Genomic DNA, 122,279 nt, shown 5'->3' with positions numbered 1-122,279 from the left:
CCAAAAAAAAAAAAAAAAAAAACAAAGCTGACAGCGTGGACAGAAAAAGAAAACAAAAAAAAAAGAAGATAAGCTCAGCATATTGACGCGCCAGCTAGGTGCGCAGCATGTGTGCGGAACACGCACCTGCCGTTTGTACTGCAGTGAAATTTCTTTTGCTTTTATTAATTGTGGGGCCCATAAAAAAACAATTGTTGTAGGAGTTCAACATCACTAAAAAACTACATCCTACACTAGTGTGTCGGTGTATATATATATATATATACACCGACACACTAAAACCGTAAAATAATCGAAAGATCGAAAAATGGGAATTTTTTTTATAGCAATAACTGAAACCGATCGATAACCGATTTTTTTGGTCGGTTCGGTTATCGATTATCGGGCGGTTAACCGATATTTTGCTCACCCCTAGTTACTCTTTGAACATTCCCTTGTAAAGATATACTTTATTGGATGCTCGGTAGAACGCAATATCTTCGAATCGTACTACCATTTGTGTAAACAATGATATATTTTACACATACCTTCTAACCTATATTATGTTCTTATGGGTGTGCATATTTTGTCAATCTTATGGGTGTGCATATTTTGTCAATGGAATATCGTTTTTTAGTTCTGCACGAGTTTCTAAAGCATTGAGTCCTATCAATTCTCTTTTGAATGAAGTGACTTCACTTTTCTCTCACATAGATGATTCTTTTCCAAGTATTCGGCATACTTCACTTATGTCAACCATTACTTCGAATCATTAGAGCATATAAGCATAATAGCCTCATGCAGGAGTCGTTGTTCTAACGAGGAGTAGTTTGGAGTTCGAGACTCCTACAATGACACACTTCATTCCATAATTTAGTTATCCCATTAAATTTATGTGCCAACTAGGTTGGGTATCATAAACCTTAAACAACTTCTTAAATAACTCTCTATTTAACCATTTGGTTAACGAATTATGTTATCTTTTGACTTTACGTAGTCAATTGAGATAACACACATTGTGAGAAGCTACTTAATAGTTTTATCACTTTTATGTCTACAACATCTATGTCTAGACTTACCATTATAAATGTTATTATGCACTATCCCAATTGTAGTCTGACTATCACAATGCACACAAATTAGAGGTACAAATTTTTCTCAACTTGGAATATCATTGAGAAAATGGTGTAGCCATTCAACCTCTTCGCAACATTTGTCTAAGGCTATTAGCTCAGATATCATTATGGATCTAGTTATCACGGTTTGTGTTGAGAATTTTTAAGACACGGCTGCATCGGCTAACATTATATTTTTTTTTTTGAAAGGAATTAATTTTTTTTTAAAAAAACACCTATTATGTATGGAAGTACGGAGTAATAAGTAATACGTAGAGCATTTGATGATTGATTGAAGTAGGGAGTCATCGTATATATATATTTATGATTTATCTGATCTAAAGGGAAATATTTAAATGTCAACCCGGAAATGGAGGTGAAGTGATCTGTGATCATCATCCATTTATTTGAATGGTTTCTACTCTCCGTCATCGTCAACCGCAGCGACTCATCCACAGCAGCCACTTCAGGTCAGCGCTACACCTACATCGTCCTAAATCTCCTACGAAATCAGATAGATCATCGCACTTTTCTCCTTTAGTTCCTCCTCGGTACGTATATGTACACTCAGGTATCCTATGAATAGATCTGATTATCCTTGTCATCTGCCCCCCAAAAAGAAAATTTTGAGCTGGATATCTGATTCCCCTATGAATGGATAAATTGGTTATGATATTTTTTTAGCCGATCTGGTTTGGAGAATACGTACCCCTTAAGGAATAGCTTTACTTTTGGTTGGATTACGTTTTTTATTTTTGTAAAAATTAAAACAAATTAGATTTTTTTTAAAAATGGACTTTACATTTTAACTTGCAAAGCGCTTTGAACCTTTATATTCTTTGATCTGAGCTCGGAGTTCAGTACCTTATTCCTTGGCTCTCTGTCTTTTCCAGCAAGGTAATCTTGATTCGGAAAAACACTGGACGATGATAAAGTTGTCAACTTGCTGAGCTGTGATTGTTTCATGGGCAATACATGCCGTGGATTTTTAGGAGGCAAAAACTTTCAGGGCTACGCCAAGCCCCAAGATCATTCCATCTCCAAGCGTAACCCTTCTTCAGGCCATTCTGACTCTTCTGCTAATTATACCTCCCCTACCAGCTTGACCTCTTCCCAGAACAAAGATCTTACTGGAGATACCCAACCCAATCCCAAACAAGATCAGCACCTCTCTATCATCAGTGCCAAAAGGGACAGCATCATGAATCGTTCCACCAACAACCAGGCTTACTACGTTCTAGGTCACAAGACTGCTAACATTCGCGATCTTTACACATTGGGACGTAAATTAGGCCAAGGTCAGTTTGGCACCACTTTTCTCTGCACCGAGATTTCCACTGGTATTGAGTATGCTTGTAAGTCTATTTCAAAGAGGAAGTTGATCTCCAAAGAAGATGTAGAGGATGTTAGGAGGGAAATTCAGATAATGCACCATTTGGCTGGTCACAAAAACATTGTTAGTATCAAGGGGGCTTATGAGGACCCTTTATATGTTCATATTGTTATGGAATTATGTAGTGGTGGTGAATTGTTTGATCGCATTATTCACCGTGGTCACTACAGTGAGAGAAAGGCTGCTGAATTGACTAAGATAATTGTGGGAGTTGTTGAGGCATGCCACTCACTTGGGGTTATGCATAGAGATCTCAAACCAGAAAATTTCTTATTGGTTAACAAGGATGATGATTTCTCACTTAAAGCAATTGATTTTGGACTCTCGGTTTTTTTCAATCCAGGTTATTTATTTCTGATTCTTTTTTCCATCTTATTTCCTGTATTTATGTTTTCACACTATATGCTTATATCCTGTGATTGATGTATTACTGGCATCTGATAACTTCAAACATCATAAATCCTAATCATGGTTTGTTGCCACCGTGCCAGTGGTATTTGTTTGATTATTGTCTCATGAATGGCTTATTATCTTTGAAAACTTCTTCTGTTTGACTGAAATCCCAATCTTAGATTGAATCGTCATAATGACTACAAGAAATCATAGATCCTAATTGTGGAATGGTGTCAGTGGTGTTCCTTAGATGATTTTCACATGACTGATCTGTTATCACTGCAAGCTTTCTCTTCTGTTGGTTTCAATCGAAGAAACAACACCTAAGTTTTAATTTGGTTTTAATGCCGTATTCTTAATGTTTCAGGCCAAATTTTCACTGATGTTGTTGGAAGCCCATATTATGTTGCTCCTGAGGTGCTTACGAAGAATTACGGTCCAGAAGCAGATGTGTGGACAGCAGGGGTCATACTTTATATACTGTTAAGCGGTGTGCCGCCCTTTTGGGCTGGTATGTGTAATAATATTATGTAGTATAGGAATATTATTCTTTATTTTCCGTGTACTGTAACTTACTGCATATCTTTTTCAGAAACACAGCAAGGGATATTCGATGCAGTTTTGAAAGGTGACATTGATTTTGAATCAGATCCTTGGCCCATAATTTCAAACAGTGCAAAGGATCTAATCCGGAAGATGTTGTGCATGCAGCCTTCTGAGCGCTTAACTGCCCATGAAGTATTATGTATGTTTCTCTCTAATTGACTACTACTCTATTTGTTAATTTAACATGAATACATTTTTTAAAGAGCTGCATTAAGCCACTCCTGTATATTCGTATATGCGTGAGCATTCTTTTCGAGATCTTTGAAAAAGAGAATCATATGTGATATACCTTAGTTGCATTAGGGCCATTGCATACTTTTTGATAGTCTATACTGAAGTTCTGTTTGCTAGTGCTCAATGGTCCATCTATTGGGTCTGATTGAGTTGCATGGTGGACTGTGGTTGGTCAGTGATTGGTTGATAGCAGTTGTTGGTGAATCCTTTTCCCCACAATGACATAATGGTAGATGGAACACATTATCAAGATTTCCTATTTGGACTTACCTAGCGGTTTTATTCAACCTTGCCACTTTAATACAGAAGTTGCAAGGGAGGTTTTTAAGGTTTGAAGTGAAACTGTGAAGGAACTTACATTAATTGTCGATTATGAAACTATAGGGAGTTAATTTCGCTTGCCTCAAAATGGACCAGATTTCAATATTATTATTAGTATTGTTGTTATCATCATCATCATCATTTTTATTTTTATTTTAAAATTAAATTTGTATACTTCCATAGGCCACCCTTGGATTTGTGAGAATGGTGTTGCTCCTGATAGAGCATTGGATCCAGCTGTACTTTCTCGCCTTAAACAGTTTTCAGCTATGAACAAGTTGAAGAAGATGGCCTTACGGGTACGTATCAAAAGTTAGTACATGCAATTAGTTTTTTTCTTCCCCCGACTTCGAAGATTCTTCAATAAAATCAAATATTTGAAATGATAACCTTGTTTGAGGGCAAGATATTATCAAACAATGCAAACACTGAAGTTTAGTTATGCACTTACGCGCTTGTTCTAGGTAATAGCAGAAAGCCTATCAGAAGAGGAGATTGCTGGTTTAAGGGAGATGTTTAAGGCCATGGATACTGATAATAGTGGTGCAATTACATTTGATGAACTCAAAGCTGGTTTAAGAAAATATGGGTCTACTTTAAAGGATACAGAAATACGAGAACTAATGGATGCGGTAAGACAATTTTATGGTAACAGTATTTTTTAGAAATCTTTCTCATACATCTCTGGCAAGTTATAACCTGATCGATCGTCTGAGGACCTATACAGCCTGAAATGGCAGTTTAGGTGGATATGCAGTGTGGCCAAACTCATGTCAACACAACAAAAAAATAAATTAAATAAATAAAACAGGAAAAAAAAAATTGGCATGCATGTCAGACACTCCATTCTTGGTGTTCTTGATACAATAGGATATGCGAATGTTTAAACCCTACATTTTGGTAAAATTAAACTCAACTGTAAGCTTGAGTCTTCAAAGTTCACTCCTTCAGAATGTTGATTAAGTGCATTATGGCTAGGAACCTATGAACAACAGGGAAATAACAAAAAATAAATACATTATATAAATAAAGCTGACCTCCGGTTTTTCAAGTCTTAAGTGGTGGCATCTAGGTTCCTTTGTTGGAGGACAATCTATGCCCTGGCTTATTGGGGTGATGTTGAACTGTCATTTGCAGCTCATGAATGAAGGAGACGAAACTCTTATTAGATTAAGAGTGAGGTCATCCAGGGACCTTTATTGCTTTTGAATGCTAAGTCTTGTAAGAAAAATGATACTCAATGGTTTGGAATGGGGATCTGAAAGAAATTATATATATATATATATATATATATATATAGACAACAGATCAAGTGAAAAAGAAACCTTAGGTGAGAAATAAGATGTAATCTCATCCCTTGATTCAGTTCAGATCAATGTTCAGAATGAAACAATTTTAAAAAAAAAACGCAGTGGTATTATGGTAATTTTGTGTAAGTTAATTTTTTTTGGGAGCACTTTTTCCCTTCTTCCATAGCACATTGTTGTGCCTTGCAGTGCATATTGTTGTGCCTTCCAATTTTTGGATCATATGTGTTATATATATATATATATATATATTTAAAGAGCATTTGATCATGAATGAATCACTAGTTACTAATTTTAGTTGAATATTGTGATATTTTATGATTTGTGTTGAAAATCATGCATTAAATTTAGTATTTTCAATAGTTGTTTAATATTTTTCTACTTACCGTGCACATTTTTGCCTTTCTAGAGTTCTAGTGCACATTGTCCCTTCTTCCAGAGCACATTGTTATGCCTTCAACCTTTAAGATCTTAGGTGTTATATATATATATATATATATATATATATATATTTAAAGAGCATTTGATATCGAATGACTCACTAATTACTAATTTTAGTTGAATATTATGATCTTTTATGATTCGTGGTGAAGATCATGTATTAAATTTAGTATTTTCAATAGTTGTTGCATATTTTTGTGCTTTACCGTGCACATTTTTACCTTCCAGTGCACATTGTTATGCCTTCCAGAGCACATTGTTGTGCCTTCCAGTGCACATTGTTGTGGATCGCATGTGGCAAATTTTTTTTTTTAAAGATGAGTTGATGAATGGCTCAGATGCAACCGCACGTTTCACCTGCGGCTTCCTTTTCACTTGAAACCGTCCCTATATATATATATATATATATATATATATATATATATATATATATATATATATATATATATATACTCATGAGTCCATCCTTTCCCATGAGTCCGTGTAGACAGATCTGGGCCATTGAATGCTTGAGATCAATGGTTTAGATTTCACCAACTGTGCAACTGTGCACTCAGATGTGAACATAGGTAACGGATCAAATTAAAAACTGCGCCCAGATGTGAACATACGAACTTGTGCACTTACAACGATCATATTGTGCACTTTTAAAAGGTTTTTGTTGCACTTTTGATTATTGCCCAGACAGACCACTTTGATCCTTTCTGTGCTGAAGATTCCTTTAAGATCATTTGAGTCATAAAATTGGCTGAAGTATTTCTAAAATTTGACAGGCTGATGTGGATAACAGTGGAACCATAGATTATGGAGAATTCGTAGCAGCGACAATTCACCTTAACAAATTAGAACGTGAAGAACATCTTGTTGCAGCATTTCAATATTTTGACAAGGATGGAAGTGGTTATATTACAGTTGATGAGCTCCAGCAAGCTTGTGTAGAACATAACATGACAGATGTTTTCTTTGAAGATATAATCAGAGAAGTGGATCAAGATAATGTAAGTTAAGTTGGAGTATTAACAATTTTTAAAGCTGTGTATTCTTTGCACCTGATTTATTATTATATAATATGCATAACTGAAGTGACTATCACTGCTCTCTGATTCCCCTATTGGTGCAGGGGCATTAGTCACTTTCATTTAAATAATTTAATTACTTGAGAAAATATATTCTAAAAATGGTTCTTCACTGTTTTATGATCATGCTATGTATTCTAATTCTAAATGTGACAATTCTCTCTGCATGAATTATATCTACAAATGTTGTCTTGATTTCTGGACTAACAACTTACTCCCTTGTATCCGATTCTTCTATACTTTCTTACATTGGCTTTTTGGTGGGTCTTGTTTCCCAGGATGGGCGGATTGATTATGGGGAGTTTGTTGCTATGATGACAAAAGGAAATGCAGGTATTGGAAGACGAACTATGCGAAACAGTGTGAATATCAGTATGAGAGATGCACCAGGAGCTCATTAGCTTTTGAAAAGACACGTCATCTATAGGTACTTTTGCAAAAATAAAAAAATCTTGAATTAATAATTGATCAAACTTTCTTTGCCACGTATATGAAGAAGAAAATTAATTGTGCCCTTTGGCTGAAAGATTAGATCACTTTAAGCACAAGAGCAAGATTCAATTATGGTTTTTATTGGTGGGTGTTTTGTAGGGTGTACAGGATTGATGGCAGATGATGATGCAGCAGAGCTTTTGTTATGCGCGCATGCTTTCCCTTGAGTTGCCATATGCCTGCAGAAATTGTTGTAAACTTTGTAGACTCCATCCAGTGTATGAAAGAAATTGTTTCAGCTACTTTTAAGGTATTAAATTGTCACCTTCTGCAGCATTGAAGATATTGACCTTTAAATTATTTTGCACGCACTCTTAGTTTACTTGCTGTAATATGCTTTGCCCCACCCCCTTGTTCTTTTCTTTGTTCATCATACTAAGTAAGTATTTCAGTCATACATGCATTCATATATACATACCAATCAACCAGTGATTTTGATGTTGCATTCCATTCTAAACTATATGGTATGCAAGAAAGGAAAACTCAAAGAAATGAAAAGCGAGCAAGTTTGTATGTGCATCCAAGCTAGGGCCACAGCATGAGATGTATTGAATTACTGCAACTTGTTTGCCATGTTACTGTGGTACTGATTCTGGAGTTGCATGTTGATACGCTATTGCAACTTGCTGAAAATTTAATTATTAACCAAAACAAGTGAATATAAGTAAGAATGGGAGCGAGCACTTTAATTAATTGTAGGTACTGTACTAGCAGTAGTAAGTAAATAAAATAACAAAGGGATTGCTTAGTAGAGTACTTGCCTTCAAGTCCCCTGTTTTAGACAAGATGCAGTTGGAGGTGATGGCGCTTCCTTTATCCAACAGCCATCCGGCTTCACAGCAAGTTTCCCCGCTAATCTCGGTGTCCTTTAAGCAGCACCAAAGTTGCTTTGGGAGCAATACCAGATTGGCTGCTTTGTCTCGAACTGTAACCATTGTTGAGCCCTCATTGACTTCTTGGATGTCAACATTCTGCGAGGAAGAGGAATGAATGAAGAAATACACTAGGTATAAGAGATTGATATATATACTGTAGTAACTAGTCATATAAATCGTATTTAGAGTAATAGAGAACATGATTTGATTTGATGTGGTTGAAGAGAGGGACCTTAGGAGGAGAGTTAAGGAAGGTGGCAGTGGCTATGGGGCCTTCCCAAACACCAGTGATCTGGGAAGCGTCCAAAGGTGGAGTAGATGCAAATGCGGAGTCTCTAATGGCGCAGCCACCCAGCTGGTCCCCGTCACGGAATGGGCCGTACCACTGCTCGCGGAATACCTTAACAGTCTTCAATTCCAGCAGCGGGGTTGGGTTAGAATCATCATTACCACGTAATAAGCGGAGGACTTGAATGATTCGAACCCTAGACTCTTTATCTCGAGGGTCAATCAAGCAATGCTCCAATTCCAACTCCAATGTAGAAGCAGCCCAGGCAGCAACATAGCATCCGGTGGTAGGATGATATGCAAAAGCAGTACAAGAAGAAGTTGTGATGCTCCTCTCGTCGACGCTGTACCTTGTGGCTGCGTCGGCTTCGCAGCCGACGGTAGGAAGCAGGCGAATCAACTTGTAGTCGAAAGAGAAATTAGAGGGATGAGCGAGAGTGGGGCACTGAGTCTGCCAATCAAAAACCTTCACTTCCCACTCCCTGTAGGCTTCAGGGACAACAGATTCCGGCAACTCCATTGGCTTCCCTTGCTCCGTGAAATCTGCTCCGAATCCATCCCACTCACCACTCACCTTATTTGCAAACGCTGCCCAACCTACTCACAAAATAAAGTGCAGTGCTCAGATCAGTGCTGTAATAATAGAGTATGAAATCATATCATGTCATTATTATACATACATACATACATACATACATACATACATACCGTTTGTGAGGGATGTGGGTGGCGCAGCCAAAAGGCCGCCGCCACTGCTTTGACTACATTGAATGGCAGACAATTTGGAGGTGGTGCTCAGCAATTGAAAACTGCCATTACTGGTCTTCTTTTTGGAATATTGTGGAGGAGTATGACTGGTATTATGCGGCGGAATTAAGGAATTGGGTAGCCTTGGAGAAGAAGGGGGAATAATAATATTAATATTACCAGTATTCATATTTACCAGATAATAATAATAGCAAGCTGCATCAGCAGCTCATCTGCTTCAATTCTGGTGTGATTGGAAGAGAAAAAGCAGGATGTTATTGGCGGCTGGCAGCGAAAGCCATTGAAGGAAGATTAGCGGTGTTGGTGCTCTTTCCTCAGCTCCATTCTCCTCTCATCCATCAATGTATGAATATGCCTACTTGATAACTAATATTATGTGGCTGCCAATTTTCCATCTCATCTCCCCCCGCCCTAATCTGTTTTTAAAGTCTATAGAAGGTAGGAAAATTAATCAGATTAATTATTGGGTTTTAAGTCTAATTAAAGTAATTTTATTGGGCTGCAAATTCATTTTCAATTAAATGGTCCATCCATTGCATACTTTGTCAATCGTTATACCGTGGACCCTGGTTCTATACGACGTTGTCTTGAACTTTAATTTTAATGGTGATTGTTTGTTGTTCAGTTTGAGTTACAGAGGTTTTTTCTTCTTTTTTTTTTTTAAAAAAAAAAAATACTGTAAAACATGTTTATGTATCTCGTCATTCTCATGTTATGCGCTTTTGTACCTCATGTTACGCAATTATGTACGTTAAGCGTAAAGATTCTGTACCTAAATTTGATTAGTAGTTGTATAATACAAAATATATTGTGTCTTATTTTATGAATTTATGTCTTGTATTATGAAATTATGTGCCTATAAGACATAAATCAGATATGATAATAAGTAAAATAGAAAATATGTATATGTATCTAGTGTTATTCGTTTCTGTACCTCATGTTACACAATCCTGTACTTGAAATGGATTAATTGTTGTATGACACTAAACATATTGTGTGCCTTATTTTATAAATTTATGTCTTGTATTATGAAATTATGTGGCTATAGGACATAAATTATTTACGTAAATTAGATATGAGAGTAAGTAAAATATAAAACATATATATGTATCTTGTGTTATACATTTTTGTATCTCATGTTACGTAATTATGTACCTTAAGCCTATGAATTTTGTACTTATAATAAATTAAAATTTGTGTTGAAACATGAGAAAGGAGAAGCTATGAAATATGTTAAAGCTTAAATATCAAACAATGTCTTTTTGATTTGGGATCCACAATGCTATGTGGGCCCTAGTCCACAAAGCTTAAATATCAAACAATGTCTTTTCATAACCGATAGTCTTAGCTTGTGTCGAGATCGTATCTTTTTGAGTATTTATACCATCAATTATGCACACGAATCTTACAAGCACACTTTTTAAGTTTGAATAGTCTGTCGAAGTTACAAGGAAAGAGAGTATAAGTTAAAATTAGACATTTGAAAGTATGAAACCTAACCTAGTATTATTTGTTAGTTGGTTTTGCATTGAATTGGTAGTTATTATAATGGTGTATAGTAATAGTGAAAGTGGATGGACCACCGGCGGTGGTGCTTTAATTTGGATGTGTATGGTATGGGGATGGGAATGATAGATGGGGGCAAGCTAATAAGAATCTGTATTGTGATTTATGATGGACAAGAAAGTAAAGTAAAGGTGCGCCCACTGCAATTCATCTTCACGTACATGACAAAGAGTATATGTGTAGTGTAATCCATCCGATATGATGGCCATCTGTTGGGAATTGAATTGAAGCTATAGCTATTAATACAGTGCATATTGGATCTAAGCTAGAACATCCAGCTAGCTGCTGGCCCCAGGAAAATGGTTGTGTAACACCGCTGGCTGCCACTACAATAATAATAATTTGTATTGATGATGGAGATGGAGACTTTTGTGAAGTAAACTTAAGTTGGTCGTCGTGTTTGTTGACATTATTTGCACATATATATCATAGTGAAAAGAAAAAGTGTTTTACTATTGTGTGTTGAATATTGATCTCGTTTATGCTGAAGTCCGTGACTTGCGCAAATCTAAAGCATCATCAAATTCAATGAGTGGGGCTGGGCTGGCAGGATTAAAGTGGGTTAGTACGTAAATCTATACTAAAAGCTACATAGATACTTATTAATAAGTAAAGCACTGGATGATACTGTGTAGTGTAGGTAACTTTACTGGTTTATATATATGCATTCAACTCGAGTGGCGTGAGCACGTGGACGTTGAGTTCATCACCAATATTTAAATTTTATTTTGAATATTTCAAATTTTAAATTTTAAATTGAATGATATGAATAGTATCTAATTTCCAGCATTTCATTTTTTATTGAAAGTTGTGAATGTTTCCATACTTTTTTTTTTTTTTTTTTTTTACAGAATTATAATTCATTTCTCTCAAACTTATTCCTTTAAACTAAACACCTGCGAGAGGGAGAGAGTACTAAACCCTAGAATAGATTGAGCTACTATTGTTGTTGTGTTTTATAACAAAAGAGTTAACCTCCATTAGTAAATAACAGAAACATGAAAGGGATGGGATGGGATGGGGCAGTGATAATAAGACGTGACAGTATGTTCCCCACGAAAAGTGGCAGCTGGTGCCAGCCAATTTCCCTCTCAAACCAACCCTCTGCGCTCTGCACTGCTTCTTCTTCTTCTTCTTCTTCTTCATTATATATCCCCCACCCCTTTCTCCATTTTTACTCACCCACTCCTTCATATCTTTTCCCAACAACTACCTTTTTATTTTAATAATAATATAAAAACTAGAATAGATTAAAGCTCGATCTTTTGGCTTTTGCTGCTGTTACAATACACATACACCATTATGAAGGGGATAAGCAGTCTCCTCTCCTCCTTCTTCTTCTTCTTCTTCTTCTTCTTTTTCTTGATTGCTACTGTCAATGCTTCGCCGGCGGCCCAAACTCTCCAACTGCATCCGCAGGCGGATTATCAGTACCTGAACCCAAAGCTCCCTCCTAGAGCCCTTTCCAACTCCAAGAAATACGAGGGCTCATCCGACCTCGTGAATCTCCGCTACCATATGGGTCCCGTCCTTTCTTCCCCTATCAATATCTATCTCATCTGGTATGGCAAGTGGTCCCCATCCCAGCAGCTCATCATCAAAGACTTCCTACTCTCCATCTCCACTACCAACCACCGCGCCGCCCCCTCCCCCTCTGTCTCTGAGTGGTGGCGCACCGTGTCTCTCTACACCGACCAAACAGGGGCCAACATATCCCGCTCCGTTCTCATTGCGGATGAGTATTCCGACCGCCGCTACTCCCAGGGCACTCACCTCACACGCCTCTCCATCCAGGACGTGATCGCAGAGGCCGTACGCTCTAAGCCCTTCTCCATCGACCACAAGAAAGGGATCTACCTGGTGCTTACCTCCATAGATGTGACAGTGCAGGACTTCTGTCGGGCCGTGTGCGGCTTCCATTACTTCACCTTCGCCTCCAAGGTGGGTTACACTCTGCCCTACGCTTGGATCGGGAACTCGGGGAAGCAGTGCCCGGAAGTGTGCGCGTACCCGTTTGCAATCCCGGGGTACATGGCAGGAGGCGGACCGGGAGCATTGTCTCCGCCCAACGGGGACGTGGGTGTAGACGGGATGATTAGCGTGATAGCGCACGAGCTAGCGGAGCTGTCATCCAACCCGCTGGTGAACGCATGGTACGCAGGAGAAGACCCGACGGCGCCCACAGAAATCGGTGATCTGTGCGAGGGGCTGTACGGCACAGGGGGCGGCGGAGGATACATTGGGCAGGTGATGAAGGACAGGGAGGGGCGGACTTACAATATGAAGGGGAGGAGGAGCAGGAAGTTCTTAGTGCAATGGATTTGGAGCCCTATCCTCAAGGCCTGTGCTGGTCCAAATGCATTGGACTGATGTAAAATCAATCTCTCCATTTCTCCTCTCCTCTCCGCCCTCTCAATCCACAAATCAAATCAAAGCTCCAAATCGCCGCCGCCGGCTCGGCAGCAGCGAGGGTGACGAGACGTACGGTATGAATTGAAGTGACCCCCCAGGCCCCAACCCGATTCGAGGAGCAAGAGTTTTTTTTTTTTTCTTTTAATTCCTTTATTTTCTTAGAAATATTTCTTTTTATTCTTTATAAAAATTCATTAGTGGTATTGTTATTATTATTATTTGATTTGATTTGATTTCATTTTGGGCAAGATGGAACCGTATGTATAAAGAGGCATATAATTTTAGTTTAGTTAAAAATATTGACTTGTATATTACTTCCGGGCCATAGTTGAATGGCAGAGCAGGGTAAAATAGGGCATAATTATTAGTTCCAGCCAATCTCTCTCACTGGACTGGATCCCAACCAAAAAGGAAATGAATATTTGGAGAGGCAAAAGGGTAAAATGGGACATGGGAATTATTGTGGAGCACAGTGAGTGCGATGGCCAAAGGGGTGCGTGAGGCACAGGCTAGTGATCAACAGCTAAGCCTAAAGGGTCCCCTCTGCCTCTCTTTCATGTCACCACTTCTGTAAAAATACTATAAATATATATATTCTATTTCTTTTCACAGTTTAGGTCAAACAATATGACAAAATAAAATCAATCTTACTCAACTCACAACTCACCGATAACCATTTTTCTCAGGTGAGGTCCCCTACTTTTTCCTAACTTTAAATTTCTTTAACCATTTTTCATCTCATATTTGAATTATACAAATAATACTACATTTACTCCTACTCCTTACTACATTTCTTACTCTTTGCTCATGCACTATAATTGATTTAGAAAAGAAACTATTAATTTTATTCTTTTCTCTTTCTTTTTCCATCTAAAAAAATTAACAAAGACTTTACCTTTCAAGAATAAACTTGTCATTTTCCATAAATTTTTTTTAATTTTAATTTAATTGACTTCATCTTGTATGGTGAACCCTGGTCCATGGTATAACAACTCTGTCATTGGCAGCATCTCCAAATGTCCTAGTCAAATGCGCCAAGTTGGGTCAATTTTGAATTAATTTATTCAAAATACACAAAAACAAAAGAAAAAAAGGATAAAATTTGTAAAAGGAGACAACATATAACATCTAAATTAATATTTTTGTCATTTTAAATTGTTAAAACTCAAACAATGTACACTCTGTAGTATGTACTTTGTTCATCTCTTTTTCCATTTCTAAAAGAACTTTACAGGAGATCTATTAGAGCAACCCCATTAGGGTTTATTTGAGTTTTTTTTTATGCACACATAAAAGAAAGAGGTGATGAGTTAGAGGAGGGGAAGGAGGAAAGAGAAAAAATTGGTAGACCAAAAGGCAATTTTGACGAGCGCAAACCCACGTGTTGTGGGATTGCTGGTGCATCAATGGGCTAGCATGAAATCAGAGTTTGACTGATAAGTGTATAATTGTTCATATTTATACCTCATACTTTGCTTTATTTTGCTTATGAAGTGTCTCAATGGTGTTCAAAATGATTCTTATTTTGCTCATTTGATCAATTAGGCATAATTCATCATTTTTGGGTGAAATAATGAGAGCCAAATATAAAACTAAGGAGATAGATGCAACACTTCCAAGGGAGCCTAAGAGTGGTGTTTTTTAATGGTCTTGGTCATTTAGGCATTGCAATTCTCGCTACACGTCGACGTTTTAGTTTTTGGACCATATATCAGCCTAGGAATGTTCAAGCGAAGTTATTCTTGCGCCATTGGAAAGAAAACTCAAAAGGGCTACAACTTTCATTAAGATCATAAATCTGGAATCCAAAGTTGTGAAGGTCAAAAGATACGACCAAGTGCATGGTCATGCCAGTCAAGGTGATAAGGATCAGTTTTGGGCTAATTTTGGCATGGATGAGCCACCCACTCCATGTTCGTATTTAAGCTCGTTTTTAGCATTTTTAACTCAGTTTCGACCCATGGTTGAGCCCTAACCATTTTCTACTCATTCTTTTCATATTTTAGGGTTAGATTAAACTAAGAGTTAGGTTCTTTAACACTTTTGAAGCTTGTAATCTTATATTTGAAACTTGGATTCCAACATTTCAAGATTGTTGTTCCATTTTCAATACATAAGTTCTCCTACCTTTTATCTCTTTCTTTTGCAAGATTTATGTTTATTACTTGTGCTTTTGCTTTATTTATGCTTATAATGTGTGAGTAGTTAGCTTTTGGGTTTGAGCAAAGGTTGTTTTATCTATCTTGATGCTTGGTTTGTGCTTATTGCATAATGAATAGAATCCTAACCTAGGGTTCATGTGTTTGTGAAGGTTTTGTGTTTGAATCTTGCTAATTTTTTATGTACACATTCATTGGCATGTATTTGGAGGATTCATTTCCTCAACGAGAGTTAGTGATAAATTCGAGCCACCCATTGCATAAACTCAAATAGAGTGAGGCAATTCCTTCTGACAAAATAATTGGACAAGCAGTACTTGACCCGAACCACAAGAAGACATAAAGGTTAATACACAAGATGTGCGGTAGTTTGATGGTTAAGAACTTGTATAGTTATACTTAAGGTCTTGACTTCAAATCTTGTTAGCTGACCTTTGCTAACATTTTGCTTAAATGGCTCATCAGGTTGCATGTCTTTTTAAGTAGTGTTATTACAATCAAGCCATTTGAACTCAAAAAATGTGTAATTAGGATCCCTCAAGTAGTAAAATCTGACCCCCAAGTCCCATGTCCTTTTAGGTACTGTTACAATGTATAATTAGATCCTTAAAGTAGTCAAATCTGTTTAATTATATCTAATAGTAGGTTAATCCTTCTTCGCTTGCATGGGCAGATCAACTAGTCTCAACTGATCTCTACAAAAGTATTAAATAACAAGCATGTTTTTCTCAAAACACATTTTTTTAGTTTAATGATTTGATTATATTTTTGTGTTTAATTCAATAGTGAATTTAAACGTTTTTCCTATTTTAAAATTATGTAGAAAATATATAGCCCGAAATTAAGATATTGTGAAACGGTAGAGGCTACAGGTGATGCGCCCTGTAATGAATGAATTGGAAAGTTGTGGAATGTGCAGGAAATTAGCAAGAACTAACAGGGGAGGTCCATACACGTACGTACAAGACACATGAGAGATGCGGTGTTTGAGCATTTGCCTGCCACGTATACTAGTAGTAGTGGGCATGAGGTGAGGCTGGTGGCCTGGGCACACCGACTTCAATTCACGCTTTATAAACTTAGCTAGCTAGCTAGGAATCCCCAGATCAGATCAGAATTGAAGTAGGTAGATAGCAAGCAAATAAGTGATTGGATTAGTGAGGCAAAAATGGCAGACATGAGAGGAAGCTCAGCTATTTGCGACGAGAGATGTGGGTGTCCGTCGCCGTGCCCCGGCGGCATCTCTTGCAGGTAAGGACACCCCAGGTGTCTGTATCCTAGGCTCCTAGCTACATATATATATATATATATATATATATATATATATATATATATATGTTACAAAGATGAGAGTATAATGTAGATGATGATATGATGATGCATGGCATGGCAGGTGCGTAAGTAGAGCAAGTAGCGGTGGTGAAGATGAGCACAAGCGGTGCTCATGCGGGGAGCACTGTGGATGCAATCCATGCAACTGTCCTACGAGTGAGGGCATCACCGGTTCCGGCAAGGCCCACTGTAAATGTGGTGATGCTTGCAATTGTGTTAAATGTGCCTCTTAATTAGCTCTTAGCTCTTAAATCACCAACCCATCATATCCCACCTACTACATATATAATATAGCTTATAGCTTATAGCTAGCTAGGAATAATTAAGCAGCAGAGCAGCTCGCTTTGCTGGCTGGTAGCTAGGTAAGCATGCATAAGATGGAATACATCAATCTAGCATGCGGCTAGCGCACCTAGATATATATAAGTATGTAGTGATCCAAGATATACAACTTGTCAGTTGTGGTTACCTTATGTATGCCCGGCCCGCATGAGAAAGGTTTCTGTAAGAAATACATATGTTGCAAGCTAGCTAGCTAGCTAGCTAAGCCGTTCTTTCCTGCTTCCTTCTAACAGAAAACTTCAATTCAATTACTGGAGAACCCTTGAATGTGTAGAGGATATGAGTTACTACTCCGTACGTAAGGTACATATATAAAATGTGTAGATTAATTTTCAATTCACAGTACAGTATAACCATTGCGAGATTGCACAGTATGCATCTATATATGTAGATGCTGCTTCTTTCCACAACTAACTAATTTAATTGTATATAGATGCTGCTTCTCTCCACAACTAACTAATAATTAGAAGGCAGGTGGAGTTTTAAAAAATCCCGTCAATCAAACAAAATATTATAAGCATACTGCATACAGTTCAATGTCTACCTTACTGTGAACCAAACAGTGCCCAAGGAACCAAAGGAATATATGCCAGACTAGTGACAGATCCAAGATACATTCCACTCTACACCAGGGCCAATCACCTGCTTCTTTCTGAGACAGCCCAGGAACCCAGCCACTTTGAAAGAAGATTATTCATTGCTGGCCCCAGCAACACCCTGGCCTGGAACAGATCGAGAAAATGGAATTGGCTCAGCAGAAAGTAATGAATGTATCAAGGGCCGGTTGCTTGTTGACTTGGAGCCACTAATGGCAACTTGTAGTACGTACAAGGCAGGAGACTACAACAAAGATACATCATCATTCAATACCATGTGTAATTATATTGGAACAAAATTTTCAATCTTTTTCCAATGTATTCAACTCAAAATAACAATAAAGACTTAAAGAACCAACCTCACCAATCCCCATTATATTAAAGCTAGCTCGAACAAATAAGAAAGGTAACCCTGAGTTTTGCTGCAATTGGTGTGAGGGCTGTAGCTATAGACCACCAAACTACACCAAATCCTAAGACGAGCTTCCCTCCAACAGTGTCAAGCCCATATTCCCCTGCAATCTGGGTACCCACAACGTCAGTCCTGACAACTTACTTTTTAAATACAATTATGGATTTGATTAGTCCTTCAATTAAAAATCTTATTCCCTAACTAAAAAAAATATCATTCAATCTTAATTGCTAATATATGATTTTTCAGTTTGAATTAGTGTTTTTAAATTTTTGTTTTGAATTCTTTTGTCCATCGACTAATTGCCAAACGTCCCGTTAATACTTAAAAATCAAAATATTACTTTTAAAAATAAATATTATTGATCAATATAATTATCACATGATATAGAGATTTAATATTGAAATGAGCTCTCACAATAAATGTTTAAATAATATTTTAAACACATACAACTTGAAGAGTTCACCCATCTAAGCATATTACAAAGAAACTAACAACAATTTCAACCATCCAAACAATTCAGACTATGAAGTGCAGTTGATTAACCAATGCAGGAATATGTACTTCAAAACTATCCTTGGCGGTCACCAAATTTGACTTGATTTCATAGTCGTAGTAATATGTTCTTAAAGTTCCTTACATTAGCCTCCATAAATATTTAAAATTGGATGCATGGTTTGACAATGACTTTTATAGGACCGAGGGAGAGATAATGTATAAAGAAAATGGAAGGGTGAGAGAAGAAAAGGATAACATGAAATAAAATGATAGATGTCATGGAACATAATTTTAGTTTTATTTCACACACGAAATTGTTATATACATACACCACATTCAATTCCAACAACTTATTTTTCACCATGTTTACCTAACAATCGCACAAATCCAGTTTTGGCATGGCATCCACTAGAGACAGCAGTAAGCCGAGACTCAGAGATGAATCAGAGTGAAGATACATTACTTTCAAAGTTAAGTAGATCGGATCCCACCCATGAAGGACCTTGGATCAGGGCAATTGCCATTGAACTGTGCTTGTGAAAAATCAAAGCCAGGATTCTGCGAAAGGGAGCATCTTATCACCAGAAGCAAAGAGACACCAAGTATAACTGCAAGGGACTCAGTATAGACTTCATTGCAGCAGAATTGAAGATACATTACTTTCAAGTTACTAAATTTTATCTCTATGTAGTTCATTAAGTAACTCTTTAGAGTACAAGGCTAAAACTATATAAAACAATTGAGCGCTAGCGAAACAAAATCCATTTTTCATCAAATATTCATGTATATTATATATATATATATATATACTTTTAGTTAATCCATCCCATATTTATCTGTTTAAAAGGAGCATAGAAATAATTCTATTCTATTTCTAAGGTGTTCCATATTTATGCTGGTTTCATTTATTGTTTAAGATATACTACTATTGACTCTGAGGCAGCATAATCATTTGCAAAGTCTGGAAACCTCATATAATCAAACATGCAATCACAGACACAAGCATGAAGCAACACTAAGAATAGCAACTTGCAACTGGAGTAGAGCAAACATGTACCTCTTCTTGGAACCTTTGAAGCATGAGGCGCTTCTGTTCAAGGTCTGTGGTGTACGGATCCAACTGACCTTGACCCATGATAGGAGAAGACCATGTCTGGCCTTTATCCCTCTTCTGAAGGGTTACGTGCATTATATCATCCTCTGCAACATATAATTTTTTGTTATCATACATCAAAAGTACTCATTCAAATCATAAGTTGGTTAAACCTAGTTTGTCATTCTCAGTCATGATTGCCCCAAAATTTGCACTTCTATACAAATAATAACCATTTCATCAATATGACTTGTTTGTAAAAGGAGTACGCCTCAATAAGTTGGAACAATATCAGCTTGGCCTACTTTAAACACAAACTTCAAACTTCTCTTTTAACACTTTCGATACCTCCAGAGAAGCCCCATTTATTTACCAAACAAAAAGTTTTGCTTTTTATCAACAGGATCATTAATTTCACAAAGAAAACACATCATACAGGTCAAATCTTCCATGGATTACACAAAATTCCACATAATTCCTTTTGCAACAACTTTCAAGTTTCGACGATGCATATGGACAAAAAAAGATGTTCTTTTGCTCTCAAATCATAGAATCATTACCTAAAGTCCAGAATGAGCAATCTGTCTTCACATGATTGGTAAGGTCATGCTGTAAACCCCATAAAAAGGCGTATAAAATATAGTCAGATGATATGAATGCTCACGAAAATTATAGCTCTATCCACTTGAAAAAAGGAAGTAGAGGCAGAGTAGCATAAAACTAACATTGAGGTAAGGAGGGTTGCCTTTAATCCCAACTACCAAATGTTTGGACTCGATTTTACAATAGAATAGCTTTTTGGGAACATTTTCCGGGAGATTGATATAAATATTCAACTCTTCAAGTGTTTGGTCCCATTCAAAGACCTTCTGACCTGATAATCCATCATGAAACTGTAACAAACTTTTACAAAATAATGGATATAATAATGTTAATGCATATATGATAGAGAGAGTACCATTGTGGATGAAGCTGTGGTGCTTCTCAGGGGCCAATTTGTCAGCCATTTCTTGAAGGTCTGGAGCTTTAATCTTACAATTTTCCTATTCCCCAGGTTAGTTTGATTCCAATGTCTTCAAAGTCTTCAAAACAGAACCAAATCACATTCTAGACTTTATTAAGGCCATGTTTGGTAAATAATCAACCTATCTGTCAATTTTGGCTTATTTGACCACTATTAGTTGCTTGGTTAATAAGCTTTTTGTAACTCCAAAATACTAAAATTCAAAAGGCTACTCAAAGTAGCCTTTTCAATTAGCTTTTTGAGTGAAAAAATTATACCAAACAGCTATCAGCTAACAGCTAATCTATCAAACAACTTTCTACAATCAGCCAATATTATCAATTAATCATACATTTTAACAGCTAACAGCCATTTATCAAACAGGGCCTAAATCAATTATATACTCCACAATGAAATGGAAACAACAAATGGTATCCCATCCCTCACCTCAAGTGGGGCGAGAGTACAAAAAGTATAACCAGCATTAGTCTACAACTTGAAGTCTTGAAGCAATTGTGAAAGGCACAGAATGATGCAAACATAATTCTTCATAGTTTCTGTTAGCACTGAAAATTCAAATAACGTTATTGGGTTGTGACTGATAATTGGTTATTCAATTAATTGCTTTAATTAATTAAATTGGGCTGATATTTATTTAATTGGGTTGATTAAATGACCTAATAAATAATTGGTTGGCCTAGTTAATTAATCTAAAGTAATTGTTGTTGAACTGTTGGCCCAAATTCAAGGAATATATTTAATTGAGTTGGACCAGACTATCAATTGGGCTGCTCAAATTAACGGGCTTGGACTTGGTTTGGCCCATCAAAGTACATGTGGATCACATAATTTGTGGAAAGATGTGGGTATTATAAAATCAATTCAAAATTATAAAATCATGAACCTGGACATGATGATGTCCAGGTACATTCCTTGAATTTAATTCAAAATATTAAATTAAATTCAAAGGATGGGGTTTGTTAGATTTCTCTACTCCCCCACCACTATAAATAGTGGTTTCACTTTGAAGATTAAAGGCATTGAAGGCATTGAGGATCAGAAGACTTTGAAGCTCTGAAGATCTGCATCTCACCGGGGGCACGCCTGCAATTTATTTGCACGAAGGACTCGCTTGCAATTTATTTGCACCGAGCACCTGCAATTATTTGCATCGAGGGACACGCCTGCAATTTATTTGCACCGGGAGGACTCGCCTGCAATTTATTTGCACGAAAGACTCGCTTGCAATTTACTTGCACCGAGCACCTGCAATTATTTGCACCGAAGGACTCGGCAAGCCTCCAGTTCAGCATACTCTGAACTCGGTCTACTTCCAGTTCGGCATACCCCGAACTCAACATAACTCGGCATAATTCGGCACGCCTCTAGTTCAGCATACTCTGAACTCGGTCTACTTCCAGTTCGGCATACCCCGAACTCGACATAACTCGGCACGCCTCTAGTTCAGCATACTCTGAACTCAGTCTACTTCCAGTTCGGCATACCTCGAACTCGGCATAACTCGGCACGCCTCCAGTTCAACATACTCTGAACTCGGTTTACTTCCAGTTCGGCATAGCCCGAACTCGGCATAATTCGGCACGCATCCAGTTCAGCATACTCTGAACTCGGTCTACTTCCAGTTCAGCATACTCTGAACTTGGCATAACTCGGCATACTCCGAACTCGGCATAGCTCGGCATACCTCCAGTTCAGCATACTCTGAACTCGGCCTACTTCTAGTTCGGCATACTCCGAACTCGGCATAGCTCGGCATACCTCCAGTTCAGCATACTCTGAACTCGGCCTACTTCTAGTTCGGCATACCCCGAACTCGGCATAGCTCGGCAGAACCCGGCATAGCTCGGCAGAACTCGGCATAGCCCGGCATAACTCGACACGCCTCCAGTTCGGCATACTCCGAACTCGGCACAACAAGGCATACTTCCAGTTTAGCATACTCTGAACTCGGCACACTTCCAATTCGACATATTCTGAATTCGACACACTTCAAGTCGGCATACTTCTAGTAGAGAATCAGAGGACTTCTATACAGAGATTGTACCCTTTTTCGTTTGATACACACTACTTATTGTAACCGATATACTTTGAATTTTGAATATATACAATTCAAATATTTCGCGTTTACAGTTTCTATGTGAACATAAAAAGGAGTAGCTATATTTAACTTGCAAATGGGAAAAATCCTGCTTGACAGACAGACAAAATAACCATTGAGTATGTCAACTAAGAAAAACTATGGTCAAATCAGGGAAAGAACTAGAATTAATGTGTCATGACCATTTTCTTGATCAAGAAAATTACAATACGAAGAAGGATTAAAGTAATTTACAAAGTGATTCTCTCATCGATGCACTTACAATCAAGGAATAACGCTCAAATAGGCCACTGAATTGCACACCAAAGTCCAGCACTGAGAGGAGACAAGAGGCGCTGAGGCGGCTGAGTGGTGTTGCCGGCGCTCCTGCTGTAGGCCGGACGCCGGAACTCCGGTAGGCAGGGACGGAAGAAGCAGCGAGGACGCGAGGTAGAGAGCCAGAGAAGCGACGAGCTCTGCGAATCTGCGGTATATTTGCGCGATCTAAAATATAAAATAAGAAAAATTATATATTTATAGTACAGCCCAAAACGACGCGGTTTTGGTGCTGTATATTGCATGAACAATTAAGTGATTAAGTTTGTAATTTAAGAAGTAGTAACCCTAGCCTCCCTTTTCTCTCTAAAACCAAACGTCTTTCTCTGCTGCTCAACTTCGGCTTCCACCGCCGGCCTCCGGCCGGAGCTCTAATGGAGCTTTGAACCGGCGGTTTTGGTCACCTTCTACGTTTGCTTTCGCTCCGACCATCGTAGCAGTTCAGTCCGCCTCCAACCACCGCCACAGATCTTCTTCTTCCGTTTTCTTTCCCTTTGAATAAAATAATAGTAGGTAAGTATTGGGTTTGTGTTGGTAGTCTTGAACTCCCAACCCTACTTTGACTTTACCCACTTTTTATTTTATCTATTATTGTGTTTTCCTCTCGTTACTTTCACGAGCATTTTTCCTCTCGTTACTTTCACGGGCTTTTCATTTTCATTAGCATAAATCGTTTAGTTTGGTTTCGGCAAGTGTTGATCTTATCCTGGGCGAGCAAAAAAGAATGATGACGAAGACCCAGATCTTTGATGAAGCTTTAAGCTCCTTGAAGGAACATAGCTTCCTAGTTATGAAACAGTCTGCGATTCAAGTTTTCTATAGCATAGTTAGAAAAGTTGTTTCTATGTCTGACTGTAAGGAATGGTTTACCATTTCATTGATCGTTGATGTAAACGTTTTATGTTATGAATTAATGGAATAGTTACGTTTTCTTTATAAAAAAAAAAGTGATTAAGTTTGTAGAACCAAATTTCTAAAAAGTGAAATTATTCAATGACCAAAAGTATTGTCTTCTCTATATTCATATAACATTGTGATAGATGGTCTCTGCAAGAATGGAATGCTTGCTGATGCTGGATTGTTGATGGGTTTATTGAAATTTACTGGAATCTCCCCAGACACAGTCACTTACACTACTCTCTGCATAAAAGGTAAAGTCATTGAGGCAAACAATATTCTGAATGACATGATGAACAGTGGTTGTACTCCTAATACTTACACCTGTAATACCCTGTTGCATAGTCTGTGGAAAGAAGGTAAGGCATCAGAAACAGAAAAGTTGCCGCAAAAGATGGGTTCTGGATATGGGGTTGATCCTGCATCATTTATGCCAGTTTTTTTTTTTATGGTTTACGTATAATGGAAATGGAAATGGAAATAAGCGTGAATCTGATGAACTTGATTGCTGACCATATGTTGGAGATGGTTTCCACATGTAATGTGGGAAGCAAGGCGTACCAAAATTATATGGATCGAAGTTAAATCGTGAGAGACAAAATAAGTATGGAACAGCTGACTGGCAGAAAATTGTGCACAGGTATGGTTTCTTTTATTTCTCCCCGGCCTCTTTCTGTTCTGTTTGCTTTGAATGGTTATTGCATTCTATTATTTCAAAACTTTATAGTGCAAAAGTTAAGTAGAAATGGCTCCATATGTGATGTGGTGCACCTTCTATTAAGCACTTGTGTGTACCACTGGCTCCTTCATTTCATGTAATCTTCATATATATTGTGCCCAATCTAGATGATCTGTACAGAGATGATGGCAGTGCAATCGCCATGAGAAGCTTGAAGCGGGTACTAAACGGGTGGAGTTTTCAAGCCCAAAAGGATGAGATTTTGGATAATTGGTGTTGGTTGAAGCTTAAAGTTAGTACTTTTGAGTCAATTGCCATTTGATTGGCGTATAGGCATCATCAAATCTTGAAACTATTGAAAAATGTATTTTAATTTAGTGGGTGTTGCTAATTCAAATACTTTTGATTCTTTTTCTCTAACTATTTATGATATATAGATTTCCTTTTCGGTGGGATACTTGTCCATAATGGTAGCAGCCTAGCAGGCATGTAAAAGCATTTTCTTCACCAAAAAACACAAGAATTGTACTATAGTGTGTAGCAAGTTGGATGAGAATTGAGAATGAAACAATTTGGTCTTTTGGAGAAGATGGAGGAGCAATAATGAATAAAGTTCCAGGTAAGTAAGGCAAGTGAAATCATATATATGTAAATTGAGCAAATGCTTGTATAGTATTTATAAATACATTGCATGCCCAACAACTTAAATAATAATATGAAGCTAGGCAGGCTAAGATTAGAGTACACATACACATTAATGACTAAACTATATATATATATATATATATATATACTCCTACTAGCAATATAATATAATAGTACAGTGACCGGGGAGGTTAAAGTAAATCAAAGTCCCAAGCTTAAATCCAAAGTGGGGCCCAGGGGGACAGCAGAGCTAGAAGGAGAATGATCCTGGTGGTGGGTAGCAGGTGTAGGTGTTGGTGTTGGCACCAAGTTCAAGTTGAAGTCCAAATAATTATTGGTAGAAGAAGAAGAGCAGAGGATGGGAGGTTGATGAATATTGTGATTATTGCCTCCTCCTCTAAACTTGTTATCCCTGCAGTGGAACCTCTTGTGTCCACCCAAGGCTCTACCACTGGAGAAAACTCTGGAACAGATGCTACAAGTGTGACGATGATGATGATTGTGTATGTTAATCATCTCATCATTATCTTCTTCTCTTATTGTTCCTCTTCCTCCTCCTCCATTAGTACTGTTCCTACTGCAGCAGCTAATGCCAAAACCTAATCCAACCGCTGCCTGTTGCGGATCACCCGAAGGCACAGCATTATTGGCCAGCAGTAACAAGCATGCGGCAACCTCGTGATCTTCCTCCGTCATTCCTCCTCCTACTCCTCCTCCCATCTTTTCTGAATAATAATAATAGTAGTAACCACCGGAGGGGGGCGATGATAGCCCTAGCCCACATTCATCATCATTATCATGATGAGGCCATGTACTGGAACTACTGGACGCGTCGTAGCAGTGTTGCCGGGGCGGGTCATGCTGTGATGGAGAAGGAGAAGATCGCCTGAAATTTGGGGGAGGATTAATGCCGCGCCACTGCCGCTCCGGGTGGCAGCGCATGTGACCAAACAGGGCCTTCCATGACCAGAACTTCTTACCGCACTCGCTACACGGCCTGGCGATCTTCGGTGCGTCCGGGTCCGGCGTCAGCGGCGGCTTCTTTGGATATTTCGGCTGCTTGCTGCTGCTGCTTGTACTGGCGCCCCCCATTCCTATGTGGTTTACTTTACTACTCTTTCTTCTTACTTTCTGCTTGAGGACGCCATCACCGCCCACTCCTACCACGTGCCGCCCCTGGAAAGTAGCCGTAGCCGTAGCCGCCGTAGCATCGCTAGCGCTTGATCCCGCCGGTGGTGGCAGAATGAAGTTACGAGTGTCATCACTGTTGCCGTTCATGGTATAGTATGCAGTAGATACCAATTGCATGCAATTCGTAGGACGAGAGAGAGAGAGAATTGAAGGGAGGAATTGAATTAACAAAAAAGTTCTATGAAATGGTGTAGCGCCCAACTATATAGTCTAATCCAGGAGCAGTTATTCCATTTTTAAATTTAAATAATAATAAAAAGTGGGATGGGTAGTTTCTTTCAGTTGCACATCGCTATCTATATATTATTAACTCCAAGGACAAAAGAGAAAATGGAAGAAATTGGACGGAGAAGATGGAGCAAATGGAGATTGGAGAAGCCAGCTAGCGCAGGCAGCCACATCCGATCCGATCCGATCCGCGCATATTTATATCGTGTCTTAATTAGCATGTGGATGTGGTGGCATATTAGTAATTAGTTAGTAGTTACACACTCCACCCCACCCCACCCCACTTAGTTACCCTCTATCTCCACTACTTCCGCTTTATTAACAAACCCAGCTATATTGTGGGAAACTGATCAGATCATCCACCCTATACTAATCAGTAATTTCCTCCCCACCCTGCACCCTCCTCTTTCCTCTTTTTTCTTCATTTCTTACAGTTTTACCTTACATTGTGCATCCATTTACTCTCATCTTTCTTACTAATTACTTGTGCTTCTTCCTTTCTCTCTTTTTCTCCCTCTTCACGCCCGTATAAGTAAAAAACATATATATATATATATATATATATATATATATGTAATAATAATAAAAGATTAACAACAAATTAAAATGGCCAACGCCTGCAAATTAATTCACTTCACTACACCATGTTACAACGGTATAGTATAGTATATGTTACAATTTGGAGTGAGTGTTTCTGGAAAGAAATCAATCAATCAGCTTTAATTTGCAGCAACCAACATAAAGCTACAGCGCAATTCTTCACAACATTTTTATTTACTTTTCACTGTTTGACTTCAAAGCAATGAATAATACTACACTATACAAACTTTGCTTCAAAATCTTGATTCAATACACTTGCTATATATATATATTATATTTCCTACATCTTCTCTGCCTGCCTCTTCATCTCCACCTTCACCCTAGCATGCTCTGGAATTCCAATCCTTCCCCAGTACATCCAACACTTTGACCCATCGCATTTCTTTTGCTGACCCATCCATATTCAACAACAAAATCAGTGTAATGCCACTACAACATATCATTTTGCCTACCTTCTACCACAAAACACATTTGCCAAATAAAATCAACAAAACCTCAACCCACTTCTTCTTTCTATGAGCAGGAAAGAGAGGCTTGCTTAATAAAAAAATTTCATGTTACCCTTTGTGTAACAATTTGACACCACTCGACAAGTACATCACTACTTATATCTCATCATTTATTTTAATTTACATTAAATTAAATACACCACTCATATCCTTAAGTTCATTTCGATCTTATTTGATTGATGATCAAGATAAAGATGCCCTTAATTCTGGTTTCTATTCTACTAGGGACCTAATTAAATGCAAGTAACCAATCAGAAATAGATAATAGGTGAATGATAAAAAAACATGAGGATTACCTTCCTCCAAGGCAAGCTGTATTGACCTCTTCTCCAGTTCAACAGCATGTTTACTAAGCTCAACTGAAGAGAGTGATCTAAGCACTGCTCAACAAATATTGAATTAGAAAAAATTACTGAAAAGATATGCCTAGAATTAGAAGATATTATCATTAAGAAGCCTCTGGATAGATATGATGTTAGAGGACATACTCTGGATGTAATCCTCTTGCTTTGATTGCTCCAAACTATTCAACAAATTCTGCAATCGGCAATATCGCTCTTCCCACTCTTTAAGTTTTGCTCTCTTTGGAGTATCCAACAGATGATTGATACAAGTGGTATGGAGATTACTTAAATTAGATAAAGGATAATTGTTCTTGCACTTCTCGGTAGAAGAACCCGCTGAAGGTTTCATAGGCAAGTAGCATACCAAGGAAGCCTTTGGAATTTCTAAAACTTTGGTTAAACAATTGCTAGATTCCTTCATCTGAACTTCTTGTTGGACTTTTTCATCCTGTTCGCCAAATCTTTTCCGCTCGCGTTGATCCTCAGAAGTTGTACTTTTATCTAATTCAGCATCGGGGGGTCTTCTTCTGACATAGACAAGATGCCCATTTTCAGAATTGCTTGTATTAGATGATCAAGATAAAGATGTCCTTAAATATGGTTTCTACTTTTTACTAGGGATCTAAATGGAAGTAACCAAGCAGAAATAAATAATAAGTGAATCATAATTGATAAAGACAACAACTAATGTGTGGATTACCTTCCTCCAAGGCGATCAGAAACACAATGTTGATCCTCGGAAGTTGTACTTTTACCTAATTCAGCATCGGGTCTTCTCCTGACATATACAAGATGCCCATTTCCAGAATTGCTTGTAGGGCATTGGCTTTGAAGAGAGTTTACAGGGCAATCTGGGTTGGATCTTTTAGAACCACAAATTTTAGAAGCTTCACCGGCAGGGCCATTATTCTTTTGAGATGCTGTACTTATAATAGATTTAGGGGCTAAATTTTCACACTGTGGAATGCTTTTAGCAGCTACCAGATCTGATGGTTGTTTGTCAGAATTGGGCACACTACTTTCAGTATTTGCTCCATAATCTCCAACTTTAGAATCAGCTGTTTGTTGACCCATCTGGAAAAATGGAACATTCAACTAAATCCAACCTTGATATGCATTACCCCGTAGTATAGCTCAACAAACAGTATCCACGAAAAGAAATACAAGTTGTGACATGCAAAGGAAGAATCTTAACAGTTGCATGAGACATGCATTATTTAGGCCATCTGCATTTTTCAACACGAAGTGCATATTAGGCAAACTCTACAGTAATTGCTACTCAGAAAATGAGATAAAAATGTCAGAATACAACAATAAAATAAACTCTAACTGTAGATGAAACTCCTAATTACCCCTCAGAACCTATGAATTGGTATGAGAATTTGTTTGATGTCAATAATTCATAATCTGAGGCTACTTTAGGCTTGAAGCCATCTGTGTTTTCTGGAAAGAAGATGTCTGCACAATAAATATTTAACTGACGAAAAACTGTTACGTGTAAAGACTAATAATTTTCTTGCATCAAACTTAAACTTCTGGAGGATGTCAATTTTGTAAAAGATTAGTGCTTTTTATGAGTTAGGTAAGTTGCTATCTTTTTTTAAAATTGTGTGTGTCACTGTGTCTTAACTAACCCCTCCAAAGACGGTGCTGGGTGATTTTTATTCATCACAACCAAGAAATATAAAGGAGAAAGGGCCATGGAGCCAAAGAGTACTAACCCCAAAGCCTTTGACAACTAGACTATGAGAAGATAGGGGACAAATCCCAACTCTATCAAATAAAAGAAAGTGTATGCAATCTCTAAGGTTCTACCTATAGCATAAATTATGATATTCAAAATCTACAGATGCATGAAACTTGAAGAACTTAAGCTCCCAATTTATTGTCATATTTCATCAAAAAGAAGCTAACCCTGACAGACCAATTTAATGTTAGGTATATATATCATTTTCATTTGTAAGTGATCAAAGAGGAGAAAGTCTTCATATATGTATATCTACAATTCAAAGTCACAATAACCCAAATAGTTGTTGCAGATAATTATCAGCTCAATAACTAAATAAATAAATACAAGTAACCAGAAGATAGCTAGGCCTAGAGATGCAAAAACTCCTCATCCTACAGAATCCAAACCCAATTGGGCACAATACCCAAAAGAAAACACGAAACAGAAGAGCAGATTTGAATGAATCAAGCCAATCAAACATCCAAACATCTGACTTAGGATAATTACAAAATCTCCGTTTAATTCTGTAAAATCAAGCAACGGTCGGGATAGCAAATAAAATCAGTGCAATTAAAAAAAACAGCAAATTAGCAATGAGAGGACTTGCTCACGGTAGCATAATTACATTTGTGAATAGTTTTCGTGTATACAGCTATCCACGATATGCATATATGTATATGAATTATAGGATTGCGTGATCGATTATTGGCTTAGGGCTGAGTAGAGAAATGGAAAAGGGAAAAGTGTAGTCACCTGAGAATATCGCAGCACAGAAAGCAAAGCAGTAGGAGAGACTGCGAGCAGAAAAAATGGAACCTTGTTTTGTTTATTCTTTCTCCTTTGCGTGTGTCTTACCGGAGGAGAGAAAGGAAGCAGCAGCAGCAGCAACTGAAATCAGAGCCCATAGTTTCCCCAGTTCGGTTAATTCCAACTTCCATTTTGGCCTTCATATCCCAATACTTGTTAGAAATTGCAATTACCTCCCATCTACTCTACCCAAATTACAACATACTTCCTCACTTTCCCAATTATTTATCACAACACTTTAACAACAAATTAGTAATACAATCTAGTTTCCAAAAAAAAAAAGCAATACAATTTAGAAATGATGACAATTGATTATTGGTTGTTAGAAATGGTTATAATTTTGGACAATCCAACCAAATTGATCAAATTGATCAGAAAGTCTAGTTCCTCCCTATGATCTTTTACATAGCATCATAACTTGTTATGGACTTTCTCGTAAATTTAAAAAAAAAAAGTAATTTTGATTAAAATTAAGATTAATTTATTTGCATTATTTGGGTAAGGTTTAGTAATTATTTTAGTTGAGTTTTATGCTTTATCTAATTAGAACTTAATTGCTTAGTACTTTGTATTCAAATTAAAACCAAAACAATACATTATAGAAATGCCTTTTTTTTATTATTAAAAATAAAATTTGATTTAAACTGACCCAAACAAATTGGTTCAATTCAATTTTTTTATTTGAGCAAAAATCATAGATTTGTTTACTATTGCATATATGCCGATATATGCATCTGTTGGGAAGTATATATCAAACTCAAAGGAAATCAATCGTTACAATACACCATTAAGACTACTACTTTTACGATAAAGGGTATCAGACATCTAGTCTAGTACAGACAGCATACATAAAAAGAATAGCTTTCAGCACTATAGAGCAGAATGAATATTCACAGCTCAAGGCAGGCATGATAACACCACAGCATCCTCCTTCCAAAATTATTCAGACTCTGGCTTGCAGGAAATATCACTTGTGCCCAAGATCACATAGGAGATGCTGATTTCATATTCTGCAATTGGCAGCTATAAAATAGAGGAAAACAAATAAGATTTAGTTGGTAATTGAGGTGCTACAAGGCATTAAAAGCACAATAACCACTTCTTGCGCCAAATCATCCAATCAACTATCTAAAACTATTGGTTTAGGAAAGAAAACCTTGTTAGTCTGACAGCCCAGTTCATTCATTAGAGCATCCGTAATAGTGGGTTTTTTTTTTGTGGTTTTTGAGGAGTTTTGTAAGTGTGATTAGGAAAGAGAATATGAGAGGAGAAAGAGATAAAAAATAGAAAAAGGAAAAACAAAAAAGCTGCGAAACTGACAGCCAACAGAGGAAATAAACTCGCCACAGGGCACGCGCCCGGTGGGCGTTAGCTGTGCGCCCAACGCGCACAGCGGTGACGGTTTGCTCAGTAATTTGTAATTTCACTGTTCCAAAAATTAGTTTTTGCAGATGAACCTTTCCCACTCTCTCTCCCCTTTCTCTTTCTTCCACCTCATCTTTTACTATTCTAAAAACCTCCAAATAACCTTTATAATGGATGCTGTATACCAACCTCTCATTGGAGAGCCAACACATTTTTCCTCCCCTAGATGTAGTCTACCCATAACAATACATTTTCAACAACAAATGTAATGTACTAAAAGAGCATAGCAATTGCCAATTAGAGAGAATGAGTGAGATAGATACTCACTACAATAACAAAATTGATTGAAATCAAGACTGATCCTGCCTTGTTTACTTGTATCGAATGAGTTAAACAGGTTCCTAAAAACCCAAAAAAAAAAAAAAACAAAAAAAAAAAACTTTAGTTTACCAGAACAAGTCAGATAACTATAAATGTGGAATCTTAGCTACATAACATACTAATGCCATCCGTGCAACAAGAGCACGGCCTATATTGGTCACTCACCGAGCAGACTGTACAAAGATACAAAGAGATATGAAATCATCAAGCTTGAATTTCCCATTCTTTGCTTTGTCAAAACTCTGAACCCATTAAGACCACATTAGTCAAGATCATCCTCAAAATAATTAACAAAACAATTTTTAGTACTATATCTTCAATATTTCCTTTGTGACTTCATTATTAGCCAAGAAAAAGAAAATCACAACTTTGTTGGTGACTGTAGAGCCCTGCATAAGCAACTAGTGCTCAAGGTTTCTGGCTCATGGAGGATTTAGGAAGGGAGATGTATGCCACCATGAAATTACTTTCTGAGGTTTTTCCCAGTCTTGAGGATCTAATGATTAACCACTGAGCATTTAGCCACTAGACCCAGCATGAAAACATTCAAGGGGATATATTTAAAAATCCTCACAAATATTCACCATTTGCAGCATCCTCATCCTTTTGGAGATAGAAGACCGAGAGCCATAAATTCTCAAAAGTTCAAAGGGGGCGTTTGGTTCTTGGAACATTTGATTATCCTAGGTTATAAAATTTTCTTCTAAAACATTACCTTGTGCATATTACTAGCATTGTGCCAATTTGTGTTTACTTAAGATTGAGAAATGTAATATTAATCTATTTAGTTGAGAGTAATCTTTTATGCAAAAAGCATTTTACTTTAATGGCCTTAATATATATATATATACACACACACACACACACACAAATTAATAAATAAAACGCACACAGAAATGTATGTATGTATTTATGTCCATGGAAAATCATACCACATAACCAACATAATCTTACAATACCTAAGGTGGAGAGGGTAATCACATTACCTTAACGTAGATTCAATATCTGATGCGGCAGTAAAGTTACATTACAGTGGGTTAAATTATAACTAGAAACAAGCAAAGTTATATAACATAACCATGCTCACATTACCTTAGTCATCTTATATGACTTGAACCAAACGCTCCCTAAATGGATACCCATCAAAAAATAGGGGAACACCACAAGTAATTTCATATTCTGGATGCATAATATTTAAGATTGCAAACACCATTTGTCGGAAATGACTCAGAAAAAGGGTATGGTGCCTACTTTATCTCAAGCAATCTTGATTATTAAAAATTTAACACAAAATACCTCACAAACTGTGTAGAATGCTGGGGAGTCAAGGGAGAACCCAATTCTAGTCAATGCCTGGATACAAAATATGTGTATGCAAATTAGAAACTCATGCAAATCATAAGTTGTGTAGGAATCAGATTTAAAGTTATAAATACATGGAATTTTGAATTATCAAAGTGAGTAAAGAACCTTCAATTAAATGAGGAGAACAAAATGGGCTTTTGATCAATTATAAGAGGTGTGAAGTTCTCTTCAAAAGGACAAAAGTTTGAAAGATGGTATAAACGTTACCTCATATACATCATCTGGCATAAGAAATCCACGACCCCTGATACAAAGAACAAAAGTATATATCTTGCAATTTCCAATAAATTTAAACTGTGTGCAAGGATTTCAGTTAACGAGTTACTCACCTTTCCAACTCTGAGAATACATTTTGAATCTGCAAAAAGAAAGCAGTAAAAATTCATAGCAACAAACAGAAACAATAGAGCAGTTAAAACAGTATTTGATGATAAGGCCACAACATAAGGGGGTCGAAGTGCCCTGCAAGCTCACAAGACAAGCACTGTATCCAGTGTTACAGCAAGAGATAGGCATCTAAAAATAAATTTTCAAAAAGATGGGAAAAGAACTGACCTTCTGAAGAAACTTGTTGAGCTCAGCAAACTCTGAAGAGAAAAATTTGAGGAAAAAGTGAAAAACTTAGCAATAAAAAATGGATAAAAGGACAGAGGGAGGAGTCGCATCAAAAGTAAGCTCATGTATTTGATCCAACACTTTGGTATAACTATTTCCTGGCATTAATTTGATATAAAATGCAAGCTTTCCAATCATCAAACATATTAAGGAAAGTTGGGATAAAAATTCATATAAAACAATTATTAGTGAATCTCAAATATGTAAAATCTTGTGCAATTTCATATCTTTTTTCTATTTCCTTTGGTTCCTTCCTAGTTCCTACATATCCTTTTCCTTTTCTTTTGCATCCTTCACCATGAAAATTATGTATACTAAGAATGATGATTGCTTAACTAGTAAGCTATTTGTTTTCAAAGATATACAGAGATAGATACACTTTGATTACTGTTGACTGTTTTAGAGGAAATTTCAATTATATTATGTAAAGAACTCCAAAATGCTTAGCAGAAGCAGATGAGTCCAACAGAGGCAATAAACAAAAGAGAACTATCCCTACCATCAAAACTCATGGTTCCGTTCCTGTCAAAGTCGTACATTCTGATCATCTGCTCCACAACGGAGATAGGGAATTCTAAATTTCCAATGGCGAACACACTCTGATCACATAATTCATCAGTGAAAAAACAAGCACACAACACAATGATTTACATTTCTGTAGTAGTACAGGAAAAGACAAATAAGCTGGAAAGCAAACGACCTTAAGTTGGATTGCAGTGATGCTTCCGGTTTTGTCCGAGTCAACCCGGTCAAACCACTCTTTCAGAATCGCCATCTTCTCCATTATCGTTTCGTGGTTACAGTTCTTGCCTTCTTGGTGGGGGAGTTGGAGAGTTTCATAGCATACCCTTTAAACGACGTCGTATCAAAACCGACAAGTCAAAACAAAAAATAAAAATAAATAAATAAAATGAAGTGGTACAACTACAAAGGCACAAGGTACCATTTCAACTGCTTGACCTTGGCCGTAGCTTAACTGCTTAGATTTCATTTGGGTGCGGAATCGGATTCCGACTCTCCGCGAAGGGAAACCTCTCCTCTGATCGCTCTTCTCGCCTCCGACACCTCACTAGCAGCAGCAGCAGCACTACTACTACTACTACTACAATGGCACTCAATCTTCGTCAAAAACAAACTGGTAATCCACTTTTACCTTTTACTTCCGGATCTCTTTCTATGTGGATGTGTAAATTGAGTTTTGAATCTGACTGATCCTTGCATTTTTACTGGATCTTGGATGGTAGAGTGCATAACGCGGATGTTGAATCTAAATCAGCCGGTGAATGCCGGAGGGACGGCGAACGAGGAGGTGTATAAGATCCTCATCTACGACCGCTTCTGCCAGGACATATTGTCGCCGCTCATCCACGTAAAGGACCTCCGCAAGCACGGCGTCACCCTCTACTTCCTCATCGACAAGGATCGCAAACCCGTCCACGACGTTCCTGCCGTCTACTTTGTCCAGCCAACCCACTCCAACGTCCAGCGCATCGTTGCCGACGCCTCCAAGTCTCTCTACGACTCCTTTCATCTCAATTTCTCTTCTTCCATTCCTAGACCCTTGCTGGAGGATCTGGCCTCAGGTACCCATTCCATTAATACCTTCTGTCAATTAGTAGCATAGGTTTTGAATTGGTGATTTGATTTCGTTTCAAGATCTGCTGTAGTAATCTTAGCTGGGAATTCATCACAGCCATGCTTCATTCTGTTAATACACCTTAGAAATTGGCTGCAGATCACCATATTCTTTTGCTTTGGCCTTTGTTTTATTTTGAAAGAAGATTGGATTCAAATGCTTGAGCTTAGTTTAGGTGCTTAAGAAATCCCCAGTGATTATATGATTTTATTCCTTACTTTGGTGAATGTATATGATTTTATTTTCCCCAGGTACTATCAGTTCAGACTCAATTCAGAGGATCTCAAAAGTGCATGATCAGTACTTGGAGTTTGTGACCCTTGAAGATAATTTATTTTCACTTGCCAACAAGAATTGCTATGTTCAGTTGAATGATCCATCAGCTGGAGATAAAGAGATTGAGGAGATCATTGAAAAGGTTGTGAGTGGTTTATTTTGTGTTTTGGCTACACTTTCTGTGGTACCAATCATCAGGTGCCCCCGTGGTGGACCAGCTGAGATGGTGGCATCATTGTTGGATCAGCGACTGCGGGACCATTTATTGGCAAAAAACAACTTATTCTCTGAAGGTGGGAATTTCGCTAGCTCATTTCAGAGGCCTGTTCTGTGTTTATTTGATAGGAATTTTGAGTTGCCGGTTGCTATTCAGCATGACTTTAGGTATAGACCCCTTGTTCATGATGTTCTTGGGTTGAGATTGAACAGGTTAAGTGTGCAAGGGGAGAAGAGTGGGATGAAATCTTTTGAGTTGGACAGATCTGATCCATTCTGGATGGCAAATGGGTCATTGGAATTTCCAGAGGTGGCTTTAGAGATTGAGAACCAGTTGAATAAATATAAGAAGGATGTTGAGGAGGTAAATAGGCGAACGGGAGGTAATGATGGGGCTGAGTTTGATGGAACAGATTTGATTGGCAATACAAAGCATTTGATGAATGCTGTTAATTCCCTCCCTGAGCTGACTGAAAGAAAACAGGTGATTGACAAGCACACTAATATTGCAACCGCATTGTTGGGAGAAATCAAGGAGAGGTCTCTAGATACATATGCCAAAAAAGAGGATGATTTGATGGTCAGAGGTGGCATTGACCGCAGTGAGATCCTTGGAGTGCTAAAAGGAAAAGGGACAAAGGTGGATAAGCTCCGGTTTGCTATCATCTATCTTATTTCAAGTGAAAACATCCCTCAATCTGAAGTTGAAATGGTTGAAGCTGCTCTTAGAGAGTCTGAGGTAGATACAAGTGCATTTCAGTATGTAAAGAAAATAAAATCATTAAATGTTTCTTTAGCTTCGGCAAGTGCAGCCAGTAGGGGAAACATTGTTGATTGGGCAGAAAAGCTATATGGGCAGTCAATCAGTGCTGTAACTGCTGGTGTGAAAAACCTGTTAGCCAGTGATCACCAATTAGCTTTGTCTAGAATTGTTGAAGCACTAATGGAGGGGAAGCCAAACCCTGAAGTTGATCCTTACCTTATTTTTGATCCCCGTGCTCCCAAGTCAAGCGCTGGATCAAGTAGCAGCCATCTGAAAGGGCCATTTAGAGAAGCTATTGTGTTTATGATTGGAGGTGGAAATTATGTAGAATATGGTAGCTTGCAAGATCTTGCACATCGGCAGCAGCCACCCAAGCATATCATATATGGAACCACAGAAATTCTTACAGGAGGTGAGTTTGTTGAGCAGCTTGCATTGCTGGGTAAGAAGATGGGATTAGGAAGCAATGGGGTAGCTGCCCCAGCCCATTAGCATGTATGGGTTGCATTTATAATCTCAGAAGCAAACCAATTGTTGTTCAGTGTGTCTTAGGATGCGCTTTAAGCAGGGTGATGTTATGGACAAAATGATATATTTGAACCCAGAATGAGGTTTTTGGCCATGATGCTCATTTTCTTTATATATATTGTAGAAAAGATCTTGTTATGCTATTTCTTCTCGTCCTCCTTTGTTCTGTATTCTTTATCTTTGATGCTTTTTTTTTCTATTCTTTTCTTTGTAAACGGAAGGAGCATCCTTGGAAGTTGCATTGGTATTACTTAACAGTTCATGTAGGTTCATAGTGATGGACTTTTCTGTTGCATTGTTATTGTTGAACAGTTTTAGTTGATGTAGGCTCACAATGGACTTTACTGTGGTGCAATATGCGCACCGTGCATACTTTTTGTATTACGTGTTTTCACTTTTGCCATTATAGAATTTTAATGTCAATTTGATTGCCGTGTAGTTAGTTGTTGTACTACAGTAGTTAATAGTTAATGGTACAGTAAACTGATATAGGGTTGTACAGAAAATGGTTGACTTGACCAACTTTGTCTTATTGACTCAGTCAAGTTAAAACGGAATGGTTGTTTCACTTGTTTGGCTTAGCTTATTGAAACCAATCAACTGAAATTTGAAACTGCTTGGAGTAGCATCTTTTATCATCTTATTGAATTGAAATTTTTAAGAGACTAATATAAGTTTTATCTCTAACAAGATTAATATGACCTTATTTAATTATCTCTAACTTTCCTCACAAAAGACTTACTTTTCTTACATAATTTTTTTCAAAGTTAATTTAAACGAACAAGATTATTTAATGGAATCTTAAACTTACATGATTGAAAATCAACGACGTTGTTAGACCTTTCAACTAGCCCATCAACGATATTGTTAGATCAACTAACTAGCCAGTTCTGCCATAGTAAACAAAAATCAACGGTATTATTTAATGTTCTTGGTTATTCTATTTTTTTTTGTTTTATATTTTTAATGTTGTTGTCTCGCCATAGTAAACAAAAGTCAACGGTATTGTTTAATGGACTTGGTTATTCTATTTTTTTTAATTTATATTTTTAATGTTGTTGTTGTTGTTACAATAATACATATCCTTATGATAAGTCATTTTACATATTACCAGCTAACATTAATCAATTAACATAAGGACCTAGCAGTGAGTTTTGAAATAATGAGGCGATTCAACTTGTGATTAACTCCCCAAAATTCTATGTTTGGTGTCCAAGGAGGTAAATTTGCCTATTCTAAAAATGTAGCCTCCTAGTTTGATCCCTGATATTTAGAAGTTGACCAGCCTTTTATCGGCTTTTAACCATTTGATTTTGATCCAAATTTGATATTCCGATTAAATTTTCATTTAGTAAACGTTAAATTTAAAAGTAAGAATGCAAAAATTAACTTGTTACTGAGATGAGCAAAATGAGTTCATAAACTTCATACACTAAACTCATCATTTGTGGGTATGTGAAGTACAATTTGATACATAAGTTAATTCGAATCATGCTAATGATACGATTATATCATTTGTTTAACATTCTTAAACGTGCAAATCTGGATAGAGAATTATGCTAGTTAAATTTTTACATGATTACTTTTAAATTTAATACCTATTAAACAAATATTTAATCAAATGATCAAATCTGTAACAAAATCAATAATTAAGGGATCAATTATGTTTAAATTAAAAGTTGAGAATAAAAATTGATAAATATTAAAACTATTCATAGAATTGATTCTTTTAAAAAGTTACATATTTGAGATTCTCACCCGCATAAGATGAATTAATTCTCGAATATGTTTAAGAGTTTTTTTTTTTTTTTGGTTTTTCGAATATGTTTAAGAGTTGCCTAAGCTTTTACGTATCTGAAAAATATGGCATTTTGACTAACAGAATTTCCTTCTCTCTCTCTCTTTTAAGGAGTAATAATTTTAGATTCTAAAATTCTATTTATTGTGCCGCGCCATATTGCATTGTTGTTCAATGTGGTTGAACGTAGCGTTCCCTCACCCTATATTCAGTTCAGTTGAATGTTGATGGCTTCTCCATGCTAGATGAGCACTGGCATCACTTAGCCAATCGCAATTGAAACCCTAAGTTTGTTTCATATTAGCATTTGCAATCGGTTGGATACAATGGCGGGATCACTGCCTACCCTCAAACGCCTACTGCTACGCAACGCATCCAATCCGCTTTACCCTTTCCTCCTAGGCCGCCGATCTCTCCATGCCGGAGAAGGAGCCAATCACGCCGTCACCCTTATACCTGGCGATGGCATCGGTCCTCTTGTTACCGGTGCCGTTGAACAGGTCTTTGAGGCTATGCACGCTCCCATCCATTTCGAGCGCTTCCAAGTCCACGGAGACATGAACAGCGTGCCTCCTGAGGTGATTGCCTCCATCCGCAACAATAAGGTCTGCCTCAAGGGTGGCTTGAAGACTCCCGTCGGTGGAGGTGTCAACTCCCTCAACGTTCAGCTCAGGAAGGAGCTTGATCTCTACGCCTCGCGCGTCCATTGCTTCAATTTGCACGGGCTGCCTACTCGCCACAACAATGTCGATATCGTCGTCATTCGGGAAAACACCGAGGGTGAATATGCCGGCCTTGAACACGAGGTCGTTCCGGGCGTTGTGGAAAGCTTAAAGGTACTCTGATGCGTTAGTTTTTCACTCTTTACCTTTTCTATAAATTGCGGCTCTGTGACTAGATCTTCTGTCAGCTTTGATACTGTTATGCGTTTTAGGAATTATTTGAATGTGATAATTTATGATCATTATATTTGTACCTCACTCTCCTACTCTTTGAACCGTCTGCCGTAAGATCTACATGAACTAGTGTTAGTTATTGAATTTTTAAAACCATTGGCATAGCAATTTAGTGAATATGGGTAATGGCTATCAACAATTCAACCTTTTTTTGATCTACAGTGTTCTGATTTAATAGCATATATAGGACATGAGTAATAGAGTGTCACGCCCATATTTTGAGATGATTACTAGGTATTCGTAATATGACTCTGAATTTGGACCTATCTTTCTCAAGATAGGTATCATCAACAGCTGTCTGTTAGGAGACTGCTTTATATCTTATGCAACAATCTTGTTTGAAATTTCTATTTCATACCCTGTATTGGTGGCTCTCAAGGTTCAAAATGATGACATTCAAATGATTAGCTACATCAGTCATTCGTGTTAATCCAGGTGCCAAATGAAATGATTTTGATCTGCTTGTTATGTTCCAACATAATTTGCCCTGTTGTTCAAATGAACCTTTATTAGCCACCTTGTACTTCTACAAGATTTCTCTATTTTGTTGAGTTGTTGTTTGTTGTAATTGAGGGATTAAATAGCCACCACCCACCACCCACTAATTAAGTTGAAGCAAAATATGTATAAACCAGAGAAAGAAAGAACAATAATTATATTAATGACATAGTTATTACGGCGTCGCCTAGGCGACAAGGCGGTCCGGGGGCGTCGCGACTTAACAGGGCGCCGTGATAACTATGATTAATGATATTGTAATGAGGGATATACATACTTTATATAGGGATATATGGGTCTAACTAATGGGCTAGGTTACAACTTGGGTGTCTTCAAAAACACATGTCAGTATGCATGACCCTTGGGCTTGAAGATGAAAGACCCAAGGGATACGGTCGAAATAGCCTCAAAACAACACGAAAATACAAACACTCTAGGACAAATGTCAAACCAGACTTTCTTTTGTCAACAGTGGTAGAGGTGATGGAGCCCGCTACAAAGGGATACATCTATCCCACAGTGATAAAGCATATAGCAATGAAGATAGCTGGTTGATTGTTGATAGCAACACTCCTTACTTGAAATTTGGGAAATAATCACAGCATTTTTAGAATCAAACGGCTTTTAGAAATAAAGTATGGTAGTTTCAAAATTTAACACCTTTAGGAATAAATATGGCACACCGGAAATAACATGGAAACAAACATGACAATGCCAAAATTGAGCACCCTTGGAAAAGAAATCCAGCAATGGAACCAAGAAGTTTTGGAAAATTAACACAACACTAAAAAGTAAAAACCAATTTGTTGTTCAAGAAGGGTGGCTTGCAATAATAGAAAACTTTCATATTTCACCAGTAGTACCAGAAAATGGCAAAAAAGTGATAGGGAAAATTTCACTTAAAACCGTTGTCAAAGGTGATATCATATGCCAGCACATGAGGGGGCTTATTGGTGCATGATAGTGGAGGATGACAACCAAAATTTCCAAACTGGGTTGATGAAGGAAAAGGAATCCAACAGTGATGATGGTAACATCAGAAGGTCATTGGAATGGGAGATAAGCACCAAAAACAAATCTAGGGATCTGACAACTCAGGTGATGCATGGCGGTAGATCCCGTGGTGGGCTTTCCAGTAGTTGGTCATGAAAAGATCCTGAGTGAGGTAGTGGTGTTGGTATTTTGAGGCAACCACCAGAGATGCTTATAACAAGAAAAAATGGCCATGAGAGTGCTGTTCACAGTGGAAAAGCTAATTTTCTGACCTCTAATTTTTGGAGAAACTATGGTTTGTGGGGTTCTGACTTCTGATACTTTGTTGAAATTGAGGTATTGGAAGGCCTAAGAGGTGGTGAATAGCCACCACCCCATTGTTAGGCAGAGCAAAGTATGTAAAAACTGAAGAAAAAAAGAACAATGATTATATTAATTATATTGTAATGCTTACCTTCTAAGATGGATCTACATTATATAAGAATATAACGGGTCTAACTAATGGGCTAGGTGCCTAGGTTACAACTATCGCTAAGCTAGGGTTTCTACTTTCTATATTTCAGCATTGTCATTTAAGCATTAACTTCATATAGCCGCTAGGGGTGTTAAAAATTTAAAATGAATGAATTTCTTTGAGAATATCATTAGCTAGTTTCTATTGTTTCAATTTTCCAGGTGATAACAAAATTTTGCTCAGAACGGATTGCAAAGTATGCTTTTGAATATGCACATCTCAACAACCGTAAGAAAGTGACTGCTGTGCACAAAGCGAATATTATGAAGCTTGCTGATGGTCTATTTTTGGAATCTTGTCGTGAGATTGCTAACAAGTACCCTGATATTGAGTATGATGAGATCATTGTGGACAACTGTTGTATGCAACTTGTTTCGAAGCCTGAGCAATTTGATGTTATGGTATATAGCTTTGACCATTCACCTTCTCTTTTTTTTTATGGTTGCATGACTGGAGTTGTTAAGAATTATTATTGCCAATAATTTGTGACCAAGAAATGACATGATGGATTGCAAAAATTCAATTTATGGCTATCTTTGCTATTTAATGGTGCCTAGTTTGTGTTAGGGTTGGGAACCAGGTAGGTAGGTCTTTTTGTGCCAAATTACCTTTTTTAAAATGGAAATGCCATTTTAAGATAAAGAAAACACTTTGTTGTAGCAGGATGTGAGAAGCATTATAGTTATTAAAAAAAAAAAAGTGAATTGTTCTTTCTATTATACTCCGTATCTATTTATTCTGTAGTATGTTGCAATTTGTGGGGTTATATCTTATATGTAGTCTAACCTCTTTCTTTTAGAACTATTTTTTGGGGCTATTTTAAGTTTGAAGCAAAACAGAAAGCAATGTGATTTGAGCACTGTTTTGCTTCAATTCACATTGATGGCCTCAGCATTTGCTATGTTATGTTGTACACCTTGAGTAGGTATGTTGAGGAGTGATGAAATTAAAAAAATGGCAGGTGACCCCAAATCTGTATGGGAATCTGGTGGCAAATACAGCAGCTGGTATTGCAGGAGGAACTGGTGTGATGCCAGGAGGTACTTGTGTGTTCACATTTTCATTTTTAGTATAATATTTTTATGTCACAGTGATATTGTGGCTGGCTTATTTGCAATGTGTTAACTAACAATGGTGGGTGGGTGCAGGAAGTGTGGGAGCAGAGTGTGCGATTTTCGAGCAAGGTGCTTCAGCTGGAAATGTGGGAAATGAGAAAATAGTAGCGCTAGAGAAGGCAAATCCAGTGGCCTTGCTTCTTTCTTCGGCCATAATGTTAAGGCACATGCAACTTCCTTCATTTGCAGATAGATTAGACGCATCGGTGAAGTACGTAATAGCTGAAGGTGAACACAGGACCAAAGATATTGGAGGAAGCAGCACCACTCAGCAAGTGGTGGATGCTGTCATTGCAAATTTGGACAGACGAGTAGAATGAATGAATAAATATAGATTTTCCCTCTCCTCTCCTCTCCATCTTATATTTTTGATGATTTATTGATTGATTGGGGAGTATTAGTATTATTTTTCTTTTCTTCCTCAATGCTGCCTGCCTGCGGCATATCATAATGAATAATGGATGGGTTGTTCGTTTCAGATATATAATACTCTGTAATAAAATTGGCGTGAAGCCGTTTTTCTCATTTTTTTCATTGCTGGCTGGTGAATGGTGATTTCAACTTTTAACTTGTAAATTGTGAAATAAGCAGACAGCAAGCAAGCTAAATACGATAGATGATGCAAAAAGGTGGTCACTTGAATAAAACTGCTTTGTCCAAATAAATAATACAAAATGGTCGGTCACAAGAATAAAATTGTAACAGCAGAACAAAAAGTGTGCTTAACAACATCATTTCTTCAACTTCTACCTCTCTTCCAAGCGGCGGAGTATACACTCTGCAAAACTCTGTTGCCTGCAAAATCAAAAATAACACGAAACACTCGTCATACCAAATCTGTATATTCCTTCCTCATCACCAAATACTCTCAACATTTGAAATTCAATTAGCAACAGCTTCCATATACTTGAATACATGACAAATGAGGATAAAAATCTATGCTAAGAAAAATAAATAAATAAATCATTAAACAATTAAAGTATACTTACTTCCTCTCTCGGTGCTTGGGGCTAGGGCGAGAATATTTTAAATATCCATCCCAAGGAACCTTCTTAAGACCTGCTCGAACAGAAATGATGTCCCTCACCCTAAAAATCAATCCATAAGGAATTCAAGGTAGTTAGTTGGTGAATGACATCAAAATTCAACCACTAATGGAGAAAACTATGGTAGTTGGTGAATGGCAGACGACATTCACCTCTCTGCAAACTCTATTGCTGTTTCACCAGGTTTTAAATTTTGAGGCTCCAAGTACCAAACATCACAAACAACAGCCCATGACGTCATGAGCTGCAGCAGGTGCATTGTGAAAGATTGCCTGTTAGCAAGATAAAGCAAGCATAAGCTTCCTAAACACCAAATGCAGTCAGAATTTTGCATGTGAAGGTGGTAAAAGCAGAAAATGAGATTGAGGAATAAATTGGACCAGCACCAGTAAGATCTTACTTTCTACTATTCCAGAAAGCATCAACAAAAATTTTGTTGTACTTGATTGCAACTGGGCAAACTGTGCACCCAAGCTCAAATGCACCCTATTTATTATCAGAATATTAGTAAAAGGCATACGGAAACACCATAATAAATTCTGAAACAAAAAAAAAAAAAGCTTTTTCCGATAGGACAAGGGATGGAATGAAGGATCTTTTAACACCAGAGCCAAATGAAATATGTTTAAGAGATTATGCATGGCAGTTGGAAAGGGCGTTACCTTCTTGAACATGACGGTGTAGTGGTTATTGACACAAGTTCCCTCTGGGAATATAAGAAGAGGATTATTATCAGCCCCTTCAACATGCTCCCTAAGCCTGAAAAGGAAATAGTATTGTGAGCAAAAGAAACCAAGAATATCAATGCATTTAAAAAATAAAAGTATTCAAGGCCAGATCATATCACATACTTCCTTGCTACAATTTCACGATCCTTGGCCTCTGAGCGATTGAACCAAATACATCCTACACTTTCTAAAATGGTGCTCTGCAGTAATCCTGCAGGCAAAAAGGAAGAAGGATGTCTTACAATTTCAAAACAAAATTATTTGTTACTCCATTTTTCTCTAAGCTCCATTTTTCTCATTCCTCCAAGAAATCCTCAGGGCCAGTTCGCATAGAAATGCATTTCGTTTTACATAGAAAAACTTCTATTTGTTACCTTGTACTTCATTTTCTTCGAATAAATGCACATGTAAAACATAACAAGACTGAAATATCCTTCTTCACAAATTCTTCCCCAAAACTTAATGTTCTTCAACTAGACCACATGTCCACACTCCCCAATATTGAAGCAAAATCAAGCAACTGTCATCCTAATTTGTCATATATATCATTAAGTAGGGGACTTGGGAAGAGGTTCTTGACAGTAGTCAATTTGAAGGGTCATGAAAAGGGTGGGGTTTTCAGTTTCCTGGAAGCAGGGGGTGGGGTACAAGCACTGGGATGAGGGAGAGCAGGTAGGAGGGATAAGGGTAACAGAGAAGGGAGGAGGAAGGCTCCAAAGCAATCTTCCTGAAGGTTGGAAGGGGTGCCAGCAACTGGAGGCCAAAGAGGGAGTGAGAGCCAGCCACTGGAAGGGCAGAAGGGCAGGGGAAGGTGGAAGTTGGAAGTTGGAGGGGGAAGAGTTATTTCAGAGAAGTCACTCCTACCTGTAATACATTTTGCCATGAATAGACTAAAAATATTATATGCCTTAAAATTCACACCCACTTTAAGCTGCTAAATGAATAGTGTCAATCTCATTCTTTCAAGAGAAAGGTTTACCAAGTTAGTTGCACCAGTTTACAGGCCAAAGAAGTTTCAGATCTAAGAGAAACAACATGAAGAAAGTGAAGTCCTACCAACCCATCCAGGATGTTTCTGCATGATAACAGCAAAGGCAGTCATCTGTTCTAAAATGATGAAATCAATCATTGACGTGTGATTTGCCACAAAAACCTGTTTCACATAATTAAAGGAGCCTCAGGTGGTGTGCTTTGCATTTGTCTAGTAGAAAGAAAGATGAGAAAAATAATGGGACTCTAGCTTAACCTGTTTAGGCCGGATGCTAGGCCGGGGACCATGGTATTTGACAACACCAGTCCATGATGCAACAAAGAAGCTGCATATCAACTCTACCAGCACTCGCTAAAAATTAAATAACCAATACAAGACAGTAAGAAATTAGATTCGTAAGACATATGCCTAACTCTCAATATAAAAGGCAATAGAGGTTAAAGACGAGAAATATAACATAATTCAATCATGACAGAAGCATTTCCATCAAAGTGCTATGCTATTTATTGAGAAAAGAAAACCTTCTTCAAAATTTAATGCAATTTATAAGTTCAGATTAACTTTTGAATTTGGGTCCAACCAAATACGGAGTAACTTATAGGTCTTAATAAAGAGCAATAATGTTGCAAATTAACTTAAACCCAAATCAGAAACTTAAGACAGTGAATGAGCAGACTCAAGAAAGTGATAAAAAAGAAAGGTGCAGCAATCATACACTCATACCTCCAATTTTTTCCTGAGTCTATCATGGCCCTTGAGCAGAAAATGCACAGGAATGTAGCATGACAAGAATATTATCCATCCTACTGTCAAAACAATAGCCCTGTATTACAATTAGGAGAGGTCAGACTGCAAGACAACTTCTCTCAAGGAAGAAAGAAAATATTTTGGTATATTAGCATTCAAAATTCTGACTTGGGGTAAAATAAATTAATCTTATATCTACAGATTGACTGTTCAATACCAATTACAAAATTTGCTCCAGAACTTGCTAATTAGGAAATGATAAGCAAAGTAACATAAAAAAGAACTTTTTTGGCATTAACCAGCCACAGAGTGATTATTTACCTTTATTATTAGGGTATGAAGGGAAAAAAAAAGAAGTCATAGTCTTGGAAATGGAGGGAAGAAGAAATGCTAACCTTAATGGGAAAAGAAGTCCATATCTGACTACAACACCCAAACACCACAAAGGAAACAAATAAATGTTCCAGTTCCAAGTTTCAGGAGGATTAGACTTGAAGCATCTTGTAAAGGAATCCTGTGGAGGGGAAAAAACACTTCAAAAATGAAGACTTTACAGGCAAAACAATAAAAATGCTGGTATTAATAAGGTGTTAAGTAAAATTAACATGAAAATAAAATGAGAATAATTAGGAGAAAATATAAAAGAGAGCTAAATAATGGGATCAGAAATGAGAAAACGTAAGAGGGAAGAAGAAAATACTGACATCTACAATGGCACCGGCAGCCTCAGTAAGAGTAGGCGAAATATCCAGCAAATCACGGCTGAAGGAAAATGAAAGAAAAGCCATTAGGAAACAATCCAAATAAATAAATAAATAAATAGTGAGGGAGGGAGATAGAGGAAGGACAGATACAGGCGAAGCTTGCCGAGAGGCTCAGGGATGGATCCGGTGGGAAGATAGTCTTCCAGGTTGGGTCGATCCAGCTCCAATTCCGACCTCGACGTCGCCAGAACCCCACTCATCTTCTTCCCACACTATCCTCCTCCTCCTCCTCCTCTTTGCCTACAATTTTGCACCACTATTCTTCCAATCTCCGCCAACAACGATTCCTATTCTTATTCCTTGCCCAATTCCTATTCCTATTCCTATTTCTTCTTCTTCTTCTTCTCCCAAAAGTTTAATCCCCAACCCAAGGCCCCCACACACGGACCCGCCCTATTCCTATTCGTAGTAGTAGAGGCTTAGTGCACGTCACAGGACACAGATGCACCAACACAGCTTCAATCACTTCCTAGTGGTTCAGCTCCCTTCGTATATATATGTGTGTGTATAATTTAATTTATATTATGTATATATACACACATATACGGAGCATTATACTCCGTCCGTATATGACTTCATACTGGACTGGGCCACGCTGCATTTTAAACCCAACTCTACACTCCATCAGCTGCTCTTAGGCTGAATTGGGCTTTCCTTACAAATGGCCCACGTTTCGAATCAAGTTTCTCCAACCCAACATAATATACAACCCTAAATAAATACAATCATTATTGCATGGACCATGGTTCACACAGCTGTGTGGACCAAAAATAAAACGTACATTATTTTTGTACTAAAGGTACATTATTTTTGTACTGTAGGTACATTATTTTAGGGTACATTATTTTTGTACTGTAGGTACATTATTTTAGGGTACATTATTTTTGTACTGAAGGTACATTATTTGATATATACTATCAAATAATGTACCTACAGTACAAAAATAATGTACCTTCAGTACAAAAATAATGTACTTTTTATTTTTGGTCCACACAGCTGTGTGGACCATGGTCCATGCAATAATTTTCCAAATAAATATATGTACATACAATTTATATAAGAATTAAATATATTTAATATATATATATATATATATATATATATATTATTCATGATTTGAGTCAATCAGTTATGTACGACAAATTTTATTGTGGATCATGGTTCATGTAGCAGCATGGACAATGGTATAAGTTTTATTTTAGTTTTTTTTTTTTTTTTGCATATATTAGTTTCATTATAGTAACATTGAAATATCATTTTAATTATACTTTATGTATCTGCTATCTAGTTTTGTTTTATACACATAATAAGTTTATTATAGCAAACTAAAATATCATTTTAATTTCAAAACACGATCATTTGACAATATACATATCTGTATGAATTTTCCTATTCATTTTCATTTTATATATACATACAATAAGTTCATTATAACAAAACTAAAGTATCATGTTAATTAGATTGCACGTTCATTTGACAATACACATATCTGTATGAGCTATGCTATTTAGTTTCATTTTATACATAAAATATGTTCATTATAGCATCACTAAAAATGTCAATTTAAGTCTACTATAAGTTCATTAACAATATGCATATTTGTGGTGTATCATCATAGTTCACAGAGTTTGGTAAACTGTGGTCCAATGTACAACGATTGTCTTAGAACAACGTAGGATGGTTTACTTCCTTGTTTTTTTTTTTTTGCCAACTAAAATTACAAGGTGAGGTTTACATAGTGTATGTACACCCTCAGATAGTAGTGATTGTGAATTTTTATTGTCATGTATATATATAGGGGTTGCGTTCAAATGAGAACCATATATTAGGTGAGAACATAAGAACTACATGAATGCACATAATTTACTACACGAATGCACCGCGATTACTTCAAGATCTTCGTCGTCATCCAAACATGCTCAGAAATAATTACAGTACATTCGTGTAGGGGTGTAAATGAGCAGAGTGGCTCATAAGCTGCTCGGTCAAATTCAAGTTCGAGCCAAGCTCGAGCGGCTCATTTAATAATCAAGCCGAGCTCGAGCTCTAATGTCTTAGGCTCGTGGCTTGTCAAGCCACTCACAATATATAATATACATATAATATAGTTCATTTTTAATTGAAACATGAATTTAAAATCAAGCAGGTTAAATTCGAGCTCAAGCCGAGCCTTCCTTAACTAGCTCGAGCTCGGCTCGGCTCGTTTACACCCCTACATTCATGTAATAGATTATGTGCACTGATGCAGTAGTTCGCAAGTTCTCACCTAAGGTTGGTCCTCATGAAAATGCAAGCATATATGTATTGATGGTTTTATTGGGATCGGATCCACCATAAACCAGGTATAGGGTACAGAATTGGGCAAATTATTGTGTGGACCATGAATATAAGGTATATATTAAAAGTACATTATTTTTGTACTGAAGGTACATTATTTTATAGTATATATAAAATTATGTACTTTTAGTATTTAAATAATGTACTCTAAAATAATGTAATTTATGTACAAAAATAATGTACTTTTAGTATATTAAAAATGTACTTTTTATTTATGGTTCACACAGTTGTGTAGACCATGGTCCATGCAATAACGATTGACAAAAATGGGGGTATGAAGAAAGCAGCTTTATTGCTCGGGGTGATAGGCCTAAAATAGCATGTACAAAGCCCGAGATATTGGTCCAAAACGGCGGAGCAAAGAATACATAAATAATAAATACTATAGCCCTAAAGAATTGAATAGGACCCAAAATGGCAGCCCGATAATAAATAACATAAGCAAAGGACTAACAAATAAAAGAAAACTAAATATGTTACCAACATACATGAGTCAAACCCTGGCGTAACATGACTCAAACCCTGGCGTGCCAGCAGGAGAGAAAAGACTCAGACCAATGGACCAAGAAGCGTTTGGTGAGTTAAGGGATGCCTTTTAAAATGAGGGAAGGGTGCCTATTTATATTGTTGTAGGACTCACGAATCGTTGACAAATGGACGGCATTTGACAGCCTTCATTTTGGCCACACACGTGTCCCCACTACTTTGCTTCCAGTGCACTCCCATGTATAAGTGGAGCTTCCTATTATTTAATTAGTACACAAGATCTTGATAGCTTGGGTGGTTCGTCCTTGTGTTTTTATGTGGGAGGTTGTGAGTTTGAACACATCGCCCATAAAGATAGACACCTTATTTGGGCAATTGAGTCAAGACTTTCACAATAAAATAGACCCGTTGAGTCCCATGTCTCTGTCAAGGAAAACATAAATGCATAAATATAATGTAATGTAATGCAAATGTGTTTGCCAATAGTTGTGCTATTAACTATTAGAATATGTTTATCAATAAATTTTAAGATTTTTTTTCTTTTGGTTTAAGGTAATTACTAGAATGAGTTACACCTTATTTTGCGTGAAAATTAATAGTTTTCGTTGTGGACAATAAAAATGAATAATTTTGATATATATATATATATATATATATATATATATATATATGGTCTCTTGTTGATTGATTGATAAAATATGTGATCAATAAAATAAATAAATAAATAAATAAGGTAGTTACCGGAATGAAATTGGGTTGGTGTTGAGGGCGGGGAAGTGGGAACAATGGATAATGATTGGTGAAATGAAATGCTAATAATTAATGAAACTAAGTGAACGAAGTGTCTACCTACCTTTTTAGTTTAATAATATGATTTTTTTTTAATACTATTGACTCTATTACAATGCAGTATCTGTTCACATTCTTTCTCAACCTACTGAAGCACAACGAGCCTAACGCCCCCACTGGGGATCGAACCTGTGACCTCTCACTTGGAAGGGCCACAGCTATGCCACTTGAACTTCGGCTTCCACCGCCGCCCTCCGGCCGGAGCTCTAATGGAGCTTTGAGCCAGCGGTTTTGGTCACCTTCTACGTTTGCTCTCGCTCTTATTCCGCTCCGATCACCGTCGCAACTCTGTTCGCCTCCGACCACCACCACAGATCTTCTTCTTCCGTTTTCTTTCCCTTTGAATAAAATAATAATAGGTAGGTATTGGGGTTTGTGTTGGTAGTCTTGAACTCCCAACCCTACTTTGACTTTACCCACTTTTTATTTTCTCTATTATTGTGTTTTCCTCTCGTTACTTCCACGAGCAATTTTCCTCTCGTTACTTTCATGAGCTTTTCATTTTCATTAGCATAAATCGTTTAGTTTGGTTTCGGCAAGTGGTGATCTTATCCTGGGCGAGCAAAAAAGAATGATGACGAAGACCCAGATCTTTGATGAAGCTTTAAACTCTCTGAAGGAGCATAGCTTCCTAGTTATGAAACAGTCTGTGATTCAAGTTTTCTATAGCATAGTTAGAAAAGTTGTTTCTATGTCTGACTGTAAGGAATGGTTTACCATTTCATTGATCGTTGATGTAAACGTTTTATGTTATGAATTAATGGAATAACTACATTTACCTTAAAAAAAAAAAATGATGAAAAGCAAATGTTGTAATGCCTCCCGCACAAGCAATATATCATATATGTACCTATTGCCTATCTATCCCACACTCCACACTTATCCAATGCTTATTATTATGTACCACCAACCATATTACTACATTAAGTACGGAAAATTTTATCACTATTTTCAACGAAAGCAAATATAAAATCTCAACTCACTCAGTCTTGAAAAATAATGACATGTAAACTTTTAATTTGTTATAATGCCTTATTTGTAAACAATATATATAACATATAACAAATTTAAAATCAACAATTACACATGATACAATCAAAAGTGAGAAAAAAAAAAAAATTGGGTTGGTGTGAGAGCATGATCACGCACTCTCAGTCTCTCATCACTTAAAAGATGTAAGGAGTTCAAAATTTTCTCTTATATGAAAAAATCAATATGACTAACACTTTGATTATAAAGAATACTGATCATCATGATGTATTTGAATTGTTGCGTGCACAGTTCACTAATATTATGTTTTTTTTTTTTTTGAAAGGACACTAATATTATGTTGATTTGCCGTTTGCAAACTAAATTCCAACAACTAACTTAGATGATGACATGCATTGAGTTTCCACATTATCTATCACAAGTGATTTACAAAGGTGTTTTGACAAATTTTAAAATATTTGGTCTGGGAATCATAATAAAATAGTAATTTAGATGAGGATTAGTTACGTTGCTGTCAGTTGAGGTTTGCATATAGGATGGCTTACCGCCCTCATACCTAATGCCGCAGATATGTCATTACTATAATCAATATCAAATTGACAGCTTATCCAACACCAACAACCTCACAACACCCCCTGCATGCCCTGCTTTACTTATATATATTATATATATGAAAAATACTCACAAGTTTTACTCATTAATTTTACTTTCGCTCGAAATTTTGATGTTATCGTTTAATTTTTTTTGGATTCCACGAGATGAAAATAACTTATTATCCCTTGCTACATCAGTGAGCAAAAGTGAGAAAATAATAAATATTAAAAGTACATGTAATAAAACTCATATTATATAGTATTTGTGGATTAACATTCCTAGCTAACACAATATAATAACACTACCTATTAATACTATATATATACTTAAACGCATGCTTGTTTCAATGTGGATGAAATCATGATTACATGATTAAGATAAACAAAATGAAAAATGATATATATATATATATATATATATATATATATATATATATTATAACGGTTAGTTGAGGAGTGAACTATCAAGGTAATGCCTGGAATTTCTAAACTCAAATTAATTTAGGAGGCCAAATTAATTTAGTACACCCTCCTCCTAATTTATGTTGGATCGGTTAACAAGTCCGATCTTGACTAAAGTTATTTTGAATTTAATTTTTTATAATATTAAGTTTAGTATATTAGTATAGATGTCAAAAATCTTGTGGTCAAGCGGCATAGATGGGATTCTTCTAAGTGAGAGGTCACAAGTTTGATTTTCAAAAGTAAACAAAAAGGAAATAGTTTGTTTTACCAATTGAAGAGTAGAATGAGACAAAGAGATTACATAATAATAAAATGGAAAATATGCAGTTAGGTCCTTAGTTGTTGTGGTTGTAGTTCATAAGCTTTTATTTACATTTCTAACTCTCCAACCCAATCCTATTTCCCTACACAACCCTATTAAAATCATGTTATTTATTTTACAAATGAAATATTGATACTAAATAAGATTATAATTAAATAATAAATATTAAAAATACTAAAATTCACATGTACTAAGTAAAATTTTAATAGAGTTCAATAATTTTGTTGCTGCAATGGTTAAAATTGAAATTTTTTTAAAGAGTTAAGGCCGGATATATGTGTGTGTGTGCATTGTAATGATAAAAAAAAAAAATTAGAGACTGAAACAATTAGCAATGAACAATTGATGAGAGACTAAAATTACATTTTTTCCTAATAAAATTAAATATACTTTATTATCAAACTATTCTTTAAACTCTATAAGGAATCCAACGTAGTGTCATACAGTAATTATTAATTAAATCATCATCCTTGATCATGTAATTAATACCTTTTTTTTTTTTTTTTTTTTTTTTTTTTTTTGTTTTTTTTTTGTTTTTTTTTTTGTTTTTTACCTTTGCAGCTTTGATGTATGATATTTCACGTTGTATGTGCTGCCAACTCTGAATGTAGGGTATTCAATATTCAAATTTAATATTTTTATATATGTCTAATGCATGTTACATTTATAAAAATATTTTCTTCTTTTCTGTAAGACTGTCACCGTAACGTTCAACACAATTTTATTTACATTTCGTGAATCTATAGAATAATAATAACAATTATTATTATTATTATTGTTGTTGTTGTTGTTGTTGTTATACTCTATTAATTTATCACATTAATCATCAATCTATCTATATATTAAAATTTTATGTTTTTTTTCCTGAAGTTTAATTAAATTTATTAGAAATTAAGAGTGAATTTTATTTGTAAGAAATCCATTGATTACAATGAGATCTGAGAAACTAGGTTTATAAGCAAATAGAATTTAAGCTATTGTAATGTTGAATCAAATATATACTCTATTTGTAGTGTTAGGCATATACACTACAGGCGAATATAATTGTCTAGATTAGCTAACAACAAATGGAGAAAGCGTTGGCTTAAGTTTAGGGGTCCGTTGATCTATATTTAGGAAATTCACATGCAATTATTTGTTGTCTTTCAATGGCAAATTGTGTTGATGTACCACTGTCTCGTTATGTGTAACTTTTGTTATATATTTTGTATGTACTCAAAGTGTTTATATATATATATATATATATATATATATATATATATATTCTTTTTTTTGTTTGTTTTATATACCCTATTAACCTGTCAATTTAATTTTTTTGTTTGCTTAATTTGTTAGCATATTATTATAAATTTTAAATTTAATATTTTAGGGTTTAGGTTTTAAAAGAAATTGTATTCACTATTACTCCGTATTAAATTAAATAATAAACAAATTTTACTTTTGGTTCTCTATTATTATACACAAATGTCCTTAACTATTAAAATCTTCTAATTAGATACATAACTATGTAATTTGTATCGCATTTGATCCTATCATTCATTTTTCCCACAAAACTATTGCTAGAAGTGCTCATTCCAAACGAATCAAATGTAGTGCTCCTTCCCGAAGAAGCAAATGTAATGCACTTTCCGGGATGAACACTTTTGACAATAGTTACGTTGGCCGAAAAATTGGATTACAACTTTCAATATGTGCTTGTATCAACTCATTCCTGTAGAACTTAAACTTAATTCAAACAATGTGATATTTCTCTATATTTTCACAAACTAATTTACTACTCGTATTTTTTTTTCAAACTAAAATATTTTTTTATAAACATATACATATATAAATACAAAAATTTGGTGAGGCCGGCCCGACTTACCCTTAACCCCCAAGCTAAGGTCTATCCCATCCAAATGGCTAATTGTGCATAACTCATTACTTGGCAGTTAGTGATCAATATTATTATTCATTAGTTAAGTTTTTAAATTATAAGAAGTTGACAATTATATCATTACTCAATGTGAATAAATTAATGATAATTGACTTTATATAATTGGTTTATTTTTCTAAAGAATAATTTATGTCATAAATACATCTCGATTCTAATTCGGTTAAATATTAATTTTAATCCATAAATAGAAGGTATGGCCTTATGGGAATGAAATCTATTTAAATAAATTCATAATACTCTTTGGCGGACTTTCCAATGTAAATATTCTCTTTTAACTCATTTGTCCTATACAAATCAAATAATTTATTCATAAAAAAAGTATGCACTCTTAAAATATCTTTAAGTAACGAACAAAAGTTATTATAATCTAAAAACAATTACTATAATTGAATTTAAATTCATATTTATCTTTTAATACGTGTTTCTGGTCTCATCATATCTTATTTGTTTAAAAATTTAAAACATAAAAATTATTTCTTTTTATTTATATGTATGTAGGAGAGAATACATACGTTAAACGTGACACCAACACTTGGTGTTGACTGTTAGGATTATATATTTATATACTGACAAAAAAGAAAAAAGAAAAAAAAAAACAGACACACAGTAGTGGTTGTTGGTGTTGTCCTAGTACTAAGGCAGTCATCCTGGGAAAAGGTGTACGTACAAGGGAAAACCTTGTCTTGGTCACAAGGCAAAGGCAAAGGCGGGGCGGTGCCATAAAAATCGTTTATCTTGTTTTTTTCTGCTGCTTCGCTGCTGTTTTCAGTTTTGACACATTCACTCTGCCTTACGGCCTAAAATCCTATTCTCTCTTCTTCTTCTTCTTCTTTAATCTCTCTCTCTCTCTATCTTTTATATATATATATATATATATATACATATATTGCTCTCTCATTACCTATTAATTATAGTATACGCTGATGATGATGAAGAGGAGAAAGCAACAACGCGATCAGTTGTTTATCGGGCTCCAATGCTTGCTTTTGCGCCGCCGTCGCCGCCTTCATCACTCCCTTCCGCTTCTCTCCGCCTTATCCGCTTCCATTCTCTTCGTTTTTGCTCTTCTCTCTTTTCTTTCTCCTCCCACCACCAACCACCGCCGCCGTCTCACCCACCACCATGCCAACCTCGCCTTAGGATTGGTACACATTCTCTCCTTCAACTTCAATTCATTCGCTAGCTCACGGCTTCACCATATATATATATATATAATCATATCCCCATATTTTTTTCCCCTGATTGCCGTGTTACGTTTTGGAATGGAAATTGACTGGTTCGGTTTTGTTTGTGAAGTTCAATAACGGGACGGAGTTTCGGATGAATGTGGAAAAAGAGAGCGAGTTTCGAATTCCGGTGAGCGTTACGTTACAGAATTTGGGTGTAAATGTAGATAGATGATGATGATGGAGTTGGCAGATTTTGTGTCACGTACGTTATTTATTTATTTTTCATCAACATTTAGTTGAGGACTGATTTGTTGTATATGCAGACCAACGGGGGGAGCTTAAGCTCAGACCTTTGGAGTTGGAAGCAGTCCAAATTCTATTACGGGTGCAGTAATTCCAGCATTAAGTTTCCAAGTAATTCCCCATTCCTTCTTTTACTTAATGATACGTAAATTAAATGCTAGCTTTCTTTCTCTTCTCGCTTCGCTGCGTCTTTAATTTAATTGATTCTTGATTAAATCTGATCAATCCATTGATTACTTGTACTAAGTCTCCTCCTATCTATGGATTTGGTTAGTTCATAGGAATGAGATTGGTGTTTGAATGAGTCGTACGAGAATTGGTCTGATTTGGGTTTCATTTTTGTCTGACGTGCTGCAGCCGCTGGGTTTAATACACTTCCAAACCGCTACTTGTTGATTGCGACCAGTGGAGGCTTGAATCAACAGAGAACAGGGGTGGGTACTTGTATATTTTTCTTTAGATTTCTCCTCTAATGTCCGATTCTCCAATTATATAACAACTGCTTGTATCCTGCCCGCCCCCACCAGTGGGGCTGTGGATGGGGATCACAATTTTGAATTATATTTATTCCTCTCAGAAATATGTGTTTTAATTTGTGTTCTTCATTATATTGCTGCAGATTATAGATGGTGTTGTAGCTGCCCATATTTTAAATGCAGCCTTTGTTGTCCCAAAATTGGACCACAAGTCTTTCTGGAAAGATTCCAGGTTTGATCTGTTTCACATATTTTTGCTATATATATTCAAGGTTTCAGACCTAAGTAATTAATTAGGGGTACTATGTTTCATTGACTTTTAACTTTGGGTGATCATTTTCTGCAGCAACTTCTCTGAAATCTTTGATGTTGACTGGTTTATATCTTTTCTCTCAAATGATGTCAAAGTCATTAAGGAGCTCCCAATGAATGGAGGAAAAACCATGACCCCATATTCAACTAGTGTTCCAAGGAAGTGCGACGAAAAGTGTTATCAAACTCGTATCTTGCCTCTTCTAGTCAAAAAACATGTCAGTGTTTTTTTCTATATTTACTCAAACACTGCCCTTCCTAACATGTTTGCTTATATGTTGAACTTGAACTGTGCACAATCACATTATATTATAGACAACTCCTGCTACATTACACGGTGATCCTGTGTTTTTGGTGCTCATAATATAATGGTGGAATCTTCCATGTTTTATGAAACAAGTTATCACACTTGTTCCTCTGAGGATATTTGCAAAATAAAACTCAACTTGGAAAAATCCATCTGATTATCATCCTTCGAAAAGATACTGAATCGTACCAAAGTTTCTAGTGCACTGTGCAGAACTACTTTGCATTACCTGTCAACACATCCAATTATTTTGTCTATGCTACATCAATTCACATAATGATGCTTTTCTGAATGCTTTCATGTTACCTGGTTCGGGTTTCCAAACAACTTTCCCTAATTTTTGCTTCTCTTAAGATCATTCTGTCTTCTGGTACAGGCTGTTCGGTTAAGAAAGTTTGATTATAGGCTTTCAAATCAACTGGAGACAGATTTGCAGAAACTAAGATGCAGAGTTAACTATCATGCACTGAAATTCACCGATCCTATTCTTGAAATGGGCAGAAAATTGGTTGAGAGGATGAGAAATAAAAGCAAGCACTTTGTTGCCCTGCATTTGAGGTAAACACTGATAACCGATGCATGAAACTGAGCACCTAGCAGTTTAACACAACTATTTGCGGTGTTTATCATTCCAGTTAGTGTTTCTTTCTATGTCAAAATTTTCATTCAGCCTGGCAGCCTGCTGTAGTATTTTGAATTTAAAAAGAATATAGATATAATGGGAGTAACAACATGCTGTTCCATGGGATAGATTTGAACCTGATATGCTAGCATTCTCTGGATGCTACTATGGTGGAGGAGACAAGGAAAGAAATGACCTAGGTGCTATACGGAAGAGGTGGAAGACTTTACATGTGAGTTTCCAGTGATTTTATGAGCTGTTGGTACTCTCCCCCATTCAAGCATCACTTATTGCTAATGACTTGTATTTGCATAAATGTAGGCAAGTAATCCAGACAAAGAAAGGAGGCATGGAAAATGCCCACTCACTCCCGAGGAAGTTGGTCTTATGCTGAGAGCTCTAGGTTTTGGTAATGATGTTCATATTTATGTAGCTTCAGGTGAGATATATGGAGGCGAGGAGACGTTGGTGCCCCTCAAGGCTCTATTCCCAAATTTTTACTCCAAAGACACAATTGCAAGCAAGGAGGAGCTGGAGCCATTTTTGCCTTTTTCAGCTCGAATGGCTGCACTAGACTTTATTGTTTGTGATGAGAGTGACGTTTTTGTCACCAATAACAATGGTAACATGGCAAGAATGCTTGCAGGAAGAAGGTAAGCCAGCCACCTTCCTTTATGACTTGAACAGCGATTTCAATATGGCAACATATATATATAATCATCATATATGTAACATTTTGAGTTTTTATCATTCAGGAGATACTTTGGTCACAGACCAACAATCCGTCCAAATTCCAAAAAGCTTTACAGGGTGTTCCAGAATCGAAATAACATGACATGGGAAGCATTTGCCTCGCAGGTTCGAACTAATCAAATTGGGTTCATGGGAGAGCCAATGGAGGTTAGGGCAGGTAGGGGTGAGTTCCATGAAAACCCATCATCCTGCATATGCGAAAGTTCTGATTCCAAGGCTCAAGAAGAAGACGTAAGTTATGTTAGTGATGACAAGAATACTACTAATAACAGCAGAGAATCAGGGAAATTGAGCAATGAGGAAGATGAGCAGGGTTTATCTGATGGTGATTATTTGGAGACTGTGGCTAGAGTTGGGCACAGAGAATTGCCTAAAGCAGTGGAAACAGATTCTGTTCATCCCTTTAAACCTGATCCGCTAGAACTGGAAGATGATATGTTCTCGGATTAAGTAGCTACTAGCTAGGGACTGTGAATTAAAAGAAAAGAAAAAAAAAAGGTGACTTAGCTAATTAAGTGATTTTTTCCAACATGATTGCTTGAATTGGTGATAATTGTACATATACATAGATGGGTAGTTGTAGCAAGCTCCAGGATAGTGTGGAGTTCTGTGGATGCACATTGCAAGATATATATAGGCCATGTTTGGTAAAATACTTAGTTTATCAGTCAATTTTGGCTATTTGATCACTATTAATTGTTTGACTTGGTTAAAAAATTAATATAAATATTTGATTAATTAATTTTTGTAACTCTAAAATGCTAAAATTTAAAAAATTGCTCAAAACATTAATAATTAGAAAACAATTGAGTGACTGTTAATTAAGTCTTTAATTTATCAAAACATAGCCAATCTTATGGTTATTTTTTTTTAATTGGAACACAAATGAATCGGTATTGTAATCATCAATATGTTAGAATTTTTCTTCTATATGCTATTTATTATAAATATTATATTTATTGTGGACATTATAATTAATGTTGTAAGGTTTGTAACAATTATGTAATTCCACCCCCAAAAGCTCCCTATGCCCCGATCCGACAAAGCATATGCGTGGATATACTCTTTCTCTGCAATTCCTTCTAATTTAGTTCTCTTTCCTGTAAAAGTGTAAATCGGATGTCACTTTACTCTTTGAAAAATTAGTGAAAATATTAAATTGACACAAAATTGAAAAGAAAAGAAAAAGCATGATGTAAATAGAAGTGAGTAAATAGAAAATGAGGGGTGGGTTGGGTGCAGTCTATCGTAATCCAAAGGGAGGAGGACGTGGCATCTTTCACATCTGTTGTTTTTTCTGTTTTCTCTTTCTTTCTCTTCTTCTTCCACCTCCACCACCAATCACACTTTGCTACCTTCAATTCCCTCAACATCCAGTCCAGGCAGGCGGCAATGGCTTCCACTCTCCACGCCACCCATGCGCTCAAACTCACTAACAGTACTCACTGTCACAAACATTCCGGCTCCTCTGTATCTTTCCTGTCTTGGCGCCGTGCGTTAGCCACCAGTGACGATGCCACACTTTTCCCTACCCATTCTATTACCAGCGTTAGAGGTACACTACACTACACTACTCTTCTTTCTTCTTTCCTTTTTCTCATCAATGCTGAGATTGAAGATTCCTCCTTTTGGTTTGGAATTAACTAATTCTGAGATACAGAATTTTGAAACACGATGATTCATTGTTTCTTTAGGCAGAAATTATAGGGTACCGAGAATTGTATGCAATGCTCAGGCTGTGAATTTGGCTCCGGGCACTCCAGTCCGCCCAACCAGCATACTGGTGGTCGGCGCCACCGGGACCCTGGGAAGACAGGTCGTCAGGAGAGCTCTGGACGAGGGCTATGACGTAAGGTGCCTCGTTAGACCTAGGCCTGCTCCCGCTGACTTTCTCCGTGATTGGGGTGCCACTGTTGTAAATGTGAGCGACTTACTACTTCTTTACTTCTCTATTCATACATAATTCTATTCAATTCTACAGTTTGGTAAATAGTTGTTAGCTGATAGCTATTAGCATATTGGGTTAGAGTATATAACTATTTGATAACATTAGGATTGTAGAAAGGTGTTTGGTTAATTAAAATTAGTTGTTAGCTAATAGCTGTTTAGTATAATTTCTTTTCTAAAAAAAGCTAATTGAAAAAGTTGGTTTAAGAAACTTTTTGAATTTTAGCATTTTGGAATTACAAAAATCTAATTAACCAAACATTTATATTGATTTTTAACTAATTCAAACAACTAATAGGGGTCAAATAAGCCAAAATTGATTGATAAAGCTAATTATTTTACCAAGGAGGGATTATCACACAATGCCAAAAGCTAGGCATAACTTTTTATATATATATATACTGTCATCACATTTTCGAGAGGTGGGCCTCTGCCCAACAATAACTGCACAGTTCTTGTTGGTTCTTGAACTTATGACTTGACTCTGACATCATTTGTTAAGATGAAACACGCTACCACTACGCCAAAAGCTATCTCATAGCGAAGACACATTATTTCTTTATATACCATCACCACATGTCGAGAGGCAGGGCTAGACTTAGTTCTTCACTAGCCTTTGCTCAACAATTCTTTAGCTACCAATTGATTGACTTGGCTCTTTACCGGCCTCTGCTCAACACATATCAATCAAACTTTCCCCTTTTCTGAGTTTTCTCTACCTGTTACACATCTACATTTACATTTAGTATCCCTGCGTATTCGTCTCTGTAAGTGCCATCTGCTTTGGGTCTGACCGATTTGTAGGTGGTTGCTGATTTTCAAGTTAACCCTGTTTCTAGTGTTCTTGGTTTCGTGTTTCCTAAACAAGCAACCATAAAGTTCCATTATTAATTAAGAGGTGATTATGAGCAGGCAGACTTGAGCAAACCTGAGACAATACCAGCTACATTGGTTGGGATCCATACAGTTATCGACTGTGCTACCGGGCGTCCTGAGGAGCCCATCAAAACTGTAAGAATCGATACTGCACTTATTTTCTTTTTAAGAAAAAAAGGGTAATGAGTGTTATCAACATGTTGCTAATATATATCCAGTTATGGGATTTACTAGACTTTGATCAACTTTAATGCTTTCACTGTTGTTGGTTGGTATTGGCGATATTTAATTTGCCTGTTCATTTTAGGTAGATTGGGAAGGAAAAGTTGCTCTAATACAATGTGCAAAAGCGATGGGCATTCAGAAGTTTATTTTTTACTCCATTCACAATTGTGACAAGCATCCAGAAGTTCCTCTCATGGAGATCAAGTACTGTACAGAGAAGTTTCTTCGAGATTCTGGTCTGAACCACATTATAATCAGATTATGCGGTTTCATGCAGGTATTCTTGTTGTGACATGTCAAGCTCATAACTTTTTCTTTTGTAGCAGTTTTGAGTGATTTAATTGCTTGAATATGTTATTCACCTGTCACCTATAAAAGTTAAGATATTAGTAGGGTCGTTTATCCTTCTCCTGCCACATATCTCTTTTCTGCCTTGTGTTTATTCTATTTATGCAGTCATCTTAACTGTAGGCATTCTAAGTTCTCACTTCTCATGCAACCTTTTTCAGGGCTTGATTGGACAATATGCGGTACCTATATTAGAAGAGAAATCTGTCTGGGGAACCGATGCTCCTACTCGAATAGCGTACATGGACACCCAAGTTAGTTTCTTTTTACTTGTTTCTTCCACATAGCATCAACTTATATGCATTAATTTCCTAAACCGCATGTTCTTTGTTTTCTAGGATGTTGCTCGATTGACATTCATAGCTTTGCGCAACGAGAATATCAACGGAAAGCTTTTAACCTTTGCCGGGCCCCGAGCATGGACAACCCAAGAGGTAAAGAGGGTTTTCTTGAGCACCCTATATTAGATTTCTAAAAGCCGTTTCTGTTGCTTTTATAGAACTGTCAGCCACTGATAAAGATTCTTCTTTTTCTTGCCATCAAGATTTTGGTTAATTCTATTGTGTATAGTATGTATTCCAGTTGATGAAAACACCTTGTGTATATACAGGTGATAACATTGTGTGAGAGGCTTGCTGGGCAAGATGCGAATGTGACTACAGTTCCTGTTTCAATTTTGCGTTTTACACGCCAGCTGACTCGTTTGTTTGAGTGGACAAATGACGTGGCTGACAGATTGGCATTTTCAGAGGTAGTCATAACATATTATTTTAACTTTTTCTGTTTAGTGCTGATGCTTGACAACATTAATACATAGGTTGAAATGTGGAATTATATTCTCACTTAGGAATTCATCTAGGCATATACTGATATACTATATAGTGAACTTTGTATTACCCAACAAGCCAGCCCGCTAGCTAGCTAGCTATTTCAAGAAAACAAAATGAACAAATAATACAAAATTGGAAGCACATGTATTAGTTTGTTGAAGTAGGCAGAGCATGATGATGGGGCCGGGGATGAAAGCTAGCTAATTAATGTTGTGTTGGGGACATTTTCAGGTTTTGACAAGCGATATTGTTTTTTCTGTTCCAATGGCGGAGACGTATAGTACTCTGGGAGTGGAAGCAAAAGATATAGTTACACTAGAGAAATACCTACAGGATTATTTTACAAACATATTGAAGAAGTTGAAGGACATTAAAGCACAATCAAAGCAGACAGATATTTACTTCTGAGAAGATGGGGGACAAGATGATGATGATGATGATCCAGTATAGTATAGTCTAGTATTATAATTGTAAATGATTAAACATCCAATGATTAATTACTTCCAAGTTTGAGCCTTTTGATCTGCTGCTATATATACTTGTTTTCAAGTATAGTTTTTAGTTTAAGTTTGGGGCCAGGCTTGTTAACTAAGTCAGTCAAAGCCTGAATAATTCACTAATAAACTGCCATTGTAATGCAGATGAAAGATCCAATAGGAATGGAAGTTGGTTATATTTCACATCTTTGGGGTTTCAGAAGAAAGGCAGGCTGATAGATACTGATTGTGAAAGCTGTGATGTTGATGGCTGGATAAGTTCATTTTAATACATAGGAAGGATAGGATCATCATAAATAATTATAATTAGTAATATATATAAATTAAATACGGAGTAGTATGGTATAGAATGGACAGGTTGCTGAAGTGGATCGAAAGCAGACAAGTACTCACATTAGAACATCCACATTTATGATTTTTTTTTAGGGGGTGTTTGGTTATTGGCTTATAAGTCAAATTTTAGCTTATTTGACTTAGTTTAGCTGTTTGACCAACCAATAAGTTATTTTGAAGTGTTTGGTAAATGGCTTATTGGCCTTGGCTTATTGAGCCAATAAGCTGAAAATTGAAAAGCTAATGAATGTAGCTTTTTGTATCAGCTGGTTGGGAATAATGAGTATATTGACTATTTTATCATTTGAAATCAATGAGATTTACTTTTAAATGGGCGGTGTGTATCATTTGAAATCTTGTTATATTTAAAGGTTGAAATAATACAATACACTCATACCCTTAAATGTCATTTTACATTCAATCAGCTACTAGTAAACATCTAATTTACCAAAGAGTTTTTTTATAACCAGCTAATACAACCAGCTGGTCAAACCAGTTAACGCAATCATCCATCAACTAGTAGTTAAACCAACCAGCTATCAGCCGTTTGCCAAACACCCCCTTAGTAGTTTTTGCAGCTTTTTTGCATGGAGAAGAAAGAGTGGAAAAAATTGAGTAATACTCTTACATTCTACCTCATTTTCTATTTCCTACTTACATGTCACCTTTTGATTCATTAAAAAAAAAAAAAAGCGATCCATAATTTTTATTACTTTATTTTCATCTTTGTCCAATAAAATCAAAACACACAAGGGAGTTTTACTCTCTCAGAGTCCATTTATTATTTTTCAAAAAAAAAAAATAAATTATTACAGGTGGGATCCACTATCCCACAAAAGTTGTCTGTTTCACCTTAGGTGAACGAGGTGCACCCAGCAGGCGCCTAAATTGCACGTGCCAGCTTGCCGCATTAGAGGACGCTTCATTTTTTTTTTCCTGGTGATCCCGGCATAAAAATAAGAGTTAATTCCATTTTTGTCTTAAAATTATAATGGCAATCCACTTAAAGTGCCTTTTTATCCGAACATCCACTTTTAACCATAATATTATTGTGGCAGGACTATTTTTTGTCCTTTTATCAACAAAACAATTTAAATATCATTAAATACAATAGCATTTTGTTCTTTAATTATAATTTTTTTTAAAAAAAATCATAAAACATATAATGGTCAAGCTACTTTGTATATATATATAAAAAATCGAAATATTTTTGTATTTAACAACATTTCAACAATTTTGTTGACAGACAACTAAAAATAACCATGCAACAATAATACTAAAACTAAATAAGAATATTCTAATAAAAAAAGATTAAAGTGGACCGTTACTGGATAAAAATGGAATTAACTCTAAAAATAACAACGTAAGCCCATAATATAATTTCTTGTTCCGTCGTTAAAAGATAAGAAATTCCATAGTTATATTCAGTGTCCTGTCGGGACATGCCATAAAAAACAATTTTGTGTGATTCATTCGATCTTGGAGTGTGAATATATATAGTAAGTAGAGAGTGATGATCTGAGGCTTGGCGGCCGGCGGAAAAAGGATGGACGGCAATGAAGTAAAAAAATTAATAAATGCAATGCCAAACAAGCCACCGTGGCGGAAGGTCATTGTAATTCGATATAATAAATGGGCATCCATTAACATTTTACCTTTGTACATTTCTTAAACTTACTGTTGCCTATGCCATATAAATTAATGCAGCTGTGCTGCGGCTTTTATCAGAATTATTGAATATGGCAAACACTAGAGGAGGCGGCGTTTCTTCATCATCCATATTATTTGTGTTACCCCCTATCCCCAGAAGTATTATTATTGTATTATTATTGTTGTTCCATGCATATGCATATGCCTATGCTGATGATGTTCCACTTTTCATACTTGGGGATTCGACGGTGGATGTTGGAACCAATACACTGTTGCCCAACTGCACCGTCAAAGCTGACTTTCCCATGAATGGTATTGATTTCCCTCACTCCAAACCCACCGGCAGGTTCAGCAATGGTTTCAACCTTGCTGATTTTATAGGTATTGTATATATTATATATATTCATTCTGGCCTGCCTGCCTGCCTGCTTTTATAATTTATACGTAGTGGCTGGCTTGCTTAATGTTTTCAATTTTATTTATATATATATATATATGCAGCAAGGCATATGGGTCATAAGCGCAGCCCGGAGCCGTTCTTATATCTTGAAAGCCGCAAACATGGTCTGCGAAAGGGAGCCCGTAAAGGCGTCAACTTCGCCTCCTCCGGTTCCGGCCTCCTTGACGTTACTGGTTCCACATACGTAAGCCCCCCCTTCTTCATCTTCAATTCCTATCCATCAATATAACTATATATATATATATATATATATATATTTCCATCCTTTAATTGCGCGCATATGTTTTTTGTCCGTCTATCTGTGTTTATCATAACCACTATATATACTACAATACAAACAACAGGGAGTTCTGCCCCTGTCGGAGCAGATGAAGCAATTTGTGGCACTTTACGACAATGTTTCAGCTGTGAGTGGTGAAGCCTGGCTTCAAAATTTACTTTCCCAATCATTCTTCTGCTTCAGCACTGGAAGCAACGACATCTTTTGGTATTTCGCAAATAACTATACAACTCCAGAGCATGAATTCGTTGGCCTAATGCTCAAAGAATTTAGAACCGCCATTGAGGTCAGTCAGATCACCTCACATATTGCTTTATCTATTTTAATTTGCAACTAAAACTTCACTTAGCTTAGCTTCAAGAAAGACTCACTCACTCTACTGTTTGTTGCCAATTCAAATGGCTGGCTGGCAGACTTTGTACAGTCTTGGTGCACGAAAATTTGGGATTGTAGGCGTCTCCCCTGTAGGTTGCTGTCCGGTGAAAAGGCTTTTAAACGACACACTGGGTTGTTTCGCTCCCATGAACCACTTGGCCAAAACTTTCAATTCACGAGCGCTGAGTCTCATGCTCGACCTCAGCTCCGAGCTTGAAGACATCCAGTACGCATTTGGGGACGTTTTCCAAATGACAGTCGACTCTATGCGCAATCCCGCTCTCGACAGTAAGTAACCGCCCACCTACCTACTTTATTTTACTTTGCTCCATCACAAATTTACTGCAAACATATCTTTACTTGCGGCATTTCAGACTTCAATAACGTGGAGGCAGCATGCTGCGGACATGGAGTATTAAATGCGGAAGGGCTATGTAACTCGACGGCAAATATATGTAGTGATCACAAGGATCATGTGTTCTGGGATTTGTATCACGCAACGGAGGCTGCAGCTGAGAAAGAAGCACTTAATCTATTTTCCGGCCCAAAGGAATATGTCATCCCAATTAACTTTGCTACCTTGCTGCAGCAGAGCGCACCCCAAGTTATGGTTAGGACCGAGTGACTACCCACTACTATACTATTCTAATCAATGCTCTGCTGCCTAGCCTAGCTAATATAAACTTGTGTGTATGCTGTCCACGCTTTAATTTGCCTTGATTATTCAATGAAGCATAAGGTAACCTCCATACTACAACATCCTACTTATTTCACACACAGGACAACAATAAATACCTACTCATATATTATAAACCCAAACAATTAACATGTAAACTGCCACTTACACAAACAATGGTCTCTATAAAACTCTCTGCTCCTCATAACATAACTAACTTATTATAATCAAATCAAATACTAGCACCTCAAAAATGAACTTGATAAAGCTCACGATCTAATATTAGTCTAAAGCTCCAAAATTTTAAATGCTGAGAATCAAGAACTACCCCACTTAACCAAGAAGTTACATAGAGAGATAAAATGAGTTCAAACCCAAAAAAAAAAAAAGGTGGGAAGAGAAGCAAAACCTCTGTGGACATTTGCATCCCATCCTACCCACCATCTGACAATCATCTTCTTCTTGGTTTATGAGCATGATCCAAACTCAACAAAGAGGCTTTGGCAACTGTTTTAATATCATCCATCCAAGTTGCATATTAAATATTAAATGCTTGATGTGTTAAAACTGTTGAAGAACATAAACATCACTGTTTTCTCCTATTGGCTACAGGAGAGGGAAGAAAACTTTATGCATAAATTACTTACAGTTAATAACAGAATAGTAACACTGCTCATTGAGCCAAACAGTTGAAGCTAAGTACAATAAGTACAGGAATAATGATGTAATTCACTCAGCAACCATTTAGGGCTAAACAGATTGCATCACTTAAGAAAGGACTCTTCAGACAGACAATGGCAGAAACACTATGGACATCCAAACTAGTTCACAGAACATATGATCTCACATACTTGTGAAGCTATCACCTTCCATAGTAAACCCCAAGGAAAATTGCCAGCCATCAAAGTAAAGAATGAACTTATTATTTATCAGCAATCTGCAACAAGAAATTAAGATGAATTCAGGTACCAGTGGTTATTACAGAAATCACCAGAAAAGGGCTAAAAGAACACACCTACACAGATAAGAGTAAAAAAAAAAAAACATATCCTGAAATCATTTAAACCACCACTTGTATATTAACGAAAGGTTGGTTTGGTATATTGATGAAGTGATCACCCAGAATTTTCATTCCTAGACCCTGGATGATATGGGGGGAGCGTTGTGAATTTGGTCCAACTCTTGTTAATGCCATTCCTAACGATTTGAAGACATTTTGTGATAATGGCTAACGGTTTTTAATTAGAAGTATTCATGAAAACATAATTTGTAAAATAGTTTACTTATTCAGTATTTCAGTTTTCTAAGAAGAAAAGCTCTGGGGTGCACACTAGTGAACTCCTAAAATTCATAGACTACTTTTTCTCAACCAATAAAATAGAGCTTCAGAGAAAATAACCCGGGACATGATGAACGCATCAAGTAAGCAAAATAAGAATTGGGGAGGTGGTGGGAGAGAATCAATAAGAAAATAATACATGAAACTAATGGAGTCCATCTTAAGAAAACAAAATTTACCTGGTTAAGAGGATTGTCTGGAGATTTCTTCCATAGCTTCCAAATTAAGTCTTTGTACTGAGTGTGTGTGAGCCCTGGTTTCTCTTCTTTCAGCTTCGGAAGCTCTGCTTCCTCAAAGGCCTACTCGAATTGATGAGTTAAACAATTAAACTATGTTAAGGCGTACAGTGCAATATCAAAAGTAAATTTCAGTTTTAAGTGGTTCGGTGTCCTCCGATCTCCTTTGACACTTGGTTACACATGAATTCATGGCTTAAGATATGCAATTTCTAGGGAATTCAGTTATGTGTTCAAAGGAATATAATTTGAAATAAAGAGCGAATATTTAATAACACCATTGAGTGCAATTAGAGCAGGTTATCTGGTGAAGCATACCTTGAAAGAAGCCTTAAGTCTCTTCTCGGGATGCTTATCCACAGGCACAGGCAAATTATCTACAACTGTCATCTTAGCAAGCGCTTCATCCACTGTCCGCGCCTCAATAATGGAATCATCACGATTGGTATTTGTGACGAGCACCATCCTTTCGTACTCCTCCTCCTCCGCAACACGGCTCTGCTTCCGCTTCTCCTCCTCGGCCTTCTTCTGCATCGCCGCCTGCTCCTCTTCCCTCCGTCTCCGTAGTTCAGCCTCGGTCATCTTCGGCACCGGAATGGAGACCCGATTGGCCTTCTTGTCCGGCTTCTGGAGAGACTTGGAGAGTTCCTTTTCCTCCTGTTCAGCGAGACGGCGGGCCTCGGCTTTCTTAGCAGCAGCCTCGGCTCGCTTCTCAGCCTCCTCCTCGCGTTTCTTTGCGGCTCGAGACTTGGCTCCCTCCGCCTGGCGCCAGTACTGATCTTCCTTCTCTCGTGCCTCCCGGTCCTTCCGTTCAGATTCGACTGCGCTCTTCCGAGCCCTAGCTGCCTCGGCTTTACTGTTGACCCCCATTTTTTTAGGCATCTTTACCAGTTTCTGGATCCCCTCCGCTCCGCTCCGCTCAATCTCTCCGACAAACCTACGAGTCGATTACTTGAGATGTTTCAACTTTCAAGGAATAGAATATTAGAAACCAAAACCAGTATTCCGAACAAAATACAGATTGGACTCAGGCCCAAACAAATCAATTTTATTAATAGCCCACATACAATCTTTATTCCATAGACCATGGTCTACACATTTGTGTCAACTATAAATAAAAAGTATATTTTTAATATATTAAAAGTACATTATTTGTATACGAAAAGTACGTTATTTAAAAATACACAATTTTTTATATATTATTAAATAATATACATTTAGTACATAAATAATGTATTTGATAGATATATTAAAAATGGAGCAAATCGACTCGAAAAAACGGAGCAAGGAAGACTTGAACGGACTTGGGGCTCCGAGGTTGAGCTCTATGCTTGACCCGGACTACCCTAGGGCAAGGCCTCGGCCATAGGGCCATGGCCATGAGGGCTCGACTACGAGTCTCCGGCTATGGGGGCCCGGCCATAGGGCCTCGACCATGAGGCCTCGGCTATGGGAGCTCAACCATAAGGCCTCGACTAAGAGGCCTCGGCCATGGGAGCTCGATCATGGGGGCTCGGCTACGAGGTCCAGCCATAGGGCCTCGGCCATGGGGGCTCGACCACAGGGCCTCGACCATAGCAGCTTGGCTGGCAAACTGCGGACCCGATCTTGGGGTCGGGCGCGGTCAAAGCGAGGTTATAACCGCTCCACTGTGTTAGGGGGCGGTTAGGGAGTTTAGCATGTATAAAAGGCTTCCTTATTGTCTCATTAAGACATTCTTATCTTCTTTGTCCCAACTTACTCTTGTAATAGCCATTACACAATATCTTAATACAAATATTGTCTCTGTGGCACACATTTCTTGTCTTTTCTATCGCATTATTATCCATTAATTATTTCTTATTTATCGGGTTTATTAATTCGGACCCCCGGGTTAATTAAATCTATCATTGGTGCTTTCATTGAGAGCTCGACGTCAGGCTCGAGAGTGTTATTTTTCCACTAGCTATGACAAAGTCGAGATCCAACTCTCGTAACACCCATGGTCACCTCGAGCGGGAACGGTCTCAATGGAACCGCTAGCCATCAACAAACTGTCTCCATGAGGTCGCTAGGGGACCTAAGGGATTTTCTCACCAACCATCGCAACGGCGGGCCGGTTCTCCCCCCCCCCCCTCAAAACCCAGCCTTCCTAGAGGGGTTGGCTGCCATTCAACATGTCAAAGTGACACTAACTCACCTCGTGGAGGGGCTCTAAGAAGGTGTTCGAGCAATCTCGTAAACGAATGAACGAGCTCTAAGAGGGGGTGGTCGCGCTCCAACAAGCTACCACCTTGTTAAACCACCTCGTGGAGGGGCTCTAAGGAGGTATTCGAGCCCCCCAACTCGACCCCAAGGCTTCTCAAGGGGCGCCTACATTTACTCCACCCCTCTCAAATGGGCGTGATAGGTTGAGCAACCTCATACGCAAATGAACGAGCTATAGGAGGGGGTGGTCGCGCTCCAACAAGCTACCACCATGTTGACCCGCCCCGTGGATGCCGGATGGGCTCCAAGAAGGTGTTCGAGCTCCCATGCTCAGCCTTGATACCTCTCGATGTGCGCCTACACTTACCACACCCCTCCCAAGGGGGCATGATAAGTCGAGCGGCCGTTTTCCCCGAGCCCTAAGAACTCATTGAGCCCTAAGAACCAAATACAAGAAGAGTCGGCTTGAGAATTCATTACCCGAGCAAGTGAATGAGCTAACAAATTTGTCGATTTACACATAACAAAAGGACACTGAATCAAAGTGCCTAACAATGGCTTGACAATGAGATATAATGCATTAATGCATCAAACATATGAGAGATTAGAAGATGATTTGGTGAGAAGATTACAAGCATTGATACAAACTCACATTTAAATGCATACTTTATCACATTATATCTACTTTTAACTTAATGATTATACTATCGTTAATTGGTGGAATCAGAATATAATTTATCAGCAAACTGTACACTAAATTCTATGTTTACATCGTTAATAACTAAGAGAATATGATGTATATTTATTATTATTTATAAAAGTATGTTTAGGAAAAGAAGCTTTAAAGATGCGTGTGAATGAAGGGAATGAGAGTGTAATGATGAGCCGAATTAAATATGTCTCCTCCTAAATCAATCACAAACTTCACATAATATCATGCCTCATTAATCACGCACTAATCACTTATCATGAGCTTATTAATTTAGGAAATACGCACGCCAAACATGTCACCCTGCAACACAGTACATGACCAGCCGGGCCTATGGGCTATGGCTTCACCCACATCACGTGCCTCTCCCATCGTCAACTACCAATTTACCAACCAAATTACCTAACCGCCCTTTAAGCTGCTCCTCCTTCAGTTTTAAGATAACTTCCACACCTTTCAAAAAAAAAAAAAGATAACTTCCACACCCCGTAATAAACCAACTCTTTTTTTTAATGATAAATTATATTATTAACCCAAAGAAATATAAATACACGAAACATACATTGATCCCAAAAGAAAAGTCAGCAATAGCGTTATCAAAAACATAAGATGGATAGCCATCTACACCCCCAAAAAAAAACGTAAATAGCAAAAGAGCCATAAACAATATAAGAAAGATTGTTAAAAAAAAAAAAAAAAAAAAAAAAAAAACTATAATAAAGATGTGTAATAAACCAACTTTTGCTTGCATATGATGTTGCTGTTCTACTTTTATCATCCAATACTGAATAATACTAAATAATTACTCGAATTTAAACTCATAAAATACAATTGAGTCTTATTAGTAAGTTAAAAACCAATTACAGTCTATTTGATTTTAATTTGTCATTCACTAAACTTTTTTTTAATGTATCATTGTGAGAGATGGCGAATTGACAATGATTTGGTACTTACATATTGTATGAACCAATCACGAAAAATAATTCCGTAACAAAGTATGAAAGGGTTATAGTTAAGTTGGAGCTATGTCGTGGGTGAATTTAATTAACTCGGGTAGACCAAATCAATAAACCCGATAAGATTTAAAGGGGTTGGATTTAAAGGGGTTGACAAGATAGAATAAATGCAAGGAACGTGGTAATAAAAGGACAAAGGTAAATGATCATGGAGATTCTTGTATTAAGTCAATATAAAGTGATATTATAAAGGATAGATTCATGCAATGACAAGACAAAGTGTGTTTAGGACAAGGTAGATATCTTAATGAGACAAGATGAAGTGCTTTTACACATACTAATTTAGGCCTAATAACAAACTCAGAGAGATCGGAGGGGAAGGCAGCCTCCAACGGCCTTGAATCGCGTCTCAAGCCGAGAGGACCGCGTCAAACCGAGACCCGGGGGCCTTGGCCGAGCATGGGGCTCAACCGTTGATATCTGCTATTTTGTACAATTATTCACCCTTTATTATAGTTGTTTTGAAGGTTATTTTCTGTATCCTAGTGAAATTGGGAATTGTTTGTGTGTTATATTGTCCAAGTGCTGAATTATCTACAAGGAACAACAAAGGAAGAATATTGGAACATTTTGGACAAGTTCTGGAAGAAAAGGGAATTACAAGGAAGAATACAAGTTGGAAAAGAATTGGAAGATGCCTAATGGGCCAAGGCCCATCTACCTCCTATATATTTAACCTATTCTCTACAATTGAAGGAGGTTCCCCTTACAAAGTTCTGAACCCTAGCTTTTAGTTTATATTTCCCTAGCATAGTTTAGATCAGTTCATATTAGATTAGTTAATTTCAAGATTGGAATCAAAGATTGAAGATTGGATTTGTTCTTTATCAGTTAAGTTCTCTTATTCCTTTATTACTTTCTTGCAATGTTTATGGTTATTAATTATTGCTTTGTTTTGTTTACTCCCATCATGCGGGAGTAGTTCGTTTATGGGTTTGGATTAGGGATCCATTGTTAATCTTGATGTTCAATTGGTAATTAATTGCATAAAGGGATTGAATCTTTTACCTAGGGTTTATGTTGATTTGGGGATTTCTTTGCACTAGTTATTGATTTGTGGCCAGAATTAGTTGCTAGTATAGGAGAGGGATTCATTACAACGAAAGTTGGATGGAGACCTCGAGCCTTACCAATTTCAACCTAATTTTCCTGCTATGAAAGTAGAGGTAATTTTGGGGGCTTACAATGCTTAGGAGCTTAAGGTTATAATTGATGCATCACGACAGTGGGGCAATTGCAGCCTAATTCACTTATTGATTACGAAAGTAGCTGAGTTGAATTCTTTTGTGCATTGCCCATAAATCCCTTGGTTAATTATTCTTTCCCTAATCCTGAGCTTGTTAGAACATCAAGGTTACAATCCCCCTAATCTGGCTCATACTTTTATCATACAGTTTACACCTTAATCAATTGCTTTCTTTTACACCATTCAGTCTTTGTTGCTTGGATTCTATTAATTCACATACTCTAGTGCCTGGTAATTCACACAATTACGTGCCATAGCCCCAATCCTCAGCGGAACGACATTACACCCTTTTTACACTCATCATTTGTGCTCATCACAGGCCGTGATGACCCCCAGGCTTGGGCCCGTTCGGACCCAGATCGGCCCGTGTCATTTCTTGGGTCACTTGCTCCTTAACCCGTAGCGGGTTCGTGTATGATTTATCCATCACTATGTATGATACACGCACTCTCCTTAAAACCTTATTTGTTATCTCCTTAGATACTAGCAACGTTGTAGCCTAGGTTTTCCATGATAAAACGAACATCGACTTAATGTTTGAACACTCAAACAAATAAGCCCGACAAACTAAAACATTGGTTAAAACAGAATTTTTGGAGGAATGAGAGCATGGTTTTTCAAGAGAAAAAGGTTATGTAAAATCTAATCAATTTAAATTAATGTTTCGAACTTAGTGGCTATGCAGGTGCACATGAGTTGAGTCTCTTTAATCTTAAGATCCCTTACGCGCGAGAAAAAACCTCTAAACCACACAATTCAAACTTCTTATAAAAAAATATTATATATATATATATATATATATATATATATATATATATATATATATATATATATATATATATACTAATGTATACCCACTTCTTTTCCAATGTGGGACAAAGGCTTCTTCCAAGTCTTTCCACATTTACTTTCAACTTAACTGGATCTATTATGAGGTTCAATTTCTTATTCACACATTATCTATTTTGAACGTACAATTTATTCGTCTTATTTCGAAAAATCCGAGTCCACTTTGACATGATCAAATCAGAGGTGGATCTAACTGATATCCATACCACAAAATAAGCACTTAAAATGTCATTTATGCTATTTTTTTCCATAGCATTTCAAATAATATAAACAATTTTTTTCCTCCTTTATCATCTTCTTTGTTCCCTCCTTCCTACGTGCATGTGAAAAACGCAACAAAAAATGCACACTAATGAGGTTGCTGTAAAAACTACATTTGAAAATGCCACACTTGCCAAGAGTTTCACAAACTGCTCAGTGCCCTGACAACATATTTCTAACTTGGTAGAAGGTGATACCATTTATAAAAGTTGATAATTTTATTATTTGATGTTATTAAGTTCTGAATATAATAAATGATGAAACAAATTGACGTGGGTATTGATGAATCAATAAGTTCGCATAGATTATGAAGTTAGAATAGTAAGACGAAATAAATGTAGGAATATTGCGTGGATTAATACTAGAACATGTCACAAATATTATTGTGTCAGGGAGCTGAACATGATTTGTAATGATAAAACAATGTATATTTATACAATAAAAGAATAAAAAAAATTCCTAAAAACGTGGTGGGCCATGAGACTAAATCAAGACCCAGAATTCGGTCCCAGGCTTCGGAAAGCGTACGGTAAGTGGCTGGACTCGGTTTCATAGGCCAGCCCGAGGGCCTTTGTGTCTTGCTTGGGACATCCCTCTTAACATCTGGGTGGTAGTTTTAAGTCTCGATTAATAGACTCCTAGACCCGAGCCTATATACTTAGCTTGGATCATTTTCAATAACTCAATCAATAAACTTGATAAATTTATATCATATATATTATTGTTGTGGTTGTTGTTTGTATCACACTAGTGTGAATATACAGTCATATTTATCTTCTTTCCTTTTGTTCCATAACTGATATGTATTAGCTGAAAGTGGGTGAGTACTGCACTGCGACCATTGAGTTTTTCTTGACTTCAATTGCTTTCCCATTCTCATTTGCTTCTTTCTTTAATTGGGTAAACAAAAAATCACCTCTTTCCGCACATCCATATTTTGAAATATCAAACTTACAAATAATGAACCAATTGCCAACCCAACTTTCTCGGATGGAGTGATATATATCTTAAAATTTGTTTTTTATTCCAACTATTAACTTAATAATCACAAAATTATAAGTTGGACTTGTAGTGGAATGATTTACTGGCTTTTTGATTTGAAGAAAGATATAAGGGGTCTGGTTCAATGAATAATGTTTGATTCCTGTGTTTGGTTAAAATTGATGTATGTAATATAAATTGTTTGATTTATATGCATTTTGTATGTTTATTTTTTAATACTTTAATGCACAACATATTCTCATGTATTTCAAAAAAATTTAAAATTAAAATAAATAAAATAATGGTATCCATGGCAATCTTAGATAATCTAAGAATTGTGAGAGAATCACATTATCTTCAAAATTTTATGTGGAGAGTATGTTGCATTCATTGAGGAATGTTATATTTCTTTGGAAAAGTAGGATATAACACGAACCATACATGGGAATGAAAGCTTTTGAATGTCACATACCTTTGGTTATGTTGTCTAACTTGAACAAAATACCCTTGAATTTAATTATGAATAACATTTACTTCAAATTTTTTAAATATAAATTTTTTAATCTATATTCTTAAATCAAACTAATATGCTACTCAATGTTTTATATATAAAAAGATGACTAAAGTTAACTTTATGTAAAACTTTAGGGGCGAATTTTTTTGAGTTCAATTTTAAATTTGATTTTCGTCTATTGAAAATGTGACATTTTTCAAACTAAAATGGTACGTTTTCAAAGTTAAAATTTAATTTGGTTAGTTGGAGCATTTCAACATCTTTCTATGTGATAGTAGTTTGTTGATATTTAGTTTCAATTCCCATGTATTTAAACAAAATTAAATTTGATTAATTTCGAATCTAATAACAACAGTGAAAACCAATAATTAATGATCTAAAAATACAATTTAAAAGTTTTTAAAATTTTGTTTGTAAACACTATTTTGGAATATTGTGCCATATTATTGAAAGAAAAGAAAAAGTCTTAGACTTTAATTTGAAATAATAATCATGAAAGAAACATTATTGTAATTCTTTTTTTCAAGTGATAAATTTTTTGTTCAATTTAAAGAAAAAAAAAAGCGCAATATTAATATGCATTTGATATTTGTATCATAATTTTTTTTCACATCTAGGGGTAAAATATTCAATTTTTTTTTTCACATAGGGATAAATTTTTTTTTCACATCTAGGGATAAAATATTCAATTTTTTTTCTTTTTTTTTTTACAAAAAAAATAATTAATTAATTAAAGCTTTTGGGTTCCCGATGACTGCAAGTAATAAAATTGACGAGTCCCAACATGCCTTTACACGCCACGGTGTGGCCAAAACTGATTAATAAATGATTGAAGCCCTTTTATATATTGGATTTTTGCAACAAATTTTAATTTTTATTACCTAATGCATTTTTTAAACTAGTAAATTACGTGGGATGCATGAATACATTTTTTATTATATATTTAAATAATAAAATTAAAAATAAAATTTTAATATTTGAAAGTTTGTATTTATTTTTATTATAATATTAGTGTAAAAATATCATTTAATTAATTGAATAATATATGACTTGGTTGTCTGCAATTATCCTGAATGAAGACAAAACATGAGGAATTTCATTAATATCCTAGTTAATTTGTGTTATAAAGTAAAAAAGATTTGATCAACGGCCATTTTTAGCTAATGCTTATTTCTTTCAGATTTGATCAACAACTCAAATCTAACAACATGAACGCACCTGAGAATATCCCTGCACCTGAACTTATCCATGTATATATATATATATATATATATATATAAGTCAAACTTATAAATTTGATAGTATAACAAGCTAGGATAAAACATTTACATTTGTATTTGATAAATTGTTTATAACAAAATATTTACCTTTAATTTATATTTGATATCATTATTTATCAACACATTTGATTCCCACATATGACATCAATATTGATTCTATGACTGATCAACATTATTGATCGGGAAACAAAGAGATGGCCAAGGAAGATTAGAATAATTGTGGACAAGTGCTTATTGCTTTTGTAACACACACATACATATAGGTTCTATGACTGATCAACATTATTGATCAGGAAACAAAGAGATGACCAATTCAAGGAAGATTTGAATAATTGCGGACAAGTGCTTATTGCTTTTGTAACACATACATAGAGGGAAAGGTTATAGCACCAATCAATACCATGCGTGCTTGTACAAACTCAAGTAAAATGTGTGAGGATAATGTTGACTTTATACACTATGCAAATTCAAAGCTTTCTCTATTTACTTTGAGATGACATTGAGTATAAGAGTTCATGAGTGTATGTGTGAATATATATGTTAGGGTTTAGGTGAGAACACCTTAGCTCTCACATAAAAAACTAAAAAGTGTGAATATATCCACACCATCCATTTTGAGAAATCAAATGTTAGGATATTATAATTATTAAACTTTCAAGTTTACAATAATTATAAAATGAACTCCGCTCTTAAAAGTTTTCAATAATCATAAAATTAACCCATTATTTTTATTTTTTAAACACTCAACCATTAATAAAAGACAACTGAAATCAGTCTTCGCCTTTTATAAGAGGATCATGTTTTCATTTTATCTTGCACGTGTGTGTCACATAAGAAGTATACAAATGGCATGCCTTAGCTACATATTAACTAGGTAGTATCTAAACTAAATTGCATTTTTTTTTTTTGCCGATTAAGTTAGTTTGATATAACTTTTGTTCGATTATGGGTTTTTTTTTTTTTTAATAACTTGTGTTGTTTGCTTGACTTAAAGAATTTATTATGTTATATAAAAAAATAATTGAATTAAACTTATTGATTAACAATTGGTGCTCTTACATCAATCTTTTTAGTTTGGAATATCACTTGGAGTTTTCATGCTAATAGGTGTCTTGATGAGTTTGGGAATAAATATTTTGTAAAAAATTATTGGCGTAAATTATTATAAGTAGCTGCATTTCTTTTGTTTACCCTCTCACGTTTGTTTAAAAAAAAAATAGAGCATTCATAGTTGTTGAGAAATATTCAAAGAGTTTTTGAGAAAATGAAAAATAAAGAAAAAAATTTAGGTGGTTTAATTGAGAGCCTATGCTCAGAAAAACAGATGATATTTTTTATTAATTGTGATATTAAAACATACGGAGTAAAAGATTATAAGCATCATATCTATAGACCATCATAACAATACATTTACAAAATTATTTTATTTTATGACTTTATCCCGCTCTATTATGTTACAAACAATTGTCTTTTTCAATAATATATAGACCATGTTTGATAAAATAGTTACTTTATTAGTCAATTTTGACTTATTTGATCACTATTAACTATTTGACTCGGTTAAAAAATCAATATAAATGTTTGATTAATCTGTTTTTTTTTTGTAATTATAAAATACTAAAATTCAAAAAAATTACTTTTTCAATTAGTGAAAAAAAATTATATCGAATTGCTACCAGTTCACAATTAATTTATCAAATATTTTTCTAATTAATATTATCAACTAATTATATTATCTAACTCTGCAGTTAACAGTCAAAGACCTTGTGGTCGAGCCGCACTCGGTGTACACTCCCATGTGGAAGGGAGTGACTTCAAGGCTCAGTGAAGGCATCTGTTGACTATTTGTGCTTCGCAGTTAACAACTATTTATCCCACAGGAGATATATAGAAGGAGAAAGTGGCAATATGTGACAGCACAGCAAATGGACAATAAAAGGAGGTTGCCGTTCGCGGGGTTTGGTCTGGTGCAGTGGTGGGGCAGCCTCTGTCGCGCCATTCGTCAAGTCCCTGCCAAATGCTAACGCCGTCTTTCAGCGGCCACGGACTCGTTACTGTTAGTCAGTTGCATTAAAGCCGCCGTTCCCGGTTTCCCTACTCAGAACTAACGTCGTTTGCCTCTCCAGTCTCCAGTCCATACATATACCCCAAGACACAGCAGTATATACATACAAACAAATACACATATAGAGAGAGAGATAGAAGAGTCTCTCTAAGAAAGGAGGAACATGCGCTTTGCTTTATCAGCTTATCCTGTGCTATGCTGCTTTAGCTTTATCACTCTCCACCTTCTCCACCACCTCCATTTCTGAAAATTTCTCAGTTAACTTACTCACAAGCCCTCCTTTTTCCTCCTTTTTTATTATGCTACAGTGCTGCATTTAGCATTTCAGAGTGGAATCCATTGTTGATATTCAAGCTTTTGGTACTGTATGGGGAGTGTATCATCGGAAGAGGGGTCCGATCGGCAGAGCGAGAGATGCGGGAGCTACAGTCCAAGTGCGGATGTGAGCGAGTCGGATAGTTGTTCTAGTAGCTTCACTTGTCGGCGCTTTGACGCATCCACTTCTATAGCCTCTTCGCCGTTCGGAATCTTCTCCAATCCGTTGCCGCCGTTGACTCCTTCCTTCGTGATTGGAGGGAAAGATCTGTCGCTCTGGGATGACGACTCTCAGAATCGTCAATCAGATTTATCCGGTTCGTCAAATTCCTTACTCCTTCATTCTGAATCTGATGACCTTTCACTCCACTGTTCCTTGATTCATTGAGTAGCTGCTCTAGCTTCTACACCTTTACTTTTTTTAACTAGGTTTACGCATAGGTCTGTTCAGCTTTATGCCTTTCTTTTTATTTCTTCCGTGTTCCATGTTTTTTGGTCTTAGAATCTTAAATTTACAAGACTAATTAATTTATACATATGCATTTTATTTGTATTTAGAAATTGAATTGATGAAGGAGAGATTCGCTAAGCTTCTTCTCGGGGAGGACATGTCTGGAGGGGGTAAAGGGGTGTGTACTGCACTGGCAATCTCAAATGCCATAACGAATCTTTCTGGTTAGTTCCCCTTTGGCTCTGGATATTGTTGGATACTAGCATAATGATATGTGAGTTCTTAAAACAAGAGTTTTATTTGACATTGCAGCTACTATATTTGGGGAACTCTGGAGGTTGGAGCCATTGCCTTCACAGAAGAAGGATATGTGGTCTAGAGAGATGGAGTGGCTTTTATGTGTGAGTGATTCCATTGTGGAGTTTGTGCCTTCAACGCAGCCGTTCCCTGGAGGTGGCACATATGAAGTAATGGCTACACAGCCGCGCTCTGATTTACACTTGAACCTCCCTGCGCTCAAGAAGCTTGATGCTATGTTAATTGACATTCTTGATGGTTTTCGTGACATGGAATTTTGGTATGTTGATCGTGCCATAGTTTTAACTGAAGCAGATGCATGTCATTCCTATTCTTCGGGAATGCATTGTGGGAGGCCTTCAATTAGGCAGGAAGACAAGTGGTGGCTCCCTTGCCCTAAACTTCCTCCGAAGGGTTTGTCAGAAGCTGCAAGGAAGAGGTTGCAACAGTGCAGGGATTGCACCAACCAGATACTAAAGGCAGCTTTAGCTATTAATAGTAGTGTGCTTGCCGAAATGGAGACTCCGAGAGCCTATTTGGAAACCTTGCCCAAGGTGGGAAGTCTTTGCATAGTTTCCTTATCTTCCAAAATCTATGCAGTTTGCTTGTTTCATCTGTTTTCCCATTATTTGACTGCATTATGGTTTTTGTTATTACATCTATTCTTGTGGATCTCATCATTAGTGCAAAACTTGTGTGAATGAGCTTTTACATCTTCTCTTGAATCTGAATTTTGTGAGGCTTGACAACAATTGATCACACTACATTTTTTTGGTCATTTGTTTGCAGTTGTTAATTCATGTCATTTCCTTTTTTGTGTTTTCTATCGACTCCTAAGTTTATCCAATGAAAGATAGGGTGTCCACTAGGTATATTAGAGGGCCTGCTTGAAATATCAATATCATTTTTCTTGGTCACTAACTCACTAACTCTTTTACCCTCAATTGCAGAGTGGAAAAGCATGTTTGGGTGATGTGATTTATCGCTACGTAATTGCTGGCAATTTTTCACCTGAATGTCTTCTTGATTGCCTGGACTTATCCTCTGAACATAACACACTTGAAGTGGCGAATAGAATTGAGGCTGCTATATATTATTGGAGACTGAAAGACCTGAAAAATCATTCAAATCCAAAAAAATCAAAGCACAAAACTTGGGGAGGTAAGGTCAAGGGTCTTGTAGCTGATATTGGCAGAAATCATTTTCTGGCTGAACGAGCAGAAACACTGTTGCATTGCTTGAGACTTCGCTTCCCCGGTCTACCACAAACTGCTCTAGATATGTATAAAATTCAGTACAACAAGGTATTTAGGGTTGGATTGTTGCAAACTTGCTTGTTTTTATCTGAATTAGTCTGTGTTAACTTCAGGATCTCCATTCTCTTTCACAGGATGTTGGCCAGTCTATTCTTGAAAGTTACTCAAGAGTGATGGAGAGCTTGGCATTTAACATTATGGCAAGGATTGACGATGTTCTATATGCAGATGATGCGACCAAGAACAGTGCTGCAACTGAATCTTCATCCATCTTTAACAGGGGAGGTTTGGGCGGTCTTCCTATCCAAAAGCGGATGTCACCAAGTCCCTTTTCTATTCACCACAGTCCTTACACCTCTCCATTTGCTACTCCAACACATTGTTTGTCTCCTCCCTCGATGAGCAGTCCCAAAAAAACAGCTTCCCCTTCAAAGAAGGATGGCTTCACTGGGCGTCCTAACTGCAAGATTGAAAATCTGATGCCTGCTGACAAGGAAAAATTGTGGTCATATGCTAGTAATCTTAGTGCCCAAATAGTATCCAAGGATGCGCCTGAACGCGATTGAGAGTTTTGAAGGAAGCTGTTAGGGATTATGTTGTATATTTCTTTAGCTTAGCTGCATATTTCTTAATTGCAGTATTATTTTTGACCAATATGCAATCAGATGCTATGATTAGCAGTGTTATCTTATTCCCAGTATAGCTAAATTATATATACTCATGTTCTATGAGAGTTCCTGCAATGTCTGCAAATCTAAACACAGCAAGCTTGTATTATAATTTTCGTGGATAAGATTTCAACCTGCCAAGATATTGCTAACTAGCAACAGAGGCAATACTACTAAATACTAATCTCAAATTATGAAAATAAAACATTCACAAACTAAATACTAGCTGAATGGAATATGATATCTCCAAAACAGAGGTATCATCTTTTTGGGGGAAGCTGTAAAGCATTCAACCAAATCTCAATAAAATACTAGCTGATTATACATTACTTCCCACAGGATGCATGATATTGCATTGAAATAAACAAACGTTAAGGGGAGAGGGTGGCTATTAGCACAGTGAAGAACATGCACGATCTATGTTAACATATCAAATCACAGCTGGGTTAAGTTCGCACTCCTATCTCTTCACCTCTTACTTGAGGTCAGGAAATTCAAGCACTCACATTATTCAGCTCAGTCTGCGTCAAAAAGTTGAAATCATCAATCCAAAGAAAAAATATAGTTATAGCTGTTGCTAAAAGGATTATAAAGGTGGTTGATTCTGCTTCTGAGTGAGACTATGAGGCAGAGAGATACAGGACCAACGTGCTAGACAAATAGGTTTGGGATTTATGGCAGTAAAGTCTTCCATCAATAGAGATCCCATAAAAAAAGAAAACTTTTCAAATTCTGGAAATTTGAGATGTTCTCGTGTTGGAGAATTGTCTCTTTCATAGCAACCATAAAGTTGGTTGTACTTGCATACATTACATCATAATTATTATGCTGATGTCCATATATGTTACTGTTCACATGATGTGATACACACAAGCAACTAAACTATGCAAGTATTAACCTCAAAATCTCTAGTTACAAATTACAATCAGATAATCACCTACAGAATGGTGGTGTTCACACCAAAGGAAAACCGGAGCTTTTCCTGTTTGAAAGAGATGCATAGTATACGCTTTCTATACATCAGCAAATATTCCCATCCAAAAGGTTGATTACTAAGTTTCGTAGCTAAATTTTAGTAGCAAAGTCGAGAGAACTCACACATAATAGAATGAGCACACATATTGCAGAAGGTCCAATGTCATCTTAACAATCAGTTTCAAGGTCTAGGGAATATGGGTCCCCATACATGAAAATTGAAAACTACAGAAATAGCACACAAGTAAACCTTGTGGTAACCAACATATTGATGCCTTTTATAAATAAACTACAGAGTAGTACTTGCTAATAAAAAAGTATAAATAATAGACAGAAAGCTACAAAACACAATTAACATTACTGAATTGGCAGAGAGCAAGAGAAATGCAAACCATCCGTTAATACAAACTAAAGAGCTAATGAGAAAAGCAACTCACTTCAATTGGTTAATCAGAACAAAACCAGTCTGGAGGTGGCCGGAATAGCTGTGAGCAAGCTGTATTACTAACAGGGCAAATGCAACCATTCTCTAAGTCATGTATCTGCGCTGCTCCATCACCGTCCAGGTTAAAGCCGTGATCACAAAACACCAAGCAGTTCCCTTTGCACTCAGAATTAAGCTCTGAAACTGAAACTGAAAATGTGCAGTGATCACCCAAAAACACAATCCTATTGCCTAAACTTGCAAGCTCAACCCATTTTTCCTCATCTTCATCCAATTTATAAACCTTCAACTTGAAAGTGGTTGCGAACTCGAACCCCTGGTCGTATACCAAGTATCTATCAATCATTAACAAGTCCTCACCAGACTCCACCAAACACGGAGGAATGCGCAACAGCATTCAACTCCGGACCTGACTCGCAATCCAAATTAAGCACCACGGCCCTCCCACAACAATCAACAGCATAGAAACGTCCGGCTTTAGCAATCACATCATCGTAACGCGCGGTTGAGTCGTTGATGACAGTCCATTTGGAATCACCAGATCTATAAAAAAAACTAACTTGCCGGAAAAATGAATCGTCAATAGGCGAAACCCTGCCTTGCCTTTCTCCCAGCAAAACGCAACCTTTTCCGAAGGTTGATACTGTATGTACTGAAGAGTGCAGCCGAACCCTAGCTCGTGAATCCGATACCGGGAGATATCAACAAGTTTGGGAAAATCCGAAGCAAACGGCGTTAACAACTGCGCTCTGGAAAGAGGATTGAGCAAGCACACTCGATTGGGAGATTCTCGATCAAGTTCAATAATCCAGGCGCCGGATGGAGATGATTGGTTATGGAGCTTAGGTGAGGCGATCAAGTAAATGGAGCGTATGGAAAGTTCAAAACCCCAGGTGGTTGGGGTGACGCCATCATCCCATCGGGGATAGCAGGGAGGTGAGAGAGATGGGTAAGTGTTGTAGGGGATTGCGGGGAGCGAAGAGCGCCAGGCAGAACAGACGGAACGGAAACGGAGGAAATCGATTTCGGAAGTGAGGCGTTTAGCAATCAGCTCTATGACTTCTCTGGGGAGCTCAGACCATTCAGCCATGGACGAAGACCATCCAAATTTGGATGATAACTCAAATGCATATGCAAACAACAACACTTTTTCTCACAGTTGATGGAAATTGAAAACAAAAAATAATGATAAAGAAAAGAAAACACAATCCGGTGATGACACGTGTCTTTTAATCCATAAAATTGGAAATTAACATTATTGAATTGGGTGGCAGAGCGCAAGAGAAATGCATATACCATTAATAAATACAAACTAAAGAGAAAAGCAACTCACTTCGAATTGGTGAATCAAAGCAAAAAAAAGTCTGGAGATGGACAGAATAGCTCTGAGTAACCTGTATAACTACTAACAGGCCAAAACCCATCATTCTCTAAGTCAACCACGCCTATACCTTCCATATTCACTTCTTCATCATCTTCCTCCTCATACAACTGTTCAAATAACACCACGCAGTTCCCTTTGCACTCAGAATTAAGCTCTGAAACTGAAACTGAAACTGAGAATGCACATTTATCACCCAAAAACACTATCCTATTGCCTAAACTTGCAAGCTCAACCCATTTTTCCCCATGTTCATCCAATTTATAAACCTTCAACTTGAGAGTGGTCTCCATTATGGAAGAATTGAATATCAAGTATTTATCAATCATTAACAAGTCCCCACCAGACTCCACCAAGTACTTCTGGTGTCCACCAAACCCGGAGGAATGCGCAACAGCTTTCAACCCCGGACCTGACTCGCAATCCAAATTAAGCACCACGGCCCTCCCACAACGATCAACAGCATAGAAACGTTCGCCTTTAGCAATCACATCATCGTAACACGCTTTTGATCGCGCTGAGTCGTTGATGACAGTCCATTTGGAATCACCAGATCTATAAACAACTAACTTGCCGGAATTATTAATCGCCAATAGGCCAAACCCTGCCTTGCCTTTCTCCCAGCAAAACGCAACTTTTTTCATATAAAAATTGCTCTGACTGCAAAACGAAGAACTCTCCAAATCAAAAGGTTGATACTGTATGAACTAAAGAGTGCAGTCGAACCCTAGCTCGTGAGTCCGATACCGGGAGATATCAACAACTTTGGGAAAATCCGAATCAAACGGCGTTAACAACTGCGCTCTGGTAAGAGGATTGAGCAAGCGCACTCGATTGGGCGATTCTCGATCAAATTTAATAATCCAGGCGCCGGATGGAGGTGATTGGTTATGGAGCTTTGGTGAGGCGATGATACAACCCGAAAGTTGAATCAAGAGGCCTTTTCGAGCAAGGGTAAACTCCAAGAATTAAGATAGCAGAGAGTAAGAAAGAATAGACTTGAGAGGAATATATTGTTCATTGCCCTGAGATCATATCTCATACAGATATAAATACTATAGTTTGGTAATGAAGATGCTAATTTCTAGGAATGCACGTAAATGAAAGTTAAAAGCGATAATAATGGAAATAACAATTCAATGCATCACATAATCTCAAATCGCGCTGGAGGCTTTTTCATGCGTTTTGACTTGCGAGATTCAACATCTTGCATGACCACTTCTTCCTTATTCTCATAGCCACATTTGCCGTCACCTTTGTCCGCTGCCGTATCAGGCGATCAAGTAAATGGAGCATATGGAAACTTCAAAACCCCAGTTGGTTGGGGTGACGCCATCATTGGGGATAGCAGGGAGGTGAGATGGGTAAGTGTTGTAGGGGATTGCGGGTACCGAAGAGCGCCAGGCAGAACAGACGGAACGGAAACGTAGGAAATCAATTTCGGAAGTGATGCGTTTAGCAATCAACTCTAATTTCTTTGGGGAGATGAGACCATTCAGCCATGGAGGAAATATCATAGCTGCCTGAAAAGTGGACGGTGCGTTAGTCAAACCAAAAGGCATGACTAAGAACTCGTAGTGTCCCTCGTGAGTTCTAAAAGCCGTCTTGTAAATATCACGCGCTTGGACGCGGATTTGGTGATATCCTGCACGTAAATCCAATTTGGTGAAAACCGTAGCTCTACCCAACTCATCAAATAGTTCATCAGCCGTAGGAATGGAGAAATTGTCCCGAACAGTCACTGCATTCAATGCTCGGTAGTCAACACAGAATCTATACGTGCTATTTTTCTTTCTAACTAACAAAATAGGCGAGGAAAATGGACTCCGACTTGGGCGAATAATACCCTGGTCCAACATTTCCTGGACTAACTTCTCCATTTCATTCTTTTGACAATGTGGGTATCGGTAAGGGCGAACATTGACGGGGTTAGTTCCGGGTAAGAGGTGGATTTGATGGTCAAATTGGCGCTTAGGAGGCAAGGTTGTGGGCGGAACAAACAAAAGGGAGAATCCTTGTAGGAGATTTTGAAAAGGATCAGGAAGGTTAGTGGGTATGGTTAAAGTGGGTGGATTTTCTGGAATTGTGGGAAGGGTATTATTTTCTGGGGTAAGCTGGTAGAGAGCAAATACACAATCCACCTTTTTTGAGTCAACCAAGGCTTCTAACCGGGAAAAAGAAATTGGCTAGGGTTCAAATGACGTCTCGCCTTTTAGTGTGATCATGTTGTTATTGTATTTGAACTTCATGATCAACTTTGCATAGTCATGTGCCACTGTTCCCAGACTCTGTAGCCAAATTATTCCCAAAACCACGTCAGGACCAGCAATAGGGAGAACATGCAAATCAATCCGAAATGTAGTTCCCTGCAAAACAATTGTGACATTTGGGCAATAATGGCTGCACAGAAGGGTATCACCACTGCCAATATAAACCTGAAATGGCTTAACAGGTTGAATGGGTAGTTGAAGCATTTCAACGGTGGATGGTTTAATGAAGTTATGGGTGCTTCCACTATCAATCAACACCAAGCATTTTTGTCTGCTGATATCTCCCCCATAGGCGCAAAGAGCGTGGGTTACCTTGGCCAGCCAATGTGTTCAATGCCGAGATATCACCTGTAATTTCCTCATCTGCATGCGATTCCTCGAGAGTGGTGTCAGGCTCCCCGAGATCATTTCCATCCTCACCGCCGTCATCTGCCGCAATCAGTAAATGCAAGCTTCTCCTACACCGATGGCCTGGAGAATATTTCTGATCGCAGTAAAGACAAAGGCCCTTTTCTCTCCGAGCCTGGACCTCGGCTGCACTCATTCGGCGTATCGGAACAATAGAGGTCGCAGCACCTTTGCTAGATGGAGGAGGAGTTGGTAGAAGCCCTTTAGATGAAGGGAATTGAGTTACAGGCACCTCATGCGGTAACGTGTGGCCATCGTTACCCGCCCGACTATCACGTACAGGGAAGGTGGTTTTCTAACTCCAACCTTTGTTAGTCGCGCGGCTATCACGTACGATCTCCTCATGCCTCACTTCGAATGCTTTGGCTAACTTGAAGGCTTCCAAGAGAGATTGGGGTTTAGCAATTAACATCTCCCGCCTCAAGTTCGGTTTCAACCCACCAACGAAAAAAGAAATTAATAAAGGTTCTTGGATTCCAGTCACCTTGTTCATGAGTTTTTCAAACTCAGTTTGGAAGTCTGCTACTGACCCTTTTTGCGTCAACTTGGCCAAATTAGCTTGGTAATCTTCAAAATGATGTGTTCCGAATCGGTGCTGTATTTTTTCCAAGAAGTCATGCCAACCATATATTAAGTTGTTCCTTCGTGTCCAACGATACCACTCGGATGCTTCTCGTTCTAGACTGAACCCAGCTATTTGCAGGCGTTGGTCCTCTGGAACTTTGTGAAAGTCAAAATACTCTTGGATGTTGAATATCCATTGGTGCGGGTCTTCTCCGCTGAACATGGGAACATCCAACTTCATAGTATGTAGACAGGGAGTTGAAGGTCCGGTTGTAGCGATCTCAGTCCTTACAACCCGTGTTGATTGATTAGCTTCGTCGGGAGGTCGTCCATGATTCATGGCTGACTAGGCTGGGTGGGAGCCAGCTCCAGCTACCACTTGCAATCGTGCTTCCATGGTGGCAGCCAAGGAGTTAATTTGCTCCCCTATTTGTCCCTGTAACCTGGCTTCCTGCGTAGCCATCTGCTCCGTAAGCTGGGTTTGGAGACTTTCAAGCATTTTTTGTAGAGTTTGGAAATATGAATGGGTGTCTGCTTTGTCTGACATGTTGAAGCTGAGGTGTGTGAATTAGGGAGTTGTTGGTTTTTTGGGTGATTTTGCAGGTAAGGGGTGTATCTCAATGAAAGCACCAGTGATACAACCCGGAAGTTGAATCAAGAGGCCCTTTTCGAGCAAGGGTAAACTCCAAGAATTAAGATAGTAGAGAGTAAGAAAGAATAGACTTGAGAGGAATATATTGTTCATTGCCCTGAGATCATATCTCATACAGATATAAATACTATAGTTTGGTAATGAAGATGCTAATTTCTAGGAATGCACGTAAATGAAAGTTAAAAGCGATAATAATGGAAATAACAATTCAATGCATCACATAATCCTCAAATCGCGCTGGAGGCTTTTTCATGTGTTTTGATTTGCGAGATTCAACATCTTGCATGACCACTTCTTCCTTATTCTCATAGCTACATTTGTCGTCACCTTTGTCCGCTGCCGTATCAGGCGATCAAGTAAATGGAGCATATGGAAACTTCAAAACCCCAGTTGGTTGGGGTGACGCCATCATTGGGGATAGCAGGGAGGTGAGATGGGTAAGTGTTGTAGGGGATTGCGGGTACCGAAGAGCGCCAGGCAGAACAGACGGAACGGAAACGTAGGAAATCAATTTCGGAAGTGATGTGTTTAGCAATCAACTCTAATTTCTTTGGGGAGATGAGACCATTCAGCCATGGAGGAATTTGGATGACAACTCAAATGCAAAGATCAAGACTTTTTCTCAGTTCATGGAAATTGAAAATACAAAATAATACTCCTTAATAAACAAAAGAAAACACAGTCCGTCGATGACACGTGTTTTTTTGCCAATAGTACTGAAAAAAATTTGGAATTTCTTGACTCAGATAGATAGAAGAATAGTTTGATATAAACATAGAATAAAAAATCAGTATTTATAGGCTTATATGATAACAACTAAATCTGAAAATATAGTAAAAATCTAAACAAATTAAATTCTATCTCATAAAAATCTCTAATTGTAATTTTTAACACGCTCATATGCAAAAAGCTTGTGAATTACTCATTCCATCTCATTTTAGGTGTCTAGTTCAGTTAACAAATTTTGATTGAAATTATTTTAATTTAAAAATAATTAAAAATTACTAAAAAAAATTAAGCAAAGGAGAAATAGAGTTTGTTTGACCAATTATATGAGAGGTAAAATGGGAGATAGTGGGAGTAACATAATATGTAGCTAACTCATCCTCAACAAGGAATGAACAAAATCTATTGTCAATCTCATAATTGAATTCCTCGCATACCGAAACAATCATGGTAGTCCCAACCTACAAAAAACTCACTACCCTTGCAAAGTAATATGACAATGGACAATGCCAACTCCTGAAAAACATTAAGGCTGTGTTTGAAAGTAGGAAAATGACTTCTGGAAAATGTTTTCTGGAAAATGAGTCATTTTCCAGAAAATAGGTTCATTTCCCGTGTTTGGTTGTAGTTTGGAAAATTGTGTTTGTGTGTTTGGTTCATTTTCTGGAAATTGGGTAGAATTGTATAATTATATATTTTTATTATTTTATTTAAAATATTAAAATATTTATATTAATATTAAAACTAATATTTTAATTTAAAAAAAAAAACCAACCCCTGGTTTCCGGCGGAACCAGAGCACATGCTCTGTTCCTAGCGAGAAACCAGAGCTCTGGTTTCTCGCCGGAAACCAGAGCATCCTTGGTTTCCGCCGGAAACGTCGGACTGCGAAGGCGAATGGAACAGCGAAAAATGACTTCCACCCAATTTTGGCGGAAGTCATTTTCCGCCAAAATGAGCTAGTTTTCCCCAGTCAACGGAAATTATTTTCCGTTGACTGGGTTTTCCAGTGGTTGTCAAACAGCCCAAGCCCGGAAAATGATTTCCGAAAATCATTTTCCGGGCTTCCAAACACACCCTAAGATTATAAAAATGAGTATTGAAGGCTATTGCTCTTATACCATGTTAAGATTTAGTAGTTGAATGGAAAAAGAGTTTTCATTGAAAGAACTCAACATCGAAGAACGATACAATGATGACTATAAATAGCAGCCTATACAAACTACCTGGAACTATTATTAAGCAAAACAAGTACTGGGGTATGAGGCTTTGTCAAAAAAAAATAAAATATGCCAAATGATTAGAACAAGAAATCTGTAAGACTTTTAAAACCCTTTCTGAATATACTTACGAACAAAATGACAATCTACCTCTATATGTTTTGTTCGTTCGTGAAATACAAGATCCGTTGTAATAGCAAGAGTTTACTGATTATCAATGACAAGAATTGTTACGGCAGACGGAGTAACACCAAGTTCAACAAGTAAGAAAAACATCCACTGAACTTCACAACTTGTAGTTGCTAATGCTCTATATTCGATCTGCTTCAGACTATGACCGAGAAACGATTGCCTATTTTTTAGTCTTCCATGAAACTAATGAACCTCCAAGAAAGATACAAAACCAGTAACAGACTTTCTTGTTTTTAGAATATACAAAATCAGTAACAGACTTCTTGTTTTTGGACAAATAGCACAATCAGAATCTGAAAAATCACTTACTTGGAATTGAGAAGCAGCTAATAAGAGAATGCCTTGACCTGGAGATTGTTTAATATACCTCAATATGCGATGAACAACCGACAACCCGCAGATGTAGTTGTGTAGGCGCATCAACAAATTGAGAAAGTTACGTTGATGAACAGAAAATTAAAAACAAAGTTGGGGCGCGTATTTGTTAAATACAATGATTAACCAATAATACGCCTAAAGGATGTAACATCATCAAGAGGAGTACTATCCAAATAAAGCATGTTTGTCGAAACAACCATCGGACTTTGCACCAGTTTACTGCCCAAAAAAGCAATTTCTTCAAGTAACTTCAAGGCATACTTTTGTTGACAAAGATTAATCCCATATTGACTCCGAGCAATTTTAAAGGCCCGAAATCTTTCATACGAAACACCGAGTCCAAACGAACTTTTAAGGCATCAATACTACCACTTGCAACCACTATATATATCATCTACATATACAAAAAGAGCAATAAATGTTTCTCCATACGTACGGACCATACCCTTAAACAAAAAAAGAATGATCCAAAGATGCCTGCAAAAAACATTGGACAACCAACTCGTCGATTAATCGTGCATCCCATTGCCTACTGGCTTGTTTCAATCCATACAGGGACTTGAACAATGTGCAAACTTGTCCCGGCTTCTCACAGTATGAAAGGATGATGATAACCATGCAACATTATTTACAATATGATCGGTGGCCCCGTATCAATGACTCAAGTAGGTGATCGGCAAGAAAACTTATCGTCTTGGGTTGTAGGCTTAAATGTTGTAAAGAAATTAGCATTTGCCCTTTTGCTAGTCCCTGCAGAATTTTCATTTCCACCAGCAATTTGAGTGTCATCATGCAATGGTGTGGGAGAAATAATAATATAGGCTAATATCGTATGTATGTGTCTGTCTGGGAACACTATTCATCGTGGCTTCAGCTAGTATTCAGACTCGAAAAAACACTCTGAGACGTTGGAGTGCACTGTCTACTGCTTTTGCTCTTGAGCTTCTGCCTCCTTTGGAGAAATGCATTTCTACAGTTGATGGCTATCTTGAACCTGATGAGGTATTCCTTTCAACCTGACTGTTATTGCTTGTGTAGCCAATAACTTTGCCAGTCATGTATTGGTAAATTTGATATAAAACGACTTTCCCGGGTCACACTGATAAATTTTTGCATATCTAAAATCCTTTTAAAACTAATGTTGACTAGAAATGAAAAAGTTTTTATTTAAGCCTTTGCACTTTGGTCGCTGAAAAAGTTTTTTATTTAAGACCATTGATGCTACCTTCATATTCATATGAAGATCAGAAGAGGCAAATAGATATAACTGTTTTGCTCTCCAATTTCACATAATGTTTCATAGAAAATTCAATGAAAGACTTCTAATAGTAATTCTATAGAAGTTTTTTTTTTTTTTTAGTATTATTGTTAACTCTGTTACAATGTAGTATATGTTCAGACTGCCACTAGACTACAAGGTCTTGGCGTAATTCTATAGAAGTTGAAGATGTCTTATACTAAGAGAGTAACTTAGAGGATCCTTTAGTAGAATTTACTCAAAAGTTAACTAAGGGTATATTGATTTAATTCAAAATGGGCCAGAATAAATGGTAAATGACTAAAATGAGAAGAATTGTGTATGGAGAGACAAAAATATGAAGATTTAAAAACCTGTATTATTTTGAGAAAAACAAAACCCATCTCTCAAGTGAGTTTTTTAAAAAATGTAAAAAAAAAAAAAAAATTCTTTTTGAAAAATACCAGAAACGCAAGTGATACTTGCGTCTAAAGGTCGTCTACGTAGAGTGATGAAACACATATGGCAAATGCGTTTCTCATATTGAGAAACGCAATTACCACATGCATTTCTCATACACCGGTGATAGTCACGAATCAATAATGTCATCTCTACGTACTAGAAGCCTATTTTGGTTTTTAAATGGGGTCAATCCTTCCATTTTATGTTTCAAAAGAATTTTTATTTTTTATTTTTTTACATTAAAAAAAAAACTCATTTAGGAGATGCATTTTTTACACTACATACATATCTCCTAAATAAGTTTTTCTCAAAATAGTGCGGAATGCAGATTTTAAAATCTTTCTATTTTTATCCCTGCCTACACAATTCTTCCCATTTCAGTCATTTGCCCAATAAATAGGGAGTAAATTTTAACTACGAGTGTGATTTTGCACTGTGTTCTCTGAACGGTAGTGATTAGTTTGTCATGTATATTTAGGGCTCCGATAGAATCATAGTGCGGAGCCCACTAATCGATATCACTTATACAGAATATACAGACAGAGGAGAGTCTTTACACATCAAACCCCAGACCAGAATCATCAATCATCAAAGTAAATCTATAGTCTATATATAGAAATATAAAGAGAGAGAGAATAGAAGTATAACAGTGATGGTGTTTTCTATGGCATTAAACTCTTGTCAGGTGTATATTCCGGGAAGGCGGCCGGTTTTAAAGCGAGGAGGAATTAGGTGCTCTTCGGCATCGGTATCGGCGTCGTCCACCAATTTTGATCTTAAGACGTACTGGGCCACTCTGATTAAGGAGATCAACCAGAAGCTGGATGAGGCAATTCCGGTTCAGTACCCGAACCAGATTTACGAAGCTATGCGCTACTCTGTTCTGGCCAAGGGTGCCAAGAGGGCCCCACCCATCATGTGCGTCTCCGCTTGTGAGCTCTTCGGCGGCAACCGTCTCGCTGCCTTTCCCACTGCCTGCGCTCTCGAAATGGTATGCTTCTTCTTTTCAACCTCTTTCTCCTTTTAATAACGCAATCTATTAAGATTTAATTCGCCGTACATGAATACCTAATACAATTTATGTTATGTTATTGCTAATTGTTTAGAAGGAATAGAAATGTATGATAATTCATAGTTCAATCTTATTAATTAATTTACTGCACTGAAAATGAACCTTAGCCCTTAAGAGGAGGGGGAGGCATCACTGTGATGCATCTCATTACTACAAGTCACATATCAAAATATATACTTCGTCTCCCAATAGGTTGAATCCCAAACCCCAAGGGTTCACACCACTAGAACAGGATGTACAGCAGGGTAACTCGGTTCAGCGCACAAGAAATTTGTCCACTTTGGTCAAAAGTATATACTCGCCCAAGAGGACAATAGTGTTTTCTCAGAGATATAGATATACCTACTGTTATAATCTTGCTTGTTGTGCAAACTGTTGGATGCTTGTAATGTGCACTGTGACTTGTTATCCTCATAATATGTTACCTGCTTATATGTCCTTTTTTGATGACTTATGGATTGTAACTTTCTGAACTTATGCTCACTAAAAACCTTGTCAATCACTCACCCCTCAGTCCTTTGCTCCCTGTTGTAAATTGGAATGTTGTTAAAAATGAATATTCTAAGCATATATATATATATATATATACCATCTCAGATAACGTCTTGTGCGTGATAGCCTCCTACAGGAATTGCAATGCTGTCTTTATTGGTTACTGAAGTATATACAAAATTTGTTCTGTATATTACCTTGCAGTGTAGGAAGATTGAAACAACTGAAAATGTTGAGCTTTTCAAGAAAATAAAGCTTGTGTATTTTGTAGTTCATATATTCTTCTTTGAAGCTGATGTCTTCCATGACTAGGTTCATGCTGCTTCATTGATTCATGATGACTTACCATGCATGGATGATGACCCATTCCGTCGAGGAAAACCTACGAACCACACGAAATTTGGTGTGGACATGGCAATTTTGGCTGGGGATGCCTTATTTCCACTTGGTTTCCAGCATATTGTGTCCCACACACCAACTGATCTTGTTCCTGAGAATCAACTTCTCCAAGTGATCACTGAGATTGCCCGAGCCGTGGGGTCTACTGGCATGGCTGCTGGACAATTTGTCGACCTTGAGGGTGGACCAAACGCTGTTGGGTTTGTTCAAGAAAAGAAATTTGGCGAAATGGGGGAATGCTCTGCGGTGTGTGGAGGTCTCCTGGCGGGCGCTTCAGATGAGGAGATCGAAATGCTGAGAAGGTATGGGCGTGCAGTAGGCGTGTTGTATCAAGTTGTGGATGACATACGGGAAGCTAAGACGGAGAGCGTGGAGAAAAATAAAAAGAAAGGTAAAAGCTATGTGAGTGTTTATGGTGTAGAGAAGGCTATGGAAGTTGCAGAGGAGCTGAGGGGACAAGCTAAGAAAGAGTTGGATGCTCTTGAGAAGTATGGTGATAAGGTCATCCCACTACACAGCTTTGTAGATTATGCTGCCTATAGAGGTTTTAATGTTGATGTTGAGTAAGTTTATGATAAAGTTGTGGCTACACTATCTCTATCTCGAACCTGTTGTTGTTTTATCATTTATCTTTCTCTATATATACATGTTGGGTTCTCCATGAATGAATGCTTATTATGCTGCATGAATTGGGTTAATATTTGATTTATCTTTTTAAGTAAATGTCCAAAAACAAATTGGTGTGATGAGAATGTTTACATGCCATCCCCAACATTTATCAACATCATATGCATAATGTTGTCTAGAAATAGGAATATGCATTTGATCAAAAGTTGAAAAAAAAAAAAACTGAAAACTGCATTCTTCTTAAATTATTAAACAAAGTTTTAAATTTAGAAAAACATGATTGGTGAGCTATTAAGATCAAGTTTCTTGCAATTTTGCCCATTTACATAGCCAATCAATCACAATTTCTTTATTGCAAATAGTATTTGAAAGCAATGACAATTTCTTTAATGCAGATGTGCTATTAAGACCAAGTTTCTTGCGATTTTGCACATTTACATAGCCAATCAATCACAATTTCTTTAATGCAACTTGTTGACAACTTTAAATTTAAATAGTATTAATTTGACTCTTGAGACTGTTTTGTACTTTAATATTTTTAATACAGAGTAATAAATTTAAATAATAATAATATTATAATATTACTGGATATATTTTAAATTGAGTTGAAATTATAAAAGAGATGTAGTGATAATATGTTATTACGTAATATAAAAGTATGACTCACTTTTAAAATTGAGAAAGAATTAATAAAGATAGCATATAGGGATGTTATATTTTATTTTATTTTTGTACTTGAAAAAGAATTTAATAAAATATTTATTTAGTATTTCGGTATTGGTATGTGTTGAGGTATTTTTTGGTATTGCACACTAAAAGAAATGTTTAATGAAAGGATAAAAAATGTTAATTTTGAAAAATTGAGAGTTATATTTGATGAGATTGGAAATTGAGTACCAGATATTAAAAAAAAAAAAAAACAACAATAAGAAAGTAAAATTAGTTTAAAGAAAAAAAGAAAAAAGAAGAAGAGAGAAGTTGCAGTTGAGTCGTGATGAGACGAAGTGGGTTGACATAATTATTTATTTGGGAATTTGGTTCCATTCCGGTAGAAGCGGAGACCAGAATTCGAATTAGGAGTTAGGAGGGAAAGAGAGTTGGGAGTTTGGTGTATGGGCGGGCTATGGCGAACCTGTCGAGCCTTCTACACAAACTTCGAGAGCGCATAGCAAGGCAACCCAACCACCAAAACGACGACGATTTGAAGGCCCTTTTCCGCGACGTTCTTCCCAATCTCCTCCGCACCTATGTCGTCCCCTCCGCAGGTCTCTTCTCTTCTCTTTTCCACCACCACACCACACCACTCTCCTTTTCTATTTTACTTATCTTTCTATTCTACCACTTGCTGTAGACAAACACAGAGAGGTGGTTGCCATACTTAAACTCTCCGCACATGTCGCCAACAACTTTCCGGGAGTGTTTTATCACGGCAAGCCTTCCGCCGTGTTGCCGGTCATTGCTCGCATATTGCCCTTCTTTGCTGAATCCGCATTTAAGTGAGTCACTCAATGTATCCATTCCATTCCATTCCATTCCTTCCCCCAATTTTATGTATTTTAGTTTTAAAGGATGTATATCAGTTTCTTCGACTGTTTACTTTGGACAAAATGTGTCTTCTATGCTTCCTTGTTCATCTACTTAAGTAAATGCTTCACACAGCAGCTTTTGGGATTGGTATTGGGCCTATTGGCGTTATCCCTTACCATCTCCTCTACTTTTATGTATAGTAATAATAAAATTAACTACTTTTATGTTATTTCTGCAACAACTTAAAGCTATTATCACTTATCTAGGGCTCAACATGGGGTGATTTTTGAAACGGTTGTATCCCTGTTGTCACTGCTTCGTACGGGGGATCGAGATGCTTACAGGCTATTCTTTATGGATGCAATGTTGTTGGTTGAAGGTACATTTCTACACTGCTAAAATTGGAATCATGATCAGCACTTGTGGAATATTATTACCAATCATGGTTCCTTGTAGAATTCATTTCCAGCGCCTGTGGAAAATGAACACTAATAAAGTGCCACTTTTTAACCTAACCTCTTCTGTCTTCTTATAGATCTTGTGGATGTGGCTTTGGTCTGTGAAAGGCAATGCTATAAAGGATCAAGAAAAGTATCTTTGAAGTGTTTCACCGAATCTTTTTCTGGAGCTTGGGATGAACCATCCGCTCTCTGTGATCTTCCCCAGTGCTGTAAAGCAGATGATAGCTATGGCATTTTGATTAATCTGACTGGGAATGAAAGATGTCAACTTTTTGCTTCTTTTGCTATCAAGGTGCTTTCTAAATGTTTAACTGAAGGAACTCTATATGTTGAAGGACTCTTGAATACCTCTTGTGTCCTGGCCATCTGCAAGCTTTTGTGCTATGGAGATGCTGATCTGCACATGGTTGGTATTTTAACTGCATATTACACATAAAATATTGCTTCCTTGTATCATACACCTTTCTCTTATACAGTGTTTGGATTGGGTGGAAAATTGTATTTTCTCTTGTTTGGATAAAGGGGAAGGTAAACAAGAGGAAAAAGTGGTGAAAATAAACTCACATCCTATCAAATGCTTTCCTCCCCAAAATGAGGAGAAAATTGGTTATTACTTTCTCAATACACTTGACTTAGCTCCTTTCTTCTTCTAAATACATTCACTACCTCCACTTCTCACTCTCTTCTCTCCCTTTCCTCTCATTCAAATACAGGTTTTCTTTTCCCTCCCATTTTCTTTCCCCTCAATCTCCACCTATCCAAACACAGCATGGGTGCTGGTTACCTGACTATTGAAATCTTGTGCAAGGTATGCTTTGACTTTGTGCACCTTGTTGGAGCCATGAGTTATGAAATTGTTCCTGCTGAAAGGTTAATACAACTGATAACAATTATATTACATGAAGGCAAGGGGGAACTTCCAGTCTTCAGGTAATAAAAATAGTAGATTTCTTTATTTTCTTTCACTATTTTCATTTTCATTGCATTTGTAGACAATGAGGTCTATGTTGAAGCTTGACGGAAAACAAGATTTTAGTCAACATTTCAATAATGTTGCCTGCAGTTGACTCAGCTCAGCAGGAATCTTTATTAGTTCAAAGAGTTGGTGATACTGATGATTTTATCACATTGAAGAAATGTACATATTCCTCTGTTCTCATCTGTTTGATTATTTTCTCTTACAACCTTAAACTTCCAATTTGTTGCAGAAACACTATGTATGATTCATCCATGGGTGGATGCCTTCACTTATTACACTCCCGTTGCCCAGTTGATGTTGTCAGGTCAACAGCTACAGATTTAGTGAATGTCTTTCCCCAGTCATTGCTTAGAACAAGAAGTCAAGAGCTCAAGGTTGATTTCATTTTCTTGTTTACTACTTCTATTTATTGGCTTTCTTGAATGTGACTTATTTTTCCTTATAACCTAATTAATTTCTGAAATAAGAGTATGTTGTATATTTCTCTTATTGATTCACTACACACTGATTACATATATATACATCTAAGGATGGAGACAAATGGGGACACTTTTCCTGAAAAAAATACACTAACTACACCCCTGGAAACACTCCAGGAAACACTCCAGATTTTGCTCCATAATATTTCACATAATTCATTGTTTAATTTCTGATGACCTCATATATCTTTTTTTTTTCCCCCATCCAGGGTGCTCTCTGCTGTGCTTACTCTCGTGTTGTTAAATATTGCCCCCCTCATATATGGAGACCCGAATTTCTTATTAAATTGCTCTACTCATCCAGTCCAATTGTCCCATTAATAGAGTGTTTTGAGGTTGCTTTATCCAGTCTCCAATCTAATATTTCTGGAGGGGAAATGGTGAATGATGGTGGTGTGTGTTTATCAACCTCAAACTCTAGTGTGTCTGAGAACCCAAGAGTTGGAGAGAAAAGGCCTCAGGACAGCATGGAGACCTCTAAGGCAAAACTTCAAAAGTTTGAAGGTGAATTTGTGGGTTCTGGCATGAAATGTGAGGATTTAAACAAGCTTATATATGAATCTCCTTTTATGCGAGACAAAGAATATGCTAACTACATGCATAGCTCCTTGAAGATGTTTGTTCAACTTTTGAAACCTCTTAGCGACAGAGACAACTCATTGGGACCAGAAGTTGCACTGACAGCTCTTAGTACACTCTGCATTGTTTTCTGTAAATACCCATGTAACAATCTCTTGCTTCAGATATTTCAGCATATGTGTGAATGGGTACCTTGGATTGATGAACAGGTCTGATGCTGTTGTTTACTTAAGTAACTGAGTTGTGTGTGTGTGTAAACCTTTTTCCTATACTTAATTAACTATCAATTGCTATCTGCAGGTTCAGCAAGGACTTCCACTACTCTTTGATTTATCAATTTTTCTAGATGCTGTTAACAACCTTTTGCTCTTAAAAGGTATCATGATTTAATTGGATTTCACTTGTTAATGTTTGGTGTGTAAGGAGCACAGTTTGATAACTATACTCTTTTTGCTTCGTAATGTTCCATAATATTCTCTTCCTTTACTTCCCCAAAAGCTTGCATGATACTTGAAGATGGTGCTGGTGAAGAACCAGTTACTGATCAGTGTATTTGTATGATTGGAGATCTCATTATTGTGACATGACAGACAATGTATTTGATTCAAGACATGATATCTCAATAATTTAAGAGAATTACAATTTAAATACCACCATAAATAATGAATTTGATCTGACAGGTATAACAAAAACTGCATTATACCATAGAACAAGTATACTAATTTGTGTATTTATTTCTTGTGTAACTTAGGCTCCATTTCTGTGGAGGAGGAGTTTCTCAATAGTATAAGTGGTCTTCCAAATATGATGCGACCATTGCTAAGGCTGCCGTGGTCAAATTCTATATCAATTAATTCCCAGCCACCATGGAAGGCAAAATGCCTCTCACTGCAGGTTCTTTCAAAGATTGGACCCTGGTTGCAAAATGGAAATGATCTTGATATTTTAGATCTGGGTCTTCTTGATGAAATGGAGGAGGTTAGAAGAGAAGCTGTTTATTCCATGCCAATAATAGTCATGTGGTGTGGTTATGGTTTGCTAACACATATGTTCAAGAGACTGGAGTAAGTAAAAATAATTAATTTTTGATTGGTTTATCAAACATAATTTATTCTTGAGTTTGATGCAAAGATTGGAATTATACCCTAATTATAAGATGGTATGCTTTTGAACTAGTTAGAATGGTGTTTAATTTCAATTATGAAAGCTACTTTTTCAATCAGTTTATAGTAGATATCAATGGGAATTTCTGTTTTCTTGTACTTAAAGTTAATAAAGCTCCCTCAGGCTCAATCTTTTTCTGAAGATCTTTTGTCAAGTGAGCTAGTTAGCCCATAAAAAAAAGATTAATAGTTTGTCATTGCATTAGAGCAGGATTCTAGAGAAAGAGATGGATGGGCGAACTAAGAAGATCATCCCCCATGCACTTGGTTATTTAGCATGCCTTTATGGATCTTACTGTACTGGTGCTGTTCTTTGTGAAGGTAAATGCAAATTATACTTTCAGAAGGATGTCGGAAAACAAGATTTGACAGTGGATGGTCTTTTGAGAGTTTGGTGTTCAAAATGTGACACAGATGTACCTGGTAATGAATTGAATTCAAAAATTTTACACCTGCCTAATGTTCAAGATATAGGATTTGCTGAAGACTATGGTTATAATCATTTGCAATCCCTCTTCTTCAAATTGCTTTATGACGAATCATCAGAAGATATTCAAGTTTCTTGTGTAGATGTAATTCAGCGAATTCTTCTCCATGTAACAGAAAGTATTCTTCTCACAACAAGATGTGAATGGTTGAAATGTATTGATTACCTACTCCTTCATAGGATAAAGGCGGTGAGAGAAGCATTCTGTGCAAAGGTTGGTTTCTTCCTTGAGGAACCTATTCTGAATTGTTTATTCTTGGATGGGGAACCAAACAAAACCAAAGAACAAAAGTTCATGGAGAAATTAAAAGATGCTCTTTCAGCAACTGATGATCCCTTGGTGCATGAAACTCTTCTAGAAGCTGCAGTGAATGTTATGAACACAGTTGATGTACACAGCCAGTTCTTTTTCTTCTCTCTTATTCTATTAATTGACCAGCTTGATAACCCTCACTTGCAAGTGAGGATAATAGCATCAAGGTTGATAAGAGGCTCTTGCTACTTTCATACTGAAGATGGATATGAACTCCTTCCCAAAGTTCTTTGTATCAGAAATGAATTGTATGATTATCTTTCTTCAAGGCTTGCTAGCTCTCCAAAAATTGTGGAAGAGTTTGCACTGGCAGTGCTTGACATTGAAACTGAAAAACTTGTGAAAAAGATGGTCCCTGTTGTTCTTCCAAAGCTCATTGTCACACAAAAGGGTGGTGATGAAGTAATTACAATCTTGCATGAGTTGGCCAAGTGTTTAAACACGGATATGGTGCAATTGATTGTTAATTGGCTGCCTAAAGTACTTGCTTATGCTCTTCATCGAGCTGAAAGACAGGATTTACTATCTGTTCTGCAGTTCTACCATGAGAAGACAGGTTCTGACAACCAAGAGATTTTTTCTGCTGCATTGCCTGCTCTCTTGGATGAACTTGTGTGTTTTACAGATGAAGATGTCAAAGAGATAAACAAAAGGTACAATTATTCCCTTCCTTCTCCATCCAAAAACTCTCTTTCCCTGCATCAATATAAAAGAAGCTTAGTGGAAGGTGCAACTGCTCTGTGCTGGTTCTTATTTGAGTTTCTTTATCATGGCTTCCAAAACATGAGTTTCTCCTAGGAATTTTTCCTTAGAGATTAATATCAACTATATGCATGAATGACAATTTTATGATTTCATTGACTCAGGTTGATGAGGGTGCCTCAGATGATAAAAGAAGTTGCAAGAATTCTGACTGGAAATGAAGATCTTCCTGGATTTTTGAGGAATCATTTTGTTGGTCTCCTTAATAGCATTGATCGGAAAATGCTTCATACAAAGGACATATCACTTCAAAGACAAGCTGTTAAACGGATTGAGATGCTTATTGATCTGATGGGTTCCCATCTTAGCACTTATGTTCCAAAACTTATGGTTCTTCTCATGCATGCTATAGATAAGGAACCACTCCAGGGTGATGGTCTTTCTGTTTTCCATTATTTTATCAAGCAACTAGCTCTGGTATCACCATCTAGTACCAAACATGTGATTTCCCAAGTGTTTGCTGCTCTTGTTCCCTTCTTAGAGAGGGAGAAAGAAAAATCCTCTTCACACTCGCCGAAAATTGTGGAGATTTTGGAAGAACTTGTGACCCAAAATAGAGCAATCCTAAAGGAACATATCCGTGAGTTCCCTCCATTGCCTAATATTCCTGTTCTTTCTAAAGTGAATAGTATAATACAAGAAGCACGTGGGCCAATGAGCTTGAAGGATCAATTGCTAGACATTGTTGATGGGCTCAACCATGAAAATTTGAATGTTAGGTATATGGTAGCATCAGAATTGAGCAAGTTGCTGAACCTTAGAAGGGAGGATGTCATGGCTTTAATTACTAAGGAAGGGGATCCAAGTATGGATGTTATGAGCAGTTTGATTACATCCTTACTTAGAGGGTGTGCAGAAGAATCAAGAACTATGGTTGGGCAGCGGCTGAAGTTGATTTGTGCCGATTGTCTTGGAGCACTTGGAGCTGTGGATCCTGCCAAAATCAAGGGATTTTCAAACACACGTTTCAAAATTGCATGTTCAGATGATGATCTTATTTTTGAATTGATCCACAAACATCTAGCCAGGGCTTTCAGAGCAGCACCTGACACTATTATTCAAGATTCAGCAGCTTTGGCTATACAGGAACTTCTAAAGATTGCAGGTTGTGAGGCATCTCTTGATGAAAATGTTTCAGGTTCTTTATCAAAGAGAATAAGTAAACAACCTTTGAAGTCACTTGCATCTACACCGAAAAGCTCTGGAAATTGCAATGATTTGCATGAAAGGGGTCAGAGATTGTGGAACCGATTCTCTGATTATGTTAAAGAAATCATAGCTCCTTGCTTGACCTCAAGATTTCAACTTCCAAATTCGTCAGATTCAGCATCTTCTGGTCCCATTTACCGCCCTTCAATGTCATTCAGAAGATGGATATTTTTTTGGATAAAAAAATTGACTGTGCATGCAATAGGTTCTCGGGCTAGTATTTTCAAAGCCTGTCGTGGTATAGTCCGTCATGACGTGCAAATAGCAATGTATCTTCTGCCATATTTAGTCTTGCATGCTGTGTGTCATGGAACTGAAGAGGCACGCCATGGCATAGCTGAAGAAATTCTATTTGTTCTTCGTGCAGCTGCATCAGAGAGTAACAATGCTACTGTCCACGGGATTAGTTCTGGGCATAATGAAGTCTGTATTCAAGCTGTTTTTACTCTTCTTGATAATCTGGGCCAATGGGTGTATGACGTAGAACAAGATCTTGCTCTTTCACTGTCTGTTCAAACATCCAATTCTAGGCAACAAGCTTTAAAATTGAAGGAGCAGAATGATTCAGAACAGATGCTTATGCAATGTAAACATGTTTCTGAGCTTTTGGCAGCAATTCCTAAAGTTACTCTTGCTAGGGCATCTTTTAGGTGTCATGCTTATGCCAGGTCTTTGTTATACTTTGAATCTTATGTACGGGAGAAGTCAGGATCTTTCAACCCATCCTCTGAAAAGAGTGGCATCTTTGAGGATGAAGACATTTCATTCCTAATGGAGATATATAGTGGCTTGGATGAACCAGATGGCTTGTCTGGTTTTGCTTCTCTACGCAAGGCAAAGAGCTTGCAAGATCATTTTTTGATAAATAAAAAAGCTGGAAACTGGGCAGAAGTTCTAACTTCATGTGAGCAAGCTCTGCAAATGGAACCCACATCTGTCCAGAGGCATTCAGATGTTCTTAACTGCCTGCTAAACATGTACCATTTGCAGGGCATGGTTACTTACGTAACTGGATTAATGTCGAGGATTCCTGAATATAGGAAAATGTGGTGCATGCAAGGTATTCAGGCTGCATGGAGACTTGGCAGATGGGACTTGATGGATGAGTATCTCAATGGGGCTGATAAAGAAGGTTTAATTTGCAGCAATGCTGAGAGTAATGCTTCATTTGACATGGATGTTGCAATGATTCTTCAAGCAATGATGAAGAAAGATCAATTCTCTGTTGATGAGAAAATTGCATTGTCCAAGCAATCTTTGATTGGTCCTTTGGCTGCTGCTGGCATGGATTCTTATGCACGGGCTTACCCATTTGTTGTAAAGCTTCACATGCTACGGGAGTTGGAGGAATTCAACTTTCTTCTTGGAGGTGAATCTTTTTTGGAAAAATCATTACATCTTGATGAACTACAGTTCCCAAAACTAACGGGAAACTGGGAAAACCGACTCAAACTCACTCAACCATCTCTCTGGGCAAGGGAGCCACTTTTGGCTTTCCGGAGGCTTGTTTTTTGTGCTAGTGGTGTCAGGGATTCAGTTGGGAATTGTTGGATACAATATGCAAAGCTTTGTCGCTCCGCTGGTCATTATGAGACTGCAAATAGGGCAATCTTAGAAGCCAGGGTTGTCTTAGAAGCCACAATGGCACCTAATGTCAATGTGGAAAAGGCTAAGCTTCTCTGGAGCACTAGGCGAGCTGATGGCGCCATTGCAGAGCTCCAACAATCACTTCTGAGTATGCCTGTGGAGGTTGTTGGTTCTTCAGCAATATCATCTATCACAAGCCTTTCATTGGTTCCACTGAACCCTCCACCTCTACTTTCTAATACCCAGTTTTTAAATGAGACTAGAGATGTTGCCAAAACCCTCCTATTATATTCAAGGTGGATACATTATACTGGTCAAAAGAAGAAAGAAGATATGATAAATCTATACTCTAGAGTGAAGGAACTGCAGCCCAAGTGGGAAAATGGATACTTTTATATGGCTAAATATTGCGATGAACTGCTTGTTGATGCAAGGAAGAGGCAGGAAGATAAAACGGAACCGCTTTCCAGGGTGGTGCCATCAAATTTCAATCCAGTTTCTTCTACCAGCTTGAATGCTGAGAAACCATGGTGGTCTGATCTTCCCGATGTACTATTATTTTATGCTAAGGGCCTTCATAGGGGCCACAAGAATCTTTTTCAAGCGCTTCCAAGATTATTAACTCTTTGGTTTGACTTTGGGAGCGTTTGCCATCCAAGTAATGTAGCTTCTACCAGAGACATGAAAACCATCCATGGGAAGGTGGTTGCTTACAATAAGTTTTTCTTTTTTAATTACCTACTGAAAACCATCCAAGTAATGTCTTTTCTTTTGTGCTTATATAGCATCTATAATATGTGCAGGTCATGAACATTATGCGGGGCTGCTTAAAGGATTTGCCAACCTATCAATGGTTAACTGTTTTGCCACAACTCGTTTCTAGAATTTGCCATCAGAATGAAGACACTGTTAGGCTGGTGAAACACATAATTACTTCTGTTCTACAGCAATATCCACAACAAGCTCTTTGGATTATGGCAGCTGTTACAAAATCACAAGTTTCTTCAAGGAAGAAAGCTGCTGCAGAGATTATTCAAGCTGCCAGAAACAGATCTACTGACAAAGATGTGAACTCTTTGTTTACACAATTTGCTACTCTGATTGACCATCTAATCAAGTTGTGTAATCATAATGGTCAACCAAGGGCAAGAACAATAAATATCTCAACTGAATTTAGTGCTTTGAAGAGGATGATGCCAGTGGATATCATTATGCCAACCCAACAATCACTTACTGTTAACCTGCCCTCATATTATATAAATCAAACTGATTCTGTTGCAGCTGATACATTCTCTTTTACTGATCTTCCTACTATATCTGGAATTAGTGATGAGGCTGATATTCTTTCTTCACTTCAGCGTCCAAAGAAAGTAAGTCTTTCTGTTTACTACTTATTTTACTCATTGGTTTGGTGTAGGGTCTTCTAGATGTTTTAGGTGTATACTACAAGTATGCTATACTGCAAGTTTATACTGACTTTCTTGCTGAAATGATTGACTTTCATTTTACGCATGCCAGTTGCCTAGTCTAATTTTCTTTGTCCTTTCTTTCCCTCCCATTCCATCTCTATTCATCAGAGTTAAGGATACTGTGAATTATATATTGAATGGAGCCCAATAACATGCATCATAAATTCCTCTTGTAACAAAAGTATCTGATATAAAAAGCTATTCGATCTATCTTTGCATGAATTGATGGTTCTGCAGAGCACATATCTTGATTGGGATCATCCTAGATGGTTGCTCTTTGGTTTTGCAGGTCATTCTTTTGGGCAGTGATGGAAGTGAACGTCCATTCCTTTGCAAACCGAAGGATGACTTGAGAAAAGATGCACGCATGATGGAATTCAATGCAATGGTCAATCGACTATTGTCTAAATGCCCTGAGAGTCGGAGGAGGAAGCTTTACATTCGCACATTTGCAGTGATTCCATTAACAGAGGACTGTGGTATGGTTGAATGGGTGCCACATACTCGTGGTCTTCGACAAATTCTCCAAGACATTTATATAAGCTGTGGCAAGTTTGATAGACAGAAAACTAATCCTCATATTAAGCGCATTTATGACCAATGTCAAGGAAAAATGCCAGCAGAGGAAATGCTGGAGAACCGAATCCTTCCAATGTTCCCTCCTGTTTTCCATAAATGGTTTCTAAACACATTTTCTGAACCAGCTGCTTGGTTTAGGGCTCGAGTTGCCTATGCACATACTACTGCTGTTTGGTCAATGGTTGGGCACATTGTGGGCCTTGGAGATCGTCATGGTGAAAACATACTTTTCGATTCTACCACAGGGGACTGTGTTCATGTGGATTTCAGTTGCTTATTTGATAAAGGATTGCTATTGGAGAAACCTGAGCTTGTTCCATTCAGGCTTACACAGGTCAGGGCCAAATACTCAAAATACAATAGGGTTTCCTCCCCTCCACCCCCTTTTTAAAATTTTTTTGAGAGGTTATTAGCATTTGCCAAGTCAGTGCCATTCATTCAATCTGAACTCAATTGATTGGATATTTTTTAACTCCTGCTGTGGGAATTGGGGGGAAGGGGTGCTCTATGTTAAGAAAAAATCAGAATATTGACTTATTGAAGTGTGATATGCAGAACATGGTTGATGGTTTGGGAATAACAGGATATGAGGGTATCTTCCTGAAAGTTAGCGAGATCACACTTTCAGTATTGAGGAATCACCGGGAGACACTAATGAGTGTCCTAGAGACTTTCGTCCATGATCCTCTTGTGGAATGGACTAAATCTCACAAATCCAGTGGGGTGGAGGTTCAAAACCCTCATGCACAGGTTGGAGTTTTTGTCATTTCACTTCGTATTTTGTATATATAGATATGAGGTTGTCAAGTGTAAAAGTTATACTCTTCATATGAAATTTCAGTCAAGTATTGATCTTTCGTTATATCAGTTATTGCCTAGCTATGAAGGCTTAGGTACTTACAGTGGTTAATATGCAACTTTGGCTTCACATAAAATTGAATACATAGTTAATGATGATTGAATATGTAAGTGTTAATGGAAATACTTTTGACAATCGTCTTTCCTCAAAATGCAGAGGGCAATCAGCCACATTGAAGCACGCTTACAAGGAGTAGTAGTTGGTGTTGGAGCTGCACCTTCTTTGCCTCTAGCAGTAGAAGGACAAGCTCGGCGCTTGATTGCTGAAGCAGTGTCGCACAAAAATCTTGGCAAAATGTACATATGGTGGATGCCTTGGTTTTGAGGTTACTAGTATTCAGATTTCTCAATGATTGACATCCATCAGGCCTTATTCTTGGTCTCCTTTCCAAATTTTATGCCACTTACAGAAAGCCCCATCTGTGAGTATGCACAGAGGCATACAACTGAGTACTTAGGTATAACCTGCAGTAGAGGTGTTTAAGATGGTAATTTCCATCCTCTTGCTTCCTCTCTCCTGTGCAAAGTCGGTGATTTAGGGCAGGGGTGTTTTTACATGGTGCTTACCAGCAGATTCAACAGAATAGCCCACCCACCATTGAGCTTGAGTTCTGATCAACTTGTCTAGTTAGCAATTGCCCTCGCTGCTCACTTGTTGGTAACCGGCAACCTGGAGAAATTGGACAAGCTGGTATAGTTGATTTGTCAGCTTCTCTTTCAGCTTTAATTTAAAAAAAAAATAAATTCAGTGATGATTTTTCAACTAAAGTTCTCTGATTTGATGTAAATTGGCAGCAAGAATTGGTGGTTGAAGACGGGATTGGATTAAGTGCACGCGTGGAGCAGTCTTCAATTTTGTTTAACCATGTCAGCCATAGATCCAGAAAATACCCCAATAGAAAGAAATCTAGGATGTACACAGACAGTTGATGTTATATGTTTCAACTGCCAATGGTGTTATTGTGAGCAAAATGATGAAAATCCAATTCTAGAGGCTGGCTGGTTGGCTGGCTTCATATGATAATGATATAGCATCAACCACTCTTTGAGAACATTCCCTTTGGCAACAAAGCATCCAATATTTTTGTCATCATTCCTAAGCGGACACTTCATCTGCACTATCATTTTCTTCACCAAATCTTTCACCGGAGATTTCCCTCTAACAGCACTGTGCTTTCCTGACCCACATACTACCCTAATCTCATTTGGAAGCTCGTAATCATTTCCTGCTTGAAATTTTGATTGAAGCTCGTCGAACCACTGTAACATAATCAAATATGCCGAGCATAAATGCATTCCATGCAGATCCAACTTCAATTCCGACGCCTTCCACTCCATCACCTCCTTCAAAACTGATGTTGATGATGCATCAACCAGGTGGAGAACTAGTGAACGTTCGTCCCCACTCAGATCCTCGGCTAACCCTTCAAGTGAAAGAGGCATATTCTTCATGTTGCCATGCAGCAATAGGTTTAATTTAGGGCATGAATTCAATACTGAATTGTAAGTCCTAATTGAAATCACAACGCCTAAAGCTTTCATCTTTTGAAGCCAACAGCACATTTCTGCCAACTCTCTGTGAGCTCCAAGGGAGGAAAGAACCATATTTGAAATAATGGTGTCTGGCGGGAATCCTTCTCCCTCCACTTGATCCACAATCCTCTTCATCTCTCCAAAGAGCCCAATTTTTCCGTATGCATAAACCAGACAACGAAACTCGAACTTGGATGGCTTCAGCCCTAGACCTCTCATTTCCTCCATCATCTCCTCAGCTTCAAAAGGTAATCCAACCTCACACATGGCTTTGATCATGGATTCATATCCACGTCGCTTCAAGTAATCCGAGGAGGAAGAGCCTGAAAGAAGCAACTGCTTCAATTGGGCGTAACTCTCGAAAACTCCTTCCCGTAACTTGTGTTTGGATTGCGAATCGATTAGGTGACAGTAGAAGCTACACAAATCGCGCTTCCGGGGGCTTAATTTGGAGACCGTTTCCGCAACTAGGGTTCCAGCTTCATCAAATCGTTGCTGCTTGTGCAACAGAGCGATGAGGTCCGCTACTAGCTTAGGATTCCAATCGAACCACGAGGCCTCAGTTATCACCAAGTACAACTGCAATCAACACACATTCACGAATAAATAACAGATGAATGCACGTGTACAGAGCGGGAGGGAGAGAGAGAGAGAGATACGTACAGGGAGGGCAAACGATGAGAGGCGAGGATGGGTAGCGGTGGTGGTGGGGGAGAGGAGATGGGAAAGAGTGGTAATAGCAACATTTTTGGAAGAGGATGAGACGAACTTCCGAAGCAAGCTATGGAGGTTGTGGTTGGGCGAGGTAACAACGAGGGAGCGGAGAAAACGGTCGCCTTGCTTGCTCAACGCACAACAAATCTGCAACTTCAACTGCGACGGCGGCGGCGGCCTTGCAATTCCGACGCCAATTACCATCATTGTACTATGAGAAATGGAATGGGTTGTAACGCCGTACTAGATGATCCAACAATCCAACATCCCCTTCGTCTAATTGTAAATAGGAGATAGATAGGGAGGTGGATGACGATGAAACAACTTCAAATTACCAGCAAGTTATTATTAGAAGAATAATACAGTAATATTATTCCAAATTATAACATTAGTCTCACTTAAAAGTGGAGGTTTGATTTAACCAAGTTTTTCTCTTATTTTAATGTCATGCTCATGGTCATCTGGCTCGTGGTCATGGATTCATGGTACTATAACAGTTTTAAGCGCCATTTTGAATATTTTACCATAGTTTTGAACCTAGTTTCATCATTATTTCTCTTTTTCCCTTAGATTAAAAGTTTTAATTTTTATTTCAAATAAGAATGACCACTATTCGATCTGAATTGAACTATAACCCAATAGGAACTGATTTATCATATCACGAACCTTTGAGGTTCCAAACCCAAAAAAATGCCAAGTAGGACAAAGTGACCAACAAAAGAGTATTTAAGAACACAAAGGCATTAACATGTTTTCACCAACCTTCTCATCTCAATTCTCAAGTATAGTATTTAAGAATACAAAGACGTTAACATCTTGGTATGAAAATTTCTTTAAAAGACGGTAACGCTTTTGACGCTTTCTACCTTAATTGCTACCATAGTGTGGTTTTAAGAAACTGTTGCACCCGAAAGTTCAAGCTGTGCCACTGCATGGTTGATTGCATCAATCACATCCACTTTCCCTCCGCTTACTGCCTCATCCATGGGGGTTCTCTCATGGCTATTAAACATCAACAAATGAAACAATTTAGTCAGGCTAAACCTCAAATGATAAAGACCACCATCTGCTACTAAATTCATAAAACAATTCACCTATTTAGCGCTGAGACATTGGCTCCAGCAAGAATTAAGCTCTTGACAACCTGATAGAGACAGTAATAAGCCCAGATCGTTTTGCATTAAATGAAGTTAATGCACATTAGAACACAGCAATATACCTCAACATGCCCGTTAAGACAGGCCCAATGAAGAGGTGTATTTTTCTCCTCGTTAGAAGCATTGACATCCTTTTCCACAAGAAGACAATAATTATTAACATCATCTTTGAGGGAGTACTTCACAAAATTAAAAATAAAATTTCACACACCAATAATTTCTTAACTAAGAAATAAGCATTGTTAAAAAGAGGAAGCAAAGCAAAACAACACAAATGTGGTATCAGATGCTAAAGATGTAAACTAATCTGTGTTCAACAATGGAGAGTAAGTATCTGAATTGTAATTGCAACCATGATGGCACTCACCACTTCATTACGAATAAGGTAGTCCACAATGTCACAATGCCCATTAGCAGAAGCCATATGCAGTGCTGCAAATCATTTACAATTAAACAACATTACATACATGAGAATAAAATATGAGTACAAAAATACATAAAAAGGCCCTTTATCCCAAACAATCCGTCTCAGAAAAAACACAATCAACTATAGAGTAGAATAGAATGATTATTATAAAACATACTAGTTCAACTAAACAGCTTAATCCCAAACAAATAGCAAAAAGTGTTGGAGGTCAATGACACAATTGGAGGGGAAGTTTTCTATTTAGGTATAGGGCATACACAAATAACATACAATACAAAAAGTATTTAGTTACTTCTATGAGTGCAAAGCATCACATTACAGACTACTATAACATGTTTGCATATTAGAGCTCCTAGATTAGGTTAATAAGTCATGCATAAGGATAAAGCATGAGTATGGGACTTGCAAACAAGCAAGGGAGTTGGATGTAGCATAATTAAATTTAAGAAAAATCAAGTAATAGACTAACAGTAAGTAACAACTGAGGTGTTATTCACTAATTTATAAACTCTCTCTAAGAAGTCAAAGAATGATCAAATCAATACCAGTTCGGCCCTGTGAATCCTTTGAATTAAGAGATATGCCGGAGGATACTAAGCTCATTATATCTTCAATATCATTATACCTTGCAGCCTATTCAACATAAAACATATTAGTCAATAGATTAAAGGGAATCATATACCTGATGAACATGACATCATAGCATATTAAAGATTTGTAAGAAATTTGGACACGGAAAATAAGCTCCTTTAGACAGATATAGTGTGGACATCTAATTAAAGATTTCATCTCTATGTAAACCGCTCCCTCACACACTAAATCTTCATTTTGCATATAAAATGAACAAAAATTTGGAAACTCAGTAATGTATCTATTGGCCTATTGCAAAAGAAAACTTGTATTCCAACCACTGTAGTAGACATCTAATAAAAAAGGCCGATAGAATCATGAGCTGCAAAAATGATTAGCTATTGCATAGTGGCCTTTGTATAGATTACTGACCACAGATTTCTACCATAAAATTACAGTTAAAAAAGATCTCTGAGAGCTTTTTTTTTTTTTGTTAATGAACTCTTTTTTAACCAATGGTATTATAGTCCTCATTTGACAACTTTTAAATGCATATAAACTGAAATTCTCTTTTTATTCCTATGTTCTAGAATTGGTATATATTTTCATTACAGCAATTTGACTACTATAGAGCAGGTTTTATCTAACCACTTTTTAGACTGCGGCCAAAACCTTTGCTGTCACTAAATGACTAAAGTTGCTTGAAATGGTCAGATCAAAGAGGAGGCATGCAGAGGCGACTAAGGCCAGCCTCTCCATTGGCAATTCCTTCTCTGGTCAAAAACTCTCTTGTTTCATATGCTTCATTCCACATCCCTGCTGTTGCAAAGACATTATATAATGCAATACAGGTCGCTGAAATCTGCTTTTCATTTTCCAACATCTTCTGTGCTACCTTTCTTCCAATTTCAACGTTTTCGTACAATTGGCAAGCCCCAAGCAATGCAGCCCAAATGGAACCTGCATAAGACTTATTACCCAGCTCTTCAACTTCCCTCACCAAATGCCATGCCTCTTCAAGCATTCCATTTCGTCCCAACATATCAATTAAACAAGTATAATGATCTTCCTTTGGCGTCAACCCATACTTCTTCATCTCCTTAAAATATTGCAGTCCCTCATTCACCAAACCACAATGACTGCACGCAGTTAATATTGTGACAAATGTCACTTCATTTGGCTGAATGCCATTATCTAGCATTTTTTGGAACATTTCAAGGGCTTGTAAACCACACCCATGGGCTGCAAAACCCGTGAGAATAGATGTCCATGCAACGATGTTTTTCTGCTTCATTGAATCAAAAACTGTGTGTGAGTAATGCAAATTGCCTGATCTAGAATACATTTCTACTAAAGCTGTTCCAACAACCACATTACTAGTATCTACACCGGGTAATCTCCTAATGATTTTTGCATGTATCTGCTTTCCTTTTTCCAAATCTGTTAGATGGGTGCATGCTTCCAGGCACACTACAAAAGTTAAGCAGTTTCCATCAATCTCATATCCGCCTTCAGTGCAATACATTTTAGCCAATAAATCTAATCCTTCTTGGGGCATGTTATTCCGCACAAATCCTGTGATCATGCTAGTCCAAGAAACAATATCTTTCTTGGGCATAGCCTGAAACAGAACATTAGCAGTCTCAATAAGGCCATTGGATATATAACCAGATATTAATGCGTTCCAGAGTGAAACATGTTCACACGGCCATGTTTCAAAAACTTTCTTGCCTTCACCAACATCACCACATTTGCAATACATATCAATTAATGCACTACCAATAATTACCCCATCCTCCCCTAATGGATTAATAATCTTATATGAATTTGTCATAGCAATAAAGAGGCCATGGACTTGCTTCCCGACTCTGACCAGAGATAACTTTGTGCAGATAGTTAGTAGAGGCACAAAAATTGTATAATCTGTGTTTAAAATTTCAACTACATTACCCAGAGAGCAAACATACCTAAATGCAGCAACATAACTGTGATTTAAAATATAACCTCTTATGCTTAAAAGCTTTGAAACAGTATCCTGGTAGACTGCATCCATAATTTTCGTGGCACAGGCAATTCTACCACAAGAAAAATACATATTAGCAATTGAATTTGCACAATTTACTTCAAAACCACCAACAATTGCATACGCATGAACTTGCATACCCAAAACAAGATCTTGAGTTTGTACACAACCAGACAACACAGTTGAAATACTATACTCATCAGGTGCATAAACCTCTCCACACTTCATCCGGTAGAACAACTTTGACCCATGAGTTTCCATTCCATTTTGCATGTACCCAGACAACATAGCATTACAAGTCACTAAGTTTCTGTATGGCATTTCCTCAAACAACTTCCTTGCAGACTCTATGACCCCACACTTGGAATACATATCAAGAAAGGCAGTTTCAACGATGACTTTTCCAGGTAAAAATCCAGATTTGATAACATGGGCATGAAGAAGTTGGCCCAAAAAGATGTGTTGTGGAGCAAATGCAATGGCCCGGGCAACAGCAGTGATGACAAAGTGATTTGGTCGGGCATCTAAATCTGGTTGGGTTTGCCGGAGCATAAGGGAGAAGAGATGGAGGGCATTGTCAAGTTGGTTGTGGCGAGCATAAGCGGAGATTAGGGATGTCCATAAAGGTGGGTCTTTCAAAGGTACTTGATCAAACAGTTGGTGGGCATGACTGAGAGAGTTGGCAAGCCCTAAGGACAGATACTTGTTGATGAGCTTTGTGGCGCATACTGCATTAGTGTCAAGTCCAAGCTTGATTAAAAGGCTATGTCTATACATTCATACACGATTCTAACACAAAGCTTTTCCTTCAAATCCTTAGTACAAGACTTCCTGACCATACTATGCAAAGCTCTTGGTGGCTAATAGAAGATAAACAGGCTGCTCGAAAGCTTACAGCTTTACAGCATGTTTATTATGTCCAACCTCTGCTCCTGTAGTATCAACCAACTAACTACATTAGCCTACCAAGGATTTGATGTAAGAACTAAAACATTGGTCATATCAGTTTAAAATTTTCTTTTCCCGTGCAGGAAAAAAGTTTGATTTATAGGAAGTAAAAGCAAAATAGGAAAAAAAAAATCGACAATTAAACTACATATAATGAGCCTAAGAAGAGAAAATTATGTATAACCCTATAACTTCCAACCTTGGGTATCTTAATATTACTCAAAAGAAAAGAGAGATGAGAATTTTGCAAAGTGAAATAAGATTCTCTAGAATATAGCCACATTGATAACACAACTGGGGTCTATTTTTGAAACATCCATACAACATAAAAGTTCAAGTAATTAGATTTAGCTAGCAAATGCATAACCATCATAGAATGTTGCATCACCAATTCATTATGGTGTGTATCAGACTATCAGATAAGTGACAGCTCATGTTAGAAGCCATGTAACCTCTCTTTCGATTTGAAAGGGGTGGCAAGAATTCCATTATTCAAAGATGTAATATAATTATCCATGTAAACTTTTAGCAATCACTATAGCATGCACCCATGCTTCCAAAGATTGGTGCATCAAAGTACAGTTTAATTCAAATGACATGCAATTCAATTCAATATAAATAATTAAGCCATGTCATTTAAAAAAACCAATGCCTTACTATTCAGGTGTGATGAACAAGATGACAATGTCATGTCTCATGGTGACAATGTAAATATGGTCTAACAGTAAACCTTTAACACTAATTTTAGGTGTTAATTATACTGATAGAATCCAATATTCAAAATTAACCACAAAACCAACCTGCCACAATGCATTAAACTAGTAGAAACCACAATTTCAATAGATAAATTTTCTTAACACTTTTCGCGTAAATCCTCATACATCACCGAAAAGTTATTCATCAACTACTCATAGTACGTATATCAGGGTTATCAATGATACAATGGAGAATACTCGATAAATGTTAATTGGGTACCTCAAGCAGGGCCTCAATGGTTTCCAGCATTGTTTCATGCGAACTTCTCTCAGCTGTATCCAGCACATGTTCCACCCCCATTCCTGAACCTAGTTGGCAGTGTAATTGCGGCAGAAGAAACGAGGGAGTAGTACACTAGTACTGCATAGAAGGATTCGAATAAATATTAGGGTTTAACTAGGGGGTGTCAACAAAAATAAATGCAAATTTGCAAATTAACGGCAACTTATTGTCAAATTAAGTGAATGCTTACTAGCAAATAGGGATGAAAATAGGCTGGGCCAAGCTTTAGAAAAATAGGTCTGAGCCTGGACCTGTGGCTCTTTTTTTTAAAGCTCAAGCCTAAGCCTACATTGGCTTGGTCTGGCCTAAAGCCGTTTTAAAGGCCTATTTAATATGTAGGCCATTAAAAAGGCTTCAAGCTTTGAGCCTATTATGTAAAAAAATTTAAAAATATACCTAACACAAATATACACTAATACAATTATACAAAGCTAATACATAATAAGTATATAACCACAAATCCATGATTATGAATCACATGACAATAAATCAATAACTACAAAACCAAGTTCATAATACAACATCCAACAACACAAGTTTAATAACCACAAAACCACAAGTTCATAATACAAAAATCTAACACAAGTTTAAAACACAATACAAAACAAAAAGTCCATAATACAAAAAATCCAACACAAGTTTAATACAATGTCTTGAAAACTCATTAGTAACCACAATGCAAACATAATAATAGCATAATAGCATAAAACATAAAATGAAACAAATCACGGCTTCAGCATAATCTCCTCTTGGTTGTCATCCTATGTAATATCATAAATATCTAATTATCAATAGCAAAACATAAACAAAGTAATCTCATAAATAATTAACTATCAACATTTAACAATCAATAGCAAAACATAAACAAAGTAATCTCATCAATATTTAACTATCAATATATAACAATCAATAGCAAAACATAAACATAGTAACATCTACCGACTACCATTAGATATTAATATTTATAATATAACAAATTCACATTTAAAGAACAAAGCTGCAGGTTGATCTTCATTAGGAAAAGAGAGAGAGAGAGAGAGAGAGAGAGCTGCAGACCGCAGCCTTCGTCCACCGCCGCAACTCGCAAGGCCGCAGCAGTCACAGCAGGCCAAAGCACGCCGCAGCCCGCAGCATCCATTCCTCCAGTCACGACACAGTATTAGACTAAAAGTAAGTGTATCAGTGTATACCACTAACCTGTTGTGCCGCTCGCCGGAGATTGACGCCAGTTGCCAGAGATAGGATGAAGTCGTCGCGGTCGGCCCGTCGTCCACTCGTCCCTGCGTTGCTGCGTCCGACGGCTGCGTAGAGGTGGTATACCCGAATAGAAGGGGGAAATTAGATTTGGGAATTAGTCGGGGCGGGTCAAAGCCCGCCATAGAGCAGACAGGCCAAAAAAGTGCGCTCCTTGGTGGGCTTGAGTTTTAGAGCATCCTTAATTAATAGTGAGGATTTCTTGTAATTTTTAATAAGTTTTTGTAAGCGTGATTATGAAAAAGAAAACGAGAGGAGAGAAAAAAAATCAAAACAAATATGATTAAAAAATTAAATAAATATTTGTCAGCGCGCTTGAGCGTGCAGTACTCCTGATTGTTTATATATTTCCTGTTGCAGAAATACTGTTCCAAGAACTCCATTTTACAGCACATCTACTATCTCTCTCTCTTACCCTCTCTTTCCTCCATGTAGGCAAACAGATTCCAAGGACCCAAACCACCCCGCTTTGGCTCGTAGGCTAAGCAGGTCCTCGCCACACCACCCCTTACATAACTAACATAAGACGTAGTTCATCAAACATTAGACATTACATAATTGATAATACATAATACGTAGTAGTAATTATAAAGTTCACAAGTCTATAGTTCATCAAACATTAAACGTAACAATACTCCATAGTTCATCAAACTCACAAGCAATGTTGAAGAAAACGTTAGGCACCCGATTTGTTATTATTTTTTTCAATTTTTTTTTTAAATTTCCTGTGCCTACACGACTATGCATGAGTCATCATAAGTGAGAGTCTGAGAGATAAGATCGTAAATCACGCTTCTTCCATCATAAATGATAAATCACACTTCTGAGATGTCATCGTAATATGCAATCCGTCTGCGCCTTTTTCCTTTTCCATCATAAATCACAATTTGCAATCCTAATATGTTTTTCTTCATTGGCATCAGATTTGGCATCTGGTTCCATCATCTTCAATCTGTCTGCGTCAGGCGTCATCACCATCAGCGTCCTCACTAGAGCCGGCAGAGTAGAGAGCATCATCTTCAATCCGTCGTCTCTCTCCGTCTGTAGCTCCGTTCCAAAAAAAAGGGGAGGGGAGGGCTGAGACGGTGCGGGCGGCTAGGCAGTGTCGCGGAGGAGGCCGATTCTGGCCTTTCTCGACGCAGCTGGTCTCCGCCTAGCGCCTAGGCGCGATTTTTGTAACATTGCTCACAAATCACAACTCCATACTCCATAGTTCATCAAACAAACATAACAGTAATTTTAAAGTCCATAATCTAAAATTTTATCGTTCACAAGTTCATAGTTAATCAAATTCCATCATTCAATTCATAATCACAATCTACATATAAAATACATAAACAAATGTTTAAAATTAAATCACCAATTTTTTTTTTAAATCTAATATAATATAACATAAGACTTTATAAATTAACTTATCCATATTGAAATCATGCAACCAATTACGAGTGCAAATAAAAGCAAATAAGAATTGAAAGTTGGTTTTTAGTGTGAATATCGTCCTCAAGGAATGTTCTAGTAGGGGTTCGAGGTATTTGAAAGCTAACCAAAAGGAAATTTGTTTGCATAAAGAACAAGTATAAAATAAAGCAATGTATTTTTTTTTTGAATACTATTGACACTATTACAACGCCCCCACTGGGGATCAAACCTATGACCTCTCACTTAGCAAGGTCACAGCTATGTCGCTTGACTACAAAGCCTTTGGCAATAAAGCAATGGATTAAGTAAAAGACAATTTTTTTTTTGAAAACAGTAAAAGACAATTTGAAAGAAAGGATTTAGATAAAATCACTTCACATAAATACCTCTCAATGTTCTAAGTGTCTAAGCCAAACAATAATCAATAATGAAAGTGAGGGAGTTTAGCAAGTGCCAACGCCATATTCTCATGGTCATATATTGGCTAATTGGCCTATTACCTAAGTTCTAATCCTATTCTCATGGCAACTAGACTAGTTGAGGTAATTAATCAAACACCTTGTGTGCTCTTTCCCTTCCAATTCTCCTTTCTCAAAAGTGAGTTAGAAATGCGATAGGTTTGGTTATGGTGAATCCCTATTTTTATAGGTAAACACCAACTCCAAAATAATCCTTTTGCAAAATTGGGTCTCAACTGAACAAGTGTCAAAACAATTTATCAATTTCACAATCAAATTCATACTAAATTAAAGATATTGCAAGCCCTATATTTTTCAATTCAATTCATATTGGCATTCATACAAAGTAATTATATTCAATCTAAATCCCTAAATAGTTTAATTACTCATATTGAAATTGATAAACTAAAAGCAATTGAAATAATGCACAATGAATTCAACTACAAAAGTAATTTGTAAAGTGCAAGAATAAGAAATAGAAACTCTTACTTTATTGAATTTGTAGAATGCATGTAAATATGAAACTGAAGTAGAAGTTATAATTATAAGCAATAATTTTCTCCTAAATCTTCCAAGAATTGATGGATTTACAATGGATAGTTGTTCTAAGATGAGTTTTTTGGAGAGAAAAGGTAAAAGA

The 122,279-nt window shown here is 37.1% G+C and overlaps 20 protein-coding genes and 1 pseudogene across 38 annotated transcripts; 11 read left to right on the top strand and 10 right to left on the bottom strand.

Annotated features, from left to right (window-relative positions):
- Window positions 1-1,419: 1,419 nt before the first annotated feature.
- Window positions 1,420-7,668, top strand: LOC116027782 (calcium-dependent protein kinase 5-like). The gene is made up of 9 exons (XM_031269527.1): window positions 1,420-1,645; window positions 1,988-2,830; window positions 3,248-3,391; window positions 3,473-3,625; window positions 4,225-4,340; window positions 4,506-4,673; window positions 6,563-6,787; window positions 7,144-7,292; window positions 7,457-7,668. The coding sequence occupies exons 2-8, from the start codon at window positions 2,059-2,061 to the stop codon at window positions 7,264-7,266; spliced, it is 1,701 nt and encodes a 566-aa protein (XP_031125387.1). The 5' UTR covers window positions 1,420-1,645; window positions 1,988-2,058; the 3' UTR covers window positions 7,267-7,292; window positions 7,457-7,668.
- Window positions 7,669-7,730: 62 nt separating this feature from the next.
- Window positions 7,731-9,643, bottom strand: LOC116027783. The gene is made up of 4 exons (XM_031269529.1): window positions 9,229-9,643; window positions 8,465-9,117; window positions 8,119-8,328; window positions 7,731-7,983 (listed from the first exon to the last, which is right to left on the bottom strand). Exons 1-4 carry the CDS (start codon window positions 9,455-9,457, stop codon window positions 7,933-7,935), a joined length of 1,143 nt encoding a protein of 380 aa, XP_031125389.1. The 5' UTR covers window positions 9,458-9,643; the 3' UTR covers window positions 7,731-7,932.
- A 2,358-nt stretch (window positions 9,644-12,001) lies between these two features.
- On the top strand, window positions 12,002-13,639 carry LOC116027904 (protein EXORDIUM-like 5). Its single transcript, XM_031269674.1, has one exon. The coding sequence runs from the start codon at window positions 12,157-12,159 to the stop codon at window positions 13,222-13,224; it is 1,068 nt and encodes a 355-aa protein (XP_031125534.1). The 5' UTR covers window positions 12,002-12,156; the 3' UTR covers window positions 13,225-13,639.
- Window positions 13,640-16,533: 2,894 nt separating this feature from the next.
- LOC116026840 (metallothionein-like protein 4B) lies at window positions 16,534-17,341 on the top strand. The gene is made up of 2 exons (XM_031268254.1): window positions 16,534-16,676; window positions 16,819-17,341. Exons 1-2 carry the CDS (start codon window positions 16,594-16,596, stop codon window positions 16,988-16,990), a joined length of 255 nt encoding a protein of 84 aa, XP_031124114.1. The 5' UTR covers window positions 16,534-16,593; the 3' UTR covers window positions 16,991-17,341.
- Window positions 17,342-17,398: 57 nt separating this feature from the next.
- LOC116026839 (nudC domain-containing protein 2-like) lies at window positions 17,399-23,294 on the bottom strand. 3 transcript variants are annotated; one of them, XR_004099901.1, is made up of 8 exons: window positions 23,083-23,294; window positions 20,657-20,780; window positions 20,424-20,572; window positions 20,259-20,307; window positions 19,663-19,805; window positions 18,976-19,163; window positions 18,055-18,217; window positions 17,399-17,939 (listed from the first exon to the last, which is right to left on the bottom strand). XR_004099901.1 is itself a non-coding variant. In XM_031268253.1 (6 exons), the coding sequence occupies exons 2-6, from the start codon at window positions 20,703-20,705 to the stop codon at window positions 19,077-19,079; spliced, it is 477 nt and encodes a 158-aa protein (XP_031124113.1). In that variant the 5' UTR covers window positions 20,706-20,780; window positions 23,083-23,294; the 3' UTR covers window positions 18,887-19,076. The 3 variants fall into 3 exon arrangements, 1 of the variants encoding a protein (XP_031124113.1); XR_004099902.1 differs by having other exon boundaries at window positions 19,069-19,163; XM_031268253.1 differs by lacking the exons at window positions 17,399-17,939; window positions 18,055-18,217 and having other exon boundaries at window positions 18,887-19,163.
- Window positions 23,295-25,557: 2,263 nt separating this feature from the next.
- Window positions 25,558-26,634, bottom strand: LOC116027076 (zinc finger protein ZAT2-like). Its single transcript, XM_031268503.1, has one exon. The coding sequence runs from the start codon at window positions 26,632-26,634 to the stop codon at window positions 25,558-25,560; it is 1,077 nt and encodes a 358-aa protein (XP_031124363.1).
- A 742-nt stretch (window positions 26,635-27,376) lies between these two features.
- LOC116026707 lies at window positions 27,377-30,887 on the bottom strand. 3 transcript variants are annotated; one of them, XM_031268072.1, is made up of 6 exons: window positions 30,711-30,887; window positions 29,424-29,454; window positions 28,929-29,302; window positions 28,373-28,755; window positions 28,181-28,264; window positions 27,377-27,763 (listed from the first exon to the last, which is right to left on the bottom strand). In XM_031268072.1, the coding sequence occupies exons 2-6, from the start codon at window positions 29,436-29,438 to the stop codon at window positions 27,696-27,698; spliced, it is 924 nt and encodes a 307-aa protein (XP_031123932.1). In that variant the 5' UTR covers window positions 29,439-29,454; window positions 30,711-30,887; the 3' UTR covers window positions 27,377-27,695. The 3 variants fall into 3 exon arrangements, with proteins under 3 accessions (XP_031123932.1, XP_031123933.1, XP_031123934.1); XM_031268073.1 differs by having other exon boundaries at window positions 28,373-28,752; XM_031268074.1 differs by lacking the exon at window positions 29,424-29,454.
- Window positions 30,888-31,422: 535 nt separating this feature from the next.
- LOC116026613 (sorcin-like) lies at window positions 31,423-35,295 on the bottom strand. Its single transcript, XM_031267942.1, has 9 exons — window positions 35,191-35,295; window positions 34,990-35,089; window positions 34,431-34,462; window positions 34,205-34,233; window positions 34,083-34,119; window positions 33,807-33,863; window positions 32,676-32,752; window positions 32,457-32,530; window positions 31,423-31,787 (listed from the first exon to the last, which is right to left on the bottom strand). Exons 1-9 carry the CDS (start codon window positions 35,272-35,274, stop codon window positions 31,768-31,770), a joined length of 510 nt encoding a protein of 169 aa, XP_031123802.1. The 5' UTR covers window positions 35,275-35,295; the 3' UTR covers window positions 31,423-31,767.
- Window positions 35,296-35,468: 173 nt separating this feature from the next.
- On the top strand, window positions 35,469-38,332 carry LOC116027433 (SEC1 family transport protein SLY1). Its single transcript, XM_031269067.1, has 3 exons — window positions 35,469-35,628; window positions 35,735-36,073; window positions 36,378-38,332. Exons 1-3 carry the CDS (start codon window positions 35,598-35,600, stop codon window positions 37,871-37,873), a joined length of 1,866 nt encoding a protein of 621 aa, XP_031124927.1. The 5' UTR covers window positions 35,469-35,597; the 3' UTR covers window positions 37,874-38,332.
- Window positions 38,333-39,836: 1,504 nt separating this feature from the next.
- On the top strand, window positions 39,837-44,308 carry LOC116027265 (isocitrate dehydrogenase [NAD] regulatory subunit 1, mitochondrial-like). The gene is made up of 4 exons (XM_031268785.1): window positions 39,837-40,543; window positions 42,830-43,069; window positions 43,630-43,708; window positions 43,817-44,308. The coding sequence occupies exons 1-4, from the start codon at window positions 40,034-40,036 to the stop codon at window positions 44,101-44,103; spliced, it is 1,116 nt and encodes a 371-aa protein (XP_031124645.1). The 5' UTR covers window positions 39,837-40,033; the 3' UTR covers window positions 44,104-44,308.
- A 92-nt stretch (window positions 44,309-44,400) lies between these two features.
- Window positions 44,401-48,575, bottom strand: LOC116027264 (glycerol-3-phosphate acyltransferase 9). The gene is made up of 12 exons (XM_031268784.1): window positions 48,150-48,575; window positions 48,000-48,057; window positions 47,691-47,809; window positions 47,272-47,371; window positions 46,804-46,899; window positions 46,614-46,710; window positions 45,681-45,768; window positions 45,492-45,588; window positions 45,230-45,315; window positions 44,982-45,101; window positions 44,773-44,871; window positions 44,401-44,578 (listed from the first exon to the last, which is right to left on the bottom strand). Exons 1-12 carry the CDS (start codon window positions 48,257-48,259, stop codon window positions 44,530-44,532), a joined length of 1,119 nt encoding a protein of 372 aa, XP_031124644.1. The 5' UTR covers window positions 48,260-48,575; the 3' UTR covers window positions 44,401-44,529.
- Window positions 48,576-56,751: 8,176 nt separating this feature from the next.
- Window positions 56,752-60,651, top strand: LOC116027743 (O-fucosyltransferase 6-like). Its single transcript, XM_031269482.1, has 10 exons — window positions 56,752-57,182; window positions 57,334-57,393; window positions 57,530-57,620; window positions 57,867-57,943; window positions 58,129-58,217; window positions 58,332-58,515; window positions 58,981-59,162; window positions 59,356-59,458; window positions 59,548-59,879; window positions 59,982-60,651. Exons 1-10 carry the CDS (start codon window positions 56,961-56,963, stop codon window positions 60,427-60,429), a joined length of 1,788 nt encoding a protein of 595 aa, XP_031125342.1. The 5' UTR covers window positions 56,752-56,960; the 3' UTR covers window positions 60,430-60,651.
- A 607-nt stretch (window positions 60,652-61,258) lies between these two features.
- Window positions 61,259-64,885, top strand: LOC116026667 (protein HIGH CHLOROPHYLL FLUORESCENCE PHENOTYPE 244, chloroplastic). The gene is made up of 8 exons (XM_031268020.1): window positions 61,259-61,534; window positions 61,674-61,900; window positions 62,839-62,937; window positions 63,110-63,304; window positions 63,537-63,629; window positions 63,714-63,809; window positions 63,986-64,126; window positions 64,437-64,885. The coding sequence occupies exons 1-8, from the start codon at window positions 61,372-61,374 to the stop codon at window positions 64,611-64,613; spliced, it is 1,191 nt and encodes a 396-aa protein (XP_031123880.1). The 5' UTR covers window positions 61,259-61,371; the 3' UTR covers window positions 64,614-64,885.
- A 1,889-nt stretch (window positions 64,886-66,774) lies between these two features.
- LOC116027075 (GDSL esterase/lipase At5g55050-like) lies at window positions 66,775-68,554 on the top strand. The gene is made up of 5 exons (XM_031268502.1): window positions 66,775-67,066; window positions 67,187-67,329; window positions 67,490-67,711; window positions 67,839-68,088; window positions 68,175-68,554. The coding sequence occupies exons 1-5, from the start codon at window positions 66,775-66,777 to the stop codon at window positions 68,423-68,425; spliced, it is 1,158 nt and encodes a 385-aa protein (XP_031124362.1). The 3' UTR covers window positions 68,426-68,554.
- A 438-nt stretch (window positions 68,555-68,992) lies between these two features.
- Window positions 68,993-71,006, bottom strand: LOC116026770 (coiled-coil domain-containing protein 124-like). The gene is made up of 3 exons (XM_031268159.1): window positions 70,370-71,006; window positions 69,995-70,114; window positions 68,993-69,413 (listed from the first exon to the last, which is right to left on the bottom strand). The coding sequence occupies exons 1-3, from the start codon at window positions 70,931-70,933 to the stop codon at window positions 69,399-69,401; spliced, it is 699 nt and encodes a 232-aa protein (XP_031124019.1). The 5' UTR covers window positions 70,934-71,006; the 3' UTR covers window positions 68,993-69,398.
- A 10,251-nt stretch (window positions 71,007-81,257) lies between these two features.
- Window positions 81,258-84,211, top strand: LOC116027215 (rop guanine nucleotide exchange factor 1). Its single transcript, XM_031268698.1, has 5 exons — window positions 81,258-81,791; window positions 82,033-82,149; window positions 82,238-82,776; window positions 83,173-83,526; window positions 83,613-84,211. The coding sequence occupies exons 1-5, from the start codon at window positions 81,527-81,529 to the stop codon at window positions 84,042-84,044; spliced, it is 1,707 nt and encodes a 568-aa protein (XP_031124558.1). The 5' UTR covers window positions 81,258-81,526; the 3' UTR covers window positions 84,045-84,211.
- A 129-nt stretch (window positions 84,212-84,340) lies between these two features.
- Window positions 84,341-86,835, bottom strand: LOC116027216 (annotated as a pseudogene).
- An 8,766-nt stretch (window positions 86,836-95,601) lies between these two features.
- On the top strand, window positions 95,602-97,704 carry LOC116027985 (heterodimeric geranylgeranyl pyrophosphate synthase small subunit, chloroplastic-like). The gene is made up of 2 exons (XM_031269787.1): window positions 95,602-96,047; window positions 96,933-97,704. The coding sequence occupies exons 1-2, from the start codon at window positions 95,709-95,711 to the stop codon at window positions 97,584-97,586; spliced, it is 993 nt and encodes a 330-aa protein (XP_031125647.1). The 5' UTR covers window positions 95,602-95,708; the 3' UTR covers window positions 97,587-97,704.
- A 932-nt stretch (window positions 97,705-98,636) lies between these two features.
- Window positions 98,637-111,150, top strand: LOC116027167 (serine/threonine-protein kinase ATR). Of its 5 annotated transcripts, XR_004099917.1 has the most exons (17): window positions 98,637-98,911; window positions 98,998-99,142; window positions 99,440-99,552; window positions 99,709-100,040; window positions 100,443-100,564; window positions 100,843-100,987; window positions 101,302-101,880; window positions 101,972-102,047; window positions 102,423-102,735; window positions 103,046-103,155; window positions 103,249-104,287; window positions 104,501-107,894; window positions 107,996-108,562; window positions 108,951-109,574; window positions 109,796-109,990; window positions 110,256-110,789; window positions 110,894-111,150. XR_004099917.1 is itself a non-coding variant. In XM_031268614.1 (15 exons), exons 1-15 carry the CDS (start codon window positions 98,770-98,772, stop codon window positions 110,421-110,423), a joined length of 8,157 nt encoding a protein of 2,718 aa, XP_031124474.1. In that variant the 5' UTR covers window positions 98,637-98,769; the 3' UTR covers window positions 110,424-111,150. The 5 variants fall into 5 exon arrangements, 2 of the variants coding, with proteins under 2 accessions (XP_031124474.1, XP_031124475.1); XR_004099916.1 differs by having other exon boundaries at window positions 103,046-104,287; XM_031268614.1 differs by having other exon boundaries at window positions 103,046-104,287; window positions 110,256-111,150.
- Window positions 110,076-112,922, bottom strand: LOC116027170 (pentatricopeptide repeat-containing protein At2g17033). The gene is made up of 2 exons (XM_031268623.1): window positions 112,295-112,922; window positions 110,076-112,210 (listed from the first exon to the last, which is right to left on the bottom strand). Exons 1-2 carry the CDS (start codon window positions 112,550-112,552, stop codon window positions 111,056-111,058), a joined length of 1,413 nt encoding a protein of 470 aa, XP_031124483.1. The 5' UTR covers window positions 112,553-112,922; the 3' UTR covers window positions 110,076-111,055.
- A 148-nt stretch (window positions 112,923-113,070) lies between these two features.
- On the bottom strand, window positions 113,071-119,867 carry LOC116027168 (ankyrin repeat-containing protein P16F5.05c). 11 transcript variants are annotated; one of them, XM_031268622.1, is made up of 7 exons: window positions 119,706-119,867; window positions 118,446-118,586; window positions 114,475-114,562; window positions 113,870-113,934; window positions 113,565-113,633; window positions 113,440-113,489; window positions 113,071-113,347 (listed from the first exon to the last, which is right to left on the bottom strand). In XM_031268622.1, exons 2-7 carry the CDS (start codon window positions 118,524-118,526, stop codon window positions 113,236-113,238), a joined length of 465 nt encoding a protein of 154 aa, XP_031124482.1. In that variant the 5' UTR covers window positions 118,527-118,586; window positions 119,706-119,867; the 3' UTR covers window positions 113,071-113,235. The 11 variants fall into 11 exon arrangements, 7 of the variants coding, with proteins under 7 accessions (XP_031124482.1, XP_031124477.1, XP_031124481.1 ...); XR_004099920.1 differs by lacking the exons at window positions 113,071-113,347; window positions 113,440-113,489; window positions 113,565-113,633; window positions 119,706-119,867 and adding exons at window positions 115,148-115,969; window positions 116,504-117,454 and having other exon boundaries at window positions 113,896-113,934; window positions 118,446-118,576; XR_004099922.1 differs by lacking the exons at window positions 113,071-113,347; window positions 113,440-113,489; window positions 113,565-113,633; window positions 118,446-118,586; window positions 119,706-119,867 and adding exons at window positions 115,148-115,969; window positions 116,467-116,574; window positions 116,663-116,799 and having other exon boundaries at window positions 113,896-113,934.
- Window positions 119,868-122,279: the final 2,412 nt, after the last annotated feature.

Source organism: Ipomoea triloba, chromosome 8, assembly GCF_003576645.1.
Source record: "Ipomoea triloba cultivar NCNSP0323 chromosome 8, ASM357664v1".
Lineage (NCBI taxonomy): Eukaryota > Viridiplantae > Streptophyta > Magnoliopsida > Solanales > Convolvulaceae > Ipomoea > Ipomoea triloba.
The sequence above is the reverse complement of the archived record's forward strand: the minus strand, read 5'-3'. Positions and strand labels throughout refer to the sequence as shown.

What these genes read in the sequence shown, in the direction of transcription:
- LOC116027782 (XM_031269527.1), top strand. Translation starts at nt 2,059, where the DNA reads ATGGGCAATACATGCCGTGGATTTTTAGGAGGCAAAAACTTTCAGGGC. An exon ending in CTCGGTTTTTTTCAATCCAG is followed by an intron (nt 2,831 to 3,247) that starts GTTATTTATTTC and finishes TTAATGTTTCAG; the next exon opens with GCCAAATTTTCACTGATGTT. An exon ending in GAGAAGTGGATCAAGATAAT is followed by an intron (nt 6,788 to 7,143) that starts GTAAGTTAAGTT and finishes CTTGTTTCCCAG; the next exon opens with GATGGGCGGATTGATTATGG.
- LOC116027783 (XM_031269529.1), bottom strand. Translation starts at nt 9,457, where the DNA reads ATGAATACTGGTAATATTAATATTATTATTCCCCCTTCTTCTCCAAGG. An exon ending in TCCTTAACTCTCCTCCTAAG is followed by an intron (nt 8,329 to 8,464) that starts GTCCCTCTCTTC and finishes TCTTCCTCGCAG; the next exon opens with AATGTTGACATCCAAGAAGT. An exon ending in CTAAAACAGGGGACTTGAAG is followed by an intron (nt 7,984 to 8,118) that starts GCAAGTACTCTA and finishes TTAAATTTTCAG; the next exon opens with CAAGTTGCAATAGCGTATCA.
- LOC116027904 (XM_031269674.1), top strand. Translation starts at nt 12,157, where the DNA reads ATGAAGGGGATAAGCAGTCTCCTCTCCTCCTTCTTCTTCTTCTTCTTC.
- LOC116026840 (XM_031268254.1), top strand. Translation starts at nt 16,594, where the DNA reads ATGGCAGACATGAGAGGAAGCTCAGCTATTTGCGACGAGAGATGTGGG. An exon ending in CCCGGCGGCATCTCTTGCAG is followed by an intron (nt 16,677 to 16,818) that starts GTAAGGACACCC and finishes ATGGCATGGCAG; the next exon opens with GTGCGTAAGTAGAGCAAGTA.
- LOC116026839 (XM_031268253.1), bottom strand. Translation starts at nt 20,705, where the DNA reads ATGGCTGACAAATTGGCCCCTGAGAAGCACCACAGCTTCATCCACAAT. An exon ending in TTGCTCATTCTGGACTTTAG is followed by an intron (nt 19,806 to 20,258) that starts GTAATGATTCTA and finishes TATATGTTGCAG; the next exon opens with AGGATGATATAATGCACGTA. An exon ending in TTCAAAGGTTCCAAGAAGAG is followed by an intron (nt 19,164 to 19,662) that starts GTACATGTTTGC and finishes TCCCTTTCGCAG; the next exon opens with AATCCTGGCTTTGATTTTTC.
- LOC116027076 (XM_031268503.1), bottom strand. Translation starts at nt 26,634, where the DNA reads ATGAACGGCAACAGTGATGACACTCGTAACTTCATTCTGCCACCACCG.
- LOC116026707 (XM_031268072.1), bottom strand. An exon ending in GCAAGAGGATTACATCCAGA is followed by an intron (nt 28,265 to 28,372) that starts GTATGTCCTCTA and finishes TTTGTTGAGCAG; the next exon opens with TGCTTAGATCACTCTCTTCA. An exon ending in ACAGCTTGCCTTGGAGGAAG is followed by an intron (nt 27,764 to 28,180) that starts GTAATCCTCATG and finishes TGGATGGGTCAG; the next exon opens with CAAAAGAAATGCGATGGGTC.
- LOC116026613 (XM_031267942.1), bottom strand. Translation starts at nt 35,274, where the DNA reads ATGGAGAAGATGGCGATTCTGAAAGAGTGGTTTGACCGGGTTGACTCG. An exon ending in TGCCAGATGATGTATATGAG is followed by an intron (nt 33,864 to 34,082) that starts GTAACGTTTATA and finishes TTTTGTATCCAG; the next exon opens with GCATTGACTAGAATTGGGTT. An exon ending in ATCTTTGTACAGTCTGCTCG is followed by an intron (nt 32,531 to 32,675) that starts GTGAGTGACCAA and finishes TTGGGTTTTTAG; the next exon opens with GAACCTGTTTAACTCATTCG.
- LOC116027433 (XM_031269067.1), top strand. Translation starts at nt 35,598, where the DNA reads ATGGCACTCAATCTTCGTCAAAAACAAACTG. An exon ending in TCTTCGTCAAAAACAAACTG is followed by an intron (nt 35,629 to 35,734) that starts GTAATCCACTTT and finishes CTTGGATGGTAG; the next exon opens with AGTGCATAACGCGGATGTTG. An exon ending in GCTGGAGGATCTGGCCTCAG is followed by an intron (nt 36,074 to 36,377) that starts GTACCCATTCCA and finishes TATTTTCCCCAG; the next exon opens with GTACTATCAGTTCAGACTCA.
- LOC116027265 (XM_031268785.1), top strand. Translation starts at nt 40,034, where the DNA reads ATGGCGGGATCACTGCCTACCCTCAAACGCCTACTGCTACGCAACGCA. An exon ending in GCGTTGTGGAAAGCTTAAAG is followed by an intron (nt 40,544 to 42,829) that starts GTACTCTGATGC and finishes TCAATTTTCCAG; the next exon opens with GTGATAACAAAATTTTGCTC. An exon ending in AACTGGTGTGATGCCAGGAG is followed by an intron (nt 43,709 to 43,816) that starts GTACTTGTGTGT and finishes GGGTGGGTGCAG; the next exon opens with GAAGTGTGGGAGCAGAGTGT.
- LOC116027264 (XM_031268784.1), bottom strand. Translation starts at nt 48,259, where the DNA reads ATGAGTGGGGTTCTGGCGACGTCGAGGTCGGAATTGGAGCTGGATCGA. An exon ending in GCTTTCTGGAATAGTAGAAA is followed by an intron (nt 45,102 to 45,229) that starts GTAAGATCTTAC and finishes TCTTGCTAACAG; the next exon opens with GCAATCTTTCACAATGCACC. An exon ending in CCCAAGCACCGAGAGAGGAA is followed by an intron (nt 44,579 to 44,772) that starts GTAAGTATACTT and finishes TTGATTTTGCAG; the next exon opens with GCAACAGAGTTTTGCAGAGT.
- LOC116027743 (XM_031269482.1), top strand. Translation starts at nt 56,961, where the DNA reads ATGATGATGAAGAGGAGAAAGCAACAACGCGATCAGTTGTTTATCGGG. An exon ending in AGAGCGAGTTTCGAATTCCG is followed by an intron (nt 57,394 to 57,529) that starts GTGAGCGTTACG and finishes TTGTATATGCAG; the next exon opens with ACCAACGGGGGGAGCTTAAG. An exon ending in CTCTTCTAGTCAAAAAACAT is followed by an intron (nt 58,516 to 58,980) that starts GTCAGTGTTTTT and finishes CTTCTGGTACAG; the next exon opens with GCTGTTCGGTTAAGAAAGTT.
- LOC116026667 (XM_031268020.1), top strand. Translation starts at nt 61,372, where the DNA reads ATGGCTTCCACTCTCCACGCCACCCATGCGCTCAAACTCACTAACAGT. An exon ending in GGGGTGCCACTGTTGTAAAT is followed by an intron (nt 61,901 to 62,838) that starts GTGAGCGACTTA and finishes GATTATGAGCAG; the next exon opens with GCAGACTTGAGCAAACCTGA. An exon ending in TAGCGTACATGGACACCCAA is followed by an intron (nt 63,630 to 63,713) that starts GTTAGTTTCTTT and finishes TTTGTTTTCTAG; the next exon opens with GATGTTGCTCGATTGACATT.
- LOC116027075 (XM_031268502.1), top strand. Translation starts at nt 66,775, where the DNA reads ATGGCAAACACTAGAGGAGGCGGCGTTTCTTCATCATCCATATTATTT. An exon ending in CAACCTTGCTGATTTTATAG is followed by an intron (nt 67,067 to 67,186) that starts GTATTGTATATA and finishes ATATATATGCAG; the next exon opens with CAAGGCATATGGGTCATAAG. An exon ending in AATTTAGAACCGCCATTGAG is followed by an intron (nt 67,712 to 67,838) that starts GTCAGTCAGATC and finishes GCTGGCTGGCAG; the next exon opens with ACTTTGTACAGTCTTGGTGC.
- LOC116026770 (XM_031268159.1), bottom strand. Translation starts at nt 70,933, where the DNA reads ATGCCTAAAAAAATGGGGGTCAACAGTAAAGCCGAGGCAGCTAGGGCT. An exon ending in GACTTAAGGCTTCTTTCAAG is followed by an intron (nt 70,115 to 70,369) that starts GTATGCTTCACC and finishes CAATTCGAGTAG; the next exon opens with GCCTTTGAGGAAGCAGAGCT.
- LOC116027215 (XM_031268698.1), top strand. Translation starts at nt 81,527, where the DNA reads ATGGGGAGTGTATCATCGGAAGAGGGGTCCGATCGGCAGAGCGAGAGA. An exon ending in ATTTGGAAACCTTGCCCAAG is followed by an intron (nt 82,777 to 83,172) that starts GTGGGAAGTCTT and finishes CCTCAATTGCAG; the next exon opens with AGTGGAAAAGCATGTTTGGG. An exon ending in ATAAAATTCAGTACAACAAG is followed by an intron (nt 83,527 to 83,612) that starts GTATTTAGGGTT and finishes TCTCTTTCACAG; the next exon opens with GATGTTGGCCAGTCTATTCT.
- LOC116027985 (XM_031269787.1), top strand. Translation starts at nt 95,709, where the DNA reads ATGGTGTTTTCTATGGCATTAAACTCTTGTCAGGTGTATATTCCGGGA. An exon ending in CTGCCTGCGCTCTCGAAATG is followed by an intron (nt 96,048 to 96,932) that starts GTATGCTTCTTC and finishes TTCCATGACTAG; the next exon opens with GTTCATGCTGCTTCATTGAT.
- LOC116027167 (XM_031268614.1), top strand. Translation starts at nt 98,770, where the DNA reads ATGGCGAACCTGTCGAGCCTTCTACACAAACTTCGAGAGCGCATAGCA. An exon ending in GGGGAACTTCCAGTCTTCAG is followed by an intron (nt 100,565 to 100,842) that starts GTAATAAAAATA and finishes AATTTGTTGCAG; the next exon opens with AAACACTATGTATGATTCAT. An exon ending in CAACCTTTTGCTCTTAAAAG is followed by an intron (nt 102,048 to 102,422) that starts GTATCATGATTT and finishes TGTGTAACTTAG; the next exon opens with GCTCCATTTCTGTGGAGGAG.
- LOC116027170 (XM_031268623.1), bottom strand. Translation starts at nt 112,552, where the DNA reads ATGATGGTAATTGGCGTCGGAATTGCAAGGCCGCCGCCGCCGTCGCAG. An exon ending in TCTCATCGTTTGCCCTCCCT is followed by an intron (nt 112,211 to 112,294) that starts GTACGTATCTCT and finishes TGTTGATTGCAG; the next exon opens with TTGTACTTGGTGATAACTGA.
- LOC116027168 (XM_031268616.1), bottom strand. Translation starts at nt 117,299, where the DNA reads ATGTATAGACATAGCCTTTTAATCAAGCTTGGACTTGACACTAATGCA. An exon ending in AGTTATGTTGCTGCATTTAG is followed by an intron (nt 115,970 to 116,466) that starts GTATGTTTGCTC and finishes TAACTTTTGTAG; the next exon opens with TGTGCCTGGAAGCATGCACC.